The sequence below is a fragment of the Neltuma alba genome, unplaced genomic scaffold (assembly GCF_004799145.2).
Source record: "Neltuma alba isolate B1F8T4 unplaced genomic scaffold, ASM479914v2 tig00005313_pilon, whole genome shotgun sequence".
NCBI classification, from domain to species: domain Eukaryota; kingdom Viridiplantae; phylum Streptophyta; class Magnoliopsida; order Fabales; family Fabaceae; genus Neltuma; species Neltuma alba.
Window position 1 is genome coordinate 7,096 of NW_021634060.1, and position 144,179 is coordinate 151,274.

At 32.1% G+C, this 144,179-nt stretch overlaps 5 protein-coding genes across 5 annotated transcripts; all 5 read left to right on the forward strand.

Moving 5' to 3' along the window:
- Positions 1–14,700: 14,700 nt before the first annotated feature.
- LOC114747446 (zingipain-2-like) lies at positions 14,701–15,733 on the forward strand. Its single transcript, XM_028935780.1, has 3 exons — positions 14,701–14,872; positions 14,953–15,185; positions 15,518–15,733. The coding sequence occupies exons 1-3, from the start codon at positions 14,701–14,703 to the stop codon at positions 15,731–15,733; spliced, it is 621 nt and encodes a 206-aa protein (XP_028791613.1).
- A 9,495-nt stretch (positions 15,734–25,228) lies between these two features.
- Positions 25,229–99,597, forward strand: LOC114747447 (zingipain-2-like). Its single transcript, XM_028935781.1, has 6 exons — positions 25,229–25,706; positions 96,784–96,792; positions 97,145–97,380; positions 97,491–97,628; positions 98,680–98,908; positions 99,428–99,597. Exons 1-6 carry the CDS (start codon positions 25,229–25,231, stop codon positions 99,595–99,597), a joined length of 1,260 nt encoding a protein of 419 aa, XP_028791614.1.
- Positions 83,906–85,745, forward strand: LOC114747441 (zingipain-1-like). The gene is made up of 4 exons (XM_028935772.1): positions 83,906–84,373; positions 84,512–84,744; positions 84,929–85,066; positions 85,462–85,745. The coding sequence occupies exons 1-4, from the start codon at positions 83,914–83,916 to the stop codon at positions 85,723–85,725; spliced, it is 1,095 nt and encodes a 364-aa protein (XP_028791605.1). The 5' UTR covers positions 83,906–83,913; the 3' UTR covers positions 85,726–85,745.
- A 16,223-nt stretch (positions 99,598–115,820) lies between the features above and the next one.
- On the forward strand, positions 115,821–117,307 carry LOC114747448 (cysteine protease XCP2-like). Its single transcript, XM_028935782.1, has 3 exons — positions 115,821–116,292; positions 116,984–117,135; positions 117,236–117,307. The coding sequence occupies exons 1-3, from the start codon at positions 115,821–115,823 to the stop codon at positions 117,305–117,307; spliced, it is 696 nt and encodes a 231-aa protein (XP_028791615.1).
- An 8,822-nt stretch (positions 117,308–126,129) lies between these two features.
- Positions 126,130–129,685, forward strand: LOC114747451 (uncharacterized). Its single transcript, XM_028935786.1, has 2 exons — positions 126,130–126,135; positions 128,782–129,685. The coding sequence occupies exon 2, from the start codon at positions 128,842–128,844 to the stop codon at positions 129,208–129,210; it is 369 nt and encodes a 122-aa protein (XP_028791619.1). The 5' UTR covers positions 126,130–126,135; positions 128,782–128,841; the 3' UTR covers positions 129,211–129,685.
- The last annotated feature ends 14,494 nt before the right edge of the window (positions 129,686–144,179 follow it).

The following is a 144,179-nucleotide window of genomic DNA, read 5'->3' on the forward strand; positions in this document are numbered from 1 at the left end:
TAATGTGCCATATGAAGTTTCTTTTGCTTTATTGGGAACAGGTGTAGTTCAGGCTATCATTTGTTTCTGGTAAAGAATTACCATTTTCATTTGGGGTATATTTCTTTTCGGCAGCAAAACTTTTTCATTCCTTGTTGATAATGTCTACAAGAAATTTTTTTTCTAGTTTATATTTTTCTTTCTAAAATTAGGCGTTTTTTTTTTTTTTGCCAGGAACAGGTATCCTTTTATTTTATTTAAGATAGTCTAGTCCAAAATACTATTAGGCACTAAGGTTGTGTTTGGTAGGAAGAGTACTTAACACAAGAGATAGGGATTGGGATTGGGATTGAGATTGAGATTGAAAAAATCTATTAAAAGAGTACTTAACACAAGAGATTACTTCTTATATGGGATTAGTCAAACCCATATATGTAGGATTACAGAATACCATGAGGGGAACTGGTATTGCCCAACTTTATAGGTTTCCCTAATCCCATGCAATAAGCAATTATCCCTACTAAATACTATTTTAATGATTTTTTCAATTACAGTCCCAATCCCTATCCCTCATTTTCAATGCTTCCTATCACACGGGACATAAATATATGCACCTTTCCTAGCAAGGACTTGAACCTTGATTCTCCATATTGTGAGGCGCTAATTAGAGAATTGTATTTGCGTGGAATGGTCTGATATTCAATTTAGGTCAAACCTTTTTTCAAAGAAAAATTACAAGCTGATTCTATACTGAGCTGAACAAAATTCCTTTGGACCATTACAGTTTTGTATTAAAAATTTCATTTACAAGTCAAATCTTGTACTATTCTGGTCCTAAATATAGAACCCATTTCGTAATGTAAATTATACTATGAAATAGGTCTTATATTTAGGACCGAAAGAGTAACATGTTTGGATCCAGTTGTCATATGACATTTTATCAGCAATTGGAAGCATCATTTTCTTTTTGCCTTCTCATAGAAGTTTTTGTAGGCGATGGCAACTTAACTGGAGGGTAACAGATAATGATTTAGTCTGGTGAGTTCTTAACGAAAGATCTATTTTATGTCTTGACGTTGATTCTTTCTGGTTTTCAGTTTATTTATTACAGGATTGAGGTCTAATTTTGCACCGTAAATTCCCGTTGGAAGTTAACAAAATAGAATTAAAAAAGCCGCCTGTATTGACGTTTTTTCCTTCAAGCATCTTTGGGAATCACGAATGTTTAATAGGCATTCTCTTTGAATTAACTCATAATTTCATGTACAATTGATTCGGCAAAAAGCAGAGAAGCAGGGTTTTATACTGGTAAAAAAAGAAGGAGGAGGATTTTATAAATTATGATGCAAAAAATTTAGGATATTGATCTTGCCCTAGTATTTTAAACCATGTCAATTGTCTCTTTTCACTTTGTTCTTAATTGTGTTGTTGTCAATAGTAGTCTAAGACTCAAATTTTCCTACGAGCATCAAAGACGTAACAAATAATAAATCTTAAGGTAATTACGAGAACCATGATATTTATAGCATGGGATTGAATGGGATGGGATGCATGGATGTAGGAGTGATAATTTTCAGTCATTGTGCTTATCTATTTTCCTTTTTGGGAGAATTTCACTTGAGTCCCACATAACGGACTTTATTAAAATAAAGGCCCAAAAAATTTAAGGTATCACTGCAGTCCATTGGGCTAAAAGGAAGGTCAAATTTAAACGCAAAATGACAAAAGGGACGTTAACTAATAAAAGGGAAAATAAAAGACCGACAGCAAGGGCAAATGCTCGTGAAGAACGGAAAAATTACAATTTTACCTATCATTTATAGAGTTGCCATTTTCCTATTCTTTGTTGTAAAATTTTCAGATGTAGAATTGTTATTTTCTTCTATTTTTTGTTGTAAATTTCTATACACAACATTTTAATTTTCTATTACTTGTTGAAAATCTCCCTTTGTAGAGTTATATATGCTTTAACGTAGATTTTTGTGTATAGGATTGTTATTTTTCTGTTATTTTTAAATTTTGAATGCTTCGTTATAAATTTTCAAACTTAGCAATATAATTTTTTTCGTTTTTCACGGGCATTTCCAATTTGCTTTCATCTGTCTATTCTGTTTTTCATTAGCCAGGCCACTTTTATTGTTTTACTTTCAAACTTAACTTCTTTAGCGAAAATCTGAAATTTAATTCAGTTAAGGAACGTCAAGACCAAAACAACAAAAAGAAGCAACCCTCTTTCATCACCAAGGAAGATGGGAAGTGATCAAAGATACATTACGGTTTTTCCATCCTATGTGAGAGTTACATCACAAAATGGGTGATTGGCCTCATACCTTTTACTTTGGAAGCTAATACCCTCAATACAATCAGGAAAAAAAAAGAGGATAAATATGTCTGACTTCTCTAAACCAGCATAAATCCAGACCAATATGAATAATTCCTCTCATTTCCGCTGTAGCTGGAGGAAGACCAGTTAACTTGCAGCTAATTAAAGCCACCAATCCATTGATTCTGCTAATCCTTAATTTCATTTTGGGCCTAAGATGACTGTGGTGGTATTTTTAAAATTTCATTTTGAGCTAAAATTGTTGAGTTGGGATAACGAGGAAACTTTATATCGGAGGTAACAAGGTAGAAATCCTTTCTATCCAAGAAAAAATTAGGAGATATGTGTACGAAAACCATCATATGTATAGGATGAGATGAATTATATAGAGGGAAAATTGGGAAAATTTGTCCAGCAATGGTCCCTCGAGAATGATGAATTGTACACGAAAAAATAAGTTGCATACAAGAGAAGTAATTTGAGTAAAACAGTATATATAAAGCAATTTTCCTCACTTATAAATTAATATGTAATCTAATGATACATATTAATATTTTAGAAAAATTACGTAACATATGCTATAATTAAATAATTTATTAATTTTCTTAATTTTTTAAAATTAATTAGTAAACTACGGTTTATATTATGGAGTAGAGGTAGTATAAATTAATCAAAATCATTAAGCTGTATGTCTCATATAACGACGAAAATGATGAGAGATTGCAGTCGGGAAGGACTGTTGGTAATTGGGATCATGTTATTAATTGCCAACTCACTTTCTCTCTACGTCCCCGGACTCCACTTCTCCCTTTATTTGTCTGCTTTCAGATTATGTATATCTTTTCTAAACTTTTCTTCTCTTATGAGTAGTCCAAAATAGCCCATGTTGACCACCTACACCTATGGATATATACTCTTCTCATTATTAATGTAAGATTTATTTACCTAATTTAATTAGATTACAAAGGTTAAGTAAAGTAGTTAACTACTACCTCTAGTTGCGAAGTCTTATAATTAGGACCAGAGATAGTATAAGAAATATTACATGTTTTTTGTAAAATACCATAATCATCTTCCTTAATATTCTCCCTCTCTCTCCTACTTGATTATAGTTAAGGAAAATCAATAAGGATAATTTAGAAAAAAATTGATAAATATGAGAAATAAGTCTTCCATTTAGGATCAAGATCAACTCAACAATTAAGTCCTACATTAATGAACGGATGAGTATTATTTATAGCCCTCGTGTACCACCAATACATACGCGTTGGTATATATAATTTAAGTTTCATAGATGAAAACGTAACGTGAAAAACACAAAATCAAATTTTGGTTTTAAAAACTAAAAGCAAATGCGACCCTGGGACTAAGAAACCTATTTTTAAGTTTATTTTTATGTTATTTGATAATTTGATATTATATATATGTAGGGAAAATAACCCATAAAAACCTGGAAAATATTAAATCTCCAAAAAGTGTCCTGATTATTGATAATGCCATGAAAGTTGTAAATAGCCAGTGAAATGTAGCAAATTGTTAAATAAAAGTTGTCTATAATATGAGAGAATGATATTGTTAGTTATTAAAAGAATATTGTTAATAATTAATGAAATGTAGACAATAGTCATTTCCAACTAAATTGTTATCATTTTTAATTAATGCACATGTTATTTCCTGTTATATATCAAGAAAAAACGTATTGGTAATCTCAAGTTTAGATTGATCATTTTTCAATTAAGACTTGTCATTTCCAAATAAATTATTGTTATTTTTAATTAATGCATGTGCTATTTCTTATTATATATCAAAAAAAGTTATTTTGTTAATATCAAATTTAGACTTGTCATTTCATAATCAAGACTTGTCATTCTCAAATAGATTGTTGTTATTTTTAATTAATGCACCTGTTGTTTCTTGCTATGTATCAAGAAAAAACATATTGTTAATTTTAGGTTTAGACTTTTCATTTCTCAATCAAAACATGTCATTTCCAAATAAATTATTATAATTTTAATTAATGTACATGTTATTTCCTGTCATGTATCAGGAAAAGTTGCTTTGTTAATATCAAATTTAGACTTGTTATTTTTTAATTAGGACTTGTCATCCTCAGATAAATTGTAACGAAATGTAACCAAAGTAAAAAAGTCAACTTATATTTTTATTTGTATTACAATATTCACAAATAATAGTGGCCCAATGGTCATCTTTCTTTTTATTGGTCTAAATAACTAAAAGGGTAGTGGGATCAAATCTTACCCTCTCCACTTTCTTGAAATATTCTCACATGGCCAAAAAAAATCTGTGACTAAAAAAAATTCCACCGGCAGCCACCATACCACCATATCAGAGGAGTAGGGTTGAGCCTTTTAAAAAAAAAAAAAGACAAAGGGAATTTTTATCATTTTACTGAATTTTAATATTCTAATTTGGGAATGACTTCTCTCTCTCCCATTTAAAATCCTTGGCTCTCTAAATTGGGATATCATATATTCAGCCTTTTTATTTGTCATTTTCCCAATAAGATATCCATTAATATTTAAAAAGTTGGATTAAACTTCAAACCGAAAATACTAGAAGGTCATGATTCAAACGGTCGGATCGGTCAAACCATTCAGTTGGACCAGTAGCATAATAATTATCTTTAAAATAATATTATATACCTATAATAATATATATGCAAGAAATAAAATATCAAATTATTAAAAAATTTAAGAAAATTAAATAGTCTAATTATACATATACATTTAACTTTATATTAACCATTTCATATTTTGACAAGCCATTATTTTATATAAAAATATATAAACAATTACCAGAAAAAAATATATAAACAAATTTTATATGACAATGAAATTAACAATATAAAAATAAGAAAAGAAAAACGAAAAAAAGTGTGTGTGTGTGTATATATAAATAAATTATCTGATTTAAAAATATTTAAAGTCTTGTCTTGTCAACCTTCGCGTATCACTGGGTAAAATAAATTTAAGATTTACTTTCTTCTTTTCAAATCAGAAACTTTTTTGTGGTACTTTTTCCCCTGCAACTTTGTTTTTTTTCCTTCTCTACGGTGAACTCGGCGACTTCTTTTTCTCAAATGCCGTGAATGAGAGTTGAGAGACTTGCGATTATGGAGGGAAAAGAACCAAAAAAGTGAAAGAAAATGTCGCTGATGTTTTATTTGGCATTGATTTTTTTTTCCCCATGGCATTGATCTCTATTATCTCTCTCTCTCTCCCCCTTTCTTTTTTTTTTTTCCCCTATGGTTGTTCTTTCTCTGAGTGTGTGTGGATTGGGAGGGGCAAGTGGAAGAAAATATTTTAGATTTGCAAACTTTCAAATCCGTCCAGTTCCCTTAAAACCGTTCCGGATTCCAACTTCTAGCTCAAACGCTGGTTCAAAGCAAGTCAAAACGGTCCAACCCTTCATACCAGACCAACTTTCAAAACCTTGATATCCATACTTTTTTTTTGGTGATAATGATATCCATACATTTTTGCATATACTAAAAATCAGGCTGGATACTAAAGCCGTCAAATCACTGGATCAAGGGTTGGTGTCCAAACCAAAATCAACTCAGAATCAGACCGATTATAATTAAATAATGCTCTCTCCAATTTTATTATAAGCTTTAAATTCAAAGATGGGTGTGATCTCCTTTATAAACTTCAATTTAGAATTTGTCTAACATTTAATATATATTTTTATTTTTACCCTTAATCATTTATTCTCTTTCTTTTGTTATACATGTCCTCTCATCACATTTTGTATACATTCTCTTTTATTATTTTTTCATTCATTATAAAGGCGTCCTTGAAAACAAAACTATATTTCTAACATATTTATTATTTTTAACTAATTTTAACTACTTATTAATTATCTATAAATTAGTTATTTGAAACTTATGATAGGGATTGAGGGTAGGAGTGTTTATGGAACGGGACCAGGACACCCCCATCTTGTGTTCCGTCTCGAAAAATAGGACCGGATGCCATTTGCACCCCGTGTCCCATCCTGTCCTGGTTTTGTCTCAATCCTGACCGAGACGAGTATGGGATCGAGAAGTTCTGATCAACTATTTTTTTTTTCAAAAAAACAAGGCTCACTTATAGTTTAGTTAAAAAAAAAAAGCCCAATTACAACTTATGCTTAAAAAAAGAACTTGAAAGCTTAAGCAAATTTGTGTGAAACAACTATAAGTAAATATAAATGAGCAATATAAAATAAACTTGAGACAAATGTAAATCATTTAAATGAATATTTACTAGAAAAAATGAACAATAAACTTGAAGTAAATATAAATAAACAACATAAAATGAACTACTAGTATATAAATAAATTTAACTTACAGTAAATATCCTTTAAACTTGAATGGATGAGCTTGCAAATATATTCAGACACATTAATCTTTCAAAAACAATGACAGAAATCATTGCATATAACAATCTGAATTAATCCATAAGCCTGAAGCAAATTCATTAAAAAAAAAAAAAGAAGACCAAAACATCTATGAAAACTTAATATGTAGTGATACCAACATTAAATGAAGACTTATTTAAAATTTAGTCAAAATGTAAAAACATAGTCTATGATAACTCTCACTTAAGCTTTTTGAAATAAAAATTAAAAATTTTCTAAAAGCAAAGGAAAATGCAACCCATAAACTAAATTCTAGATCAAATTCTAACATCTATATCAGTATAAAAATAATTAAAATTGAAGGGGTGTAAATAAAGAAAACTATGAGAAAATGTTTTTAAAAACAGGGGGTTGGGACTGGGATTGGGACAGGACGTCCTGAGAGTCCTCCAAAGTCCTATCCCGATCCATTTTGGGCACGGGCTTATTGGGATGGGTACACAGTCAAGCACTACTAATTGAGGGGAGTATAATTTAATTAAGGGTGAAGGAGCAAATTTATTTATTATAATATCAAAAAAGAACACCAAACATCGTAATAAAATATTGGGTACAAATATAGCTATGAACTTTTCAAAATTGATCAAAAATGCCATTGCGGTTAATTTAAACTAACTGTCTTTACTTTTAGTGGTGGGCCCCACTGTCACTTGTACTCTGTCTAATAAAAAGATGACAACTCAAAACTCTTATCACCCAATTCCAGAATCTCTCTCTCTCTCTCATTCTCCCATTTTTCTTTGGCGATGCCCACGCCATTTCTCATCCGGTCTTCCTCACCCGATCACCACGACACTATGCCAGCTTTCGGATTATATTACATCGAAGCACCTGACAATGTTGGGTGTTCATGGAAAAGTTCAGAGAGGCTTGTTCAACGGTTTCGTTAATATTGAAGAGGAATACAAAGAACATTACTAGAAAACAATGGGCCATAAGATTTATCATATGAGACCTTCTTTTCTAGTGAACAAAACCGGTCAAGAGAAATCTAAGAGGGGAATGAAGAACATGGCGAGCGAGCGTGAGTGCTTGAACTTCCTCAACTCGAAGCCACCGAACTTGGTGGTTTACATTTGCTTTGGAAGTGCGTGTTTCTTTTCTAATACACAGTTATACAAGATAGCCACTGGGGTTGAATCATCAGGCGACTCTTTTATCTAGGTTGTTTATTTTCAGGAAAGATGGGAATGGTGAAGATGACAAGTGGCTGCCGATTGGATTCAAAGAAACGATAAGGGGGAGAGAGAGAAGAGGGGGATGATTGTTAAGGGCCCCACATGTTTTGATCCTTGAACACAAGGCAACTGAAGGGTTCATGAGCCACTTTGGGTGGAACTCAGTAATGGAGGTGATAACGCACGAGGATGGGATTGGAGTGAAAGTGGGATCACAAGCGTGGACCATCACTGCTAAGCGTGAGAGGGAGAGAGAGAAAGGATGAAGGGAATTAGAGTTGACTCGGATGAGAAGTAAGATGAAACTCAGAGCATTTAACACGTAGACACTAAGTGAGACCCATTAGAAAAAAGTAACGTCTGTTTACAAGAATTGACAGAAATGGTATATTTGGTCTGTTTTGAAAAACTTATAGGTATTTTTGCACCCAACATTTTATTATGGTATTTGATACTCTTTTTTTATATTACAATAGGTAAATTTATCATTTCACCCTTTAATTAAAAATATTCATATACAATTATAAGGAGAAAACTTATATCCAGTTCATTATTAGGTCCAGTCCAACCAGTTCTCCAATTAGCATGTGCCACCTGAATTCACTGAACACCTCATTATTTCACAGCGTCTTCTCCTCCGTTAACGAGTCACAACGTTAATCATCTCCTTCCTCTCTTTTTTTTTTTTTTTGAATAACAAGGTAAGCTTGAGCTTGAGAAATTAACAAATCAAAACAGATTACATCAGGGGAACGAGATCTGAGATAGCATTACCAAGATCTTGTGAAACTTGAGCCTCGCAAAAGGCAGGAGATTCCTATGGATACAAAAATTGAGCCACGGTGAAGAGAGGGCAGTGGCAGTGCACTCGGCAAAGCATATTGTCAGCCGTGGAAAATTCACGAACAGAGGACTGCAACAATCTATGTTATGGATTCATGATCAGTGAAGAGGAGTGGCGATCATGATTTGCAGGTATTGGGTATCAATGGCCTGAGATTCTGAGGAGGTACCTGGTTTTAGAATTGTGATTGCCGTTAAATCTTGCTCAAGTCTCTCTTTGTAGGTTCTTCCCTCTCTCTTGCTTCGTCATCATCTTTCTTTAATCTTGAAATCAATCGTTGAAAGAGTTGAAGACCCTATTTTTAGTCTAGAGATGTTTAGGTACCCATTGTTTTGAAAAATCAAAGAACTGCCTTAATTTATAAAAATTTCATATCAGTATAATTCCAAGAGCAAACTTCTCTTATACCAGCCATCCCCTTTCAATTTGTCGATAGAGAGAAATGAAGCACCGTCTTTTAATCAAAGGAGGAGGAAGCACCATTTTGATTTGTTTTGCCGTGACTCGTGAATGGGGAATCAATGGATAGCCACTGAGCACTGTAATTAATTCCATAGTAGCAAATAGAATTTAGGGGGTGTTTGGCTATCTCCCCAAACCATGGTTTGGAAAAAAATTTGCCAAACACCCTATAAAAATCTCAAACCATAGTTTTGGGGGAAACCATGGTTTTGCCTCCCAAAACCATGGTTTCGGATAAAGCCACCAGGAGCTGCTTCTACTTTAAATTATTGAACGTTGGTGGTGGGCCGAGGGAATATTACACAGAGCATGCGTCAATTATTTGCTTCCTCCTTCACTCTTCACTGAGCTCCTAGTAAGAAATAATCATATTTTTTGTTGGCAAAATAAATTATTTTACAAAAAAACATACTTATTTTATTAATATATATACATATTAATTTTTTTATTTATATTATTTATGTCTTATTTATTATGTTGCCAAAATATATATTATTAACAAATTTATTACTTCAAATAAACATATATTATGAAATATATCTTATATGTAATTATCATTTAAACTTATGTCCTTTTTAGTAATTTCTACATATAAAAAAACACTTCTGACAACAACTATCCAAACACTCTCACTTTATCAGAATCACTTTTTCAGAAAATCTATTCTCTCCAAAATTTATTCTCCAGAAACTATTCTTCAAACCATGGTTTGGCTTCATCTAAACACCTTTTTAGATTTAGGAACTTGCGGCTAGTTAACGGAGGGAGACGGTGTGAAATGGTGAGGTGTTTAATTAATCCAGGTGGCATGTGTTGATTGGTAAACTGGTTGGACTGGACCTAATGAACTACATATAAGTTTTCTCCTCATTATAATATTTTTAAAGTGTCCTTCTGGAAAGGCAGGGTAGGGGCATTAAGGGGCTACTGAGGGGCAAACAGTCATATACTATTGAAGAAACATGGACTGGATGAGTTTATGGAGGTTATTTAATGGTTTGGGTAGTTATAACTAGTTCGAGTTTTTTTTTTTTTGGGTTATTCCACACATTTTAATATAAATACCACAAATGCTTGGTTGAAAAAGGAAGGAAAAGTGCCTGGTAAAAAAAAAAGAAGGAAAAGTGCGATGTCTTACCAGCCTCTCCGTCTCTGGTTCCCTCGTCGCGACTTCTATTAAGGTTTAGTGTGGATTTAGAAAGCCTGTTTATTACCAAGATGGGTTAGGGGGCCAAACCCACTGACCCCAGAACACTTTTTTTTTTTTTTTTCATTTTTTCTGTTTTTATTAAATGTTAGAATTATACATAATAAAAAATAAAAACACTAGAAATGATATAAAATATTACACATAATCAAAAATAAGTCTTGTTTGTTATAAATGTCCTGGTTAAATCTATTGACGGTTGAGGAGAGGTTTCAGCTTCTGAATCTTGGTTAATTGAATCTCCCGCTCCCGGTATTATATCGAGATGCTCTGTATATGAGTCTCTTCAAACAGGACTTATTGCTATTGATTCGATGATCCCTATAAGGCGTGGTCAGTGATAATTAATTATTGGGGATAGACAAACCGGTAAAACAGCAGTAGCCACGGATACCATTCTCAATCAACAAAAACAAAATGTAATATGTGTTTATGTAGCTATTGGTCAAAAAGCCTCTTCTATGGCTCAAGTGGTGACTACTTTACAAGAAAGGGGAGCAATGGAATACACTATTGTAGTAGCTAAAACGGCGGATTCTCCAGCTACATTACAATATCTCGCTCCTTATATAGGAGCAGCTCTGGCTGAATATTTTATGATAAAAATTACAATGATTGTCTAATTTCTAAAGATGATAATACACAAATTCACATATTTTTTTTTTCAATGAAACCAACGTGTAACACTAAATAACCTTCTTGATCTAATTATCTCTAATGGCAATAACGTTTGAAGTGGAAGTCTGCCTTGCTTCTGCCTTCATTATTTAATATATATTTTTAATATAAGAGTAATTTAAGTAATTTAAATAAATTGATAAATTTACTAAATTAGTTTAAAATATTTTTATTTATTATTTTTCTCCAAATTAATTTATTTCACTTATAAATTAATATATAATATAATAATACAAACAAATATTTAGTAAGATCCTTCATTGGCAGTGATGGCTTAGGACGCCAGCCGGCTGGGGATGGCGGGTAGTAGGGGGCCCTCGCACTGAACCGGGAATTTCTAAATATAAAAATTAGTTTGTGGTCTTAAATGTAAGATTTTACTTTATTTTTTTCTTAAATTTATAATGTGTTTTAAAAAAATATTCTTATTAATTGTAAGATATTTTTACTTATGTATAGGTCTAATGCACATGATTAAATAAAGATAATTTGGAAAAGTCTAATCCCTCCTAATTAATTATTTAACTTTTATAATATTTGAGATGTTATTTAATAAATTTTTTTTGTCTAACTCAGAATTTCCTCAAATAAATTTGAGATTAATTATAACGCCCCACGTGATTTTCTCATGCTGTAACACACCACGTGAATTTTGTCGTCGGACCAATTATTGTGGAAGTGGGGACATTAACCCATGTGTAGAATCTGCCAGAACCACAGCGTTCCGCGTTTTCTCGCCTTTCCATACCCCCCATTTTTTCATGGTTTTCTGCATTATGATCAGATTGCCATAAAATTAAAATAAATAATCAGAAAGTTATTTTTTGTTCAGTTTTTATCAATTGAATAAGGAGGAATACAAAATAAGCAAATTCTTCAATTTTCATTCGCTGATTGATGCCTTTATTATTTAAATCGCGTGGCCACGCGTTGTATTGACTGCTCTCTCTGCTCATCATATTATTAAAATGAATAATTATTTTTTGAACATATTATTAAAATAAAAAAATAACATATCATAATTTTTAAATAATATATTATATAAAAATTAAAAAATACCAATATTATAAAATAAAATAAAAATAAAAATATAATATACTTATTATTTTGTTAAATATTTGAATATAAATATAAATTATTAGAAATTTTTACTAAAATATAAAAATTAAATTGAATAAATAATAATATATTACATTATATAATATATATAATAAATTCTGTATATAATATTTATTATATATATTTGTATTTGTTATTAAAAATATTATATTTATTTATTTTTGCATCAAAATTTTGTAGATATTTCTCAGCTCAACTAGCAAAAATTTAGCACGGGTGTAGGAGGTTTCAGGTTCGAGCCAACACTTGTTCATAAATTAAGCCAATTTGTGAGATGGCGATGATTTGGACAAAACGATCATGTGGCAACTCATAATGATGGACAAGTGACGATGACTATCTTCATTCAATGAACAAAATATCTGTGCTTCAATAAGAAGCCATGAACTCAAATGATAGAGTCTCGTATTAATAGTGTGTTATGAAATTAACCAAGAACAAAAAATCCTATTTATAGGCATCTTTACATATAGGATACACTTATACTTAAATGATAGATAAAAAGTACCCTATTTGTAGGCATCTTTACACATAAGTTACACTTATACTTAGATAATAGATAGTGGACAATAAATCATGTGAATGTGAAAGGGGGGTTAAGTTACAAGATTAAAGGCATGTTAGAGGAGTAATTGAGTAGTGGAAGATTAATGTCTAGTGAAAGTAGTGAGAGTTGATGAAGTTGAAGAGGAAGAGGGGATGAACATCTACACTTGATAATATTCATAACAATCCTGCAATTAATGTTCATTATTTTTTTCTTTCCTTCACAACGTCATTTATATGGATAAAATTGGAAAAAATTAATTTGAAATGGATTTATTAAGTTAACTATCATTTATTAATCCTAATAAATTAGTTAAAGTGGTTGGCCATAAAAGATAAATTAATTAAAGTGACAGTTATTGTGACAAGAGGAAGTAGATAATAAAATAACCTGGTCCCCATAAGTCCAAACTCCGAACCCAAGGAATTAGTCCACAGAGTAGAGTATAATTGTATCCGGAGCAAATAAAAGAAGAACGAAGAAATATTTAGGATGGATCCAAAATAGTTCCCCAAAAAACAGAAAAAACAACGAGTTGCTCCAAGAAGGGGGGAAAAAACTAGGTTATTGGATATTAACAATTACGTAATATGTTTACCTTAAGATTGTTGTGGACTTAAAAGTCCAAAACCGACGGAACAGTCCACTGCATGGGATTATACTTGAGATTGGAAGTGTAGAACATGTTTGCCTGTTTTATGTTTAATGCCATTTGGGTTTTCTTAATAAATGTTAATTATTTATCATAACTTCGTAGTAAATGTTAATTATTTATCATAACTTCGTAGTTTAATACCCCCTCCACTCCTTTTCATAACATCCAAATTTTTTAATTGGTCCAGTCTTTTTTATAAGATACAATTTGCGGTTGTCTGAATATTAAATATATTTTTCCAATTTTATTCTTGATTATTTGCATTATATTTTTTCCATATGTTCTCTTTCATATTTTTTCTCCACTATTTCTTTCTCACACTTATCCTCTTATCAATAAGAGCATATTAAAAAAAAAAAAGGTATATTTTTTTTACATATTTATTACTTTCAAATACTAGCAAATTTCTTAAATCTGTAAAGATGAAGCTTTTAATAATTAGAATTTTTTTGCATTGATCTCTTCGTCGAGAACAAGAATGCAGTTGCTCGAATCACCTAATTGTGAAATTTAATTAGCATTTATTAAGAGAATCTAAATGCCATAAACCTAAAAACTGACAACAAACGTCATCCTCAAACATAATCCTATGGGTGGGCTGTTCGCTGGTTAGGACTTGTAAGTAGACAATAATCTTAAAAAGTAAAAATATATAATGCATGTGGCAAAATACGTAATTGTTAATATCCCATAAGTAAAAATTAATTATTTTTCAGGGTCCACCAATTTCTTGGAATATCCATTCTACCCCGGATTCAGAGATTGAGTACATTGGAAATGTAATTTATTTAACATTTGAGAACCTCGTTATAAGATGTTGGGCGTAATAAATATGTACATTTTATATTAAACCAATTCGTATTTGATAGTTGTCAACTATGATTAAGGGACTCCATATATATATATATATATATATATGAAACCATGCTACGCAATAACCACAATCCAAACGCTTGATAACTATCTCCTTCTAGTGCATAATGAGTTCACTTGTTATTAAATTGCTCCTCTTTCTCTTTCTCTGGTATTCTCTCATCTGTCTCTCTTTTGGTGTTCCTAGTGATTATTCCATTCTGAACCAAGATCTTGACAAATTCAAGTCTGAAAAAGAAGTCTTCTACCTATTCCAAATGTGGAAGGAGAAGACTAATCGAGATTACTAAATCCTAGACGAGGAGGTGATGAGATTTCAGATTTTCAAAAGCAATTTGACAAATATCAAGGAGGAAAATGCAAAAAGAAAGTCACCCTATGAGTATCGTCTAGATTTGAACAAAATTTCAGATATGAGTTATGAGGAGCTCAGAAAAATCTACTTACATGAGACAGAGGAACTCATAATGGGACGCCACAACAGCAAAATGGTATTGAATAATGCAACCTGTCCAAGTGCGCCTTCTTCTTTGGATTGGAGAACCAAAGGAGCTGTAACTTATGTCAAAGACCAAGGCAAATGCGGTAAGTTTAAATTTACTTATTGTAAACTAATAGTAGCACATTAGGAAAGAATAATAGTGAAATCAAATCCATTTTGATAGGTAGTTGTTGGGCATTCTCTGCAACTGGAGCCATAGAAGGAATAAATAAAATAGTTCAGCAATGGCTTCCGGTTCCTTTCGAACAACAACTCATACCTTGCGATAAGAATAACAAAGGCTGTGATGGAGGATGGTATGGTAATGCATTTCAATACGTCATCAACAATCGTGGTATAGCCTCAGAAGGGGATTATCCATATAAAGCTAAAGATAGTGCTTGCAATTCCACACTGGTAAGTATTTATCTGGTGCCTAAACTTGTGCCTACCAGTTGGCTCGTTTAAGTATATGTATCTTTTCTAACTCTAGTTTTACTCTAATGATTTTTATTTCATTTTGGTGCAGGAACAAAAGAAATTTGCTACTATTGATAGTTATAGTTATTGGTATCACACAACTATATCTCACAGTTCTCTCCGTTGTTTTGTTTTAAAGCAACCTATTATTGTTTCCTTATATACAAGCCCTCATTTTAAGTCTTACAAGGGTGTGTGTCAAATTTTCATTATCATCCAACAAGGCACATTTGGAGAGTAATTAATAGTTGCTTTCTTAACTTTGGCAGGGAATCTTTAATGGGAACGACTGCTCAGGCATCGGTTCCTATAAACACAATCATGCTGTGTTAATCATAGAATATGTTTCAATCAGTGATTGGCAAGACTTTTGGATTGTCAAGAACTCATGGGGACCCTCCTGGGGACAACGTGACTACATCTTCATCAAAAGAAACACCGGTGCTGCTCACAGAGTATGTAACATAAATTGTTCTGGTGCATAACCAATCAAAGGGAATAAAGAAACACCAGTTTTGAAGTCTGCTGCTTCTATGCGAACATGCCCTCCCACAATAATAATAAATCTAAGCAATATATATATATATATATATATATATATCCGAACGAAATACACCAGTTCTGTTGTACCATGCGTGTATTGGGCATAAAAAAATGGCAAACGATTTGCTATGAATAACGCTTATGTATGTTTGATGATGAATGAAATATCTCTATGTGTACTTCATTGATCTCCTATCCATGTTGCCATGGGGGTCAAATTAAATCTAAACTAGAAATGTAACTAATCTAAGCTGATCTCTAAACGGAGCCTATTATCTAAGTTCCTAGATAAATAAAATATCAATCGCAATTTAACAATTGAGGAGTGTATGAGTGGTTTTATTAAGAGAAAATGACAGAAAAACATCTGTTAAATTTTAAAATGATAAATAGACGATTTTGACCAATTTTGAAGTAAAAACTATTATAAGTATAGTCAAAATTATTATAAAAGTAGTCAACATGACCTATTTGTCTTTTTAAAATTGAATAGGTACTTTTCTGTTATTTTTCTTTTATCTAATTAAATCAAACCTTGTTTACATGTTTTTCAAGGTATTAAAGAATGAAGAAAGTGATGTCTGATACGATGAGATGAGCATCTCCTTAATGAATGAATCTGTTAACATTCGTAGTCCCAATTAGATTGAACTCGTCATCTCTTTATTATGAGTTAACGCGTATGGTGACCCTTCAAGTGAGTGACAATAACTTCAAACATTGCCTAGCCGCCTAGATACTAGTACACTTTTTAAAATAATCTAGGGTTAAGGTGCATCTAGCATCTCAAAATATTTTTTCGCGTGCATCCAGCACTCAAAGTATTTTGTGGTACTTCTAATACCTCAAAGCATTTTTTAGGTGCATCCAATACTGTAAAGTTTTTTTTTTTTTGTCTTGGCACTGGATGCATCAAAAAGTATTTTTAGGTGTTGAACAAACCTAAAAAGAATACTTTAAGGTGTTGGATGTATCAAAAAATACTTTACAATATTGAACACACCTAAAAAAATACTTTAGAGTGTGGAATGCAACACAATATTTTAGGGTGCTTGATAGACCACAGAAAATACTTCAGGATGTTAGATGTACCTTAACACAATAGTTTATACTCATTGTTTAGATAAAAAGGGTTCACTCTAACCTTAAATATAAGAGTTCAATCTATTTCCTTCCCAAATTTATAATTTTAAACCCAAAATATTCATATTGATTGCATATGTAAAGGGGACTCTCAATCAAGGAGTAATTCCATTGCACATAACTAAAGAGGATAGTTTAAAGAAATTAAGATACATTTGTTATACACTACTTACTGACTTAATTAATTTCCTAGGTAGTATTTTCTAAACTTTTATTCTCTTATAATTAGTCCATGATAACCCATGTGTACCTCTTATACTTGTGTATATCTAGGATTTAATTTATGAAAATGTGAAGTGAAAAACCCAAAATTAAAGTAAATTTCCGTTTAAAAAACTAACATCAAATGGGAGTCAAAAATAGGGCACACAATATCATTGTGAAATTGAACTACTTAAGTTTATTTTCATGTTATCTAATAATTTTTATTATATAGTATAATATAATTTTTATTTAATTATTATGTCACTTATGAGACTAACGGTTATAAGGCTATGAAAATAATAACCATAAGATTATGTGGACTAGGCTTCTCTCCTTTCCTTTTTCTCTCCGTTGCTGTCCGCCGCCCTCTTTTATTTTTTTATTTTTCAATTTTCTGTCTTTCTCAACTCTCCACCGAGCCTTGCCACGTTGCCTCTTCCTTCCTTTTTCTCCGTAACTTAAATATGGCAAGGGTTTCTATAATTTTAAATAACTCAAAATAGTCCATATAATGAATACACATGACAAAGGGTTTTTATTCAAACGCATATGATTAAAGATGGTATTTTAGAACAAAAAAAATATTTATTTATTACAAGTAAGTAACTTAACTAATTCTGACAAAAAAATTAACTAAACTAATTTTTTTAATATTTATAAATTAGTTATTTAGTTTTTGTATTAATGACCAAAAGAAATAATATTTTTTTACATTTGGTAGTTTTTTTGGCAACTTATATGTTGTATAATCCATCTTTACATTAGCCATAATTAATAGATTATGAGTATAGGGACTAATACTTATGATTGAGAAAAACTGATAAGAGTTAACAATAAAATCAGTTTTTGGTTAAAAAACAATAAAATCAATTATATCAAGATAATCGAAATAAAGAAATACCTGTGTGTCTACCTTTTCTTTTCTTTACTTTTTTTTCGGGTTTTGTTATATTGTCCTGGGAGCATAGATGAGTGTGTTTAAGTTAAGGAGAAAAACGGAGGAAGAGGCAACATGGCAAAGGCTTAGTGGAGAGTTGAAAAAGAAAGAAAATCAAAAAATCAAAAAATACAATAAAAGAGGACAGCGAGCGGCGGCGGAGGGAAAAATAAAAGGAGAGAAGCCTACCCCATAATTGGGGCGACAACAACTCTATATAAAATAATAAATTCTCCTGCGCGGCGCGCTTTCCATTGAGTTGGGATAACGAGTGAGGAATGAGGCTTGGGGGTGTTTGGTTAAAAAGTAATTTAAATTAAAATAAAATTTTTACACATATATTTATCTCAAATTCCTTAAAAACACATCTAAAATCTTATTTTAAAGTATGTTGTGATATGATAACAATATGTATGATAATAAAATAATATGATGTTTCATTGTTATAGTTGGTGTTCATTTTGATTTTGTTGATTGTAGTTTCAAATTATAAATTTTGGTTCTTAATTACTATGAGTCTAAAATATTAATTTTTATATTTTAATTAAAATTTAGACTATTTCATTTATTGAGGGACTAAAAAATTATTATTTGAATTTATAAATATTAAAACCAAAACGAGTAATATAAACTAATAATGACCAAACACTGTAATAACATAATAATAAACATTTCTTTACATAAACCATTATATACAGGATAAAGTAGCATATAACACTTGTGTATTATTTTTCTAATACATTCAACATTCTAATATTATTTTTTAATTATATTTCATATTTAAATTTTATTTATGATTCATGATGCTAAATACGCTCTAAATAAAATTAAAATATCAAATCATTTCAAAATGTTGGGTGCACATAAAAAATATAATTAATGTGTCAGATGAAAAGATATTACTCCTCTGATTCTAAATATAATACTTATTTTATAATATAATTTATATGACAAAATGAGTTTTATATTTAAATCGAAAGAATATTTTACTTTTTATATATATAGTAATAAATATTTTACTTTTTATATATATGGTAATAGCATGTGATGGAATGTTTTTGTCGTACATAATGATCGTTTGTGCGCGTGGCACTTTCAGTCAGTGTCCCCATCTCCTTTATGTTTTTGGCATTGGATGTGTGGTTGTGGAAAGCTTAAAAATTAAAATCACTGATTTTAGTTTGTGGTCCCCACTTGTGATCTTTGGACCCACGTCTTCTATCATGTTTGGTGTTTCCTGGAGTTCGCCCGTGACATGGGGGTTACGTCGTCACAAGCAAGGACCCTATATATAACAATTCTTTTTTATAATTTTAACATTTTGAATAAATGCAGGAAGATCATGATTTAAACCGTTTAATATACTACCAGCAGTTTTAATAACACTTTATTTCATCACTTTATTATCAACACTATACACAGCCATTCTTTTTACAATTTCAGCAACAACAAAAAAATAAATAAATAAGAGGGTCATGGTGCAAAAGAGGTTGTAAATAATATTGGTGAAGTGGTGAAAGCCTATATTGAAATGTTATAAATGTCATTAGTGATGTAGTAAATGATTTATAACAAGGCCTTTTTATTTCTATTTTTTCCAAATATTGAATTTGTAAATTGTAAATCACGTTGATAAAGTTGTTAAACTCATTACAAGGGTCAAATTATAAATTTAGCAACATTGCAAATTTTTATTTTAGTCATAAGCATTTATTTGAAATTTTGAAGTTTGGGATATTTTGTTTTTGTTTTTCAAATTCAAAAAGTAATTTTTTAAAAAAAGTTTTTGCTGATAAACATGCATGTACGAAAACCGTTATGTTTATAAGAGGTGATGGAAAGGAATCTTTGTCATTTCATATTTTTTTTATATAATTGTTTGTACTCATGGCCCTTTCAATTATTATATTTATTTATTTTCTTTAATTCGCAACTATATGGGTGGTCGTGGTCGCTGCATGGAAAAGTGGAACTAGTTACGGTGTTTATTATTTTGATGAGTACTTTAAATTTATTAGATTTAGATTATCTAGATTTCATTTGGATTGTCCAGATTTAATTTTTTTTATTTTTATTTGTTTAAGATAATTATTTCAAGAGGTATAAAATATAAAATAAAGATAATCTCTCAACTATCATTTTTAAAAGGTAATTTTTTATTTAAAAACAATTAATTAAAAATTTAAAATCTAAACCATTTAAATGAGATCTCAATAATCAAAATCTAGTAAGCTTAGAATGCTCATCAATATGAGGAGTACTAAAATTGGTTCAGTGGAAAAGCTTGGCCTTCCAGAGTTCCAGTCGCTATTCTCCTCCTCTCTCCCTATTCTTCTTCCTCTTCCTATATTTGTCGGCTTCCAATTATTTTCTAACTTTTCTTCTCTTCTATGAGTAGATCATGATCAGTCGCCAGTCTCCCTTATTCCCTGTGCTCCTCCTAATTTTGTTATCTCGTAAAAGTGTGTTTGGTAAAGTAATAGTAATTAAAGAATGAATAGAGATATCCTGGGTTCCCAAAGACTATTGGTCCTGTTTGATACGAAAGACTATTGGTCCTGTTTGATACAAAATATTAAAAATAAAAGGTAAGATTGAGATTAAGATTAAAAACATTTTGTTAAAAGAATGTTTAATATGAGTGATTGCTTGTTACTTAGGATTGGACAAATTCATATATGTAAGTTTGGGAAATAAAACGAGAAAAGTGGTATTTCCTAATCCTACCTACAGAGATTTAATCCCATGTAATAAGAAATTACTTATGCTAAATACAAAACCAATTTCAGTGCTTATTATCTTGATGAGAACCCTAAGCTCATCAGGTCTGGACCGTCTATATGTGATTTGAACGGTCTAGATTTAAATTTTTAATTAACTATTTTTAATAGAAAGGATCATTTTTAAAAAAAAAGATAATTAAGAGATTATATCTATTTTAGATTCTACATATATTAAAATAATTATTTTAATAAAATAAAAATAAAAAAGAAATCACATTCGGACCATCCAAATGAGATATAAATAATCAAGATCTGATGAGTTTAGGGTGCTCATCAAAGTTATGAGCATTGAAACTGGTTCGTGCTTAATACTTTTTAATGATTTTTTTCAGTTCAAATCCTAGTCCTTATCCCTTATTTTTAACGACATACTAAATGGGACCATTCAGTCTAGTGGCACAAGATATTTTAGGGGAATTTTAATTGGGATAATGACAACGATTTAGAATTTATTTGAATTTTAGCAATATTTTCATTTCAAAAGATAAGATAATATCAAATCGATATCACAACAATCAATGTATGAAAAAAAAAAGTTATATATTAACTTATAAAAACAAAATAGTAAAATTTAAATCGTCCAAATTTAATTTGGCCTGTCAAAAAAATGTTTGAACCTTCTTGCTGAGTCCTTTTTTTTTGGGGCAGAAATGTCACAAAATTGCTTCATAAATTGGTCAAATAGACACCCATGATGCCGGCTAAAGCAATGATGACTGGTGCTTCCGTGAGGCATGATTGATTAACTTCCTATACCAATTTTTTTTTATTCTCATCGTTAGATTAGCATTCAACAATTTATATTTAAGAAAAAAACTTAGGTCAAATTACTTATGTCCGTTATGTCAAGTTCTCTATAATTATATATAGCAATGTGTTATCTTTTGTTTTTCATAATTTGTAATTAAATGCTATTAAACATTGATATTTCAAAAATAGGACACATGGTTATTGTCCTATATTTAATATCTTATAAAAATATTATTTTAATATCAACTAACGAAAAAGTATATAAATAAATTTAAATTATTAAAATTTGATTTAAAGTTCATTAAATTATTAAAATTTGATTTAAAGTTCACATATGTATATTTTTATTAAAATATTTTATCTATCTTTTTTATTTTTATAAGATATTAAATTTTAACCATTCAAAGTTAATTTAATAGTAAGGATAAAGGAGGGGAAGAAAGAGGACAATAAGGGAATTGGACAAATTCTTTTCCTGAGATGTAAACTATGCATCTCCTTATCATTTTGCGTAGGACAAGGACACGTCTGAAATTACAATATATATATATGTGTGTGTGTGTGAGTCAAACATCTTATCAATTTAGGCTATTTTATTTATTGAGAAACTGAAAAACTATTATTTAAATTCATAAATATTATAACCAAAATAAGAGTAATATAAACTATAATGACCAAACACTATAGCAAACCAATGATAAACATGTCTTTACATAAATCATTATATACAGGATAAAGTAATATATAACACTCGTATATTACTTTTCTAATACATTTAGTATCCTAATATTATTTTTTAATTATATTTAATATTCTAATTTTATTTATGATTCATGATGCTAGATACAAAATAAATAAAATTAAGATATTAAAGCATATTAAAGTGCAAGGTTGTTAGATGAAAGGATGCTATTTTACTTTTTAGATATGGGGCTATAGCATGTGATGGAATGTTTTTTTCGTACGTAATAATCTTTTGTGCGCGTGGCATTTTCAGTCATCGTCCCTGTCTACTTTGTTTGTTTTCCATCGGATGGGCGGTGCGCGGTGGCCGGGTAAGTGTGTGGTTGCGGGAAGCTCAAAAGCACTGATTTAGTAAGTGGTCCCCACTTTTGATCGTTGGACCCACGTCCTCTATTATGTTTGACGTTTCATAGAGTTCGCCTGTGACTTCGGGGGTACGTTGTCATAAGTAATAACTCTATATATAACAATTCTTTTTTTTTTTTTTTAATTTTAAAGTTTTGAAAATATGCAGGAAGATGATGATTTAAACCGAAAAAATATACAAATAAGAGGGTCATGGTGCAAAAGAGGTGTTGGAAATAATATTGATGAAGTGGTGAAGTCTATATTGAAATGTTATAAATGTCATTAGTAATGTAGTAAATGATTTATAACAAGGCCTTTTTACTTGTATTTTTCCAAATGTTGAATTTGTAAATTAAAAATGACATTGATAAAGTTGTTAAACTCATTACAAGGGTAATATTATAGTGGGAGAATTACAATAAGATCATAAGGAAGGGATTTAATTACCTTAAAGTTTATTGATAAGTGAAGAGTAAGTAATAACAAATTTTAAAATAGAGAATAACAATAGGTTTAGGTTGGTCTCTTGTTATTAGAATTTTTTTTACTAATTAAATTTTTTTCTTATAGTAATTCTGTCTATTATAATTTAGCAATATTGCAAATTTCTATTTTAATCATAAGCATTTATTTGGAATTTTGAAGTTCGAGATATTTTATTTTGGTTTTTGAAATTTAAAAAGCAATTTTTTAAAAAAGTTTTTGCTAACGAACATGCATCTGCGAAAACCATTATATTTACGAGATGTGATGGAAAGGAATCCTTGTCATTTTATACATAATGAAGCGCCACCCCTCTTTTTTTTATATATAATTGTTTGCACACGTGGCCCTTCCAATTATTATATTTATTTATTTTCTTTAGGTCACAATTCTATGGGCCGTCGTGGTCGCTGCATGGAAAAGCCTGCCTCCCCCCGTCACAATTCTATATTTGTCGGCTTCCAATTATTTTCCAACTTTTCTTCTCCTCTATAAGGAGACCATGATTAGTCCCCAGTCTCCCTCACTCCCCGTGCTCCACTTATTTTATTATCTCGTAAAAGTGCGTTTGAGTAAAGTAAGAGTAAAGAAATGAATGCAGTAGAGATATCCTGGGTTTTTCCAAAGATTGTTAGTTCCATTTGGTACGAAATATTAAAAATAAGGGATACAGATTGAGATTAAAATTAAAAAAAATTGTTAAAAGAATGTTTAGTATAAGTGATTGCTTGTTACTTAGAATTGGACAAGCTTATATATATGAGATTGAGGAATATTATGAGAGCGGTGGTATTTTCTAATCACACTTATTTAGGATTTAATCATATGTAATAAGAAATTACTCATACTAAATACTCTTTAATAGTTTTTATCAATTCTAATCCAAATTCCTATCCCTTATCTTTACCGACATACTAAACGGGACCATTTGTTCTAATGGCACAAGATATTTTAGGAGGATTTTAATTGGGATAATGATAACGATTTAGAATTTCTTTGAAATTTGGCAACATTTTCATTACAGAAGATAAAATAATATCAAATCGATATCACAACAATCAATTTATGAAAAAAAAGTTATATATATATAAACTTATAAAAACAAAATAGTAAAATTTAAATCGTCCTAATTTAATGTAGCTGGTCCAAAAAATGATTGAACCTTCTTGCTGAGTCCTTTTTTTTTTTTGGGAAAAAATGTCACTAAATTGTTTCATTAAATTGGTAAAATAGAAGGCCATGATGCCGGCTAAGGCAATGATGACTGGTGTTTCCGTGAGGCATGATTGAGGGGGGAAGAAAGGAACCTCCCCACTTTCATTGTGGTTAACTTCCCCTACCATTTTTTTTTAGTCTCATCGTTAGATTAGCTTTCAACAATTTATATTTAAGAAAAAACTTAGGTCAAATTACTTATGTCCCTTGTGTCAAGTTCTCCAATTACATATGGTCATGTGTTATCTTTTGTTTTGTGTGATTTATAATTAAATGCTATTAAATATTGATATTTTAAAAATAGGATACATGGTTATTGTCCTGTATTTAATATCTTATAAAACTATTATTTTAATATCAACTAACAAAAAAGAATATAAATAAATTTAAATTATTAAAATTTGATTTAAATAGTTCACATATGTATATTTTTATCAAAATATTTTATATATCATATTTATTTTTTATAAGATATTAAATTTTAACCATTCAAACATATAAGTAATTAAATTTTAAACATTTCAGAGGTTGCAATCTCCATCATTTTCGGCAGGAGAAAGCACAAGAACATGTAGCTTGGCTTTCTGGAAATTATTGTGGAAGTGGGGACACTATACCTATCGCATTTGCAGAATCTGCGAAAACCTACCGCTCGTGTCTCACGTTTCCTTGTCCTTACTTTCCTCCTCAATCGTGTAGCATTTAATAAAAGTCAGCTGTGATGAAGGCACTGTACGTAGCTGCCTCTATATATATGGAACAATATTGCTATGCAAGAACCATGCACAATCCAAACGCTTAGCTCAATATCTATCACCTTCTAGTGCACAATGAGTTCACTTGCTATAACCAAGTTCTTCCTCCTTTTCTTGGTCTCGTATCCTTCGATTTCTCTTACCTCTTCTTCCAGTGTACCTGATGAGTATACCTTTTCGGACCTGGATCTGGACAAATTCGTTTCCGAAAAACAAGTGTTCCATCTATTCCAAATCTGGAAGAAGGAGACCGGACGAGAATACCAAACTTTAGGAGAGGAGGCAGTAAGATTTCAGATCTTCAAAAGCAATTTGAAAGAGATCAGAGAGAAAAATGCAGAAAGGAAGTCGCCCAGTGACTATAGCTTGGGTTTGAACGAATTCTCAGATATGACGTACGAAGAGTTCAGCAAAATTTACTTGCATCAGACAGAGGAACCCATAATGGAAATCAACAATAGGAAAATGATATTGAACGACGCATCATGTCCAGATGCACCCTCTTCCTGGGATTGGAGGACCAAAGGAGCTGTAACTCGTGTTAAAAACCAAGGCAGATGTGGTAAGTTCAAATTTGCTTCGTTCTTCTGTTATAATCCAATTGCAGCATATAAGAGAAGCATATAATAGCAAATCAAATTCATTTTTGTAGGTGCTTGTTGGGCATTCGCTGGGACCGGAGCTATTGAAGGTATAAATCAGATAGTCTCTCAACGGCTTCTAGAACTTTCTGAACAACAACTCATATCTTGCTCCACAAGGCAAGGCTGCAAAGGAGGGTGGTACGTTAATGGATTTATATATGTCATCAATAATGGTGGTATTGCCTCAGAAAAAGCTTATCCATATACAGCCAACGATAGTGCTTGCAATTCTAAAGCGGTTAATGTCTAGACTTGTGTGAACTAATTGGGTAGTTTAAATATATCTATTTTTTTTTAATTATGGTTTTACTCTCATCCTTATTTTACTTTGATGCGGGCTGCAAACACAATCGCTACTATCGATGACTATGATTTTTGGGTTTACGATCCTATATCTGAAAATTCTCTCCGTTGTTATGTTTACAAGCAACCTATTAGTGTTTCCATATATGCAAGCCCGCATTTCATGTCCTACAAAAGTGTAAGTCATATTTTCATTACCTTATCATCATATCTCTACCATCCGACAAGACACATTTGAAAAGTAATTAATAATTGTTTGCTTAACTGTGACAGGGAATCTTTAATGGCGACGATTGCTCGGGCATTGCTTCATGCGACCAAAATCATGCTGTATTAATCGTAGGATATGGTTCATCAGGTGATGGTCAAGATTATTGGATTGTTAAAAACTCATGGGGAACCGCCTGGGGACAAAGTGGTTACATATTCATCAAAAGAAACACTGGTGCTACTGAGGGAGTATGTAACATAAACTGTCATGGCGGATACCCAATCAAAAGGAAGAAAGAAGCACCTGCCTTGAAGCTTGCTACTTCCATATGAAGCAGGCCCTCCAGGAATAATATATGAAGCCAGGCAATATAAAGCTGTGCGAAGGAGACCAGTTAGGTGTTGTACCGTGCTTGTATTGGGTATAAATAAATGGCAAATGATTTGCCATTGAATATAAATAAGCCAGGCGATATATAGTTGTGTGAAGTACACTACTTATGTGTTGTACTATGTATGTATTGTGAATAAATAAATGGCAAACGATTTGCTGTGGAATAAAGCTTATGTGTGTTTAATTAAGAATGAAGCCTCTCTCTCTCTCTCTATGTATATATATTTACTTCACCTTCTGATATTCATATTCATCAAGAAATCTATTATGAAAACTTGAGTGTTGTTTTTATATATGTGGATTAATAGTTTCTAAGTATTAAAATTGTAACCCAAATAAATCTTAACTAGCCCAATGCAAGTGAGTTTGAGATCAAATTGAACTAAAGACATAAAAATGATAAAATAAACTTGAATGACATGTTTTGTGTATTATAATGCAAAAAGTTTAGGATGCTGATTTTTTTCCTAGTGTTTCAAATGAAATTAATTTTCTCTTTTTCCTTGCTCTTAATAGTAGTCTAATACTTTTTCCTACAAGCATCTTGTGAATCACTAATGTTTAGTAATCATTTCCTTCGAAATAATTCGTAAGTTCTTATACAATTGATCAAGAGACATAACCAACAATGAATCTGACAAGACTCTCCTTCCCTTTTTTCCTTATTCCACGGGTAGCAAAAAGGGGAAGTAATTTACTTCAAAGAGGATCCTCCCTCCAGTTCTTTTTATAAACTTTAATTTCTTGAATTGATGTGGTCTCTCTCTCTCTCTCTTAATAAGCTACACTATGGAGATATTTTTTTATGCATCCATTTTTTTTCTTTTCATTTTTTCCATTTCTATGTCAAACAGCTTGTCATTAAAACAAAAATATCCTTTATACATTTGTTGGGCTTATGGATTGGCATCACACTTTGTTACGATTAAAAATCCTTTGTTTCATTTTTCACAAATTACACCAGGCCAGAGATAAAAGTTTGGCAAAAATCCAATGTCATTTGAGCAGGCAAAATATATTTGCAATCTTTTCATGTTGCCGTGTGCTGTAAGATTCATATGGTATATAGCATGATATACTCCCACAAGACACCCTTTTCACACAATAGTTAGATTGATATATTATATTATTTTTTATTTCTCTTCCTCCAAATCACTCTCAACCGTTTTTTTATTAATATAGATCCAAACTAACCTACACATTAGTTGGCCGAGGAGGGCATGCATAATTTTTTTAAGACCATATACATAATATTTTTTTTTTAGCCCAGGATATTCATTGCCAATAGCCATGATTAATCCCCTTGTATTACAGACTTTTCGAAGGGGCTTTAGTGCTGGCCATGAGACCCACTCCATACATACCATCAGGGATCGAACTCCTGACTAGATATTTAAGAAATCCAACTAAGTACTAACTTTCCTATCCATATTACCATATACATAATATTTTACTTCAAGGTTCTTGTCACCTGAAAACTCCTAAGCCAACGGGACTGTCTACCGCACAGGATTAACTTCAAACCAAGGTACTGAAAACCGGACCGGTAACTAAACCGGTTAAAACAGTGGGTTAAGGGTCAGTGGGTTAGATCGGAGTCAACCCGGAGTCAGACCGGTAAGAATTAAAATAATATATTTTTAAATGTATTAATTATTTTAAATGAAGATTAAAATAAACATAAAAGATATAATGATAAATGTTAAATATGCTGGCAAAAAAAAGTCAAATAACTTAGTCCTATCGCCTTTAAGCCATTTAGCGTGCTCAGGAACTTCAAAGCTAGAGGGTAGATACGTTAATTTGTTCCTCAAATACCCAAATGTCCATTGGGTATTTAAATTAACACAATTTTTTTGTTGTTCTTTTCTCTAAATGTCTTTTCAATGGTAATTTACTATTTCAAACTCCTCGGTTGCCCTTTTTTTAATTGTTTCTCTCGCCTTTCAAGGGACCGAAAGGGTGGATCCAGCTGGAGTTTTTATTGCTAGGTTCAAAGACAACCATCCACTCTCAAGTCGATCAGTTGTCTGCTTTTTCTTCCTCCTGGGTTTCGTCTCTCCCCTCATCTGTTTCATGTTTCAGCTATGTATTCAACTCTCATGCTCTGATTCATCTTCTTTAGCTATGTCTTTTATTCCATTTATGGCTTTTTTCTCCATCTATTTCTGCTTCATCTTTCTTTTATTCTTGTTTTTCTTCTTCATTTTCTAAGTTCTCCTTCTTGTCATTATTTCTTTTCTTGGCATCGGAAGCAGGCAGCGCCATTTTCTTCTTAACTCGGTAACTCGCCCAACCCAGCCGGTTATCCGAGTCACGTCCGGGTTATCCCGGTTTAGGACGGGTCGCGTCGGGTTAGATCTTGTCCGGTTTTGCAGAAGGACCGGACCGAACTGATAGCCGGTTTTCGGTCTGAACCGGCCGGTCCGGTCCGGTTTTCCATTCCATGCTTCAAACATATGAGAATTAATTCGCATTTATGAAGAGAATCCAAGCGCCCTTAAATTAACTCAAAATTCGGGAACAAGCACATTAATCTCAAACATAATCCTATGCGGGGGGACAGTGATCCGTTGGTTTAGGGCCTTTAAAGTCAGCAACATTAAAATAAAAAATTATGCAACGTGTAAAATATGTAATTGTTACTCTAGTATTTAGTACTACTAATATCCAAGTTTTCCCCCCAATAAATTAGGAGTGAAAATATACTATGCCCTATTAGGAGTTTATTGCCTAGCCTACTTTGGGCCTAACCTAGCGTATTTAGTAAATCGGTCAGCTCAAATTTAAGCCTACTGAAGGCCTCTTTGGTTGGCCTAAAACGACATGCATAATATATACTATTGGCTTTTTCCCCATAGGACCACCTGTAATTTTTAGGATACTGGATGCATCTAAGAAAATATTTCAGAGTATTGGATGCATTTTAATCCTTTTTTTTTTTCCAGCAAGAGTATAAGAGCACATGCATAATATTTTAGATCAAGATTCTTGCCAATTGAAAACTCCTAAACAAACGGAGCTGTCCCCCGCATTGGATTAACCTTCAAATATAACATGTGGGAATTAATTCGCATTTATTAAGAGAATCCAAATGCTTAAATTCACTTAAATTAGGTAACAATCACATTAAAACTCAGACATAATGAATCCTATGCGCGGGGGACAGTGATCCGTTGATTTAGGCTTTTAATTAAGTCAACACTTTTACTTTAATTATTCACGTGTAGAATATGTAATATAATCGTTAGTGATATCCAAGATTTTTCCCCTTTTTTAATCTGGCCGACAACTGTGAAGCTAGGTTGCATCCTCTGTATTTATAAAAATAAATGGTAAAAATGAATTTGAAGGGAAATGAATAAAGTTTAAAAAAACAATAATGAAACTTTAGGATCCATATATTCTAGGCTTTCACTCATCATCAGAAAATAACATGAAATAACTTGCCCTTAATGTGTCGCTTTGGGATTACTCCAAAAATTAACCGAATTAATGCAATATAGTGTACAATCCGGGTCGTATTCACTTTGAGGAGCCGAAAACGAAATTAAATCCTAATAAATAAATGTAAGTAACCTAAACTATAAAAAAAAAGATTTTTGATTTGATAATTGCTAAGTAAATACCTTGAATTAAATTGAATTCAAAATACTTTTTTTTTGTTTTTTTAATATAAAAATGATTGAAAGAAATGAAGAAGAAAGAAATAAAAATAAAACACACAAATAACAATGATAATAATCAATCATCCAATTCAACAACTCAGGCAATCCTCACTCCAAAAGATACGGGAGTTAAAACAATGAATTAAGAATTATAATTAAGCTTTTAATCCAACAACCGAGCCACCTCGAATTGTTACAAAATATTTTCCCAAAATTCTAATTTACTAATTGCAACCAGAATAGTAAAATAGAATTAAGAATGCTAAAAACCAATGCTTGATTAAAGTTCTTAAATCCAAAACAATAGAATTAAAGCTAGCAAGAGACAATATGATCCAAGATTCCAAGCCACCTCAGAAAATCACATATATTAATTCTAAAATCAATGGAAATGTCATAACCACAACATCATAATTGAAATTAAAGCTATAAACAGCCCAATATCAAACGCTAAACAATAATCCAGTCACAATAATCTCCAAATATAATCAGATTAAATAATACAAATATCCCAACAATCAGAAAAACTATCCTAAAACCTAGGAATTGTTAAACAATTATTGAGCAGGAAATTAAAGCAGCTAAAACTCTCTTTTGATGATCCGAGCTCTGCCATTGTTGTTGAATTAGAGAATTATCAAGCTCTAGCCACAGTTTGTCATTAGAATTGCTGTAATCAAAGCTCTGCTACAAGGTTCCATGGAGAACACGGTGAAGATATCAAAGACAGCGACGGGACAGTGCAAGAGTTGATGGAGGATGACGCCGTCGAGCTTCTGTTCGCTCTCGCTCTGTTTCACTCACAGGTCCTTGCACGCTTGCCTCTGTACTGTTGGACGCCTAGAAGGAGAAGAAGGTGACGAATTGTGCTATCATGCCTCTAGCCGTCGCTCACTGCTTCTCTTCGCGTTGCTCCCTGTTCGCTCTTTTATTTCTCACTGCCGCCCAGCTCCCGTGTGCGCACCCGCGTCCGCCTCTCTACCTGGTCCTTCTTTTCGCTCTGCTCATTTTCTTTTGCCCCCGCCCCTTTAGTCCTTCCTATCCATTTAGATGATGATAATATTAGATATTAGGGGTGGGAGCAAAACGCTTTTATTATTATTTATTTATTTTTAATTTATTTATTTTTTTTTTTTCTTCTTTTTTTTAATTTTTAAATCTTTCAAAAACCTACAAACAAAATATAAGGATAAGGTAGCATTAATTGTCCTTAAAAATCAATTAATCATAATTAAATCAAAATATGACAATTTTGCCCCTATAAAATAATAATTCAAAATAAAACATATTAAATCAATTAACAAGCAATTAAGGTCAAAAGGGACTAATTAAGTTGACAAAACCCATATAAAAGATATCAAAATATATAAAAATAATTGAGTTTGTTATAACGTTATATTCTAAATTAGAAAAAGAAAGAAAATAACGTTATATTGATTATAATCATAACATTATTATATAGTTAGCAAACAATAAAATTCCAGCAATGTACTATTTGAAATATTCTCCATTTCTGTCAAAATAGTAAATTTTCGTAATTTAATAATAAAATGAGAAATTTTATTTGCTTATTACGTTCATTGTTATTTCTTCTGATTATTTGATTAAATCGTTATATGTGCATTTGCAAGTGATTAATGTGATATGATTTTATATTTTATTTCTGATTTAACTTTTTTAATTTTGATGACTTAAGGCTAATGCATACATTTAGACCTTTAAGTTTACATTTCAGTTTCTTAAAAATAATAATAATTTCAAAACATTTTTAATTGTAACTTTTAATTTTTTATGATAAGATTTTTAATTATGACATTGGATTAGTATAAAAGTTAATAACAACATTAAGTCTTAAAATAATTATAATTTTTGAAATGTCTTAATATAAATTTTTAGATTTATTTGATAACTTTTTCAATGATAAAAGCAAGTTTTATTTAATAATTAATAAACTACATACAAGTTGCTGATGAAACAAAGGGTTTGTTTTAAATATTTTTTAATTTACATATTTTAAATTAAAAAATTAACATGTGACCAATATCGAGTTATCATTATTAATAATTAATAAGCATTTTTCATTAATAAAGTTATCGGTGTTAAATTTAAGAGATTAAAAATATACTTTTTAAATTTAAAAGACTAAAATAAAACTTGATATAAACTTAAACAGCGTGATATCCATTAAAATTAGCCCGTTAGATTTATAATAATGGGTACATATGCTGTAATATCTCTATGTATATATGTGTGTCTAGCTAGCGACCTTTTTATTCAACATTTGGTTTAAATGCTCCCAAGTAACCCATCATACTCGCCCCACTACTCTTTTATATTATCATATGACTAATCCGGTTTGGAGTTTATGACTCTCTTTCTATAAAAGTGTTTTCTCTGGGACTCAAACTCGAGACCCAAAAGGATCTAGTGAGATATTACACTGCTATACCAACTTTTTGTTGGCTCCCCACTACTTCTTAATATAAGAGTTAGTTGGGGTTGGATTTGATTATAAGACTTCAATATACTTCATCTCTCAGATTTATAATGTTTTGTCAAAATATTCTTATTGATTTTAAGGGGTTTTCACCAAAAGACAGTCCTAATGTGCATCATTAAAAAGGATTAGTTTAGAGAAGTCAACAAATATTTGTTGCAAATAACCAACTTAGTTAATTTTTTTAATATCCTAAAATTAGCTATCTAACTCTTCTATTATGAAGTTGAGATACTATTAATTTATTGCATGAGATGGAATCTTATATTTGATGCAGCCATTTGCTCGCGTGCACTGTTTCCTTCATGAATTATTTAGTTAGTGGTATAGCGTGCACGCGGCTTCCTGTTGTATGTCACTTGCGGTAAGTTAGTCGGCCATGGCTAATTAACTCATTATCGACTGTGGTAGAGGGATCGTGTCTCTCTCTCCCCCCCCCCCCCCTCTCTCTCTATATATATATATGGAACAATGCTATGCGAGAATCGCAATCCAGACGCTTGATATCTATTACCTTCTGGTGCACAATGAGTTGCGTTGCTACTAAATTGCTCCTCCTTTTCTTGGTTTGCTATGGTTCAACTTGTATCACTTCTAGTGTCCTTGATGGGTATTCCATTTTGAATTTAGATCTAGACAAGTTCTCTTCTCCCAAAGAAGTCTTCCATCTATTCCAAATGTGGAAGAAGGAGACTGAACGAGAATACCAAACCCTAGAAGAGGAGGCAGCGAGGTTTCGGGTTTTCGAAAACAATCTGAAGTATATCAGAGAGAACAATGCAGAAAGAAAGTCACCCAACAATCATCGTTTGGGTTTGAACAAATTTTCAGATATTAGCTATGAAGAGTTCAGCAAAACTTACTTACATGAGACAGAGGAACCCATAATGGAAAGCAACAACAGCAAAATGGTATTGAACGATGCATCCTGTCCAAATGCACCTTCTTCTTGGGATTGGAGGACCCAAGGAGCTGTAACTTATGTTAAAGACCAAGGCAGATATGGTAAGTTTAAATTTGCTTTGCTTTTTTATTATAAATTAGTAGTAGCATAAGACATATACTAAATAACAGATCAAACTCATGTTCACAGGAAGTTGCTGTGCATTCTCGGCAGCTGGAGCTATGGAAGGAATAAATCAAATTGTCTCACAATGGCTTCCAACTCTTTCAGAAGAACAGCTCGTATCTTCTAATAAGAATAGCAAAGGTTGCAGTGGAGGATGGCATTGTAATGCATTTCAATACGTCATCAACAACGGTGGTATTGCCTCAGAAGTGGATTATCCATATACAGCTGATGATAGTGCTTGCAATTTCACACTGGTTTGTGTTTGTCTGGCACCTTGACTTGTGTTTACTGATCGGGTAGATTAAATATGAGTTTTTTTTTTCCAATTCTAATTATACTCTTCTTCTTTTTTTTTTTTTTAATTTTGATTCAGGAACAAAAGAAAATTGCTACTATTGATAGCTATAAATATTGGATACGCATGCCTATATCCGAAAGTTCTCTCCATTGTTTTGTTTTCAAGCAACCTGTCAGTGTTTCTCTATGTGCAAGCCCACATTTTAAGTCCTACAATGGTGTAAGTCACAGTTTCTTTACCTCACCACCTTGTCTCTATCACCCAACAAGACGGACTTGAAAAGTCATTGATAGTTGTTTTCTTAACTATATATGGCAGGGAATATTTAATGGGGATGATTGTCTTGAAATTGGTTCATGCAAACATAACCATGCTGTATTAATCGTCGGATATGGTTCATTGGGTGCTGTTCAAGATTATTGGATCGTCAAAAACTCATGGGGTTCCACTTGGGGACAAGGTGGTCACATCTTCATCAAAAGAAACACTGGTGCTACTCAGGGAGTATGTAACATAAATTGCTCTGAGGCAGATCCAACCAAAGAGAACAAGGAAACAACGCCAGCTTTTTCTATTTGAAGAAAAAATCCCGGCAATTAAAAAAATAAAGCCAAGCAATATATAGTTATGTGTTGGGCATTAGTATGCCTTGCATACTATATATGTATTTGATATTAATAAATGGCAATTTATTTGCAATTGAGATAAAGATTATCTATGTGTGTCTTTATTATGAGTAAGAGCTCTATATACGCTCTACTTTTTTATCTTCAAAATGAATTAGTGTCAACTTTGCCGAGAAAATGTGCAAAGGACAGTAAGTAATAAAAATGTGACTGTCATTTATATAAGGAGTAATATACTTTCTAAATAGTAAAAGATTAACTAGCCCAACACAAAAACGAGTTTGAGATAAAATGAGAGTGATAAACATGGACAAAATAAAATAGACTGACGTGATGTTATATTTTATTTTGATGCAAAAAGTTGAGGATACTTTTTTTTCCTAGGACGAAATTAATTTCCTCTCTTCACCTTATGAACTAATAGACATTTTAAAGCATAATTAATTTTTGAATCATTAATAAGCATTTCCTTTGAATTAATTCATAATTTCTAGATACCCGCTCTAGTGAACCACCATCTCATTAGATTTAATAAATTCGATCTGATGGTTTACAAAATTAATAAATAATTTCAATCATTAACATTTGATCGGTATAATTTCAAATTGCAATTGAAAAAATATAATCCAGTCTCCTTTGTATATAGTTGGCCAAAAAAAGTCCCCTTTGAATATAGCCCTTAACTTTAATTGTTTCAATTCTTTGCTTTTACCTTTTTATTACTGATTTATCTTTCAATTCAAGTACGTAAGTTTAATCTCTTAAATATTCATATTTCCAATTCTTTTCAACACTCAACTATACTTTTTAGTAGTTATCTTTAGCTTTTTCAACATTGAGAAATATCAAAATTGATTATTACAAAAATCAGAAAGATGAGCATATATGGAAAAAAAATAAAAATTAAATACTGAGAAAATTAGAGGAATGAGTAATGAAAATGCTGAAATTAAATACTGAAAAGATAAATATTAATTATCAAAAGAACTCAGAAGATGAATATTGAAAAATCCAAAGCTAAGTAGTGATTATATTTTTGGCACTAACCAAGAAATGACAGAAGACCCTTATCCTATTCAAACCGGCGTTCGGATAGAAAGCCACTGGTGGGTGTTGAGCTGTACTGGTATAATTCCTACATCCTACTTTTCGTACCTTAGGTTTAAAACTTTAAATATTATGAATCTTTAATAACTTTCTCATTGGTAATCTTTTTTCTTTTCTAATATTAGAATAGGACTTCCAATAAAATAAACTAAAGGGAGGACATTTTATTAACACGAAAATATTTTAATCCCAAACAAGGATTTTGATTTTTTTTGGGGAATGTTAACAATTTATAATCTTTAAATATAGTTAATTAATATTCTTATAAGGTTTTCAAATATCATTCTTCCTTCATAAAAATATAAATGAGAAGTCAGACGCCCGAAACAGCCCATATTATAATATAATTGCTGAAAGTGCATTTCACTCATCATTGGAGAATAACGTTATATTGATTAGAATCATAACATTATTATATATCTAGCGACCAATAAATTCCCAGCAATGTGTTATTGGAAATATTGCGCGTTGCAGTCAAGATACTCCTCCAGTCCTAAATGTAAGACCCTTATACTAGTGTGTATAAGGGTCTTACATTTAGGACCGGAGGAGTGGTAAACTTGTAAGCTAATAATAAAATGACATTTTCCCCTCCTTACATTCATCATTATTTGTTCATATCATTTGATTAAACCACTGAAGATATGCAAGTCATTAATCTGATCAGGTATGATTTTCTATTAATTGTTCATATAATACTTGTAATTTCTATGATTTAAGGGATTGAGCCCATCATCTATTTCATGTGGAAGATGCCCCAGCACATGTAGTGGCTAGTATCATATGGGATAGAACATGTGTGTGTCTACATTTGGTTTAAATGCTTCTGAGTAGCTTCTGAGTAAACTATTATACTCTCATGATCCTTAATATAAGACTTATTTAACTAACTTGATTAGATTAAAGAGGTTAGGTAAGTTAGTTAATTATAAAAAATATGACATGTTTTTTCTAAAACACTATAATCATCTTCTTTAATATCCTCTCTCCCTTTTCTACTTGATTATGGTTGAGGGAGTATCCATAAGGGTAATTTACAAAAAATTGATAAATATGAGAAATAATTCTTATATTTAGGACTAAAATCAACTCAACAATTAGGTCCTATATTAAGGATTGGAGGAGTATTAATTTATTGCTTGAGATGGAATATTCTTTTTTGATTAGCCATATGCTCGTGTGCACTGTTTCATTCATGAATTAACTAAAATATATCCACCAGCAACCATGATGCTTCTCTTCAATCGGCACAGTTTGTTAAAGGGAAAATTTTAGTAAACCCCAAACCCCATCAGTAGCCAATTAATATGAGTCTAACTCCCAAAAATTCTGAAATTTCACCGCACCCCCTTGACCAACATTTTTTGTTGTGAGAAGGTAAAAATACTCTTATTTTATTTGAGTTCCAAATTGCTAAATTCGTGTCACAAATTTGTTGTAAATCATTGAATTTGAGTTGTTCATTCACCCATAAAATTTACAAGGATTTACAACTCAAATTTGGCTATTTGCAATAAAAATTTAGTTATTTGCAGCACAAATTGGTGATTTGTAACTCAAATAAACTAAGCGTATTTTTATCTTCGCACACAAAATTTTGGTCAAGGGGTGCAGTGAAATTTCAAATTTTTTAGGGGTTCATTGATATTAATTGGCTATTAATGAGGCTTATCAAAATTCTCCCAATGATAAATGCGGTTTATGTATGTACATACACACACATATGTGTGTATATGATGTGCTTATTTTATTTCGATTGAGTTATAGTACTTGCTTCAGCATAAATTCGTCTCTGTTATTCCACATGCTCCCTCTTATTTTCTTACCTCATCGAGGGCGTGTTTGTCCAAATATAGACAGTTGAAAGTAAATGTGTAAAAGCAGAGGAAAGAACACCATCAAGATATCCTGGCTCGGTTTCCTAACCTTATTTGAGTTCTCTTGAAATTTCTTAAGAGATTTTCCCACGATAGTTAACAAGGATAATTCCTATAGGTTATTTTTGTTAATTTCGTAGGAAATTACATGAAATTAAATTTCCTACTATTAGTGGATTTAAATATTGGCTTCATAAACCTATACCTTCCCATTGTTTGTTTTCAAGCAACATGTTATTGATTCCATATATGCAAGCCTGCTTTTAAAGTACTACTCCTCTTGTCCTTCTCAAAGAGCAGAGAGAGAAGAAAATTTTTGGCAAGTAGACAGAGAGATTTTTTATGCAAACGTATAATTTTATACTTCATTTATTATTGTATTACTTCCGGTCCTAATTATAAGAGTTAGTTGACTGATTTCAAGAGATTAAGGAAATAAGCTAAGTTAGTTATTTGCAATAAATAGATGTTGTTTTTCCTAAAACATCGATCCTTGCTAATCAAGTGTGCTGGCTAAAACTACAATTATTAGAAGGACTATTTTGAAAAAAATTGTATAAATATGAGAGACAAAGTGGCTTAGGGTTTTATATTTATGACCAAAATAAAAGTCAAACAAGATTTTATATTAAGGACCGGAGGTAGCATTGAGTTTGTTCTCATGAATTATACTATATATATTAAATAAGGATAAAGTTAGAAAGTTGCTAAAATTTAAATAAGAGTTAATAAACTTTATAATTTTTTTTAGTTTGTGTGAAACATATTAAAAGTAACTTATAAATAGGATAAGTGGAGTACAAGTCTGTAAGAAGTCATATTTTGATTACTTCATCATTTTGTCTCAATGATCCCACATTTGAAAAGTGATTATTGCTATTTTTTTTAAAAACTTTGACGGGAAATATTTAAAGAGGACGATTGCTGGTTCATGTGAAAAATACTTATGTTTCATTAATCTAAAATTTTCCAACTTCACTGCTCTGTAATACCCAGCACTGATTTTGAATGAGAGGCAAGTAATTTTAATAGACACCTAGGGTAATTTGTAAAAAATTTTCAACTTCACTGCTCTGTAATACCCAGCATTAATTGCACCTTAAAATGATGTAAAATGCTTTACATATTGAAATATAGGGTTATATTTTTCATAAAGTACTACTCTAGTTTTTAATATAAGAGCTATTTTACCAATGGAGATAGATTAAGAAAGTTAAATAAAACATTATTTAATTATAATTAATATAATATGACCTTCCTAAAATGTGCATATATAATATTAGATTATATATTAGTTTATAAGTTAGCTAGCTAGATAAATTAGTTTTAAAAAAAATGATAAACACGAAAGAGAAAGTAGATTAATGTATTATATTTATAACCAAGCTCATTCTCCTAGCTAGCTTCTATATTAGGGACAAGAGGGAGCAACAGTGGAGCACCATATACATAAACACACGTAGTACATGGATTTATTAAATTAAAAAAAAATATATTTGGCATATTGAAATATTCATCTTAATTACTCCTCCGGTCCTTATTATAAGACCCAATTTGACTTTTTATTTGGTCCTAATTATAAGACCCAATCCATTTTCTCTCTTATATTTATGCATTTTTTTCCAAGATAATCCTTCTAATAATTATAGTTTTAGCCAATATACTTAATTAGCAAGGATATTTTAGGAATGACAACACTTATTTATTATAAATAACCAACTTAACTTACTTCCTTAATCTCCTCAAATAAGTCAATTGGGTCTTATAATTAGGACCGGAGGAGTAATTAGGTAATTCGTTTAACCGTTTCAAGCTACCATCATTTAAAAAATTACAATTTGTAAGCTTGCCTAGACTTTAATAAAAAATTCAAAAATATGTTAAAAAAAGAATGAATATCCTAACCCTCAAACTGGCGAACTGGCTCGTAGTATAGCTAAGTTATGGGTATTAATACTTGCGTTTGTCCCACGTGAATAAAATTATAATATTATTAACAACCAGCGAGTTAAAAATATCTATCCGTGCTTCAATTCAATTTTAACTTATATAAGCAGTTTCAATTTGCAAACATCACTATCAATCTGAATTTATGGTGACAATTCAAAGGCTATAAATATGTGTGTGTGTGTGTGTGTGTGAAGCGGGTCAGTCCTAACCCGACGGATCAGTCACCCGCACGGGATAATTACGAGGAGGGTTCAATAGGTGGGAGTTTGAGCGTAACACGCTTGTTGTAAGTTTTTAGGTTTAATGGCATTTGGATTATCTTAATAAATGTGAATTAATTTTGATAAGTTTGTTTTTTTTTAAGATTGAAGAGTTATTAATGGTGTTTTTTTTGGGCGCCCTCTTGTTGTCACAAATGTATTCCTCTGATCCTCAATGAAAATCTTAAAATACATTAACTCTCCATTAAAATATAATAATTTTTTAACTTTACCCCGTTTTAATATATACACATTTCAAAAGAGATAATTATCTACATTATAATAAATAAAGAACAAAATAGTACATTCGTGCTGAAAATTTAATAAAGTGACTCATAAATATGATTAAAATTTTTTTTCCCTTTATAGGACCAGAGGAGTATATAGTTGATCCATGATAATGATAAGAAATGACGTCACATCGATTCAAATATAATAAAATTGATATTATATTATTCGCATACCATCGAATTGAAGTGCCAAAAATCTCATACATGACTATAACAAAGCAATTTGTCATTTAAAATTCTTGTTTTAATGTGAACGACAGTCAACATAGTTCACTTGTATTTTAATAGTACAATAAAAATATTAAATATTAACAGAATAACAATTTAAATAAAAGCTGAAGACAGTTTAAATTTTTAATATTTACATATCTTTATTAATATTTTTGCACCTTATGTCCATTCACATTATAGACTCTTGATTAAAAAGTGTACTAACTGATATGATACTTGACCCAAAAGAAAAACTAGACTCTTCTCCTCCAAGAGATGCATACTACTATTTAATTTTGAACCTAAGGTTTTCTTCCAAATAAGAAAAATGTCATAATAAAGATATAGCATGCATGAACATTTTAAGTTTGTGTTGCATATGTAAGGATGCCAGGTTTTTATATATTTGTATAAAAATAGAGGAATTTTATATTTTAAATTATGGGCAGTGGCTCTATATATATGGAGGAAATGCTATGCACAAGAACCACAACCCAAACGCTTGATATCTATCACCTTTTAGTGCAAAATGAGTTCTCTAATTGCTAAGTTGCTCCTCCTTTTCGTGGTCTGGTATGCTTTGATTTGTCTCACTTCTGATGTTCCTAATGAGAATTTCATTTCGAATCTAGATCTTGACAATTTCACTTCTGAGAAAGCAGATTATGAACTTTTTGAAATGCGGAAGGAGGAGACTGAACGACAATACCAAATCCTTGAAGAGGAGGTGATGAGATTTCAAATTTTCAAAAGCAATGTAGCGAATACCAAAGAGGAAAATGCAAAAAGAAAGTCAACCTATGAGCATCGTCTAGGGTTGAACAAGTTTTCTGACATGAGTTATGAAGAGTTCAGCGAAATCTATTTACGCGAGACAAAGAGACCAAATATCAAAAGCAGCATGGGCGACAAGGTGTTCAATGATGAATCCTGTGTTGCACCTTCTTGTTGGGATTGGAGAAAAAAGGGAGCTGTAACTTACATTAAAGACCAAGGCCAATGTGGTTAGTTTCAATTGACCCTTGCTTTTTCCCCCTTATAGCCTAATTGTAACATATGACAGAAGTATAAAGCAAATCAAAACTGTTTTTGCAGGTGCCTGTTGGGCATTCTCTGCAACTGGAGCATACTCAAATAGTCACACAATGTCTTCGTATCTTGCGATAAGTATGACTCTGATTGTCAAGGAGGGTGGTTTTGTAACGCATTTAGATATGTCTTAGAGAATGGTGGTATTGCCACAAAAAGAGATTATCCTTATGTAGGTAAAGATAGTCCCTGCAATCACACAGAGGTTGGCGTCTTTCATTTCCCTTCACATCTTTGCTTAGGTCAATTCTAAACTTTGAAGATGTGTGTGTACATATATTGCCTAATTTTGGTTTTACATTGATTTTTCTAATTTTGAAACAGGAAAAAAGGATATTTGCTACTATTGATGGCTTCGGTTGTTGGGTGACACCCATACCAGAAGAATCTCTCCGTTGTGCCGTTTACGCGCAACCTATTAGTGTTAACATTTATGCAAGCCCACACGTTATGTCCTACAAAAGCGCAAGCCCATACTTTTTTTTTTTTGAATGTGAGCGTTAGCCCAGACTTTATATCCACAAATATGCAACTAACTTAAATAACTTTTTTAATCTCTTCAAATTAATTAAGTAGGTCTTATATTAAGGATTCAAAGTAGTGTGTGTGTATATTTTCTTTTGCTATGGTATTCTTCGTTCTCTTTTAAGTTTCGTGTCCCCCTTAAGATGGGGAAAAGTTATTCTAGTTAAAGTATAAATTAATTTATTGTTAATTCATGGGTTTATCTATCAAGTCACACCTTACCACTATTCTTCAATGCACAAGATGTATTATTAAAGTTAAAAGATATTTTATTTTCCAGGGAATATTTACTTGGGACGATTGCTCATCTTTTGGTTCGTGTAGAATTAACCATGCGGTATTAATTGTGGGACATGGTTTATCCGAAGGTCAAGATTACTGGATCGTCAAAAACTCGTGGGGAGATTCTTGGGGACAAAACGGTTACATCTTCATCAAAAGAAATGGTGGTACTGCACTACTGCTGAAGGAGTATGTAATATCAATTGTCATGGTGGTGCCCCGTACAAAAGTAAGAGGACACCACTTTTGAAACTTGATTCCTCCATATATATGAGACCCACCTACAGCAATGACAGGAAAAGAAGCGATATACATAGTTATGCGTTGGACATCGTGAGCCCCGCACACCATATATGTGTTTGGTATATATATAAATGGCAAATTATTTGCCTTTAAATAAAGCTTTTGTAAAGCCTTGGTTATGAATAAAAGCTCTATCTGTGCTTTAACATTTTTCTTCATACTCAAGGGGTGTTTGGGTATCAAGAAAAGTGTTTTTTAAAAGCATTTTTTTTCGTAAAGTGAGATAAATTTCTTCATATATTTACTTTATACACCATAAAATTACTTTTAAAATTATGGTTTTGATTCCATTCAAACACCCCTCAATTAGGACAAACCGTTGCACTGAGAAAACGTATATAACCAAGTTAGACGCTTGCATCATGAATGAATGAAAAGTAGAGTACTATACTCCTAGGAATAATTTTGTCAAAAAAATGGTTTCTAAGTACAAAATTTGTACACGTAATTGTTTTTAATTATGATATTAAAACCTAACTCAGGTTAACTAGTGGAACCAGTGAACCAATTCCCTAACCGGTCATTCAAAAGTTTTAAATGATGAGTTGACCGAATTAGATTTGGTTTAAATGCTTCTAAGCAAACCATTATATTAATTTATTGCATGAGATGGGATCTTCTCTGATGAGCCATTTGCTCGCGTGCACTGTTTCATTCATGAATTAACCAAGATATATCCACCAGGAACCATGATGTTTCTCTTCAATCGGCACGGTTTGATAAATGCGGTTTATGTATATACGTACATACGTAGATAATGTGATCATTTTATTTAGATTTTCAGCTATACTTTGCTTCAGTATAATTTCGTCTCTGTTATTCCACATGCTCCCCCTTATTCTGTTACATCATGAGAGTGCGTGTTTGTGCAAATATAGACAATTGAAAGCAAATGTGTAAAAGTAGAGAAATGAACACGCTTGAGGTATCCTGGCTCGGTTTCCGAACCTATCTTTAGTTCCCTTGAAATTTCTGAGAGATTTTACTAACATAATCAACAAGCACAATTCCTATAGGTTTTTACTTTATATTTTTGGGTCAGGGCAGCAGGCACCATGAACTTTTTTTTATTACAAAAGTACACATAAAGTTTTCAAAATAGCACAAAAATATTATAGCTGTTTAGTCAACTAACATTGACTATTTAGTAAACATGTCAATTGAGAGAATAGTGCAAAAATACACATTAACTTTTTAAAATGGTGTAAAAATATACATAAAGTTTTCAATGACCATGGCATTTTTGCACCATTTTAAGAACTTGATATTTTTTACACCATTTTATTGGCCTATATGTTTGCTCAATTGTCAACGTTAGTTGACTTAACAAACATAGTAGTTTTGAACCATTTTAGAAACTTTACGTGTACTTTTGCATCCAGAAAAAGTTTATGACGTTAGGCACCCATGACAAAATACTTTATTAGTAGATTTGCACCTTAGTCCTATATTTTTCAGAGGAAATTACATGAAATTTGCTACAATTAGTATATATAAATATTGGCTTCATAAACCTATGCCTCCGACTGTTTTCAAGCATCATGTCATTGATTCCATGTACGCGAGCCTGCTTTCTAAGTACTACAAGTGTGCAAAGAAGTCATATTTTACCAATTAGGGTTAAGTCTAGTAGAATGGATCACTCTCTTGCAATGTAACAAACCAATATTCAAATCCTCACTGAATAAGGCGTTCACATTTAGTGAGTAACATTATTTTGAATAAAATTACTTCTAATAAAAAGATACTGTGTGTTGCAAACAAAAAAAAAACTCATATTTCCATTAACTCGTTATTTTGTCTCCATCATCTAAAAAGACACATTTGAAAAGTGATTATTACTAGTTGTCTTTTTTTTTTTTTTAACTCTAAAACTTGACAGGAAATATGTGAGGACGATTGCTAAGGCATTGGTTCATGTTAAAATAGTTATGTTGCATTCGTTCAAACTTTCCGACTTCACGACTACTTTGTAACACCCATTATTGATTACTCTTTGGTCTTATTTATAAGGTAGAGAGAGAAGTTTTTTTTTGTTCTATTTATAAGTCATTTCATTAAATTTTTAGTATGAATGTACTATTTTGTCCTTCATTTATTATAGTGTAGATAGTTATTCTTTTGAAAAGTGTATATATTAAGTGGGGGTAAAATTGAAAAGTTATTATATTTTAATAAAGAGTTAATGCAGTTTAAGGTTTTCCTTTGTCTATATGAAAGATATTAGAAGTGTCTTATAAATAGGACCAGAAGAGTATTTATTTTGATTAGAGACAAGTAATTTTAACATATGCCTTGGGACTTTAGCGCCAAATACATTAATTGCACTTAACATGATGTAAAATTCCTTGCAGATTGAACTATAGGATTTTTCATAAAATACTACCCATGATTCTTAGTATAAGAGGGAGCTACTTAACTAATTCAGGTAGCTAGATTAAAGAAGTTAAATAAATTAGTTAGTTAGAATAAATGTGATATGATTTTTTAAACTACCCATATATAATATTATATTTTATATTAGTTTATAAATTAGATAAATTAGTTTAAAAAATGATAATAATAGGAGACAATGTAAATCAATGTATTATATTTAGAACCAAAATTATTCTCCCACTTCCATACGAGGGACAGGAGAGAGAGTACCTTATATTTAAACACAAGTAGTGCATGTACCTGTGCCTATAAAAAATATGTGTGTGTATGTGTGTGTGTGTGTGTATATATATTATATATATATATTTGGCATATTAGGTGATTTGTTTGACCGTTTCAATCTAGCATAATTTAAAAAGTTCCAATTTGTAAGCTTGCCAGCACTTTCATATCAATTAAAAAAATATGTTAAAAAAAATGAAAATGTTAGGGACCACCCCCCTTCCCCAAAAAAAAAGAAGAAAAAACAACTAAAAAACCGACGAACTGGATCATCGTTACGGTTCGGATATTAATACCTTTGTCTGTCCCACATGAATAAAATAGTAAGATCATTAACAACCAGCAGTGAATTAAAAATATTTGTCCGTGTTTCAATTCAATTTTAACTTCTATAAATAATTACAATTTGTAAACTTCACTATCAATCTGATTCCATCATGACAATTCAAAGGCTATAAATTAAAAAGTAGAAAAACCATTTTGTATGTACTAACAATTTTTCTCATTTTTTAATTTGACACTTGTCTATTTTTCTCCCTTAAATACTGTAATTTTTCTCTATTTTTAATTTACTAAACTATTGATGCTGATAGAACAAATTACAAATACTAACAGTATTAATTAACAGAGTAAAGTTAGAGCGTTTAATTAAGACAAAAATACACACAAGTAGCTGTAAGATGGTTTTCCGGGGAAAAAAAAAGTACATGAAAGCCAGCTCAGTACGTGGAGGCTGAGTGTAAAACGCTTGTTATAAGTTTTTAGGTCTAATGGCATTTGGATTATCTTAATAAATGCTAATTAATTTACATAAGCTCGATGTTTACCAAGAGTTATCAATGGTTTTTATTGGCACTCTTCTTGGCGTCACGGATGCATATAGTTGATCAATAATTATAAGAAAATGACGTCATAACGATTTGAATATAATGGTATACTTATTATTCACAAACTATCAAATTGAAGTACAAAAAATCTCATAAGACGATGAAATCAACCAATTTTCCAGTTGAACCTCCTATTTTAATGTAAAGGCAGGTGAAATTAATTATTAATTTTTAAAATTTAGATATTCTTATTTATGTTTTTTGACGCCTTATCCTTTCATGTTAATTATAGACTCTTTTGATTAAGAAGTGTATAAATGATATGATAGCTGAACCAAAGAAAAATTAGACTCTTGTGCTCCAATATATATATATATATATATATTTATAGCATAATTACAAAACCTACTATGTAATTTTGAACCAAAGGTTTTCTTCTAAATAAGGAAAAATGTTATAATCAAAACAACTATAAATAAGATAGAGTATATTAAAGATAATGTTATTTTTTCACGAAGGATATAACTTAGTCTTTTTTGAGCTGAAGAAAATGTCTATTCGTAAAATACTGGCAATTTGATTACATTTCAGGGTCAACGAATTCCTGGAATTATCCAATCTACCATGGAGATTCAGTACGAAGGAAATGTATTTTATTTAAGAACCTAGTTGAGATGGTTGGATATAAATATAATAAGTATGAACATTTTAAAAATCTGGGTAAGGATGATAAGCTTTGTTTATTTGTATAAAATTGAGGATTCTTAAATTTCAAATACACCAGGCTTGAGCTCTATATATATGGGGAAAAGTGCCATGCAGGATCCACAACACAAACACAGTAAATCTATGAACTTTCAGTGCAGAATGAGTCCTTTGGTTACGAAGTTGTCCTTCCTTTTCGTGGTTTGGTATGCTTTGACTTGTCTCACTTCTAGTACTCCTAATGAGAATTTCATTTCGAATCTATATTTAGGCAAGTTCAATTCTGAGAAAGAAATCTATGAGCTTTTTGAAATATGGAAGAAGGATATTGAACGAGAATACCAAACCCTAGAAGAGGAGGTGATGAGATTTCAAATTTTCAAAAGCAATCTAGAGAATATCAAAGAGCAAAACGCAAAAAGAAAGTCACCCTACGAATACCGTCTAGGCTTGAACCAGTTCTCTGATATGAGTTATGAAGAGTTCAGCGAAATCTATTTACGTGAGATGGAGGCTCCTCATGATATCAAAAGCAATATGGGCAATAAAATGTTCAACGATGAATCTTGTGATGCACCTTCTTACTGGGATTGGAGGTTAAAAGGAGCTGTAACTCGAGTGAAAGATCAAGGCCGATGTGGTTAGTTTGAATTTACTGTGCATTTTTTAAATAACCTAATCATGACATATGACAGAGGCATAAACTAAATCCAAATCATCTTTACAGGTTCATGTTGGGCATTCTCAACAACGGGAGCCATTGAAGGAATAACGCAAATTGCCACACAAAAGCTTGCAAATCTTTCTGAACAACAACTGGTATCTTGTGATAAGTATGACACTGGTTGTAAAGGAGGGTGGTTCAGTAACGCCTTTAAATATGTCTTAGAAAATCATGGTATTGCCAGCGAAGCAAATTATCCATATGCAGCTACAGAAACTCCCTGCAATCACATAAAGGTGAGTGTTTTACTTTTTTATCTTTGTTTGGGCCAATTTTGGTTTTTCGAATATATATTGCCCAATTCTGGTTTTTTTTCCTCCTCTTTTTCAAATTTTGAAATAGGAAAAAATGATATCTGCTACTATTGATGGCTATGGTGGTTGGAACACGCCTATACCAGAAGAATCTATCCGTTGTGCTGTTTACAGACAACCTATCAGTGTCAACATATATGCAAGCCCACACTTTAAGTCCTACAATGGCGTAAGTCCTATAATGCTCTGGTTCTTAATATAGGATTTAATTAGTTAATTTGAATACATTAAGGATATTACTTAAATTAGTTAATATGATTTTTTTAAAACACTCTAAGCATCTTACTTAATTTCCTCCCTCTCTCTCATATTTAATTATTGTTAGGAGAATATAAATAGAGTTAATTTGAAAAAATTGATAGATATGTGAAATAAGTGTTACATATAAAACTAACATTAACTCCCTAGTTAGCTCCTATGTTAAGGGTCGGAGAAGTATTGCTCTGAAATTTTAAGTAAGAAACATATTACTAAAATATCTCAGTGACAATATGAGCATCGTACAATAACAAGTTCTAAGATGATAAATGACAACTGGCAACTGCTCATTTGTTATTGGGACTTACTAGTAGTTTTTTTTTTATTGGGATTTTACTGTAATTCTCCCTATCTTTTTTGTTCCCTGCTAAACTTATTGTTGAATTTCTTGTCCTGAGCTTCTAACGCCCACACACACTAAGCTTAATAGGCGCCATTCAACTGTTCTTAAAAGCTACTTCAACAAATATTTTAAATAGTATATTCCTTTTTTTTTTTACATTTTTGCTATGGTATTCTTAGTTAAGGTAAATTATAAATTAACTTATTGATAGTTGATTTGTAATTGAACATCGATCATGTCATACCTTACCACTATTCTTCACTGCAATAAGATATAGGGAGAGGATTGTGCGGAACTTCCGATGAAAGAACATAATTTTTTAAAACTCTAGTGACTAGTAGAGCAACTTGTGATAACAAGTTTCAGAATAAGAAATGACAACTACTCACTTGTCACAAGGACTTATTGATGATTATTTCTTTTCTCTGGGAGTTATTGTAATTCACCCTAAGATATATTTTTAAAATTAATGTTTTATGTGGCAGGGAATCTTTACTGGAGATGATTGCTCATATATTGGATCATGTTCTGTTAACCATGCTCTATTAATTGTTGGATATGGGTCATGGTACGGTCAAGATTATTGGATTGTCAAAAACTCATGGCGAGTCACCTGGGGAGTTGGTGGTTACATCTTTGTCAAAAGAAATACTGGTTTTATCAACGGAGTATGCAACATAAATTGTTATGGTGCTGCTCCAGCCAAAGTGAACAAGACACCACTTTTGAAGCTTCATTCCTCTGCATGAAGCCCACCTGCAAAAGTAAAATAAGAAGCTAAGCAATATACAGTTGTGTGTTTGACATTGTGAGCCATGCGTACTAGCTTTATATGCATTTGGTATATAAATAAATGTCAAATAATTTGCCTTCGAGTAAAGCTTATGTAAAGCCTTGTTGGTTAAAAATAAATAAAAGTTATGTTTGTACTTTGTAACGTCCCAAATTTGATTTCTTGTTGAATAAGTCAAGTTGACCTAAAAGTTGAAACTATGATGAGTTCATGGTCAAACAGTATAAATAAGGGTAAATACTAGGCAAAAGTATAATTATAGAAAAGTGCCCAGAAATTAGAGAAAAACAATAAAAAGTAGAAAAGAGATTTCCAAGACCCATTTGAGGCTTAGGGGTATAATTAAAAATTTAAATGCCTCAAAAGGGAATTATTGGCCAAAATTTCGAGAAACATTATGAAGTATTATTTTGAAAATTTGTAAAGATTACGAAGAGGTTTATTTCTCTGAAAGCGGCCTAAATAATTTTAAAACTAATTCATGGCACTTTTGGCACAACTTACAACTTAGCCTTTAAAATTGTCTTGATAACAACATTATACTTTCTCAACTTCAACAAAATTAAAGCAATTTTCTACATGTATACTCTTTGAGATCACATTGCCACTTTCTTCAAAAGTGCCTGCTCTTAAAAGGGTCCGAATTTGGTCTAATTTGAACAATTCAAATTGAACTTTACTTTTTTCCTATATTTTTTTAACAAGAAATTGTATTTGAACAGTATAGATCTCATTATAACAATAAACATTATGGTGCTTACCGTTACGATAAGCATAGAAACAAGTTCCATGCATCTGTCCCCCAAGAGTAAAATTTTAGGATTATTAACAACCAGTTAGTTAAAAATATTTATCCGTGTTTCAATTCAATTTTAACTTATATAAATAGTTACAATTTGTAACCTTCACTATCAATCTCAGTATTTCATGACAGTTTAAAAGCTATAAAGAAACAAAAGTATGCATGAAAGCCGCTCAATCCGAACCCAATGAATCAGTACATGGAAATTTGAGTGAAACGCGCTTGTTGTGAGTTTTTAGGTTTAGCATGGAATTTGGATTATCTTAATAAATGCTAATTAATTTTGATAAGCCAGTTGTTTTCTACGGATGAAGAGTTGCTTTTTAAGAATGCATATAGGTGATCCATAATAGTAATAACAAAACGACGCTATATCGATTTGTATATGATAAAATTGGTTTTGGTCCTAAATATAAGACCCATTTCTCATATTTATCAATTTTTTCTAAATTACCTATATGAATACTTTCTCAATCATAATCAAGTGGAAGAGGAAGATGGGGTATTAAGAAAAATGATTATAGTATTTTAGGAAAAACGTGTCACATTTCTCATAATTAACTAACTTGCTAACTTCCTTAATCTAATCAAATTAGTTAAATAGGTCTTATATTAAGGACCGGAGGAGTAGTAGTTATCATTCGGAAACCGTCAAAATGTAGCACAAAAAATCTCATATAAGACGACAAAACCGATCAATTTGTCATTTAATAATATGCTTATTTTAATGTGATTGACAGTCAAAATAGTCCACTTGTATTTTAATAATTAAATAAAAATATTAAATATTAACAGAATAACACTTAATATACAAAATGAAGACAGTTAAAATTAATTTTTAGCTCTTAAATGTATATATTTTTATTTCTATATTTTTTGACTACTTATCTTTTCACATTATATACCCTTTTGATTAATAAGTGTATAAATTATATGATATTTGATCTCAAGAAAAATTAGACTTTCCTGCTCCAAGCATAATTATAAAAACTATTATTTGATTTTGTACCAAAAAAATTGTTACAATCAAAACTTAGATAAATAAAATATGTCAAAGATAATGTTAGTTTTTTCACTATGCATATAATTCATCATAAAGTCTGCTTCTTGTAAATTTTCTTTGGAATGACTAAAAATGCCGTTAATTAAATTATATGAAGATGATGCCTACGGAGGAAAGGATGAGTTTTTTTTTTTGTTGGTAAATTGAATTATAGAGGGATGTGTGTTATAATTTTTTTTTTACTTTTTTAGTTTGAAAATGTCTATAATTAGTTAAATACTGGCAAATTGGTTATATTTCAGGGTCCACGAATTCCTGGAATTATCCGATCTACCATTATGTATTTTTTTTTTGGGTATAAAGGAAATGTATTCTATTTAAGGACCTAGTTGAGATGGTTGGATATAAATATAATAAATATGAACATTTTAAATATTTGTGTTGTATGTGCAAGGATGCTAGATTTGTTTATTTGTGTAAAAATTGAGATTTTTTTTTAATTTTAAAAATAAGGGGCCGTGGCTCTATGTATATAGGGAAAATGCCATGAAACAACGACAACACAAATACTACATATCAATAGTGCAGAATGAGTTGTTTTATTACGCAGTTGCTTCTTATTTTCGTAGTTTGTTATGGTTAGATTTGTCTCACTTCTAGTATTCCTAATGAGAATTTCATTCCGAATCCAGATTTAGACAAGTCACTTCCGAGAAAAAAATCTTTGTGCTATTTGAAATGTGGAACAAGGAAACAGAACGAAAATACCAAAACCTAAAAGAGGAGGTGATGAGATTTCAGCTTTTCAAAAGCAATCTAGAGAACATCAAAGAGGAAAATGCGAAAAGAAGGTCTCCATAAGACCATCGTCTAGGCTCGAACCCCTTTCTGATATGAGTTATGAAGAGTTTAGCAAAATCTATCTATGTGAGACAAAAGTCCCCAATACCAAAAGCAACGTTGGCAATAACCTTTTCAAAAATGAATCCTGTGATCCCCCTTCTTACTGGGATTGGAGGTTAAAAGGAGCTGTAACTGAGGTTAAAAGCCCTTGCCCGTGTGGTTAGTTTCAGTTGACTGGTTCTTCTTCTTTTTTTTTTAACCAATAAACCTAATCCTGACATATGACAGAAGCATAAATCGAATCAAAAATCGTTTTTACAGGTTCTAGTTGGGCATTCTCTGCAACTGGAGCCGTTGAAGGAACAACTCAAATAATCACGCAACGTCTTCCTAATCTTTCTGAACAACAACTCCTATCTTGTGATAAGTATGACTTTGATTGTAAAGAGGGGTGGTTCTGTAACGCCTTTAGATATGTCTTCGAAAATCATGGTACTGCCAGTGAAAGAGATTATCGATGTGCTCTGCAGATAGTCCCTGCAATCACACAAAGGTGAGAGCTTTTACTTTTCCTTTGTATCTTTGTTTGGGTCAATTTTGACCTTCACACACACACACACACACAGAGCATAATTCTGGTTTCACATTTGTTTTTAATTTTGAAACAGGAAAAAATTATATCTGCTGTTATTGATGGCTATGCTCGTCGGGTGACATCTATATCAGAACAATCTCTCCTTTATGCTGTTTACAGACAACCTATTAGTTTTAACATATATGCAAGCCCAAACTTTATGAAGTACATAGGCGAAAGTCATAGATTTATATCTTTATTTTGCTCTACCTAATTCAATTTTTTTCCTTTTTACTATGTCTTAGCATTCGTTGTTTTCTTTTCTTTTCTTTTCTTTTTTTTTTTCAATTTGAGTTTTATCTCCCTCCTTGTGATGGGGAGCAAGTACAATAGTAGTTATTCTATATAACTTAAATTACAAACTAATTTATTGACGGTTATATTGCATTTGAATGTTTGCAAGCTGATGCGGTCATCTATCATGTTATACCTAGTGTTTCTTTAATGAAAAAAGATATATTTTTAAAATCAAAAGATGTTTTGCTTGGTAGGGAATTTTTACTGGCTTGGGGATGATTGCTGTCACATCCCAAAAATTTTCATTTGGCAATAAAGGATCAAAAATTGGGATGAGGGTCAATGTAGGAACTAGACGGAGAGATGAAACAACTTTTGATATGAAACTCCGAAAAGGTCCGGGCTAGCATTTTTGTAATTATTGGTCTAGGAAGGGCAAAATAGAAAAATTTGAGAAAAATTTCAGAAAATCCCCAAAAAATAGAAAAAGTATAGAGTAGAGGTTTTAGAAGCTCAGTTGAGGCCCAAAAGGTAGAATTTCAGTGAAAATGAATTATTACAAGATTTCCCGTAAATGGAGGTTTTTCGGGAAATTATTGGGGAAATGAAGGAAAATAATTATTTTAATAAGTTAAAGGCCTCAATAAATTTGGATATTGATACAAAATTCATATAAATGTGTGTTTGAATTTATAAAATTGGTTTTAGACCTTGGAGGCTCAGGAATTAATTTTAGAGAATTTATTTTCCCTCAGGTTTACCGATAAAGACCTAATTAGAGAAAATTCAAAATAAATACTTAGAGTTGGTGAAAAATTCTGAAAATTTCCAGATCATACTCCCATATTAAAAGGTGAATTATCATGGAGATAAATGAATTTTTTGAGGTTTGAAAAAATTATGGAATGTTACTAGTAAATAGTAACCGATGAAGTTTCAAATCGGTTTGAGATAGTGATTTGGTTTGTGGGCCATATTTTTGGGCCAGTTCAAACCATTTGTGGGGCCAACAATGGACCCATTAAAGACCTAATTTCGTGCACTTTACAGATTCCACTATTTTTATTAAATAAAATGTGAAATTAAGAGATATTTTTGTGGAAAAATCTAGAGAAATGCCACATGGAGTGATCTGAATATTTTGGACACTTGATGGCTGCCACATACACCTCCTTAGGTGTCCAATTTCGTGCAAATCAGGAGGGAGAGGGCAGATGGATTTTTTTTTCTATAAATACCCCTTGAAAATACAAGAAAAATGTTAGAAAATTGGGAAAAATAAAGGGAAACTCTGTCACTGTTCATCCAGCCACCTTGCACGAAATTTTGAGGTGTTTTAGGCAAGGAATCATTCAACTTACTTCAAGGAAACACTAAGGTATGTCCAAGCATCAATATCTCTAAGTTTTACATTGATTAAACAAGGATTTTTGCCTGGGAAAATGCTGGAAAATTCTGAGAAATTCGGTTGAGATGTGTGATGATTAGGGAAGGATAGAAACCTTAATAATTAAGTAGAATAAGGAAGATTAAGTGATGTATGGATTGATTTTTGGATGAAAACAAAGTTAGGGTTTAAGGGAAGAAATTTCATTCAGCACTGTTCATGAAGAAGCAATTTGATTTTACTTGATTTGATGATTCCAATGGCTTTAAAACATGTTTCTGTGTGGGGATATAATATTAGAAAGTGTTTAAAATCATTCGAATCAAAAATAGAATTTTTGGAAGCATATAGACCCCTATTCGGCCAAGAGGAGTTCATGGGGAAGGAGTTTGAATTTTAAAAATCTGATTGCACCATTGGATTCCTCATGAAAAATTGTGTAGAATTGAGTCATGAGATGTTTGGCTCTAAAGGAGGAATCAATTTGTTAAAAATCAAAGACAAAAGGGGGGAAATTGTTAAGTAATGTTAAAGTGTTGGAACTAAGTTGTCTTGTGATTAATATGGCCTATGTTTATGCTTCGTTTAATAGGCATTGAGAGGAGGAATTAAGGAGAAGCATTGCTCCTTGGAGAAATTAATTGGACAAGCTTTGCAAAGGTAGCTTTGAATTATAATTTGATTGTTTATCTTGCTTGCTTGTTGTGATTTGTTGTTGCTTGGATTTGAAGGAATTTTGTGGTGACTTTGATTGTTGATTGACACTGGTTATGCTTTGGCCAAATGCTTTGTGGTATGTCAATGTGGATGATATAATGTTCCTCTCCTTGCATGATATTTTGCATGAATTCCTATGAGTTGGGAATGAATTGGATTGCATGACATATAACAATTTAACTTGCAATGATTTACATGATAATTATAATTCATATGCTACTAAGATTTCTTTGAAATCTCATTCCTCCTATGTCATTTTATGCACTAATTAGGAAGTGGACGAAGCATGGATCAAGGCAAGGAATTGGTATTGGGATAGTGGAGCAATATGTAATTAATGTTGTTATGTTATATTGTGTAAGGTATCATTGAACTTTATGTAATGGTTGTATCTAGTTATAGATGATGTTATGATGTGTATTATACTTTATTCTCATGCCCTAATGTTGGAATTATGCATTGTACATTATGGAATGGATGTGGAAAAAGGAAAAGGGGAAATAAATTAAAGAAAGTGGCAATTAGAGGATAGAAATTCCCTAAAAAGTGCCAAACTTGTGGCACATAAAATAATATGCAATTGTGGGAATTTGGGCGTGAAATTTTGCAGTCAAATAGATCTCATTTTTAGTTTTAAAAAAAGTGGTAATTTGTTAAATTTGGAGTTGTGTGCTAAGAGTTATGCCCTTCCAAAGTTGGGCCAAAATACTGAAAATTAAAAAATTTACCAAATGAACAGTACACTTTGACAAATTTCCTGAAATTATTCTGGATTGAATTGGACCTAATGATTGTTTTTTCTCCATAGAACTAAGCTTCTGTGAAAATTGGAACCACTTCGTTTCGATTTTTCTAAATTTAGTTATAAATTTTCAAAGTTGGCTCATTTTCGAATGAATAGTGTACGGACAGGATGAATAGTGAAATCCTAAAATTCAAAATTTTTCATCCGGAAACATTATGAAACAACTTATGTTGGTTCCAATTGACATATAATGGATTATAAAGAGAGGTGTGACAATTGCTTATCTGTTGGTTCATGGAGAGTTAACTAACCATGCTGTATTAATAGTGCGATATGGTTCATGGAACGGTCAAGCTTATTAGATCGTAAAAAACTCATGGGGAACCTTTTGGGGGCTGAATGGTTACATTTTGATTAAAAGAAACACCAGTTCTATTGAAGGAGTATGTAATATGAATTGTCATGGGGTGCTCCAATTAAAGACGCGCCACTTTCGAATCCTGATTCCTCTGCATGAAGTCCACCTATTGGTATAATAAATAAAGTTATGTGTTGAACATCTTGAGTTCTACACACTGTATGGATAAATGGCAAATAAAGTTATGTAAACCCTTTGCTGTGAGAAAAAACCTGTGTTTGTACGTCAACTTTTCTTTTTTCACATTGAATTAGTGCTATCCTTTGCTCTGAGAAAACAAACATAGCTAGATATGTTGCATCAGTAATCCATTATAAAGTAGAGTATCATGTATTCTCTTAGTCTATGTTTGGTACGAGGGAAATCGAGGGGATGAGAGAGGAGGGAAAATTGTTGGAGTTTTAGTGTGTAAGTGTGTCAAAAGAAGTACCATCTTACTCAAGATTAAGAAAACCTTAATGTTTACTACAATTTGAGCATGAGCGAACAAAATGCCTCAGAAGATGACTCTTTAGACCTGACAGTTAGAGATGATCATTGAAGTATTTATGTGTTTTAGTTAGTCAGTTTTACTCTTTCATAAACCAGATTCAATGGCGTTAAAATGTTTTAATTCACCTTAATCAATTATTTAAAAACTGTTGTTCGCCGTTTAGCTTAACAGGAAGTGCATGGGTCGCAAGTAGTATAAAAGGTATCACTCCCTCAAAGATTAAGACTAGACAAGTTAAAAATCATAATTATACTCATGATTAGGTTAAGTGAAATAAATATGTAAATGAAGTTGTTTGGTTTACTTTGAAAACAAAAATTAATATCAAAACAAAATGAACTTGACTTTAAGACAAATGAGGATCTAGGGTTATTTCTTACCATTGTACTTCATAAAACTTGATTAGCAACTTCTCATTTAGTGTTTGATGATAAATTAAGTTAGCCTAAGGTTCACAGATATTGATTAAGTTTTCTCAAGTCAAAACCAAATTTTTGTAATCTTAGTAAAACTTCACAATCTTTCTTTTGTTTAAAAAGATTACACTTTGAAAACCAAAACCCTTTTAAGACAATACTAAGTCAATAGATATATCTCTATTCTATCAACAAACCATCAGTTTAATAGCATAAGTTTTCATTCTAGCATGTTTTCATCCAAGTTCAAAGATCAATTTAACTTTATTAAGCTTCAACCAATCAATAAATCACTCAAAATGGTGGCCAATCACAAGGAAGCATTAAGCTCAATATAAAAACAACATAACATTATCATTCACACTAAAGAGAGAGTTAAAACAAGTCTTAATCCATACAATAGATCAAAATAGCTATAGAATGACTACTCTAGCTATACATATTCAGCAAAGAGCTACAAATACAAAGGCATTTAGCATCCATTACAGAAACAAAGGAGAAGGGAAGAAGAAAACCAAGGAAAATGAAGAAAGAAGCTTTAAATCTCTTGCAACTTTAAGCGCAATGCTCCCAAGCCTCAAAATCTCCAAACCCTAGGAGAGAACATCTCCAAATGAGTCCCCAAGTCTAAATCTAGCCGAAAATCATGAGTTTCCCCATTTATATTCCCTAAATTTTAAGTTACAATGCAAAATGCATAGTTGCTCAGGAAGAGGCGTCGCGATGGATTACACAAAATAGGAAACTCATTGGAATAGATGGGGCACCATGGCAGATATAGACAAGCACTATGACGCCTTATACAGATTGTCTCTAGTTCCTCTCTATTTTAGACACCACGGTGGATGGTGTGTTTTCAGCCTCCTTCACTTGGTTCTTCCATTCCTACTCACTCTACGTCCTTAATCTTCCTCTACTCAGTCTTTATAAGTTAAATCTTTCTCCTTATCATTCATCTTCCAGCTCTTGCTATTTCCTACACCAAGAATCTTAGAAGCATTGCACACATAATCCCCAATTTTTAGCATAAATCAAGCTTCACATTTTCAAGTCATATTTTCTAGCTTTAAGGAAAATATCCTACACAAATAGCTTTCAAAACCCATAAAAAAGTGTCAAGACAAGTTGAATTGGTAGGAATTTTGAGAGATTATCAACCAGCCTTTTAATTGCCATGAAAACTATCTTTAATCACCATCATGGCATCCCAATGGTCACATATTATTTGTTATAAAAGGTAATACATGGTGCACAGTCAAAATGCATTGAGTTCTATCTTCAAGCTCTCCTCCTCTCTCTCTTTCCCCTCTCTTGAGTTTTAAATTTCTGTTATTCTATTACCTTGCTCTATGTAGGAAGGGTTCATTTAATCTTGGGGAGTGCCGCGTCTTTTATTCTAACCTTATATGGTGAAATAACTCTTGAAGACAATATCCTTGAACATGACTCGAACTATACTTTTATTATTGTTGCAGGTGTTGCCAACAAAATTTTTAATGAGCTCAATTTAAAAAATTGGAGAAGTAAGATTTTAAAATTTTAACAAGGAGAAAGTGTAAGATAAAAGAATAAGAAAATTCAATTGAAAGCTTTCAACCCCTCTTTTTCAATTTTTTTAAATCGACCTCACTAAAAATTTTTTCTTTCTTCCCTTTCCCTTCATTTTCCTTATACCAAATGAACCCCTAAGAATTAATCTTCAAAACAGTTTTTAATTATACATGTGATTACGCAAAAGGCCCTTGATTTGTATCGATTGGGTAGCTTAAATATTTGTACTCCTCTAGTCCTCAATGTAAGACCTAATTATTGAGTTGATTTTGGTCCTAAATATAAGACCTATATTTCATATTTATCAATTTTTCTTAAATTACCCCTATGGATACTCACATAACCATAATCAAATAGAAAAGGCGGAGAGGATATTAAGAAAGATGATTATGGTGTTTTAAGAAAAACATGTCATATTTCTTATAATTAACTAACTTACCTAACTTTTTTAATCTAATCCAATTAGTTAAATAGGTCTTATATCAGGGACCAGAGGAGTATTATCTAATAATTTGGAGGGAAAGAAATTTGCTATTATTGATATCTAATAATTACCGATTAAGTAGTATTATATCAGAAAATTTTCTTCTTTGTTATGTTTTTAGATGAAGCTTGATGTTATGTCATTTACTTATCTTATCCTGCATTTCTGGATTTGTATAGCTGATTTTTTATGTAATTAAATTTATTTTGCATTATTTGATCATTGAGCATTTTGAGGAATTTATATATAAACATTGAAAAGTTTAGGGCAGAGGTGAAAATATTCTATGATTTCCAATTTTTGATTAAATATTAATGCTTCCTATTCTTTGAATTATTTTCCCCAAATTTTGAAATTAATTTTTTTAGTGTTTAATAATTTAGAAATTTTAATTTGTTGTTTGGAGGAATTTAAATAAAGCTTTTCGAAAGCCTTGGTTATAAATAAAAGCAATGTCTGCACTTCAACTATGAATTAGGCCAAAGTGCTACGTGCCCTGACAAAACGTAAACAGCGTTTTTTTTTTGGCCAGGAAATATAAACAGAGTTAGACATATTACATTAGTAATCTAATGAGAAGTATAGAGTATTGTATTCTTAAGATATTATCATTAAAATTGTTCTAAGTACTAAATTTGCACACATAATTATTCTTATTTCATCCCACGCAGATGAGTTCGAGGAAAAATTGAATTGAAGATGTAAAATTGACAACATATAGGAGCAAGGATTTAAGATTGTTTTAGCAAGCGTACTATTATGATTTTTCCTTATATATTACAATTCCATATTATCTTAGAAAGCAAAATGATTCAAGACTATTATCCCATGGGGGGCTTGGGTTTGAACTAGTCCTTTGGATTAAAAAAAATTAGGCCTTTCTGAATCCCTTTCGCACTCCCCACCATTCACACTACACCTACCAAACGCAGCCTAACAAATGAATTTTTATTAAGTGTACTAATTAGTAATAACACATTATTTAGCATAATGAATTCATTATATTGAAAATAACGACTTAATCACTTAGGTAGCTTGCATGTTCATACATATTAAACATGTTTTACTCTTGTTTTTTTTTTTTGTAGGCACAGGTATCCTCCTAGGCCATCTTGTTTGAGGATTGTCAGATACAAAATGTGAGCACCTCTTCTAACGGAGATTATATTAGTTCACCACATTGTATGAGACTAGCTCGTTTTACTGGACCCTATCCCTGTTAGTAACATGTTTTACTCTTTATATTATATTATATATATATATAAATATAATATAGAGAGAGAGTCACGAGTTAAGATACTTGAAATGACACATTCGAGTATGATTGAAGCATGTACAAAAGTCAAAGAAAAAAACACCGCACTTTTATTTAAAGATTATATCTCAAACATAGATTTTATTTAGCACATATCCATCTCAATCAAATTGGTAATTTGTTTAACAGTTTCAATCTGTCATCACTTAAAATGTTACAATTTGCAAGCATCCTTTCACTTTCATAACAGTTTCAAAAATATATTAAGAAAAGTATAAAAATCCCTGACAATCCAGTGCATGGTATAGCTAGGTTATGGTTTGGATCTTAGTACATACATGCATATTTCTCACGGACTTAATTTGGGTGCTCATCACTATAACATTATTCAAATATAATTTTAACAATTTATATTTAAAAGTTCTGACCGAGGATTTTTAAATAAACTCTTTTTTTTTTAATTTCACAGTTAGGAAATTATATTTATTTTAGATTTTGTACATATTGAAATAATTCTTTTAAATAACAAAAGTAGAAAAAACAAATTAAACTTGGATGGGTCAAATCTATGTAATTATCTCTCGTGATGAATACCCAAACTCGTTTATATTTCCCATGTGAATAAAATTTTAAAGTTATCCTTGACTTTATCACAAGAAGTCGGCTAAAAATATTAATCATTGTTTCAATTCAATTTTAAATCATATATATTCAATCACAATTTGTAACCTCTCCTATCAATTTGATCTTATCATGACGATGCAAACTTTGAATCAGTCCCTGTCATCGGATAATTACACAGAACGTTTAGTTAAAGTTTGAGTGTTACACGTTTGTTGTAGGTTTTAAACTTAAGCATTTGGATTTTCTTAATAAATGCCAATTAATTTTGACAAGAACATTATTGTTTTCTCAGGATGAAGTGATTAATGGTTATTTTATTTAGCATTATTCTCGTCTTCATGCATATAACGTCAAAGTAAAATTAAAATATTCCAAACCATCAAATTTAAGCTCCAAAATTCTTATATGACGATAAACCAACCAATTTGTCGATGGAAATGTTTATTTTAATGTGATTGCTTGTGAGAATAGTTCACTTGTATTTTAAGAATAAAATAAAAATATAGACAAACTCAAAGCAGTTGAAATTAGTTATTAGTTCTGTTAATGTACATATCAATTTCTTTTTATTGGAGAATATCTGTTTTTTTTTACCCCTTAATTTTTTTCACCATATAGACTATTTTTATTAAAATGTGTATAAATGTATAATAATTCACCCCAAAAAAAATTGGATTCCCCTGCTTCAAGAGATAGTATAATTACATAACCTAACTATTCATACCAGAAAACCTCAAGCTTTCTTCTAAAGAAGAAAAATCTTATCATCAAATCTATTTTATATAATTAAAATACCATAAAGGTACTATTTTTCTATCTAAGGAAATAACTCATCATAAAATCTATTTCTTCAAACTTTGCTTCAGTACTATGTTAAAAAAATTCAATTGAATTATTTCTAGATGTTGCATACATAACCTTCCATAATAGCTTTATAAACGGAAGGGTTCCACATTTTTATAAACAAATATCTGACAGAGTTTTATATAACACTTTTTCTTTTTCAATGCCTAGTAGTTAAATACCGGCAACTTTTATGCAATAAATACGGGCAAATTGATTATCTTCAGGGACCACGAACTCTCGGAATGATTTTAAAATTGGAAAATGATAGTAAAATACCCTTAGAAATACTAAATGATAAATAAGGGCAAATAAATTTCAAAATTCTAAATCACCTTGTACTATTTTGAAATTTTGAGATACTGCAAAATTATGCAACTACATTTTTTTTTAAGGATGCCACCTAAGCATCTATGGCTGAAAGCCCAAACTCTGATGACTGCTCTTTTTTAAATATTGATTGCACTTTTTAGCTATTAATTACTTTTGTTTCTAAAGCTCTGATAACTACTCTTATTTAGCTATTAACGAATATAATCTTGCTATTCATGATCAACTATTTATGTTTTATAAATTCAAAAATGTGTTAGGTGCTGCCTAAGAGCTAGTGACTACTCTTATTTATCCCTTCACTACTCGAATTTCACTATTTTTACTTTTTATTTCAAAAAATTAAAAAATGTATTAAGAGTTTCACTACCTACTTTTGATGAATAAGAGTAGTTAATAGCGTAATTAAAATAATTAAGAGCTAAACAAAGTAGTCATCATAGCTTTAAAAACAAAAGTAGCCAACAACAAAGCTAGAAGAGTCAAAAATTAAACAAAAGTAATCATTAATAGGCACAGGCAATGGCGTCATTTTACAATAATTGAAAATTTCAAAATAGTACCAAGGGTCTGAATTGAGATCTTTAAATTCACTTACCCTGATTAGACTTTTAGCATTTAGGGTTTTTTTTTTTTGTCAGAGTCCCTTTAAAATAGAAATATCTGTTCCATATGTTTTGAACAATATAATAAGGATGCTAGGTTTGTTGAGTTAGTGATATCTAACTTAGTTAACGCTTATTTTTTTTTGTTGATAGAAGGATATTTATGTGCCTAAAGATTTATGAAATCCGTTGGTCGAATCAAATGCAAGGAACCGTGGACCTGTATAACATGGACCAATGCTACGGAAGAACCACTATCCAAAAGCTTGATAGCTATCAACTTTCACTGCAGAGTGAGTTCTTCGGTTACTTAGTTGCTCTTCCTTTTCATGGTTTGGTGTGTTTTGATTTGTCACACTTCCAGTGTTCCTAATGAAAATTTCATGTCGAATCTAGATCTAGACAAGTTCACTTCTGAAAAGCAAATCTTTGAACTTTTTGAAATGTGAAAGAAGGAAACTGGACGAGAATACCAAACCTTAAAAGAGGGGGCAGCAAGATTTCAGATTTTGAAAACGAATCTAAAATCTGTCAAAGAGGAAAACGCAAAAACAAAGTCACCCTATGATTATCATCTCGGTTTGAACAAGTTTTCTGATATGAGTTATGAAGAGTTGAGCGAAATCTATTTATGTGAGGGAAAGGCGCCCAATATCAAAAGCAACTTTGGCAATAAGATGTTCATCAATGAATCTTGTGTTGTACCTCCTTCCTGGGATTGGAGGAAAGAGGGAGCCGTAACTGAAGTTAAAGATGAACTCAATTGTGGTATGTTTGAATTCACTGTGCCCTTTTTTAGACCCTAATCGTAGCACGAGTGAAGTATAAAGCAAATCAAAAATCATCTTTCCAGCCGCTGGTTGGGCTGCAATTGGAGCCGTTGAAGGAATAACAGAAATGGCCACACAATGTTCTCCAAATCTTTCTGCAGAACAACCCCTGTGTCGTGAAGGGAAGAGGTTATGTAACGCATTTAATTATATCTATGAAAATGGCGTAAAAGTTATCTGCAATGGCACGGAGGTGAGCGTCTTTCCTTTCCCTTCACATAATTGCTTAGGTCAATTTCGAACCTTGAATAAACCCACATGCTCATATTTCCTAATAATTCTGATTTTACTTTGTTTTTTTTAATTTTATTTTAAAACCGCCGGGAAAAAGATGTTAATTACTATTGATGGCTATGGTTGTTGGGAGACACCTATATCAGAAGAATCTCTCCTTTGTGCTGTTTTTAGACAGCCTATTGCCGTACACTTACATGCAAGCCAACACTTTAAGCAATACAAAGGCATGAGTCTTCTATATCTTAATTTATTGTGCCATACTGAATTGGTTAGGCTTATTGTTGAATTTATTGTCTTCATCAACTTCTAAAACACAGGCAAAATATTTAGATAAGTTTGGCGCCATTCATTACTACATACTCCTTTGGTAAAGAGAAGTTTTTTCCCCCTTATTTATAAGTCACCTTATTAAATTTTTAATATGAATATACTATTTTTTTCCTCATTTATTATAGTGTAAATAGTTATTTTTTGAAAGGTATATACATTAAATAAGGATAAAATTGAAAAGTTATTATATTTTTAAAAAGAGTTAATGTAATTTAAGGTTTTTCTGGATCTATAAAAAATATGTTGAAAGTGCCTTATAAATAGAACCAGAAGAGTATATATAACTGTTCTGATAGTCATCTTATTCAATGATATTATAAATAGTACATTCAATTAATTTTTTTTCATTTTTTTAATTTAAGTTTATTCTCCCTTTTTAAGGTGGGGATAAATAGTTGATGTGCAATTAAATGATTGTAAGTTAATGGGGTCATCTATCATGTCATACCTCATCACTACTTGTTTTATGCAACAAGGTATTTAAGGTACTTAAAAGTTGTTTTATTTAAAAGGGAATCTTTATCGAAGACGATTGCTCATTTGCTGGTTCATGCCAATGTCTCAACCATGCTGTATTAATTGTGGGATACGGTTCATGGAACAATCAAGACTATTGGATTATCAAAAACTCTTGGGGAATCACTTGGGGACAGGATGGTTACATGTTCATCAAGAGAAACAATGGTTCTACGGAGGGAGTGTGTAACATAAATTGTTCTGGTGGTTACCCAATGAAAGTGAAGAAAAAGGCAGGCACTTTTGAAGCTTGATTCTTCTGCATGAACTCCACCTGCGTACGGCAATAGTGAAGAAAGTTGTACTACTATATATATTTGGTGTAAATAAATGCAAATTTTTGCCTTTGAATAAAGCTTATGAAGAGCCTTAGTTGTTATGAATAAAATTTGTGTTTGCACTTCAACTTTTGTTCTTCATAATGAAGACGGGATATAATTGCATCAGTAATCCATTGAAAAGTAGAGAATGTCATGTATTCTCTTGTGAATTTATCATTAAAATGTGGTTGCTAATAGCACTAAAAGTTGTGCTTGTAATTGTTCTTAATTTTAACCAACGCAAAAGTGACTTTGAGATAACATGAAATTGCAGATACACAAACACACGCACAAGTGGCAAAATAGAGGAGACACAGTTGAAGATTATGCTAGAAATTAAAGCAAAATGTCTGCTATTAGATTCCAATTTTCCTACAAGCATCTTGTCAATCACCAACAGGAATTCAAATTAACTCATAAATCCGTAAACAACTGATTAAGAGACGTGATCATGAATTGATTCTCCTTAGAACGAATTAGAAATTACAAGTTTAATCTCTCTAATCTTTAGAAAATTGTCTCCTTGTTTGTCACTTTCAATTGCCCAAAAATTTTTGTGAAAAATCAGCCCATTTCCTACCACTGGCGCCCCTGCATTTTGTGGGCTTACCTTATTCTGTGTGTGTGTGAGAGAGAGAGAGAGAGACAATCTAAAACCCATTCGCATATATCCACACGCCCTTCACGCACACCTACCTTTGAATTTGAATATTGGGGCTGGCGCTGCCTCACACTTGTCCAAGATCACCTCCCCGCACACTTTCCTATGTATGGCCACGATTCCGAAACCAGCCAATAAGTCCGCAGCAATATGATATAAGAGAAAGTTAACTGATTTGAGAAGATTAAAAAAAAATTAACTAATTTAGCTATTTGTAATAAATATGTATTATTTTTCCTAGAATATCCTTGTTAATTATGCGTATTAATTAAAACTATCATTTAATGAAATATTTAACATGTTGAACTATTACAAAAATGACCTTAAATAGATAAATATAAGAGACAAATTGGATTAGATTTTATATTTGAAATCAAATTGAATGTCAAAATAACTCTTATATTAATTAAGTCCCGGAGCCCGAAGGTAGTATTAGAGTTTATGTGTTTAATTTACTCAACGTGTCGAAAATTCCATTCCTCTCAATCTAATCATCATTTTAAAAATTACCAACCGCAAACTTAGCTCCCCGCTCTATGATGACAACTTGGAAAATAAGCAAATAAAAAAAGATTATAAAATATGCCAAGAGTCCGAAACCAACGAATCAGTTCACAGAGCAAGGATTTTATATTGAGATTCTAGTTTACGTGTTAAAACTTTGATCAGTTTCCATTCATTTTTAAAATCACTAATAGTTTATATACCCAAAAAATTAAAAGTCACTATTAGTTTGCCTTTTCTTTTTCACCGGCCTTAGTCAATTTGAATCCAACGAAACAGCCCCCTGCATAGTATAATTATCAAATATCATATATGGGTGAGGGAACATGTTGATAGATGAGAGGAGTACATATTAAGTATCATAAAATCCGATACTAATTTTTTTTATTTGATTAATTTTTCTGAACAATAAATCACTTCGTAATCAACATAAAAATCACGCAATTAGCTGCCGGATTAAGTGTCACATCATATGTGAAAAGAAATAGTATTTGACGCGCCCGTTGTCCTAGTTTTATCTTTTGTAGCACTCTTCGCCAATAAAATTGTAGCTAGTCCATTAAAAAGTCAACTCACATTAATTAAATGAAATTATAACTAAAATCATTATTGACAATGTATCAACAAATTACGGCATGGGGGTGTCATATATTATGATAAAAAAAAGCGAACCATTTGTTTGAAATGTTGATTCTAATATCATTTCCAGCCAAAAATGTGGTTAACTACTTTATTATTTTTATGAAATATATACCAACTAAACAAATTTATTTTTTTTACAGCTGTCTTTGAGAGTAATATTATCCGTTATTGAACTGTAATTATATTTATTTTATTCGAGTAGAGGCTACGTAAATCATACCATCAAAATATAATTTAAAAACCTTAATAAAATGCATTATTCATGAGTCATGGACAATGTGACTCTTAGACTTCATCAGATGTGCAAGAACCCCACTGGTTTTTAATGATTCTTTTAAATTAAAGGGAAAAAAGGAAAACAATTGAGAATATTACTCGAGTCTTAATCAATGGATGGTCTGATATTTGTATATACAACTCTCTAACTTGGAATTGCATTTTATTTTCTAAAGCGACAAGAGTTAAGTATGTTCTAATCAATTATTTTTTAGGATTCACCAATTCATAGAATCATCCATTCGACAACGGATTCACCGATTTAGTACATAGAAACATAATGCTCGTTCTTTAAAGTTTAAGAAAACCTTTAATGATTCAATCGTTTACGTTTTAAATAATACAAGAATGTTTGCATCGAACTCAAATCTGAAATGCTCAAAAAACCATATAATACTCACTTATCTAATGCCACCAATCATAGAGGGAAGGTGGCTCTATAAATACAGGACAGTTCTATGCAATAACCATAATCCAAAAGCTCGATATCATTATACCACTACTGTTTAGTGCAAAATGAGTTCTCTTGTTAATAAGTTGGGCTTCCTTTTCTTGGTATGGTATTCTCTGGTTTGTCTCGCTTTTAGTCTACCTGATGAATATCCCGTTTCAAATCTAGATCTGGATAAGTTCACTTCCCAGAAAGAAGTTTTCCAGCTATTCCAAATGTGGAAGACGGAGACTAAGCGAGATTACCAAACCCTAAAAGAGGAGGCACAAAGGTTTGAGATCTTCAAGACCAATTTGAAGATTATTAGAGAGAAAAATGCAAAACGAAAGTCTCTCTACGACTATCGTCTGGGTTTGAACAAGTTCTCAGATATGAGTTATGAGGAGTTCAGCAAGATCTACTTACATGGGATGAAGCAATCCATAACCAAAGGCAAAAAGGGCCATGTCGAGTTTAACAGTTGCTCATGTCCTAATGCACCTTCTTCATTAGATTGGAGGCAATCTGGAGCTGTAACTTATGTGAAAGACCAAGGCTCATGCGGTAAGTAATCTATTGTTTGGTTAATTATAAATGTAAGAACTAATAGATTAATTCATGCAAATTAATAAAATTAGTTAAGTTTATTATTTGTCATTATTGCATTAATTTTCCTAAAATACTTTTATTGAATACAATTCCCTTTTTTGTTATGCTAAATCAATAGGGAAAAATTTGAAGAAAAATAATAATTATGAAAGACAAATGAGATTGAGGTTTTACGTTTAAAACCAAAACAAACTCATTGACTATCTCTTGTATTTAAGATCAAAGGGAATATAACTTTGCTGTTTGTTCAATGACCTAATGGCATGATTCAGAAGCATAAATAATAACTCAAATTGATACTTACAGGAAGTTGTTGGGCATTCTCGGCAACTGGGGCTATTGAAGGAATAACTCAAATAGTCACACAATGTCTTCCGAGCCTTTCCGAACAACAACTTGTGTCTTGTGACGGTTATAGTGGTGGTTGTTCAGGAGGCTTTCATACAAACGGATTTCAATATGTCATCGATAATGGTGGTATAGCAACAGAAAGAGATTACCCTTACTCTGCTAACGATAGTACCTGTAACAGCACATTGGTTCGTGCTCTTTGTCCAATTCCCCCTTGACATCTTATCTTATATATGTATCGATTTCTGTACATTTATCATATATTGAAACCTCTTGTTTGATATATATATATTGACCAATCACAGGCAAAGAAGACATTTGCAACTATTGATGGCTATAATTGGGTAACATCTTTATCAGAAGACTCACTTTTTTGTGCTGCTGTTAACCAGCCTATTAGTGTCGCCCTATATGCAGGCCCAGAATTGATGAGATACCAAAGTGTAAGTCATATATATATCATAATAATTAATAGACCACCACTTTTAAGAAACATTTTGTGACTTGTAAAGTTGTCTTGTTTGGTTTTTACAGGGAATCTATGATGGAGCTAATGATTGCTCAAGTATTGATCCATGTTATATTAATCACTCTATGTTAATTGTGGGATATGGTTCATGGGGTACTGGTCAAGATTACTGGATTGTGAAAAATTCATGGGGAACCTCTTGGGGACTCGACGGTTATATCTTGATTAAGAGAAACACTGGTAACGATTATGGAGTTTGTAATATAAATTGCTATGGCGCTTACCCAACCAAAAACAGTACATCAACAACACATTTGGAGCTTGATTCCTCTATGTGAAGTCATATTCATGTGTTAATCGATGTGAGCCTTTCACATTAGCGTATGTGTATGTTTGTGTGCGTGTGCGTCTGTGCGTGCGCGCGCGTGTGTGTGTTGGTTGTGAATAAAGTGGCAAATGGTTTGCCTTTCAATAATGCTCATGTAAGCATTGGTTATGAATAAAAGCTCTACTTTTGCTTCAACTTTCGATCTAGTAAATTTTCAGGTCTTGAATAAAAGCTCTTGCATTTTGTGTTCTTTATTTCGATAGTTAATGAATCGGTTTCAAATGGAATTACCAGGGTCTTTTATATACTTCTCTGGTCCCATTTATAGGATAGAGCAAGAAGACCTGTTCTTTTATAAGGTACTAAGAGAAATTTTTTGTATGGATGTATAATTTTACCTTTCATCTATTATTGTGTTGACTTTGTTTACATGAAATATAATGTATATTAAATAAGGATAAAGTTATAAAGTTATTATATTTAAATAAGAGTTAATAAGGTTTAAAGTTTTTTCTGATTGTGTAAAACATACTGAAAGTGCCTTATAAATAGAATCAAGGAAGTACATACCAATTCGCATATGGTTCTTGATCTTTAGGCTTTGTAACATAATTGCTCAAAGCAAAAATGTGGGCAGGAAATACAATTATATAATGAGGGCATGTGGATGAGAACCTCGAGATTCAAAAACGACCAAGGCCGAAAGCAAAAAATGAAATGAGTCAAAGCTAATTTATTGTTTTTTTGGGCCGGCAAAAGTAGTTTGTTTTAGGAAAAATGACACAGAGAGAAGGTAGAATATATGATATTTCAATTTGGAAAGTTAAAAAAATATAATGACAAAGAGGGAAGTCCTTACCAAATTAGAATTTTTAAATTCAGTGAAATGACAAAAATACCCTTTGTCTTTTCTTTTTTTTAAAAAGCTTAATCCTCACCAATGGCTGCCCACAGCCAATGACTGCCGAGATAAATTATTGTCATGGATTGGAGTCACAATACAGAAGTAAACTTATATTTTTGTTTGTATTATAAGATTAAGAAATCTTTGATGGCCTAATGGTCATCTTTTTTTTTGTTGGCCCAAATGACTAAGGAGTAGTGGAATCAAATCTTATCCCACCACTTTCTTGCAATATTCTCACATGGTAAAAAAAAAAAGCTGTGACAAAAAAAAAACTCCACCGGCAGCCACAACACCAGTGGCCGTACGCCAACGCCCGATGGCTGCTTCCAGCCACCTACAAGGGCTGAGTTTTTTTTTTAAAAAAAACAAAAGGCATTTTTGTCATTTCACTAAATTTTATAATTCTAATTTGTGAAGGATTTCCCTCTCTGTCGTTATATTTCCTTAGCTTTCCAAATTAGAATATCATATATTTCACTTTCTTTATCTGTCATTTTCCCTTTATTTTATTCTCTCCACTTTTTAACATTCAAATATTATTTTTTATTTAAGATTTGAATATTATTTTTTTCATTTCTACCTTGTTGCTTCTCTCTTCGTCTCCCAAAAAAAAAAACAAAAGAAAAGAAATGGAGTTAATTCACGAGATTGTAAATGGACGGTTCAGATCGCCAGATAAGAATGTTGACTGTGTAAAAGCCCTTAACCTCAAAACATTATAACTCGCCATAAAACCACTACTATGGTAGAAAAGGAAAGCTGTTAAATGAGCTACCATAGTAGAAGGAAAATTTCATATTTTTAGAAATTGACTTTCAAACTCGGGTCAACCCGTAATCCGTTGCATGCAACTAAAATCATTCATTCATATCCACTGGGCCTCCGAGCCTCCGGCCCGGGTAACAACATACATCAAAAGCAGCCCATCCAATTAGTTTTCAACCATGTAACAAAGTTTCATAACACAATAGAAATGGCCTCCGGCCAACTAAAACGAGGAGATAGCATATTCTCCAATTTACAATAAGGCCGGGTAATCAAAATATTTCAAAGGACCCTAACTGTGGCAATATACAACTGGTCATACATAAACAAAGGCTAGAGGCCTAAAGCTAACCAAGCTCAAGCCTCTGCGTCTCTTCCCGAAGGTACACGCCTAGAAATTTCACCTGAAAACATTGTAAACCACGGGGTGAGACAAAGTCCCAGTAACCAACCTTTCCAATTCTAGGTACTATTAAATAGGTGCTCGTGAGGTGTCAAGTGGGGCAGTTCACAAGTAATATGATAACAAGATAGCCACAACAAGTTATGCAAGTGCGATGATGCAATTTCCATCAACCGTATCCCTCACTTTGGGGGATTTTCAGAAGCCGAACCCGGTCTATCCCTCACTATGGGGGACATAAGGAGCCCAAAAAGGCCTATCCCTCACTCTGGGGGACGTAGGGAGCCAAAAGGCCTATTCCTCACTATGGGGGACGTACTGAGCCAACCATCATGCATTAATGGAGGCCTTACCACGTGGTAGTAACTATCAAAAACTCTCACCAATTCCCAATTCATGCATCATGCTCAAACCATCATCAAATAGTAATTGAACATTTCATAAATAACTTCATTCAGTGGCATATCCTTCACAATTTCAAGATTCATTCATCATCAATCAAAACCCCACAAGACGGTTTTCCTTTTTACATATACAACATACAATTTGAATATAATTGTTACTCAGAGCACAAAACATAAATCTACTCACAATACCACAGAAGCAAGTACTAAGGATTGGAAAGTGGTTACCTCTCGCCTGAGCAAGGAATAACAAACCAACAATGTGGCCCCGTGCATCACCAAGACTCACAACCGGTCTACACAAGCACACAAGCACACAACCACATGTATTAGCTTTCAAACTAATAATGTGGCCAAAACACACACTTGGGGACACAAAATTCCTATCTCCCATCAAAACTCTACCCAACTCAAAGGGTATAACTATCAAGACAACACTCCAAAGTCATACCAATCCATTAAAACCTTAATTCCTTTCCAAACATTAATTAAAATTCATAACCTCAAGGACCCACTATAGGAATTCTACACCCAAACATCTATTTTGAACAATTGAAGTCCTAACAACAATCTAAATCGATTAAACATCCAATTTAACCCTCCTTAACATAACCCAAATCACAAAACTCAGAATCAACCTCTACATTGTCATCCTCAATCCCAAATCACCTATTTCCATAAACCCTAACTCCAAAATTTCAAGATTCTTTAAATCCAAGAAAACTACACCGATTAAATACTTAGACTAACCCAAAACAATCAATTAAATTCAAAACAATCGGTCAAAAACCTCAATTTCATCACAACCTAGAAAATCCTAGGGTTCCACCAAAAATCCTCAGAAATTCCAAGAAAGAAAGTAGATTAGAGATTAAAATCACTTACTTGAGGTAATGGATCCTTAGAAATGTCTTTCCCAAGCCTCAACACCGAAACCCTAGCAGAGCTCCTCTCTCCTCCTTCAGATTTTCTAATTTTTGCACAACTGAACCCTTCAACGTCTATATAGATTCGCGACCTTTCACCGCGGCGAACCTATATCTTCGCCGCGGCGAACTAATCTCAAGAGAGATTACTCACCTGAAAACCCCACTTCGTCGCGGCAAACTCCAATCTTCGCCGCGGCGAAAGCTTCCCGAGAGGAAACTCTCGCTCGCCCAGAAAACATTCGCCGCGGTATAACCCTACCTTCGCCGCAGCGAAACCTTCCCGAAAGACAACCCCTACCTGGAACTCCTGGTACGCCATGGCGAACATACCCTGAGAGGGGTACGTTCACCTATTCCTCCAACATATCTCAAATCCAACCCAAACACCAAGATCAAGATTAAATCGCTAATCTATCCTTAAAATCAACCAAAAGAGGCTATTAAAACCCGATAAAACTCAAGATGTTACCGACTACATCCGTAACGTAAGACTTAGGCTATGTTTGGATTACTGTTTAGCATGCAAAACACATCTTGGAAAGCGTGAAACCTGGATTGGAGAGTTGTTTGAAGAAAAAAGATTGTTTGGGATAGCGTTTTGTTCCATCGCCACTGCCGCTTCAAACTAACTTTTATCCAATGAAACTTTTTCTAGCTTTTGCCTTCAGCTACGTTGCAGTGAGTGGGACTCACTAATTTTTTTAATATCTTCATGTCCCTTGTGGCGATCCCTGTGTAGTAGGCCAATACATTTATTTATTTTTTTCTTACCACACTAAGCAACACATTTATATTATATATTTATTTTTAATTTATATTTTTTTAATTGTCCATTATATCTATTCAATTAATTATCTACCATGTGTTTTCAAATTTATCTCGATAGCAAATATTTTTATTTTATAATCTCATAAATAAACTATTTTTATTTTATCATAATAATTTTAGGTTTTTTTAATTATTATCACGTTAAAAACATAAAATATCAAACACTACTATTCAATAAAATCCATACTCTTTTCAGTCATTTTACAACTGAACTCACTTGTCTATTAATCATCCAAACAACTTTTAACTTTTCTAACTGACTTTTTATAAGTATCAATCCAAACATAAATCACATTACACTAACTGACTTTTACTCTAACTTCAGTTATAAAAGTCAGTTAGACTAGAAGTCAGTTTTATCCAATGTCAATTCAAACACGCCCTTATACAAGTGCTTGCCTGCATGGGGCGTTTTCATCTGCTGACGTGATGGATGGCTGAGATTAAACAAGTTAAGACGCCGTCGGTCTTCCTGCGCTCCCCCTTAAGTGCAGTAAAATTGCGTTATTTTGACCGTGAGATTCATCCAAATAGTGAGGAAGGCGTTGCAGGAGGATTTGGCAAAAAGGTGCGTTGGCAATTTTAGCCCCGTCATTTAAACACGAGGGGGGGGGGGGGTTGCCTAAAGTGGCCTGCTTGAAAATTTTTTCAGTAAAACATTCCTGAAATTTGTTTAAGGATGTACTCATTTTCAGGAAGTGCAACTCCTTTTTTTAGCTTTATGTAATATATTTTTAATTATACGCAAATGTCTTTAATTGAAGATATGTTGTACGTAGTTAAAAAAAATATTACTCTTAAATAATTTTTCCAATATTCCCCTTAAATAATTTTTAAACTGATAGAGTACTTTTAAATAACTCTTCCCAAATAAGTCGATCTCTTTTGTCGGCAGTCTCACCAATAATAAGATATTACCTTTGGAAACGTAAAACAAAGAGAAAAGGCATGTCTAAACCAACAGCCAGAGCCAACTTATTAATTATTAATAAATAGATAGGACACAACAACTGAGGGTTAAAGTATGTCAATATCTTGAAGTGTTTTATCGGATGCATTCAATATCCTGAAATATTTTATGAACATAAAGTATTTTGAAGTATTTTTCCTAATGTATCTGGCATTTTAAAATGTTTAGATGTGTCTAACACTCTAAAATATTTTTTTAAGTATATCTAACATACTAAAATATTTTTATTATTTTTAAGAAGGAAAGGACAACAAAGAAAACCGATAGAAAAGAGACAGTGCAACTCTCATGGCTTTGTTTTTATTATTTAAAAATTGTTAACTCATCGAGTAACATGGGCCAGGGCCCCACGAATCATGTTGTTTTTTTAATACTCCTCTAATCTTATTTATAGAGCAAAGAGAGAAAGTTTTTTGTTTTATCCTATTTATAAGTCACTTCATTAAATTTTCAGTATAAATATATTATTTTATCTTTCATTTATTATAGTGTAGGTAGATATTTCTTTTGAAAGGTGTATATATTAAATATGAGTAAAGTTGAAAAAGTATTATATTTTAATGGACAGTTAATGCATTTTAAGGTTTTTCTTTATCTGTGTAAAATATGTTAGAAGTGCCTTATAAATAAAATGAGAGGAGTATGCTTTTTGACGCATTTATTACTCATGGAGTAATAGATCCTTTTTAATAAATGTTGTTTGATTCGTTTTCTTAATCTCTCATTTAATAAATTTTAAAGATTAAAACTAAAATATTATCAAATTTTAGAAACTAAAAATAATATTAACTCTCGTTATTATATGAAAAATTAAAATGGAAAGATCAGAAAGGCACTTTTGGAAAAAGTGCATTTCATTAAACTTTGCAATATTTTATTTGACTAAAAAAATCTTGTTTCTTATATTTAATAATAAAGGGAGCATGCTATAATTGTTATTCGCACAGACATTAAATATTAACTGTTTTGTTAATGATGATTTATCAATATATGTGTAAGAGCAAAACCATTTAATATTCATAGAACCAAGTCCAAGCCATTGAACGGCTCTTATAAACTATAATTAATTAAATTATATTGCCCTTTTAGATAACCACGGAATCATTCTAACCAAAAAAAAAAAAAAAACAAAGATAAACATGGAATCAGCCGTCCTCTCTCCCCGCCCGTTATATTATTTTATTTGAGAAAGGGACGATTTTATGAAGCAAGCTGATATACGTTTTGAAAGGGAGGTTTTTATAATTTAGGTAAAATTGGAAGGTAGTTAATGTATTTTACCCTATAATTTTAACGGCCATGGTGATCTCATATGTGTGGCTGTCAAAGCACCTTTCTTTTCCATTATAAATTGTCAATATTTGACAACAAAACAGCTGACAACCTATATTTTAGCTATGTCGAGCTATTTTTCGAAATTGGACTATAACCTATATAAATGTAAATTAAAAGAATCCCACAAAAATATTTTTAAATTTTTAAATTTTAAATCAGTTATGTTTACAATCTTACAACACATTTTTGTAGTTATTTCTGATTTGGGATTTTAAAATTTTGAAGATTTTTTTTGGAATTCTCCCTAAGCCAAACGTGCGTGAATACTAAGCAGAATATTTTAAGACCAAGACAATGTTTGGCGTTAGCATCCAACAATGGGCCACCTAAACAAAAGATGTCCATGAATAATGGTTATGGTTGAGAGCATGTTTAACTATCTTTCAACAACGGACCAGCTAAATAAAAGTAATAAATTTTCAAAACAAACATCTCAATTAACTCCTAAATTTAGGAGAGTAATAAAGTAATGGACGACCTAATGAATTCCCAAAAACGTGGTGGACCATCAAGAGAATTTATAGCGCAAAGAATTTGCGTGGACTCAAATCTCAAACCATTGATACAATTTAAGATAAGGTTTTGAAGAAACTCTATAAGATATTCCTCCTGTCCTTAATGTAGGGCTTAATCTAAAAGCTGGTGTTAGTCCTTTGTATAAAAACTATTTCACATATTTATCAATTTTTTTTAAATTAACCCTATTGATATTCCATTAACAATAATCAAGTAGAAGATGGAGGGAGCGAATAAAAAATGATGATTAGAGTATTTTTTTAAAAAAATCTCATATTAACTAATATAATTAACGTTCTTAAATTATTCAAATTAGTTAATTAAGTCTTATACTAAGAATCATAGAAGTAGAATTTTAATGGCTGATTTCATATACGGGGATGACTTTACATGCATGTGAATTAAGACTATGTGAGTTGAGATCTTGTGAGCTATGAAGTCGTGGATTCCAACCCTTTATAAAAAGTTTAATGACTAACGAGTGCATTAAGGCAAAAATGATCAATTAGTGAGATCTTGTCTTTTCTTTTGGTTCTTGTGACTTGTGAGCACTAGGAAGGAGAGGTGACCGACATATGTGAAAAACTAAATGAACATCGTTTATCCCACTCTGGGCTTATTTTGTACTCTCCCCTTTGTATTCTTTCTTATAATTGTTCCCTCCTCTCTAATTATTATTAACCAATAACAAATATCAGATAAATGGAAATGGACATTGGGCTTGGCCCGTTAATTCATCAAGGGTGTCCATTGTGCTTGGCCCGTTAAACACATATATCTGGAACAAGAGGTTGTCATTTTCCAAGTGGTCCAGAAGAGAGTGATTATAAACTAATTTTAGTATTAATCATTGTTGCCTCCACAATTAACAAATACATATATGATCAACCTTCTGCTAAATCATTGCTAAAAAACATTTAAAACTTGGAATCAGTCAATGACTAAATGACTACCTACCTTTTGTCAATAAATATGTTCATCGATTAAACTACATTATTATCTGCGAATCAATTATTAATCACTCTAATAGCATTATCTTCAAAGGGAATGACATCAGATAAATATGAAAATTTTAAAATTTGCGCGGTCTATATATTTTCTGAACAAGATCATATCATCATCAGGATGTGACTATATATATGAAACATTGCTATAGAAGAACAGCAATCCAAACGCTTCATAAGTGAACAATGACTTCTCTTATTAAGTTGCTCCTCCTCGTCTCTCTCTGGTGTTTTCTGATTTCTCCCACTTCTTGTATTTCTAATGAAATTTCCACTTTGAGCCAAGATCTAGATAAATTCGTTACAGAGAAAGAAGTCTACCAACTATTTCAAAAGTGGAAGACGGTGTTCGAGCAAGAATACCAAACCCTAGAAGAGGAGGTAAAGAGGTTTGAGATTTTCAAAAGCAATTTGAAATATATCAACGAGAAAAATGCAAAAGCAACGTCATCGTACACCTTGGGCTTGAACAAGTTTTCAGACATGAGTTATGAGGAGTTTAGTAAAATCTATTTACATGAGACGGAAGATCCCATAATAAATAGCGACAAAGGCGAAACGGTGTCAAATAGCGAATCCTGTCCCAATGCGCCTTCTTCCTTGGATTGGAGGTTGTCTGGAGCTGTAACTTATGTTAAAGACCAACTCCGATGTGGTAAGTAAGATTTTTGTGTGTTTTTTTTTTAAATACGCTGATTGAATCATGCAGCATAACTAAGCAAGATTTTGATACATGTTTGTAGGAAGTTGTTGGGCATTTTCTGCAACTGGAGCCATTGAAGGAATACATCAAATAGTCACACAATGTCTTCCAAGCCTTTCTGAACAACAACTCGTGTCTTGTGACAAATATAGCAAAGGTTGTGACGGAGGGTCATATGTTGGAGCATTTCAATATGTCATTGACAATGGTGGTGTTGCCACGGAAAGAGATTATCCTTATATAGGTGACAATAGTACCTGTAATTCCACACTGGTAAGTGTTTTCCAGTCCTATGACATATTGCTTTAATTTCATTGATTGTATAGTTTTTAACTTGTTTTGGATCATATTTTTATCTAGGCAAGGAAGGTCTATACAACTATTGATGACTACAAGTTTTGGTGGCGGACGCCTACATCAGAAAATTCTCTTTATTGTGATGTTGCTAGGCAGCCCGTTAGTGTTTCCATATATGCAAGCCAAGATTTTATGTTCTATCAGAATGTAAGCCATATATATGTATCTTCATTATACATCCACACGCAACTACTTGGTCCTTGCAGCAAAATACATTTTTAACATTAAGGATTGTTTACTTTTCAGGGAATCTTTAGCGGGGATGATTGCTCAAACATCAGCTCGTCATGTATCCATAATCATGCCGTATTGATCGTAGGATATGGTTCTGATGCTGGTCAAGAGTATTGGATTGTTAAAAATTCGTGGGCATCCACATGGGGATTAAATGGTTACATCTTGATCAAAAGAAACACTGGTGTCACTCAAGGAGTGTGCAACATAAATTGTTCTGGTGGTTACCCAATCAAAAGGAGAAGAGACACCAGATCTGTTAATTTGAAGCATGATTATTCCTCCTCCATATGAAGTCCTCCTCGTACTATCAAACAAAGCCGACCAACATATATACATATATATATATATATATAGAGAGAGAGAGAGAGAGTTGTGTCTGGAGCTTTGCAAACTATATTTGTATGGGGAGTAATTAAGCGGCAAATGATTTGCCTTTATAAATAAAGTTTATGAAAGTATTAAATATCAATAAGGCTAACTGTTATGCTGAAGAAAAACACAATCAGAAGAACGCATATTGCATAAATATCCCTATGAAGGTCTGCATATTAATTAGTTGGGGAGTTAATTTTAGTTTTAGATATAAGACATCAATATTTCTATTTTTCATATTTATTATTTTATTTAAACTACTCTGATAATTAGAATTTTTTTGTTTAACATCAAAATTATGTTGGTAATGAATTAAAAAACAGTGGTGTTTGAGAAAAGTTAGTATACATCACTTTTTTTTTTAATAAATATCGAATTCATAAAATTTTTTAATTCATCTAAATTAGTTAATTAGTTACTTCAGAGAAAATATATCAATCAACTGCATATGCGGTGTGTGAAATTTGTAAACAACACTTCTTACAAAAATAAATTTGTTGTTGTAAAATTACAAATTAAAATATCTTAGCCCAGTAATGAGCACAAGGTACTGGTCATTATGATAAGCATTTAATGTTAGTGTTTTAATTTTTCTTTTTTCATAAATCCCTATTTTTTATTTAAACTTAACATTCAAAAGATTCCTTTTCTACCTTCTATATATGTTTTTATATGAAAAAAATATTAATTATAAAACTAAACCATCGATAATTCAATTAAATGAAGAAACATTTTATGTTCATCTGTTGAATTAATGAAAGCAGATCCAATTTTCCACATGATTCATCTTCCTTCTTTGAAAGATGCTCTCTTTTAAATATTTAGTTTTATTTTTGAGGTCATTAGTCAATAAGCTTTCTATGTTTGATTGATTATACATAGATAAATGAAGAAATGGCAGATTGATTTTAACCAATAAAGGAACATATGACTAAGACTGAGTTTAAAGGGAAACTTTTACATAGAGGCACCTCTGTAGTGGGTAAGTGAGAGTTCCAGCAATCCTGTTATGTGTGTGTGTGTGTGTGTATTAATTACACTGTGTTAATTTACTGCAACAAATAAAGCGTGCTTTGTTTGTTATTGATTTAAATTAAAACTTCCAATCAGCTAATTTAGTGCCAAACTTTTGTCAATATATATGTTCTTAACAAATAAAGCATGCGCCTATGATTTTTTTTAATAATTGATTTAAAACTTGAATAAGTCGATTCAGTACCTAACTTTTGTCAATATGTATGTATTCAATTAAACCATTTTATTATGTGCAAATCAATTATTGATTACTCTAATAACATTATCTGCAAAAGTAATAACATTGTGAGTTTGTGACCACTTATATTTATCATGAAAAAAATATGTGCGTGTATTAAATCTTATCGGATCGTTTTACTTATAAATTGCAAGGTCTCTCTCACCTGACTCTTTATATAAGGCTCATCTATACACAAAAATATTTTAGGTTAATAATAATCCATTCTGTTCTTATCTGAATGACGACTTCCCTTGTAAGTTGTAACCAAGTCACTATTAATGAAATTAGGAAAATTAATTAAAATTATTTAAATATTAAAAAATTGGAAAAAAATTAATTATTTGACCCCTATACTTTGACTCAATTCCCTAAATAAATCGGTACAAGCCAGTCCTTATAATTTTGACTTGGATAAATTCAGTCCATAAACTTTAAATCAATACAACTCGATCCCTATAACTTCAATTATTTAAAATATCAGTTCCTAAGCTTCAAAATATAACTTTTTTATTGACATAACTCATGACTCATGAGATCATTACACTCTTTAGAGAGGATTCGAATTCGAATTCGAATTCAAGACCTCACACTTAAGAAAGCTTAGGGGGAGAGAGAGAGGCACTTAGTGTTATTTCTGGGTTACAAGGTTTTGACTTTAAAAAACTAACGTTAGTTTTAATAATTTTATTTTTAAAAATGCAGGGACCAACACTAATACAAATGAAAGAATAATGCCACAGAACTCCTCGATAAAACAAAACGCTGCTCAACGGACATCCTATCGATTTTCCTAGCCCTGTATTTTTATTATTTAATTAATTTCTTGCCTAATTTTTTATTTGTCTTTTATCTTTTGTTTTTAACAAAAGCAATACATTCATAAAAGAATACAAAGATATTTATAAAATAAAGCTGTCATGTTAAGTGGATATAAAAATGTGACTCCTTTATCAGGAAATGCTTTATTTATCAAAACCACAAAGCATCCAATTAATGTGGCTCTATCGATAACGCATTTTTTTTCTTGCAATATGGGCTATTTTAGATTTGAATATTGTTGGGTTTTAGATATGAGATCCCTCTCCAATAATTCTGCGGTAGTTTTCTCAATTCATAAACCTCAAATCAAAGGCATTGCTTAACAATAATCAAATTCCTTCCATTGACGAAACATAGTTGGTGGATATATAGTTAATGTTTCAAAATGGAATTACTTGTGCAATATGATCACATTATTTTATTTAATTTTCTAGCTATCCACTTGACGTGGCAGACAATGACTTATGCATACATATATAAATTCTTTCGGTCCTAAATATAAAAGTTTGATATCTAATTTTTAAATATTATAAAAATTAATTTTTTTATTTATAATAAATATGTGTTGATTTATCTAAAATATTCTTTTGATCATTATTATTATGAAAATTTCCTTTATATATGCAATCAATAAGAATAATTCAAAAAAAAAATTTATAAATTTTGGAAACAAAGTAAATTCTCGTTGCTCCCATTATTAAAAGAAGACAATTGTTACGTTGATATATCAATTTATTATTAATATATGCGCCAATCAATTCTTGATTACTTCAACATCAATAGCTCCAAATAGATAAGACATAATGTGACCACGTGTAGCTATAAGCCTATATATCCTCCAAAAATGGACAACCGAAGTAAAACAAAACGTGAGAGAATTGATATTGAATATATTACATAGAAGACGAATATACACCTGGTTAATTTATTTAACTTCTTTGCCAATGGTTAATTTATTTATCATAATGACTAGATAACACACTGTCCATAATTTAATAATTGTACAGTATGCTCGACATTTTATATGTTATACTTCATGTGGGAGAATATTGAATAAGGATTTAATTGCTGGTCAAAAAAAAAGAATAAGGATTTAATTAGAGGACAATTATTCACAACGTTAATTAATATATGTTATAAAATCCGGATTTTATTATCAGTTACTAGTAATAAAACTCATTTATCAAATTTTCTGCCATGTTAGAAAACATACACACCCTAGCTATTCGTAGGATGAATTGGGTAAGTGAGTTTCTTTCACCGGTATAGGATGACGAAAAAACTAATTGGAAGAATTTATTGTGATATTTCAAGAGTGATACAAGGAATAATTATCTAGCTGTAAATACTGTCAAATGATCTTTCGTTCCCATTATAAAATGTCAAGACGTGACTACAAAACAACCTAAAACAGACAACCTATACTTTAGTTATATCTTTCAAAAAAAGGACCAACCTATATGAAAGTAAATTAAACGTGCTTGAATAATAAACAAAAGACAAGACAATCTCTAATTAAAAAAAACAAAGACCAGACAATGGGACCATAGTTAGCTGTCAGCCTATCCTCTGAAAATGGACCACCGATGTAAAACGAAACGTGAGAGTTTTAATATTGAATAAATGCCTAGAAGACAATATACATATGGTTAATTAATTTATAACAAAAATATATTATAAGATATATATTTTATGAGTCATAAACGATGCATCATTTATCAAAGTACATGCAATGAATAAAAATAATATAGCTCAATTCACAAGCAGAATTATTCCGGATATTCCTTTATTTGATAGAGGAATGATTAGCTAGTATCTTTCATAATTAACAATTACATTTTATGCTGCGTCTTAATCCATTTTAACCAGTGGTCTCGTGTTCAAGTTGTGTTAAAAACTTGTTAGAAAAGTTTGCTGTCCACCAGTGATTCTACAAAACTCGATTTAGATTAGTCAGTTGTTTGATACCTGGCAATATGATCTAGGAAAAATATTGGACATCATGTGGCCCACAGGGTTATAAAAAGATAATTTATTTTAACGAATAAAACTTTATTGCCTAGCTTTTGTCAATATGTACGTAAATTAACTAAAATATTTTATTATGTTCCAATCAGTTTATTGATTATTAGCACTAATATATCCAAAGGAAATGACAATGTGACTACCTCCCGCATTTACTTATCGAAGGAGGTCCCTCACTGGTTTGGCAATATGCGAGAGACTTGTCTAATTGTCTATAAACAATAATATATATTACGTTAAAAACCTTGTTGCTCCCACAATAAATAAATTAAATGCATATTTTGTTTGTTAAGTTGTTTTCATTTATTGTGACAAATAAAAACGTGCATGATTTATTATGGGAGATTAAAAAAATTAAACCAGTCAATTCATTTGTCATTACCTAACTTTTGTTAATATGTACGCATATCAATCAAACCATTTTATTATGCGCGAATCAATTCTTAATGAACCTAATAACATTATCTTTGACATATTGCAGTATATATTATGAAAACATATATAGTTTTTCAAAAGAAAAAAATTAATTAAATCAAATTACTTATATTCATTAAGTTAAGTTCTTCGATCATATCTACTATTTTGCTAGTATTAGTTGTTAAAATGGATATGTGCACTTGTAAATTTACTTATAAACTTAATTTATATAAGCAATTTGAACCAAGTTTTATCCCCTTTTTTTTTCTTTTTAACATTATTGAGTTGATATACTTATAAATAGCTGGATCTCTAACCTGGGTCTATAAAACAGAGTCATCCATACCCAAGAATACAACGTCAGTAACCTTTTCCCTTTCGGGCTCTTATTTGAACTATGGCTTCCCTTGTAACCAAGTTACTCTTCCTTTTGTTTATCTGTTCCTTGATATGCCTCTCTTGTTGTATCCCTAGCGATGAGCTTGACAGGTTCACTTCAGAGAAAGAAGTCTTGGAACTGTTCAAACTGTGGCAGAAGGAACACGGACGAGAGTATGAGAATCTGAGAGAGGAAGCCAAGAGATTTGAGATCTTCAAAGAGAACTTGAAGATTATCAAAGAGACAAACGCTAAAAGAGAATCACCTTACCACGCTCGTCTGGGTCTCAACAAGTTTGCAGATTTGAGCTACGAGGAGTTCAGTAAAATTTTCTTACCTGAGTTGGAAGTGATAACCCAAGACAACCTCAAAGAACAAAATACAGAGTTCACCGATGTTCCATGTGACTACATGCCTCCTTCCATTAATTGGAAGAAAAAAGGAGCTGTCACTAAAGTGAAAAATCAAAGGCAATGTGGTGAGTTTTGACGTTCTTGTTCTAAAGACCAAAACTAACATGAGTTTTTTAAGGTTTCATTTCTTTGGACATGTACACATAGAAACATCTATATATATATATATAAACACTGATTTTGTAGAATATTGATTGTATCAGGAAGTTGTTGGGCATTTGCTGCTACGGCAGCCATGGAAGGACTTAATGCAATAGTGACAGGAAGGCACAGTGTAAGTCTTTCTGAGCAACAACTAGTAGATTGTGTTGACACAGCCAAGGGTTGTGATGGAGGATGGCCATACCGTGTATTTGAATGGGTTGCCAAAAATGGAATTGTCAAAGAAGCTGATTATCTCTATACTGCTACAAATGACACTTGCAAACCCACCAAGGTCTACTTCCTTTTTACCACTACTATTACCTTAGCAAGTTCCATTTTCATGTTTTTCTTTAGGCGTCCTATTACTCAAGATGCTTTTAATTGACGTGTCAATTTTGGCTTATGTGGCTGTGCATGATTCAGTTGGTTTTCTTGGTCTAACTTTGTTTATTTGTGATCTCGATCGTGTGGAACAGGAAGAACAGAATGCACTCACTTTGACTGGTTATGAAAATGTGACTTGGTACTCAGAAAAAGCTTTAACTTGCGCTACCGCAAATCAGCCGATTACCGTGGTTCTGGAAGCCAAAGATGAATTTCGATTTTACGAGGGTGTAAGTCTCATCTCCATGCCATTACGTATAATCTCTCGTGTTCTAAAGAAAAGTTTAAAAAGAGAGTCCAATTTTAAAAGACTATTTTACTTAGCCTCCTGCGTGTCAAGCCCTCCGTAGATACCTATTTTTGAGGTCATAAGGTGCTCTCACTCAAAAACTAGTCAAGAGAGCTTCTTGAACTTGTAAATTACACTTCAAATGTGAGACTTCGTGATGTAGAACTCATAACATCATATATTTACACACACACACACACACACACTATTCACAGGATAATAGAGTTCATATGATGTTTGTAGTTCTTACACGGTTTTTTTAAAACTCAGATTATTGATCCAAAATTGCCACATAACTTTTTTTTTTTGTATTTTTTTGTCCTTTCACATGGTCAGGGAATATTTGAGGGGAAAAACTGCACAGGCACGATTAGAACCAATCATGCTGTGACAATCGTAGGATATGATTCGGTTGGAGATGAAGACTATTGGATTGTTAGAAATTCATGGGGACAAGATTGGGGTCTCAAGGGTTACATCTATATCAAACGAAACTCAAGTAGCACTCTTGGTCTTGGAGTATGTGGACTTGCTGTTCGTGGTGCTTACCCTACAAAGGAGAAACTACCTGTGAAGTCTGAATATTACTCCTCTATATGAAGTGGCCCACTTCAAGTTATTCTCCTTTGTAACAGTTTTATTTAAATAAGCCAGGCGACGTATTAGGAAATATGACGCCTTGCATTGTGAGTGTGTTTAAATATAACAAAACTATGTGTAGATATAGTTTTGTTGGACCTTTTGAGTTTCTCACACTATATACGTGTGATTATACATAAATAAAATTTGAGACTATTCGTATCGAGGTAAAAATTTATAATTTAATGGCAGAAATTAGGTCAAGCTAAGTCAAATCGATTTTGTCTGTTTTAACTTTTAAATAGGGTCTCAAATTCTAATTTTATTAACGGAACGACATCATACACTAGAAGAGTTTATTCTCCATTTCGGGACTGAAAGGGTTTGAGTTACTATCTCCGGTACTAAATATAAAGTATAGATGGAGATTTAATTTGGTTCTAAATATAAGACTATAATCTATTTTGCTTCTCATATTTATTTATTTTCCCCTTCCATGATGATTACACATATTAAAAGGTTTTTATTTTAATGCACATGATTAACAAGAATATTTTAGGAGAAGATAATACCCACTTATTATAAATAACTAACTTAATTGATTTTTTTAATATTCACAAATTAGTTATCTAGCTCATATATTAAAAACCAGAGGTAGTACTAAATAATGCTATTTTTTGTCCTTAATATAAGACCTAATTAACTAATTTAGGGAGATTAAGAAAGTTAACAATTAACATTATTAACAGGAGGAGGCAACATTGCTATGATTAAAACTTTCAAGACAAATTTGCATTCAAAAAAACTTTCAAGTGCAAAATGCTCCTGCAAATAGAAAACTTCTAAGACAAATTTGCACTTTAACCCTTTATAAAATCAAAGGATTTAAATGAAATCTCGTCTTAATAAAAACCAAAAAAACTAAAAGCCTTATGTTTTACTTTCTTAATAGATATGGATTCCGTACTACGTGTATTTTACTACGTTATGTGATTTTTATTGTAGGAGGTTGTCAGGCCCTCGCATCAGCGGGAGCCGTTGAAGGAATTAACAAGATAGACAACGATACATTTGTGTCGTGTGATCTTTATAGCTCTCGCTGTAAAGGAGGCTATGCCAACAGAGCATTCGAATATGTCACCAACTGATAACAATCAGAGTATTTTGGGAACTGAATAAACTCCTGTGTTATTTTTTTACTGAAAATGATTCCATACAGAAAAATGCACAAGTCCGCGATGCATATAATGGACCACACCTACTGGACTACCCCTAATGGGCCTTAACGAATAAAGCAGGCCCAACAACTAACAAAATAATACAGAAACACGCTACATACATTTAATACCAACAATGGTGGAATTGCCTCTGAGGCTGATTATCCTTATATAAAAGCCTATGGTACCTGCGACCAAAAAGTCAGCATTAGCTGTCCCTTTCTTTTTAACTGATATTGTTCTTTACTTTTGTAGATTATTGCTTCTTATTCTTCTATTGCCTGACTCCGGTTCTGCTTTTTGTTTTATGAAACAGGACAACAAGAAAGGTGTTACTATTGATGGCTATCAAAATGTTACGTCCTTATCGGAAAATTCTCTCTTTTGTGCTGTTGCTAAACAGCCTCTTAGCGTTTATGTGTATGCTGGTAGCTATGGCTTTCGATGCTACAAGGGGTAAGGCATATATCTGTGTGTCCGTGTGTCTCCATGACTGCTATTAGCTATATACTACCTCTCGTGCATGATACAAAAGCTAATTAACTAATTTAGTGATATTAGTGGAGTTACTTTGGTTATTTATAGTAAATAGATATTGTCTTTTTAAAAATACCGTTATTAATCATGTATATTTAAATACTCATTAGTAGTAACTCCTTAACATATCCAACTATAATGGGTGTGTTTGGATTAGCAATGGCAAAACTAACTTTTATTCCAACTAATATTTGCAAACTTAAATTAGAGTAAAAGTAAGTTAGTATAATGTGATTTATGTTTGAATTGATGTTTATGAAAAGTTAGTTAAAAAAACTTAAACTTGTTTGGATGATTAATAAAAAATAAGTTTAATTTAGATATAAAATGACTAAAAAGGATACTGATTTTATTGAATAGTATTGTTTATATGATATTAATGTGATAATTGTTAAATTATAAATAACATTATAATTATAAAATAAAAATATTAGTTAGTGAGAAAATTTTGAAAATACACTATAGAATATTAAATATATGTAATGGATAAACATGAATATGAATTAAGTAATTTATTTAGCTTCCTTAATCTCTTTAAATTAGTTTATTGGGGTCTTATATTAAAGAGCAATAAGTAGTATATCATATGTATACAATTTGATAAATTCAAAAAAATAATAAATTAAAATAATTAAATTTTATTAGGAAATTTCTTCTTGAAAAAAAATCAAATTATTGGGTCAAGATAGAACCCACTTAAATACTCTTATCTTTCTTCTCATTCTTGTTGTTTTTTCTCTCCACATTGCCAATGGAAAATGCTCAAATTTTGAGCTTGGTTTGTAACTGACTTTTTCTCCAAAAACTCATTTGAGAAAAAGCTAATCCAAATAAGCATCATTGTAAAAATAAGCCATGAATTGGGGTTACACACTGTCCCATGCATATTTGGAGTTGCAAGCGGCATTCCAAACACAGCAATGGATTACTTAAGGGTAAAATAAATAATATTAAAGATAACATAGATTGAATTCTTATATTTAGAATTAATTGAATGTCAAACTAGTTTTTATATTGAGGACTAAAAGTAGTACATAGATGAGCGTTGACTAATTTTTTGAAATTTAATTAATACCTACAAAACAGGTAATTAATTAAATGTGTGTGATTAAAGCTAATTATACATGAGTTTGGATTCTGAAAAACCATTTTGCATATACTTATTTTTTATTTTTAATTTGATACTTGTGTATTTTTTTCTCTTAATTAAATACTTTAATTTTACTTTGTTAGCACCATTAGCTCCTGTACAAAAGCTAACAATGCTAACAGAGAAAGGTTATAGGGCAGGTGGTGGCAACAGAGCAAAATTAAATTGTTCAATGAAGAGAAGAAGAGTACATGTATCGAATTAAAATTTGAAAAAAAAATATAGCTACATGCAAAATAATTTTTCCTTTGAATTCGATGGTTCATAATGCACGAATAGTTTAGATAATAATGTGTAAAATCTAAAGATTTGGTCTTTGATAGAGTTTAATGGCACGATCCATCTAACCAATTCCAACTAGTGAGATAAAGTTTGGTTGTTATAGTCATCTAACTTTATATCAGAACTTAATTTAATTTCTTAATTTTGTAAAGTATCTTTTCAATTCTTTACTCCTAACATTGTTAAATTTCATTGACAAAAAAATGTTGATGCTACAATTCTAAATTCTGACACTGCTTCTGTTAAAACTTTTTCTATTTATTGTTTTATTTATTTCAGATAAAAATTAAAAATAAAAATACATTCTGCACGGCTCAAATCTAGCGACTTATTAGGATGAGTCAATTTTGAATTTGAATATATATTTAAAAAAACACTAATTCCTTACGTTCTGATATCTCAAATAAAAAAGTGAAATTATAACATAAAATAGGATATAAGCATTTTAAATAAAATATAAACACTTGTATTTTTTAAACATGGAGAGATCCATTTGGCTTGATTAGCACTAGTTTTGCAAGCGAAAGTTAAAGTTGCTTACTTCAACATGAACATATACATGGGCTATTTGATGGGAGAAGCTGCTCAATCATTGGACCTGATCGTGATATTCATATTCAATGTGCCCTTATTATTTGAGTAAAATGTTCAAGATGTTTTCTTGAAAAGGAAAGTGAGTCCTGGATGTGAGAAATTGCTCAAGCATTGGCAAAGACTATTATTGTCAAACTCGTGAGTTAACTCATTGAGTTTAATGTTTTTATGTTTTTAGTTGGTAAAAATGTGTTAATTTACTCTTAGACTTGTTCTAGTTATAGGGTGTGTTTGGGTGTCTCCCCAAACCATGGTTTGGGGAAAAAATAACCCAAACACCCATAAAAAAATCAAAACCATGGTTTTGGAAAAAACAATTTGAATCTGCTTTTTGGAGAGTGTTGTATGGATATGAGGATCTCTTTTTGAGACTAGACACATATGCCCCTCAAGCTTCAATCTTCCGGTCCTTCACTGTTTAGAGAGGTGGTATGTTTTTTTTTTTTTAAACCAGAAAGAGGTAGTATGTTGTTACATTGTACTTTTTTTTAAATTTCTTTTCTGTTTATAAAAAATTATTCATCTTTTTTAAAAATATTTTTAATCTTATATTTTATAAATATTTTTACACATGTAGTAATAATTAATTAATTATATTAAAGATGAGAGATAGTATGTTATTATAAAAAATAGTTGTGAAAAAATGTTATAGAATTTCATGTTTAAAATTTTTAAAGCAAATTAATATTTTTCTATTAGAAAAAAATAATCATTTTTCTATAAACATATTTAATCTTATAATTTATAAATATATATTCATATTAATTATTTATTAATTATATTATCTTATATATTATTAATTATGTTGGTAAAAATTATTTTATTAACAATTTTATTCCTCAAATCAAAATATATTATAACATCTATCCCTTATATAATTGTCATATTAACTTATACTCTTTTTAATAATTTGCACATGTAAAAAGTGCTTCTGGTAACAACTATCCAAACACTCTCACTTCTCAAAATCACTTTTTCATAAAATCTATTTTTCAGAAAATCTATTCTCTCCAGAAGCTATTCTTCAAACCATGGTTTGGTTTCATCCAAACACACCCATATACTCAGTTGAACTTGCAAGTTTACTCACTGTGTTCACTGTTTTTCTGTTTTTAACTTACAAAATCGTGTCAATGTGCTCTTAAATTTGTACTAAATTTTTTTTATTTGATTATGCTTGGTGACTTTATATGTGAATGTCATAAAAAAAATTAGTTGTTAAATATGATCAATTATGAACGTTGATAAATATAAATTCAATTATTTAGATTTAAAATATATTTAAATAAAATTATTTTTATTTTTATATTTTAATTATTTAAATACATACTTTTAATACCGATTTATTAATAAAAATCAACTCTGACGAGTTTAAGATTAGAGTTTACATCCTCTTTATGAGTTTTGCTTAAACTCGAGTTTGACAAGTTAAAGGCAAATATAATGTTTAGGCATGATTAACGTACTGATTTGGATTCTCACAGAATATCCTCTTTCTCACTTTTTTCAAGAATATCCCTTCTCCACCTTTAGATTAATTAAAATAATGGATGGTTAATATATATATTTTATAAAACTATTAATAATTTGAATTTATTTATCCATATTTTAATAATATTATAATAATTTTTATAAGATATATTACATCTGAATGGTCCAATTTTTTGATGTAAAGTTGAAGAAGGAATTCAGAGATGAAAAAGAAATGGAGGATTTTTTTAACAAAAAGAAGAATTTAAAAAGGCGGATTTTGAGAGATCCTTAAGTTACATTCTTTTTCTTTTCTTTTTTTTGCCAACACTTAATTTTATATACTTGAGATGCCTATTTCCGATCAAATCTAGACAAGGGTATTTCTTTTTTAAAAATGATTTACCCTTTCATTAACTCTTAGTAATTATATTTTTAGTTTTTTAAAAATTTAAAAGTATACTTTAATCCTTTAACTTTACGAAAGTTTTCATTTTGATCTTTTAACTTTATTTAAAAGGTATATTTTAGTCCTATATGCATAAAAATATTAATAAAAAATGGTGACATTGAGATCTTAAATATCAATAAAATATTCTCAAATATTGGTATATTAAGTTTCATTTTTAAAATTACCATGATGGTTACAAAAAAATATTAGTTAGGGCTAATAATTTTGGGATTAAAAGATTAAAAATATATTTTAAAATTTAAGGACGAAACTGAAACCTAATATAAAGTTAAAACATCAAATATGTATACTTGTGTCTTTTCAAAATTTAAAAGTGCATCACAATTTTTTTAAGAAAATAAATAGATGAAGAACATCAGAATAAATGCCTAGGTCTTCTCCAGAAATAAATGCATAAATGAAGCGAATTTGGCGTTAGTTTTCATTATAGGAAATGGTATAGGGAATGTGTAACATAGGCCAGATGTAATATGGAATGTGTCAATTTTAATTAAATCATTATTATATTTTAATTTAAACTTGAAGGGAATATGGAATTAAGATTCAATTTATACGATTAAAATCAATCTAAATTTAGTTATAAAAAAATCTATCCAAAATTTTAAATTGTTATCTATAATTTAAAATTAACTTTTTTATTGCGTTCACATCTATTTGATAAAGATAGCCTAATTTTTTATTTTCCTTTTTTCTTGAAGCAGAGATTAGAGGTTTAAGTTTAGGTAGTTAGCCTTTGTTGGAATGGAAAGAAAATGAGGGAAAAAAGAAAACCAGAGAGGAAAATAAGGAGAGGAATTAGTTTTTCTTTATTTGGATGAAAAGAGAAAAGTGAGTGGAAAGAAAAATAGGAGAGAAAATAGAGCGTGGGACCCACATCATTTTCTCTCTAATTTTTTTCTCCAATGTGAAAAGAAAATAAGAAGAAAACTCACATTTCTCATATACTCTCCCTCATATTATGTGAATAAATGCATATTTGCCTTTAGTGCAATTTTTATTGATATTTTATAATTTAACAATATTATCTCACTGCAGCCAAATTTCAAACCAACATATAAACTCTATTTTTTAACATTCAATGTAATACTCAAACTTCGTACTATCTATACACACACATATATATCTCCATCTCTTTCAATTTTTATGATAAATTTTTATTATTTAATAATAATTTTAAATAATATATATTTTATTTATTTTCTTTTATTATATTTAATTTTAAAAAATTATCCCCATTTTATTTTTCTATTAAAAGGAACATTTTTATTAAAATATTTTATTTTTAAATATAATAATATGATAATATATTTTTTAATTAATTTTATTTTAAATTATTTAATAATATTAATGTTCATATAATTTTTTTATTGTGATATTTAATTTGGTTTTAAACATAACATATTTTGAGATAAGGATATTTTAGTCATTTATATATTTTCTCATTTTCTTTCCTCTCTATTTTCTCTTATTCATCCAAACAAAATGGATAGTGATATTTTTCTTCAGTTTTCTCTTTTCTCTATTTTTGCTCTTGTTATTTTCTTTCTTCCCAACTTTTCTTTCTATCTAAACGGAGCATTAGTGCTAATCAAGATCCCGGAGCCATTATGGTAACCCTTCATCAAATTATTTATAGATTGCAAAATCATGATTATATTTTAATTTAAACTTGAAGGGAATATAGAATGTAAAATTCAATTTATAAGATTAAAATCTAATCTAAATTTAGTTATAAAAAAATCTATCCAAATTTTTAAATTATTATCTATAATTTAAAGTTAACGTTTTTATTGCGTTCACATCTATTGAAGAAAAACTTCAATCAATATTTTTTCACTCACCAGGAGAGAGGCCGGTTTTCTTTTTCTTTTTTTTCAGTTGGTTTTTGTGGACAGTAGCTATATGATTTTATTCAATCAATTATGAGTTTTCTTGGCAAAAAATAATTTTTTTTTAAATTTAACGTTCAAAATATTTTTTTCTTACATTCTATACCTTTCAACATGAAAGAGATATTCGACAACGAAATATTTGAAGTTTATCTTTTAAATGATCAAGGTTCCAGATTTTCATATGATATCTTCCAGCTTATTCTTTGAGCACATGTAAAATAAAGTTAACAATGATGTCTTCCTCGCCTCAATATGTACGCACTTAAATGAAGCGTGCATGTACCGAATAAGTCAATTCAGTACCTAACTTTTTGTCAATATATGTGTAGGTAACAAATAAAATGTGCGTATATGATTTTTAATAATTGATTTAAAACTTGAACAAGTCAAATTGGGTGCCTAACTTTTGTCATTATATATGTACAGACATTAATTAAATCCATTATTTTATTGGTAAAAAAATCCCACCATTTTATTAAGGGCGGCTAGTGGAGTGCCACAGAGATATTGGGGAAAAATCGACAATCACATTTTTAGAACCAAATAGAGTTTAAAACACTATCTTATGATTACAACCAAAGGGAGTGTGTGTCGTTAGACAATTATTGCAGGAGTTCTGTGCGGGTGTATAAAAGAGAGACTTTTTTTTTTTTTGGTTATATGGAGTATGAATTGCTATAAATTAATTTTTTTTATTGACATATTAAGTGTTGTTCACACTGCAAGCGCGTGACAAATAATAGAGAGATGGGAAAAATATTGTTGCCACCATTATTTGGTTTTACAACTTAGTTAAGTATTGATATCACACTTTTACCTAATTTGAATGACCCGAATGTTAATAGTAAAAGGAAAATATTTTTAAAATTAGAAATTAATAAAAAGAAAAAGTGATTCTTCAATTATGAGGATTCAAAGGGACCTAAAATTGTTTGTCTCCCTTATATTTTAAAAGTACTCAACCAAACCCCTTATTATACTTGCTTCTTGATTATAGAATATGCTAACTAAGAACACTAAATTACCTATAAGTGCTCTCTCAAGTCTACAAATAGGTATTTAGTTCAGTAATTGATTAATTAATCTCTTGATTAATTAACTCCAATTTTTATTACAAATCTTACATGCTTGCGTGAGGTTGATGAGTGTATCTCTATCTTATTAACAAAACCATTCATTTAACTTACAAATTTCAAGTTCTAACATGATTAAATTCAAATTCTGCACTCAACTTAACTCTCTGAAGCATCAATCAAGTGAACCCAACAATTTTATTGGTGGCCAATCAACAAAAAGCACTAAACATAGAGTAAAATCAATATAATTCTATCATTAATCACAAATATAAAAGGAAATGAGTACTTAATCCATATAAGATCGAGTTTAAAACTTATCATAAAGAAATGTATTTAGCCACATATGCTCAAAAAATTCGTGAGAATATATATATCCGCATTGGCGCAATCATGAAACAAGAGTAGAGAAAGCAAGATGGACAGGAAAACCAATAAAAAGGCCCAAATCTCTTCAAAGCTTCCACTCCCAATTCAATCTCCTCCAACAAGCAAGCACTAGCATAGCAAAATACTCCCAAAAATCACCCAGAAGTGAAGAACGAAGGCCAATGTCGAGTTTGGGGCCTTAAAACCAAGAATTTTCTAATTTAGTGTTGCGCATTTTGCTGTCCGCGGCTGCCCGCAGCTTAAAAATTTTGCACTACAGCTGAATTTGTCTCGGTTTGAGTTAGGTCTCAAGTAGGCCAGAATATGCCACAACTCATTTTGCTAATGGACAATTTTGTTCTTCATGCTCAAATAAGGAGTTCCATATATGATGTGGCCTCTATTTGTTCTTCTTTGATCACTATAATGTAATTCTAGAGCAAACTTTGTCTTCAAATGCTTCCAAAGGCTTCCTATGTGAGTATGTGGTTTGAAATAATTACTCTTATACTAATACATAGCTTGCAAAAGTGACAAACTTTATAACCTCAAAAATAACAAGAATAAAAGCCAAAATACACACAAATACATCTAAGAGTGCATAAAAATCAAGGAAAAAAAAAATGCTGAAATGACATAAAATTCTAGCAATTAACAAGCATGAAGATGTAAATTTGCCTCAAAAGTTTAAAATCGTAGTAATTTGGGCTTCCTATTGTTAAAAAATTAACATTAATAATAATATTAACAATTAACATTTTTAATGGTGCGGGCAAAATTTCTATAATTTTAAATTTGAGGCAAATTTGCGCCCAAAAAACTTCCAGGTATATCTAGTACTCTTGAGTGATAACTTTTAGGACAAATTTATATCTTAACTTACATATTAATGTTGATATTAATTCATAGATGTGCTTGCTTTAATAAAACTCTAATTTAATTTTGACTAAAATATATATTTAGTCCTTTATGTTCACAACAAGTTTTATTTTAGTCCTTTAAATATATAAAATACATTTTTAATCCTTCAATCTTAACACCATTGGTTCCATCTAAGAAAAAAATGTTGACTCATGTAATTAAATAATGACCAAGTATAATTTTTTTCATTTTAATTTTTTTAATTTACACAACTTAAAATATAAACATATTATATTAAAATGTAAGCATGCTTTCTTAGCGTTTAATTGCGCAATCGTCATTAAATTTGATGAGTCAACATTTTTCATCAGATAAAACTAACGTTGTTAAGCTTAAAGGAACAAAAATGCACTTTATAAATTTAAGGAACTAAATTAATAAAACCTGATGAAGACATAAATGACCAAACATATATTTTAGACTTTGATTTTCTTTAAAAAAAAAGTAGTATTCTTTTAATGATTATGGAAATTATTAAACCTAATTTATATGCACAAAAAATTATATGAACATGCACTCTATTGAATTGATTTTTTCTCCTTACTAGCATTTCATTGACTCCAGATTCTATATATACGAGACATACCAAGGCAAAGATGCATAGGAGGTCATCATTTGATTACCTTATCTGATTACTCAATGACTTCTCTGATCTCAAAATCTCTCTTTCTTGTCTTCCTCTTCTTTTCCATCATATGCCTCTCCTTCGGTATCCCTAGTGAGCATCCCATTCTCAGTGATGGTGATGACGACTTGGACAAGTTCACTTCAGAGGAAGACATTCGTGAGCTATTCCGAATGTGGCAGAAGAAGTATGACCGAGAATACAAATCAAGAGCAGCTCAGGAATACAGGTTTGAGATTTTCAAAAGCAATTTGGAGTATATCAGAGAGAAGAATTGCAACACAACATCGGGCTACAGGTTGGGTTTGAATCAGTTCTCAGACATGACTTTCGACGAATTCAGTAAGACCTACCTAGGTGAAATGGAAGACAACATCCTTGAGAAGACAGAATCCGAGGACAATGATCTCTGTCCAGGTGCACCTTCTTCCTTGGATTGGAGGGACTTTGGAGCTGTAACTAACGTTAAAAGCCAAGGCTCGTGTGGTAAGTCTTTCTTTTTTCTGAAGAATATGTTTTCCTTTAAAAATACTTCATGAAGGGAAAAGAGAGAGAGAAACAAAATAACGAACTCCATTTATACACATAAGCCCATATAAGTGATGAAGCTCACTATTCCGCAGGTAGGAATTGGATAACTGATTTACATAGAACGAAAAAATCTGTATTGATTCTTTTAAGATACCCCATTTAATCGTTTTGGATCGAAAACTACCCTCGTATGAATATTCACATTTAGATGTGAGATTGTGTGAATTTTGAAGGTTTAGCTTTGAAATTTTTCAATTGAATTTATACTAAGAACTATAGCAACTAATTTGTAAATTCATGCTCGTAGGAAGCTGTTGGGCATTCTCTACTACTGGAGCCATTGAAGGAATATATAAACTTGCTACAGGTAATCTTGTCAGCGTCTCTGAACAACAACTTTTGTCCTGTGAGCCATATAACTTAGGCTGCGAACAAGGAGGTTGGTACACTAGAGGATTTGAATATGTCATAAAAAATGGAGGTATTGCCTCAGAAGAAGATTATCCATATATAGCTCAAAATGGTATCTGTGATCACCAAAAGGTCAGTGTTTGTCCTCCGCCTCCTACAAAATCTTTACTTGTACGGATTACATCTTCTTCTCCTTATTATTCTTCTGGTTTTGCTTCTTGTTCCCTTTTCTTATGAAACAGGAAAAATTGATAGCTGCTACCATTGATGGCTACGTAAATAAGAAGTACAAATCAGAACGTGCTCTATTTTGTGCCGCTGCTCAGCAGCCAGTTAGTTTTTCTATGTATGTTTCTAATGATTTCAAGCAGTACAAGCAAGTAAGTCATCTATCACACATGAAGTTATATAAGCATGTTTCAGTTAACAGGAGTAAGGAATTTTTTGAATTATTCCTAGTTGATGCAAGTTAAATAAAGTTAATTTTGTGAGTTAATGGTCATCATTAGGAATGAATGGGCAAGATACAGAGTGACAATTTTTATTTTTTATTTTATATATAGTTAAAATCACAATTATTATTTAAGAAAAAATTAATCTTTTGATCCCTATAGTCTTAACTTAGTTGTAACTTAGTCCCTAAACTTTGATCTCGTATGCAACTAGTTCTTATAGTTTTAACTTGATTATAACCCAATACCTAAATTTTAACTTGATACAACTCAGTCTTTACAATGTTAACTAACTAAAATATTGATCCTTATATTTTATAAAACTTACAATTAAAGTTTTAAATGATTAAAACTATAAAGATTGAGTTGCAGTGAGTTAAAAATCTAAAAACTAACAACTTTCAAATGAAAGAAAATAAGAGTTGATTTATATTGAAGCAAAATTTAAGGCTGAGTTACGACTCATTCAAAACTATAAAACCAAAGGATTTATTTTCCCACTTTACAGATAAAAGAAACTTTTATGTTCAGTATTTTATTATTTTCATATAATAAATAAAACATATAATAAAATAAAACACAATTTATACAACTCAAATATAGTCAAAATCTTAAAATTTAAATTAGTTTTTTCTTATGTTCACATCTGATATGAATGGCATAAATTTTAAAATTTGTATTCATTTAATTTTGAATAAATTTAAAATCGAGATTCAATAGTTTTCTTTTTCCTACACTCTACATCTTTCAACATGAAAAATTCTTAACTAACTAAAATATCAACTATTCCAATAAAAATAAAGATAATCTTCTAATGGCATAAGCCTTTGAACCTTGACCACAATGATTCAGTTATCAACACCTCACCATGGAGACCAACTTTTCTAGTTTGCTTCCATATTTGAGATGACCAAAGATCCACTTTATATCTTCCTATTTCTTCATTGAAATTACAGTTGCTTTCTTTGAACATGGGTAGGGAATCTTTGATGGTAGCAGCTGCATCGACATAGCACCATGCACAACCAATCATGCTATGTTGCTCGTGGGATATGGTTCGGATTCTGATTCCAATGAAGATTATTGGATTGTTAAGAACTCGTGGGGAACCTCATGGGGACAAGATGGCTACATCTTCGTCAAAAGAAACACTAATGTCACTGAGGGAGTATGTAACTCAAATTGCTATGGTGCTTACCCAACCAAAAACTTTGCGTCACTACTTGAATCTGCCATATGAAGCTTAGCGCTAGAAGCAATACTAAATAAATAGATAAATAAAGCCAGGCTTCATGCCTAGCTAGTTATGTGTGTCTTTGACATATGAGTAAATGGCATATTTGCCCTTGGATGGAGCTTAGTAAACTCTATTATGTAAGCTTTGAGAATAAATGCTATATTTGTAATGGAGACTTGCTTCAAAACTTTTGTGTTATTTCTAATACAAAAAGTTTTATAAATTAATAAACTCTGCCAAAATGTTTGGCTTTTTTTCTTTTATGAATTCATAGTCCTCACAACACTCATGTTCACCCTTTAGAATGAACAATATCTAGACGCATCATTACCAATTATTATCTAACCCAACGATAAAATATTATTCTGCGGATAATGAACGAATATATGGGTATTTATATAGGAAAATTTAGAGAGGAAGACCTGAACTAATATTTATTGAAAATGACGTGAAAAAATGGTGATTATTTAGAAGGATTTTAAATGAAGCAGTCTTGAGCTTCCACTAGCATTTCACTACAGTTTTGAAAAAACTTGCGTCCTCCACTATTGTCATGGATCTGGTCTGTCTTACTACTGCTGCAAAGAAATAGCATATTTCTGGCGCATAAATAGCTTTTTGTTATTACTAGATCTAAAACATGCAGTTTTGATTGGATAATCCATATATGTTTCGAGATTTCTTATTCTTTATTTCTTAATCATTATAAAAAAAGTATTTTTGATTAAATGATTATGTTTATTTCATTTAATATATTTTCAAATTAAATATAAGATATAATCTATATAATTCATATTAAATCCAGATATGGTCCACATCTACCATTGGAAGAATAGTAACAAGGTAATTCAGTTATCTATAGAGGACGTCCTCAAAGTTCAATTTAATTACAGTAAATCTCAAAAAACTGTGTTATCGAATAAGTTGCAGGTTGTAAATATCAATTCAAATAGTTGTAAATATTGATTTAAATAATATAATGACATGTTTCAATAACATACCCTCTTCATCCTCTCCACTCGTCTCTTACCTCTAGCCTCCCAATGGATTGCTACTCGCCTTCCTTGTAGATTGATGACGAATTTTAGAAGCTCTTCATTTTCATCAATCCTCCTAGGTTCGCTCCTATTCATTAAGATTTATGAGATGATGTAAATTGAATGTTAATAAATACAAAGGGATGAATAATTCTAAATCCCATTTTATCTTTGAAGTGCAAAAATAATTTTTTTATTAATTTTTAATTTTAAAAATAGGTTCTTTCACCTCTTGATACTTGTATTGCTCAAATCAATAGCTATCTTCCAAAAATGGACCAGGTAAATAAAAGGAAACGAGAGAGAATATTGAATAAATACTTATAAGACAGTTATATCAATCGTAATGCTAAGATCTTGTGGATTGCCACTTTTTTCAAAGAACAGAAATTTTGTTGACATTTTCGTTCCTCTAGGCTTCTCTTGAATTCTGGACACTTATGCAAAGATACCATGTTAATCACTTGAATTATTATTGAGGAAACAATGTGATGCAGATTTTAATTTAACTAATTAATTATTTTTATTATTGTTTATTTTAGATCGTGGGTAGTTACTCCATTCACCCCACTTCCCCACTTCCCTCATTTTATTTCTTTTATTTATTTTATTTATTTCTTTTATTTATAGTTTAGGGTTTCAGTTTGTGATCAGACTTGGCATTTAGAATTTATCGATCAGTTTTTCTCCCGTTCTTCTCCCTGCTTCTCTGCTTCTCCTCTCTTCTTCTTCCTCTTCCCTAACTTCTCATCCCTTCCAATCCTTTCTTGTTTTACATCAATTTTGGTATCAGAGCCTGGTTTCCCTTGTACCTTTTGATTTTTGAAACACCCAAACACACCCTTAGTCAAAACAACCCACAGCCGCCGCTCTTTCACCATTGTTCGCTCATTTTCCGATGATCGTTCACCGTGCCGCCACTTCCATTCTCACCGTAGGCAACAATCCGTCCAGATCTCAAAGTTTCACAACCAGAAACCACCAGAAACAGCCTCCACGAGCCAGCGTCACCGTCAGCGTCACTTTGAAGGCCCAGATCTCACTCGTCTGACCTCCGTTTGCCACGAAACCACCGCCAACGCCTTCCTCTAGAGGAACACAGCCAGAAAATTGAGTTTCACGGTCAACGGAGATTCCACGCGCCTACACGCTCCGGAAGAATCTCTGCGCGTAATATCCACGCGCCACCGTGTCTCTGCAGCTCCAGATTCAGTTTTAGCGAAAATTACACATTCTGGCCCATAATTTCCAGAAAATTTCGGATTCACCCCAGATTTCGAAATTTTACTGTCTGACCCTATTCGTTGGAGGAAATTACACTTCTGGACCCGGATTTTGTCAAAATTTTCACTTCGGCCACAAAATCATTTAGACACTTTGGGGTAATTTTTCTGGTCTCTTTAAATGCGTTGGTAAGGCGCAATTGACCCTCTCTTTAACTTACTGTGACTAGTTTGACATACTGGAGGTTACTAGTTTGCTTTTGTCATTTTATTGATTATTGTCTACCGTAGATATTATATTTTATTAGCATTTTCATTTGTTTAAAAAAAAAAAGAAAAAAAAGAGGAAAAAAAAGCAAAAAAGAAAAAAAAAGAAAAAAAAAGGAGGAAGAATTTATTTTCATTTTATTAGTAGCTCTTTACTTGCTTCATTATTTGTTATTAGCTTTCATCTACCTACTGCATGACTATTCGTGATATTGAAAATAGACAAGATACCTTAGACCAAGCACTTCAATCTTTAGAACCTCGTGTTAGCTCCCTTCAATCCCAAATAGACCAGAGACTTCAGACCTTTGAACTAAAACTGAATGAACTTACCAAATGCCTTAAGGAATCTTTGGCCGAGATTAAGCAAGAATATAACTCCCAGTGTCAGGAGCTTAGAGCCACTACTCAGGAGCTTAAGGTATCTAATCAAGAGCTTAGGACCTCCTAGCAAGAACTTAGAGATTCTCTCCTAAGAATTGATAGGCATGTCTTTAGTAAAGGTGCAGAAGGGATTCTTGGAAATGTACCTGAGACCAATCAAGCGCACCTTAAGTTCGACACCATTGGACCATCTCACACTAGGGGCTCCCAACTGTCTATAGGGCTACGTAACCCGCAGGCTAAACCGCTACACGTTGAGACCCTTCCCCCACAGTTCGAGGAAGAGGACAACCCATGGGATAAGCAAGGGACAGAGGCTCACTACGAATCCCATGTTGTGAACTGACGAACCTATGGAGGATACGCCGCGCGCCCTAGGTATAGACGAGACCTGTCGCCGCCCAAACGATACCGAGACACCCCTCGGCAAGACTACAATGATGATGCGACGAAGAGGGTTAAAGTTGAGGCACCTGACTTTGATGGTCGTTTAGATGCGAATGCCTTCCTCGATTGGTTAGCCACCATGGACGACTACTTCGAGTGGTACAATATGAGTGACATACAACGCATTCGTTTTACCAAGATGAAGCTCGTAGGATCCGCAAGGAAGTATTGGCAGTACGTCCAAACGAACCTTGAACGCTTAGGGCAACTGATTAAACCCAACTCTTTATTGTCTTTTCATATCATTTTAAGGGTTTTTATCATAATTAGTAGCTCTTTTAGTGTTTATTGTGCTTAAATTATATTAAAGTGCCTTACCTTGAATTAGTGCATAATAGGGGCAAAATTGTCATAATTGGAGATTAATTATTATTAATTGATTTCTAGGATAATTGATGCTATATTATGTATGATTTTCCTTGTAGGTACTTTGGGAGAAATTTGGGCAAATTTGGAAATCACACTTTAGTCCCAACATTAAAGGTAGTAAAAGACCGGATTAATCGCAGAAAAGGCCCCAGAATTCAAGAAATTACACCAGAGGCCCTGAGTAAATGAAGCTTTGCGTTTTGGCTAAAGGTACCATCCGCCGTGGCGGATGGACAAATCCGCCGCGGCGGATTTGTCAGAATTGCAAAAGTCGCGATTTCAGCATTCTAATTCGGATCCCTAAGCTTCAACCCGACCCCAAACCACCTCTAGTAACCAGTATAAGCTGAGTTTCAACCTAGGGAAGCCTCATTCGGTCTCTCCTCACCTCTCTTTGGCTGAATCATCCTCTCATCTCCTCATTCCACCAATTCTTCATTACATTCCATCATATTTCCCTTTAATCCATCCATAACCTCTTCTTCCATGGAGATTCAACTATTGTTGCCGGTTGGAGCAATGCTTGGAGTGATGGAGGGCTAGGGGTTCTTCAACTCTTGAAGATGGTTGATTGGCATGAGTTCCAAGAGCTTCAAAGGGGAGTTAGCTTCATCCATAGTTCTAGTTGTTTATTTATGAATTTCTAGGTCTTAGGATTCGTAAATTGGGGCTGAACTGTTTTGATTATGGTTGTAATCAATTCTGGATGATTATCTTGTGTATTGGATTAGTTAATGTTGAATTTGAGCTTCAATATATGTGGTTACATATATGTTTCTATGCAACTCTTTTGATACTCTCTTTCTTGCATGGTATTGTTTGATTGTTGAGTTAATCTGGGCTTGCATTAAACCAAGTGCATTAATTAATCTTAATACACACACTAAGTAAGCTTAATAGGATCTTATAAGATGGGTGGCCATTGATTAAGATCCTAGACTTGAAGGGTTCTTTAAGGTTTTTCCTTTAGAAAACTTGGTGATTTTTACTCCCCAAAATCATTTTGAGCTATGATTGCCAAAGGTCCATTTTCAAGAGGTTTTATCAACTGTTTCAATACTTGTTTCCCATTCATTCCATCGTAATTTCCCAAAAATCCAAAAATATATTTACATTGCATTTTATCTCAATTAATAGTTTTAATGAAAACCCCCAACTTTACCCTAGTCAATTTGCATTTTCATGGCATTTAGTTAACTTAGGATCAATAGTTAAGGCTCCAACAAGTGAAACGACCCGAGGTTGTGCCTATAGTACAATCCTTGGTTTTAATTTTGAATTTGACCCTAAGGTGTAAGCAAGACAGGTCACATTTCAAGTGGCGCCGTTGCCGGGGAGCCAAGAAATTGGTTCCCTAGGTTAACTTGTGTCAACTCATTGTTGACTAGGGTTAAGAGCCTTTTTAGGTTGCATTTAGGTAGTTTATTTGCATATTTATTTATAATATAGGTTTTTCATTCTGCCTAGCATCAAAATTTTGAGAAATACAAACAAAAATCCTGATTTTCTTACTTTTCATACTTGCATTCTTGCATATAAGTTCATACTTTGCATTTTGCATTGGCTCTCCATTGGTGTATTGATTGGTTTTTCTTGCACCAATTGGTTTCTTGGCTTGGTTGCTGCTGAATAGTTGGTTGTGTTGCTTTAACTTGTGGTTTGATATTTTGTGAATGTGCAATTTTGGTTTTAAATCCATTTAGATGCACACACCATCTCTCCAAGTCACTTATAATTGGTTTTGAAGGTGTTCACATTAGGAAATTGGTTTTGAACTCATTTGCTCAAAGTTGATTTTGACAACTTAAAGTTTTGGAGTGTATAGAGAAAAATTTTGGTTTAATATCTTCAATTTTGTATCCAAGGGTTTTTGCATGAAAAGTATTCATATTCAAGTGTATTTAACTTCTTGGAACTTATTTTGATTGGTTTAGAACTTTGGTTGTTGGAAAAATTCAAGTTGGCATCTAATCTGAAACTTTTTCTGAATTTTCGCTGTTACTGTTGGTGGTTCTGTGAAATCCGCCGTGGCGCCTCTTCAAATCCGCCGCGGCGCCTGTCTCCAACACATAGAAAATTTGATTCTGTGAAATCCGCCGTGGCGCCTCTTCAAATCCGCCGCGGCGCCTGCACCGTTTTCAAAAAAAAAAAAAATCTTTTTCTTTTTCATTTATTCTTATGCACACACCTCATACACACACTTACCACCCATACCATACATCTTATACATATTTTCACACACTTGCATTCATCACATCTCATCTTTTTATTTGGCTTTGTGTGCTTTTCAGGTCAATTTTGTTTTCTTCTATTTTGATTTGAGTTACTCTCTTGTATGCCCCGAAAGACCAAACTTGTACCTTATAATCCTGAGATTGAAAAGAGTTTAAGGAAGATAAGAAAAGAAAAGAGAGCTGAGGGGACAAGTGAGGTAATAGTTGAAGAAAATATCTCTCTAGAGTCTAGTTTTTCTAGTAGTGAGAGTGAATCAGTTAACGAAGAGATAATGGCCGACATCCCACCTAATCCACCCAACCCTAACCCCAATAGTAACCAACTTAGAAATGGTGGTAATGGAGGAAATGGAGAGCATGAGAGAGTTGGAGAGAATAATGGCAACCCTAGAAGAAGAACTATTAGGGAAGCCACAACATCTGATGTTAATTTTGATCCCTTTACTGCTGCTTGCCCTAACTTTGAAGTAAACTTTGAAATTAAAGGTTTATTAATTAACTCACTTCCAAAGTTTCATGGCTTGTCAGGAGAAGATCCATACCTCCATTTGCAATCTCTTTCTATGGTGTGTCAGAGTATGAAGCCTGTGGGAGCATCACTGGACCAAGTCTTATGGAAGGTCTTTCATTTATCGTTGGAAGGAAAAGCTAGAGAATGGTATATGAGTCTTCCAAGACATGTGGCAGATGCTTATCACAGTTGGGGGAACTTAAGGAAAGCATTTTTAGAGAAATACTTTCCGGCTTCTCGCACTTCATCAATGAGAAAAGAGATCTATTCAGCCAAACAAGACTATGATGAGTCACTGTATGACTACTGGAATAGATTTCAAGATCTTCTTTCAAGATGCCCGCACCATCAGATACCGGAGGAACAACTGGTGCAGTATTTTTATGATGGATTAAGAAATCAAGAGAAAGGTATGCTAGATGCTGCATCAAGAGGGTCTTTAATTGACTCAACTGCTCAAGAGGCATGGGGCTTGATTAAAAAGATGGCCTTGAATCACCAACAATATGGGCCTAGAGATGCAAGAGCTATGCAAGAACTAGGACTTTCAACTGCACATGCTAAGAGAATCAATTCTTTGGAAACCAAGGTGGATTCTCTCGAATCCAAGATCACATCTCATCTCTCTTTAATCACTGCTGAATTGAAGAATTTGAGTGTTCAAAGGACTTCTTCCACTTCTCAAGCTTTAGTTGCTCCAAGCTGTGACACTAGTGGATCTGTTATGCATGTCAGTAGCTTATGCCCTAACACTCCTGAAGAGGTGTCTGCTGTCTTTCAAGGGAGACCAAACCATGATCCAAAATGGAATCCCTACTCTAACACCTACAATGAAGGATGGAAGGCTAATCCAAATTTCAGATGGAGCAATGGGGACAACAATAATAACTTCAAGGGGAGTACTTCTAGAGCCATGATTCCTCAAGAGCAATATTCTAGAGATGATGATAAGCTTGGTCAAATTCTCAAAGGCATTCAAGTGATGAATGATAATATCTCAAAGAATGAAGTTAGATCTGAAGCAAGATTTGCCTCTATTGAAAGTAAGATGGAGCAAATGGAAACCAGGGCCAACAACCTCAGTTCTTATGTCACTCAATTATCTAATAATATAAGTGACCAACAAGCTAAGAATTCAGGAACTATGCCTTCCAACACTGTCATTAATCCTAAGTCTGTGAATGCCATATGTCTACGAAGTGGAAAGAAAGTTGGACCTATTCAAAACTTAAGTGATGATGAAGAGGTGGATGAAGAGATTGAGGTTGAAAATCCACCCAAGAGGTCTGAAAGCTCTAAAGAAATGAAGCTACTCAAAAAGGAGTCCACTAAAGAGCACAAAAGCAAGGAGAGCAAGAAGCAACCAGAGACAAGCACTCATGGAACCTTAAGCAATGAGGGTAAGGAGGTAAATCTCAATGAACTCCCTTTTCCTCACTCTTACTTAAAGAGCATGAAAATTGCTAATGAAAAACAAGATAATGAGTTGCTTGAGACATTTAGAAAAGTTGAAGTTAATATACCCTTGCTTGAACTAATTAAGAAGATCCCTAAGTATGCTAAATTTTTGAAAGAGTTGTGCACAAATAAGAGGAAGTTTAAACCTAATGAAAGAGTTCAATTACCCTCGAGTGTGTCTGCCTTGTTTAAACCACAACTCCCAATTAAGTGTCAAGACCCCGGTTCCTTTACTATACATTGTACTGTGGGTAGGACAACCATTCCTAAAGCTTTACTTGATTTAGGTGCTGCAATTAATGTTATGCCTAAATCAATGTATGAGTCTTTACAAATCAAAAGCCTCAAACCTACCACCATGATGCTTCAGTTAGCTGATAGGACTGTGAGGTATCCACATGGCTTCTTAGAGGATATTCTTGTGAAGGTGAAAGATTTAGTTATCCCTGCCGACTTCTATGTTTTGGATATGCCTAATGAACAAGGTGGGGATGGAACTCTGATTTTGGGTAGACCCTTTCTTCGAACTTCTAATACCAATATTGACATGCAAAAGGGTTCTATCACTATGTCTGTTGGGGATAAATTTGCATATTTTAATATGTATGAACAAATGAAACAACCGCATGAAGACTATTCTATGTGTGATGTTAATGTTATTGATGGGTTGTTCATAGATAAGCTTGATAATGTTAATGAGATGCATGTTTCATCCCCTATTTTTGATTCTGCTTCCCCCTCCCTTTTAAATGGTAGTGACGTGGACTGTTCTACTGTTCATCAGTTAGATTACACCCTTTCCACTCCATCTGATTATGTTGCATTTGCGAAGTCTTCTACTAACCCTCATGAGCTCGAGAAAGGCTTTGTTTTTGATGATGTTACAGGTGTTAGTAGAGCTGAAAAGACTTCCAAGGAAAAGAAATATTTCAACCTTTTTAGGGAGCTGCGTGCCCTGAATGCTGTGCATGGACCTGTTACAGTTCCAGTTGTTATCCACCCTACCATCTCTACACCCTCAACTGAGACAACCTATCAAGAGATGGTGGCTGCTCCTATTGATAGAAAGAAAGTGGATTCTGAGGAAAAGAGCAAAGAGCCTACATCTCTCAAGCTCTGTTTTAAGGAGAAGAAGAAAATTAAGAAACCTTCTGCCACTTTCCCTCCTTTCTCCATTGACCACTACAAGGTCATTGATCTAGTCTATAAAGACCCTTTCCTATCAACTCCTGAGGAGGCTGCGAAGATTAAAGCTGGTACTGAGGTATGGGGTCTACTGTCCACTTATCAGACTCCAAAGGCTGAGAAAAGGGCCAAATGGATTGGACCTTTTGAAGTTCAGTCAACATGCCAGCGTAGGAAGGTTGTGATAAAGGATGCTGAAGGCCGGTTCTTCCAAGTCAAAAAGGAGCGCCTTCGTTTCTTTAAGGAGAGCTATCAGCCTCCATGACACCTCAGGTTGCTTCTTTCCTTTACCTATCTTGTTTACCATGTTTTGCTTTGTTTTGATTGATTTGATTGTTGCATGAGTTAGTGAGATAAGTGTGAGGGAAGGAGCTTACCAGTAGGAAAAAGTAGTCTAGTTTTAGCTTGTAGTTTTTTTTTTTTATTATTTTAATAATTTTCCCCTTTATGTTCTTGTCTTTTTCCTTTCTTCCTTTGTGCTTAATTGTCTACTTGGTCAAGCATTGAGGACAATGCTTTGTTCAAGTGTGGGGGAGGGATTGATATTCAATAATTGTGTTGTGTTTTTCTGTGTTTATTGAAAAATCTGGTTTTCTAAAAATTTTCAAAATTTTGATTGATTTTCGAACTTAAATTGAAGATTTTGAGTTAAAATTTTTGAAAAATTTTGCTTCAATTAACTTACACTTGAATTTGCGTATTCTTGGACTTTGGTAGCTATTTTTGAACTTGTATTGATACTCATGAGAATTGCTATTTGTTTCAAGGTTGATTGTTTTAGTCTCATTGGTCACAATTCTTCAAGTTTGCTTTTATGGTGATTGAGTTAATGTATTGTGATTAATCTGGAGTACAATTAATCTTTGTGCATGAGCATTTGAGATTTAGCCTTGTTGGAAGATTCTTTGAACCTAATTTCCATTCATAGTGAGTTGTATCCACTTACATCTTCTACTTTCTAGAACTTGTTTTAGTCCTTTTCAAGACTTAGTTGCATTGATTTGATGAGCATGATAGAGGCATTCTTTTCTAAACCCCTACATCCCAAACACAAACCCTCACAATTTCATCCATTGCTAGCCATTTAAGCCTTCACCTTTTCTGAAGTGCCAAAGCATGCATTACATGTCCAAGTATTCAACAACATCTTACTATTACATTCATGATTTGTTGAACTTTGTCTTCTTGGGTTTGGAATTGCCAAAAAAAAAAAAAAAAAAAGAAATAGAAAAAGGCAAAGAAATAGAAGAAAATGTTGAGAAAAGCCAAAGAAATAAAGATAAAAATAAAATGATACCAAAAGAATAAATTTTTGAAATAAGGCAGTTCATTGGTGGTTTGAAGAACAAAGTTGTGCTTCAAGAGAAAGTAAATGTTAGTTGGAAGCCCTTTCTGATCATGCTTGGTGCTTTATCACTTTGTATCTTTTCACTTCATGTCATTCCATTTAGCTTTTTCCATTCATCATAACCTCAAAAGTCCTCTTGATCATTGCATTCATGCATTAAGAGTGGAGAGGTAGGATTTTAACAAGCGTATGGTTAAGTGGTTGATTAAGTGGATTTGAGAGAGAATTACCCCAACATGGTGAGTAGAGTGAAACAGTTTATATCTTGAGTGTTTTCTCTTTTGCTCATTCCTGCTGCATTGATTGTACTCTACTTTAATCCCTCCTTATTAACTTGGATCACTATGATTGCTTGTTCGAAGAGTTGGGTTAATGGCACTACTGCTTTCTTACTTTGAATTCATAGCGGTTCCCATTTGTATCAATGCTATTCTCTTGCCTTGGTTTTGTATTGCCTTTGTCCAGGAGTACAAAGGTTTAAGTGTGGGGGAATTGATTAAACCCAACTCTTTATTGTCTTTTCATATCATTTTAAGGGTTTTTATCATAATTAGTAGCTCTTTTAGTGTTTATTGTGCTTAAATTATATTAAAGTGCCTTACCTTGAATTAGTGCATAATAGGGGCAAAATTGTCATAATTGGAGATTAATTATTATTAATTGATTTCTAGGATAATTGATGCTATATTATGTATGATTTTCCTTGTAGGTACTTTGGGAGAAATTTGGGCAAATTTGGAAATCACACTTTAGTCCCAACATTAAAGGTAGTAAAAGACCGGATTAATCGCAGAAAAAGGCCCCAGAATTTAAGAAATTACACCAGAGGCCCTGAGTAAATGAAGCTTTGCGTTTTGGCTGAAAGGTACCATCCGCCGTGGCGGATGGACAAATCCGCCGCGGCGGATTTGTCAGAATTGCAAAAGTCGCGATTTCAGCATTCTAATTCGGATCCCTAAGCTTCAACCCGACCCCAAACCACCTCTAGTAACCAGTATAAGCTGAGTTTCAACCTAGGGAAGCCTCATTCGGTCTCTCCTCACCTCTCTTTGGCTGAATCATCCTCTCATCTCCTCATTCCACCAATTCTTCATTACATTCCATCATATTTCCCTTTAATCCATCCATAACCTCTTCTTCCATGGAGATTCAACTATTGTTGCCGGTTGGAGCAATGCTTGGAGTGATGGAGGGCTAGGGGTTCTTCAACTCTTGAAGATGGTTGATTGGCATGAGTTCCAAGAGCTTCAAAGGGGAGTTAGCTTCATCCATAGTTCTAGTTGTTTATTTATGAATTTCTAGGTCTTAGGATTCGTAAATTGGGGCTGAACTGTTTTGATTATGGTTGTAATCAATTCTGGATGATTATCTTGTGTATTGGATTAGTTAATGTTGAATTTGAGCTTCAATATATGTGGTTACATATATGTTTCTATGCAACTCTTTTGATACTCTCTTTCTTGCATGGTATTGTTTGATTGTTGAGTTAATCTGGGCTTGCATTAAACCAAGTGCATTAATTAATCTTAATACACACACTAAGTAAGCTTAATAGGATCTTATAAGATGGGTGGCCATTGATTAAGATCCTAGACTTGAAGGGTTCTTTAAGGTTTTTCCTTTAGAAAACTTGGTGATTTTTACTCCCCAAAATCATTTTGAGCTATGATTGCCAAAGGTCCATTTTCAAGAGGTTTTATCAACTGTTTCAATACTTGTTTCCCATTCATTCCATCGTAATTTCCCAAAAATCCAAAAATATATTTACATTGCATTTTATCTCAATTAATAGTTTTAATGAAAACCCCCAACTTTACCCTAGTCAATTTGCATTTTCATGGCATTTAGTTAACTTAGGATCAATAGTTAAGGCTCCAACAAGTGAAACGACCCGAGGTTGTGCCTATAGTACAATCCTTGGTTTTAATTTTGAATTTGACCCTAAGGTGTAAGCAAGACAGGTCACATTTCAGCAACCTCCTGTCACTACTTGGGAGGAGATGAAGTTGAAGCTTAAGGAAAAGTACGTGCCGGTCAGTCACTTAAGCATGCTTTTCAACCAATTGAACAACCTCAAGTAGGGAACCTCATCGGCAGCCGACTACGTCTCTCGATACGATGACCTTCTGATCCGCAATGACTTAAATGAGCCGAGTTTTGTGGTTATTGAGAGGTTCATCAGCGGCCTTAGGGATGACATACAGAGGGAGCTCAGAGTAAACCGTCCTTACACTTTAGAGGAAGCATATCATAAGGCTATCGACATTGACTCCCTGCCTAAGTATCCCTCTTTCAGGCGTCCCAGCTTCTCTGGATTAGAGTCTCGTCCAACATGCAGCTCCACTGTTTCAGGCAATCAGCGGGTAAGTCAACAACTTTCAGGACTAAGCGCTTCTAAACCAAGAGAGTCATCAACCTCGAACACTCGCATAGGTAGCTCATCAATAGAGTGTTTCAAGTGTCACTCTAAGGGATACATCGCTTCAAAGTGCCCGCAACGTGCGTTGCTTATCGAATCTCAAGACAATGCACTACTCGAGAGCGATCCAGATGTCGTCATCGACCCTGTCGATATTCCTTTTGATGTGGACGAAGAAATTAATTGTGATGACATGCCATCAAGTCATCTTGGAGTGATGCGATGCCTCCTGACTGTCCTAACGCCAGATGACTCATGGAAACGGAACAGCATCTTCCACACCTTCATGAAGTGCGGTGATAAGTCATGCAAACTGGTTATTGATAGTGGAAGTGAAAGGAATGTGATCTCTAGTCGAGGTGTTGCTCGTCTTAGACTTAAGACAGAGCAAATTGCTAAGCCTTTCCGAGTTGCGTGGATTGACAACACTTCAGTGCTTATCACTCAGCAGTGTCGAGTCCCACTCCAGTTTGGTGACTACAAGGAGGATGTTTTATGTGTTGTGATTCCTATGGATGTGTCTCATATTCTTTTAGGACGCCCGTGGCTATATGACCATGATGTCACTATCCAAGGCCGAGCGAACAACCACATCTTCAAGCATGAGGGCAAGACCATCTTACTCCGTCCTGCAAAGCCTGAGCCTAAAGCAAAAGGTCTAATCCCCACAAAAGGATCCACTTCTAAACCTATCAACCTTCACCTCCTCACAGAAAAGCAATTCATCGAAGAAAGTAAAGAGGTTGATGTCATCCTTGCTGTTGTTTCTAAAGTCATTTCTCCTCCTGCACCAATACCTGACAACTTCCCAAAAGAAGTGACCCAACTCTTGGATAAGTTTAAAGATGTTGCACCTGAGGAGTTACCTCCTGACTTGCCACCCATGAGGAACATCCAGCATGCAATCGATTTGGTTCTAGGATCACAGCTCTCCAACCTTCCACACTACAGGATGAACCCTAAAGATCGGGAAGAGCTTAATCGTCAGGTTAACAGCTTGCTTGAGAAGGGCTATATCCAGCATAGCCTCAGTCCTTGTGCTATCCCTGCCCTTCTGACTCCGAAGAAAGACGGCTCGTGGAGAATGTGTGTTGATAGTCGAGCCATAAACAAGATAATTGTCAAGTATAGGTTCCCGATCCCTAGGTTAGAGGACATGCTTGATTTCGTGTCTGGGTCTAAGTGGTTCTCCAAACTTGATCTTCGTAGTGGTTACCATCAGATTCGAATCAGACCAGGAGATGAGTGGAAGACTGCGTTCAAGACACAAGATGGACTGTACGAGTGGCTCGTTATGCCATTTGGCTTAACGAACGCCCCGAGTACATTCATGCGAGTGATGACGCATATGCTGCAGCCCTATCTAGGAAAGTTCGTGGTTGTCTACTTTGATGACATTCTGGTTTTTAGTAAGTCCAAAGATGACCACTTGCACCACCTTAGACAGGTGCTTCTGACCCTTAGGAAGGAGAAGTTTTATCTTAACCTGCCAAAGTACTCCTTCCTATAGAATCAAGTTATGTTTCTCGGATTTATCGTCTCATAACAAGGCTTGTTCGCAGACCCTGCAAAAGTCCGAGCTATCCAAGATTGGCCAGAACCGCAAACACTACATGAAGCCCGCAGCTTCCATGGGCTTGCATCCATCTATCGGCATTTCATTAGAGACTTCAGCACCCTTATGTCACCAATTACTGACTGCCTGAAGAAGGATAAGTTCAATTGGACTCCCACGGCCTCTATAGCTTTCAACACTATTAAGGAGAAACTCTCAAGTGCTCCCGTCCTGGCTTTACCTGATTTCAACAAGTGCTTTGAAGTTGCGTGCGACGCATCCGGGGTTGGGATAGGAGGCGTTCTAAGCCAAGGAGGCCACCCCATTGCCTACTTCAGTGAGAAGCTTAATGAGGCCAAGCAAAAATACTCCACATACGACAAGGAGTTCTACGCCATTGTTCGCTCTTTGGAATATTGGAAGTACTATCTCCTTCCCCAACAGTTTGTTATCTACTCAGACCACCAGTCTCTCAAGTTCCTTAGCTCCCAACGGCACTTGAATGCCAAACATGCCAAGTGGAGCGAATTCATTCAAGAGTTTACCTTCATGGTCAAGCACCGCCCAGGGGTAGAGAACAAAGTAGCTGACACTCTTAGTCGAATAATCCACGTTCTCAACACTCTGACGGTTAGTGTCATGGGCTTTGACCGGCTCAAGGATGAGTACACCTCGTGTCCTGACTTTGGCATCATTTATAACGAGGTTAAAGATGGCAACCGCCACGATCATGTGGATTTCCTTATCAATGATGGCTACCTGTTCCGTGGGACAAGATTGTGCATTCCCCGCACGTCAGTACGCGATTTTCTTGTTTGGGAATTGCATGCTGGAGGGTTAGCCGGACACTTCGGCGTTCAGAAGACTACGGTCCTAGTTGAAGATAGGTTCTACTGGCCTTCCCTTAAGCGTGATGTTGCTCGAATCCTTTCCCAGTGTCGTACATACCATACGGCCAAAGCAAAGAAGAGGAATACTGGATTGTACACACCTCTTCCTGTTCCTGAGGCACCTTGGAAGGACATTAGCATGGATTTCGTGCTTGGATTGCCTAAGACAGTGAGAGGGCACGACTCTGTCTTGGTTGTGGTTGATAGATTCTCAAAGATGGCACATTTTATTCTGTGCAGTAGGACTACCGATGCCTCACATCTGGCAAAGCTTTTCTTTCGAGAGGTTGTGCGTCTTCACGATTTGCCTACCACTATCGTCTCTGATAGGGATGTCAAGTTTGTCAGCTATTTCTGGAAGACCCTTTGGAAGCTATTTGGTACACAACTGAAGTTCTCGTCTGCTTTCCACCCTCAGACTGACAGACAGACTGAAGTGACTAACCGTAGCTTAGGTGACCTGCTCCGTAGTTTAGTTGGCGATAAGCCTGGTAACTGGGATTTAGTCTTGCCTATAGCTGAATTTGCTTACAATAACTCGGTCAATAGATCCACTGGCAAAAGCCCATTCCAAATTGTTCAGGGTTACAACCCAAAGCAGCCTGTTGACCTTGTTCCCCTTCCCCTGTCTGCTCGCCCTTCTGATTCCGCCGAGACCTTTGCACATCGCCTTCACGATATTCATGCTGAGGTTAGGCGTAAGTTAACTTTAAATAATGACAGGTATAAGGTAGCTGCTAATGTCCATCGACGTCACCAGGAGTTCGATGTTGGCGATCTTGTCATGGCTCGTATACGGCCTGAGCGTTTTCCAAAGAGGCCTTACAAGAAGCTGCATGCTCATGCCTCTGGCCCATTTTGCATTTCCAAGAAGTTAGGGCCCAATGCATACTTATTAGAGTTACCTCCAGATATGGCTATTAGTCCAGTATTTAATGTTGAGGATCTTGTTCCTTACCGGGGCACTTTTGAGCCGCCCCCTTTGTGTTCTGATGATTCTGCAGGTACCTCGACCTACCAAGCCCCAACTCCACCGTTGCCCAAGGTTGCGCCACCTGCCCCAGCCATTGATGCTGTGATGGATGAGCAGACGATATCCACTCCAGCAGGTCCCATTAGTCGTTACCTCGTTCGTTGGAAAGGCTGCACTGATGCAGACACCACATGGCTTACCGAGGATGAATTTTGTTGTATGGACCCCGCCGTCCTTGATGACTTCCAGCTGTCCAACTCTCCAGTGGCAAGTTCTTCCAAGCCCGGGAGAAATGATGCAGATTTTAATTTAACTAATTAATTATTTTTATTATTGTTTATTTTAGATCGTGGGTAGTTACTCCATTCACCCCACTTCCCCACTCCCCTCATTTTATTTCTTTTATTTATTTTATTTCTTTCTTTTATTTATAGTTTAGGGTTTCAGTTTGTGATCAGACTTGGCATTTAGAATTTATCGATCAGTTTTTCTCCCGTTCTCCCTGCTTCTCTGCTTCTCCTCTCTTCTTCTTCCTCTTCCCTAACTTCTCATCCCTTCCAATCCTTTCTTGTTTTACATCACAATGGCTTCTCTGGTTCTCTCTAAGTCACTCTTGCTTTTCTTCTTCTCCTTTGCAATGATATGTCTCTCTTCTTGTATTCCTAGTAGTGAGAAATCCATTCTAAATTACGATGATGATCTTGACAAGTTGACCTCAGAGGAAGACACGCCTGAGCTATTCCGAGTATGGCAGAAGGGATACAAGAGAGAATATCAAACCCTAGAAGAGAAGTTAAAGAGATTTGAGATTTTCATCAACAATGTCAAATATATCAGAGACAGAAATACAGAAAGAACATCATTCTACGACTATCATTTGGGTTTGAACCAATTCGCAGATATGACGGATGAGGAATTCAAAGAAATCTGCTTAATTGAGACAGAGGCCATAGTGGGAGGCAAACCCGGAGAGGCCGATGATGATTACTGTCCAAATGCACTTGATTCCTTGGATTGGAGGGACTTAGGAGCTGTTAAAGATCAAGGACAATGTGGTGAGTATAAATAAACCACTACCTCTTGTTGTCAGCAGATATTAAAGAAATTAGTTAAATTGGTTATTTATAATAAGTGGATACCATTTAATGGAAACTCTGTAACTGTTTAATCACTAAAAGGATTACTTAAAGGCAAAATAAATAAATATTGGAGACAAGATAGGTTAAAATCTTATATTTATGACTAAATTGAATCTCTAACTAGCTCTTATATTGATGACCGAAGGTATTATATTTTTAATTCTTACAGCTTCCTCCAATCCTAGTTATAAAAATCAACTAAAAACAATTTCTTATAAATAAATCCGGAGATAGCATTTACTTTATTTATGGATTTGGATTCGGCATTATACATCTTTTATTATTATGTCATGTTATTTTTAGGGTTAATATAATCTTTAATCCCTCAAGTTTGCCCTCATTTTCGCTTTGGTCTCTTAAAGGGCAAAATGGTCAAACTTTTTATTAAATTATAGGGATCAATATTTTAAATGAAAAGAAATTTGAAGGACTAAAACTTATAGTTTGAAACTTAAAAGATTAAAACTAACACGAGGGTAAACTTAAGGAACCCAAAATTATATTAACCCTTATTTTCATTATAGAGGAAGTTGTTGGGCATTGTCATCAACGGAAGCCCATGAAGGGATTAATAAGATATCCAACAATACACTTGAAAGTGTCTCAGAACAACAACTTATGTCATGTGATCCTTATAATTATGGCTGCCGAGGAGGCTATGATGACAGAGCGTTCGAATATTTCATCAACAATGGTGGAATTGCCTCTGAGGCTGATTATTCTTATACAGCTGAGAATGGTACCTGCAATCACCGAAAGGTCGGTAATATTGTTCTCTTCTTCTATATGGATTACACCTTCTTCTTCTTCTTGTCCTGAATCTGGTTTTTTTTTTTTCCTCTTTTGTTTTTTGAAATAGGCAAAAAAGATCGCTGTTACTATTGATGGCTATCAAAATGTGACTTCCTTATCAGAAAATTCTCTCTTCTAATTTGTGCTGTTTCTAAACAGCCTGTTAGTGTTTATCTGTATTCTGATAGCAAAGACTTTCACTGCTACAAGAGTGTAAGTCATATATATGTGTGACCACAATTAGTTTTATATAAATATATGTATGTATGTATGTATGCATATGGATGAGAAGTGATTAATTTCGTGGAATCCCAATTAATATATATAAACCAGGTGGTTAATTAAATGTTTGTTGTTAAAGCTAATTATGAGTTTGAATTCCATGTTTTTATCATGCATGAAGAGTTTAGATTTAACATATAATGCCAAGTATTCTTTTCGTTCTTTAACTTTATGAAATATTTTAAGTTGGTTACTGAATCTTAGAAAATGTGTTTTCAATTCTGCAACTCAATAACACCATTACAATGTAACTCCATAGGATGAGTTAGTCTTGAATTGGAGTTTTTTTTAATTAAAAAAAGCATTATTTCTTTACATTCTATTATCTTAAATAAAATTATAGAGTAAAATAGAACATTTTTTTTTAAAAATTAAACACTTTTAACAAGATTGCCTTCAATAGGAGGATACCTATGCCTAACAAAAAAAAAAACATAGAAAGATATCCATTTAGCTTGATCCATCATCATCAGCACTATTTCTTCATCAAAAAATAAAGTTGTTTACTTCAACACGGACATACAGGGACTCTTTTATGCGAGACTGCTCAAACATCGGATGTTGCAAAAGTAATCATGTTGTGTTGATAGTTGGATATAGTTCAATTGGTGGTGATCTTAATTATTGGATTGTGAAAAACTCATGGAGAACAGGATGGGGAGTCAATGGTTACATCTGCAAGTATGGGGTATGCATCATCAATTGTTATGCTTATTACCCAACGAAGAAATAAATGGCATATCACTTGCCTTTAAATAAAACCTCTACTTCTGCTGCAACTTGTTTGCTTGGAATTCAATGTTATAAAGGTTCACTTGAATATAGCACTGTTCAAGCATGTCACCTCTGATTGAAAAAGTTTAGCGTGAAATTGTTTGGTTTTTCATTTTTTATTTTCCTTAGCAACACAAGCTCAAGTTCTCTAACGTGCCTTTCTCTGGAGAATTAATATCCCCATGGTTATTAATGGACCACCACATATAACTTCCAATTAGTGCAAGCCATTTTCATAACTAATTAATCATTTCCCTTTTTGAAAAACCCGGTCATTAATTTAAGACTTAATTTAATAATTTGATTAGATTAAGAATAAATTAGTTAATATGGTATATTTTTTTTCCTAAAACACCCTAAACATCTTTCTTAATTCATTCTCTTCCTCTCCTAATTGATTATTAATGGCGGAATATCAATAGGTTAATTTGGAAAAAACATTAATAAATATATAAAATAGGTCTTTTATATATATATATATATATATATATATATATAGGGCTGGTGTCAACTTTTTAATTAAATTCTGGACAGGGGAATATGGCACAGAATACTAATGGTCATTCCAATTTCACATCTGTGGGGACCACTATATGCGCATGCCAATTAAGGTTGTGTGAGCCTCGTGCATATACCGTCTTCTCTTCTTTTTTTTGGCGAAAATGACTTTCTTTTCTTTTTGGTCATATCTTGCAACTTATTCTTTAGTTTTTGACCCAATATTTTGCAACTTATTCTAGTCACATATTTGTTACGTTGATGTGAAATTGTTACTATTAATATATGCACCAGGCAGTTTTCTTGATTACTTCGACAGACTGCGATGCCTCCAAAAAGATTAGAGAATGTAACCTCGTTTAGCTATCAGCCTATCCTCCAAAAATGGACCACGGAAGCAAAACGATCGAAATCTGAGACAACTAATACTGAATACTCCTTTCATCTTTTTTTATAAGGAACTTTGAACTAAATTACGTAGGTCAAAAGACAATAAAAATGTAAAAATGGAAAGTTTTTTTCTCCAAAATATCTTTATTTATAGGTAGAAAGACTATTAAAAAAAGAAAATTATTATAATAAATAAATATATTAACTATTAAGACAAGTCTTTAATAGGGGCAAAATAGAAAATTTGCTACAAAAATTTAAGACAACTTGCAAGTATCGCTTATATTTAGAGACAAGGAAAGAATGGTGGTTATGATGGTTGTTATTTATAAAAAAAAGACAGAGTGAGTACATAATTAGAAAATAGATACATATAGACCCACCTCTGGTTAATTTATTAATCTTAATGAAGAGATAATCACAGGGCTTGAACAAATTAACCTCATTGTCCATAATTTAATAGCAATACGTATGCTAGAAATTTTATGTTATACAGAATGCACATCAAATATAAATTGGTACATATCCTCTGAAATGGACTCCGGTAAGACTTGTATAGATTCGGCATTGATATGTGTGTGTGTGTGTGTCCTTGGAAAATTGGAATATGTTCGGTTCTTCCAAACATGAAGTAATGGACCACCTAAATAATTTTATAGAGATAAAGAATTCGTATGGCCATGAATTGCAAGCCAAGGAAACAGATAAGGTTTTGAAGAGCCCCAGTGAGGTAGAATTTTTCAATGCCATTACCTGGCTTTGTGTGTGTGTGTGTGTGTGTGTGTGTGTGTGTGTAGACTCATCAAATACACAAAGAATACTAAGTCAGTCCCTTAGTATCCAACCCCCTTTGTGTGAAGAATGGCTTCTCTTATTACCAAGTTGATCTTTTATTTTCTTCTTTTGGTATTCTATGATTTGTCACACCTTAAGCACTAACAGCTAGGCTGGTTAATCATAATTCAACAATCTTTAATTCCTTAAGCCATTTGTTATCATCATTTTTTCCGGCCAACAACCTACAATTAGAAGTTTTAACATTGGCAGGAAATCTTGGATTGCCCCGATTGCTCTAGCGATGATTGTGGCCATGATCATGCTGTATTAATTGTGGGATATGGCTCAAAGGGAGTTCAAGATTACTGAATTGTGAAAAACTCATTTGGAACATGTAATATAAATCGTAATGCTTCTTTCCCTTTCGAAGGAAAATCATCAGCAGCAATATGAGGATGGATTCCTCTATGTAGTTATGTGCTAGACATCATAAGTCTTGCACCATAAATAATGTTGCTTGTGGTTTAATTTTCAATAAGAGTCACCGACTCAATTACAGATGCAAGTCTCATGAAATAAGGCTTCATTATCTGTCATCAACCTGTTGCCCAGAATAGATCCATCTCATTATTATGGTCAGTTTGTAAATAAATGAGCTGTTTAATTAATATGTTCAATATAATAGATAGATAATGTGCAGTACTTTCACTCAAAACGCATGAAACACATGGAATTCGTTATTCTCTTGAGATTAGAACTTGTCCCATCACTAACACGAGATTTTTGAAAATGAACAATGCTGGGTTCTTCCCAGAAAAAAAATGGAATAACGGACCAGCTAAGGCATTTCCAAAGATGAAGCGATGGACCACCTCAAGAATTTGCATCATTGTATGGACTTAAATTTTTAACGATCTTTTATAAATATTAGTAGAATTATTGATGTGTTATTACTAAAATTATGAATGAGACAAAATCACAAAAATAAGGGATAGTATAATTTTTTGTCTTTCAAATTGTATCAAAATTTGATTTCAATCCCTCAAGTTTTAAATCACAAGTTTAGTTTTTCAAGAAGCAAAATAATCCAGATTTTTACTAAATTATGGAGATCAGTATTTTAAATGAAAAGAAAACTTGAGTAAGCAAAATCTATAATTTTAAACTTGAGGAACCTAAACTAAAATAAGGACAAAAATTATATTAGTCCTAAAAATCACACAAACTATAACTCCCATATAACTCAAAATATCCTCAAATGGAACGTGCTTGATATGTATGATTTTTGTGTGGTTGCCATTTATATGATTTACCATTCATTCGTATTCTGGAAAAATTACGTTGGATAGTTTTTGAATTACTATAAAAATGTATTGTTATTTACTTTTTAAATGTATTTAATTGTCAGTATAGTGCAGTAAACAAAATTAATTGAAAGTTATAAAATTCAGCAGAATTTTCTTTTGAGATTGTCCCCCCTTTAAGTTTTGTACATACATGAACCTACTTTAATAAAACCTACCAAAAAAAATAGTACTACCTCTAATTCTTAATACAAGAACTAAATAACTAATTTGCAAACATTAAAAAAATTTATTGGGTTAGTATTTATAATAATTGAATGTTGTCTTCCCTAAACTACTTATATTAATCATATATATTGAAACTATCTCCTGATGGAGATTCCTTAACATTTGCAATTACATAGGGATTACGCGAGGGGAAATGGAATCTGTGGCTAAATATTGGAGACAAAATAGATTAATGATTAAATTGAATCTCCAACTAGTTTTTATATTAAGGAGAAGAGTAATACTATTTTGAGTGTGTAAATGTCTATGATTCATGGGTGACATTTTATTTTTGGCTCCCTCAAAAGTAATTAGCAATTTTCTTGGTCTGTTCATGTACGCTTGTTGCGTTCTGCGTTTTTTTTTTTTATTTCATTTATGATATTGTTATACGAAAATGACAAAATAATTAAGCAGGGTCTTTCTGAAAAAATACACACTACTCCGTTGATCCTGAATATGTGATCTTTTTTCTTTTCTTTTTTTTTTGCTAAAACATAGGTATCCTCCTATTGGAGGTAGTCTTATTCGAGGCACTGTCGGGCATTAAATGTGAGCACCTCTTCTCGCGGGGATTCAAACATTGATTCACCATGTTGTGAGAAACTAACTCCTTCTACTAGACCCAACCCCTGTTGCTAAATCTGTGATCTTTTATCTCCAACTTTAAGTAACACATGGTTTGAATTGGGCCTAACTAAAACTGGACATATGTCTGAGTCCAATACCTGGATATAAGATAGCCCAAATAGACAGCAACTAATCAGCCCCAATGGAAGATCAATTGGTGGCCCACTTGTATCCTATCCCAAAATAAAAGAGATTAATTTCTATAATTAGCATGGATTAATTGATATATGCTGTACCACATCACCTACAAATAATAATAAGTAATAACACAAAGTAGGATCATATATTCTGAAATGAAAAATATTTAGGAGTCGCATATATATTGATAAAAGGGTTAATATATTGGTTAAATATGATAATTTAACCAATAAAACTCCCAAAATACCGTTGCCCTTTAATCTGTACAATTATTCCAAATCATGCCCAAATTAATCAATTAAAACTTCCAAAAGCCTAAGATTAGTCACTAATGTAAGTGTTTGGATTTATCAACGTTCCAACGATTTTAACACTTAAGAGTTTAAGAGAAAAATGCTTAATTCAAATACTAAAGCCTCATTTTGAGACTATATTGATATGTTTTAATTTTTACAATTGAAAGGGTCCGGATTTTATAACATTGAATTTGGACCACTCAGATTTTATATGAAGATGCTATATTCGTTAGATAGCTTCTCATGTTTTAATATCTTGTTAAAAATTATATACCAAATCTTAAAAAATAATTATTCATAAGAAAAATTAGCTTCTAAATTTGATTCTCAAAAATAATTTTGCCTCTTATTTTTGGCACTCTTGGTGTTGACAACTTTTTCATTAAAAAAAATAACTTGTGAATTTAATCCTCAAAAATAATTTTTACTTTTATTTTTCGCACTTTCGGTATTCAGAATTCTTTCTTATAAAATAATGGGAAGATTAGAGAGAAGACCCACAGAGAATAATATTTAATGAATAGGGCCATAAAAAAAGTAATTATTTATGAAGACCAAATATCAAAATATAAAATTAAAAGTACTCGATTGCCCCTCCTGTACATTCTCTCTTCCAATCTCTCCCCCATCTTATTTTGAAAATAATATGAAATTTATTTTCTACTAAAATTAAAACCTTCAATCATCCATCACAGGATTTTTTTTTAACTTTTATTTTCAATTAACATCCACGTAATTATATCTTCAATATACTCTATCATTTAATTATCAACATATATGTATTTATCTGTTTGCATCATTAAGCTATTTTTCTTGATTTATATCATCTAAGTTAAAATAAACGCTATACACCAAAACGAAAAAATTAAACACAGTTTATATCTCATCAAAACAAATTGTGTAGGTTCATATGAAGAGAATAAGATGTTACACAGATGATGTCAAAAATTGAAACATCCTAATATATTAATAAAAAATTGAAATAATCTCAATATCCATTTAAAATTTATAAAATGTCAAATTATGAACAAATTAATGTAGATCTTATAAGATTATGAGAAATGAGGCATATTATTTGTAACATATAGTTTATAAATAGATGGTTTGCTTTGTTAGAGTTTTATATTATGCTTATGTATTATAAGACTCACTCCTCAAATTCATCTACAAAGCTAAACCATCTTTGTTTTAATTTTCCAAGAACAAAAACCATCTTATTCCCCCACCAAACACACACACAAAATACTTAAAGAAAGAAATTTATTCTATATATTTATGTCAAAATTGAAAGAAATTCCATTTATTTTAGCAAAATTTAAAAATTTATGTTAGTTTTAAAATAGAATTTGGAGAAAATATAAAAAGATTTGGTTAGGGATAATTTAGTATTTTAAAATTTATATTTTAGTATTTGGTCCTTATAAATAATTATAATTTTTGCAGTCCTTCATAATAAACATTATTCATTCTAGTTCCTTCATGATAATTTTTCCTTAAAAAAATTCAATTTCATTATAAAAAAAAATACCTTATCTTTCGCCTCCAGAAAGCAGCCAATTAGTACGCGTCTATAGGCGAATTTATAGTACTCTAATTCTGATGTCTCCCATCATTGGCTATCTAGGATAATAAAATTAATTTGTTCTTTACAAATTTCTTTCAGAAGATTTTTTTTGAGTTAAAATATTTTTACAACTTGGAGTTGAATTTAGAAATGTTTATATATATATAATAAGGAGTTTAAATATTAAGAAGTGATTTTAAATATCATATTTTTGGTTAATAAAATGTATTATTCAATAGTAGTTATATCATATATTGATATAAGACAGCAAAATTATTTTTGATAGGCCTGATGTCAATGTAGGTTTATTGGGGAGTCATTTTTTCAAAATTTTTTTTAAAATATAATTTTAGTTCAGTAATCTAGAACATTTAATTTTTTTTTCCTATTTTAATCTTCTATTTAATTAAATATCATGAGTAATTTATGTAGTTTGAATTTTCATAAGATAATTTAAAAAATTATTACAATATTTTTATATTTTAATTGGTGAGTTTCTATTTAATTAACTATATTTCTTGATCTTTGGGCATGGAAATAAATAAATTTTTATCATGGACTTGGGAGAAAATTTGAGGAAAGAGAAATTCTTTATAATTATTTAATTTCTAACCATCAATTTTGGAGCAAATTGAACTTTACTTTTTATTTTATTAGATGTCATTTGAGCTGGGTTATTATTTTATAACTAAAAATATTTTTCATATATGCATTATGAATAAAAATTACATCTCTATAATTCTATTCATTAGATCCAACTTACTAATTATGTCTTCTTACATCTCTATACTTATATTCATTAGATCCAACTTACTAATTATGTCTTGTCATGTAAATTTTTTTTAATAATAAAAATTGGCCTTGATAATTTGTTAGACTATTATTAATAATCAAATTTGATTGGTAACTATAATTTTTGGTTCCACACATTTATATTTGAAAGTTCTCTTTGTTGTTTTGTTTTTAAATAACTATTAATTTTTTTTATATGCAAGTATGGATTTTCAATGTTATAATGGTTTAAATAATATTTTCATTACCTCGTCACTTTGTCTATACCTAATTTAGTAAAATCCAATATGGTATCAGAGTTATTTGAAATCTAATATGGTATCAGAATTAAGTTACTCACCATTAATTTATTCTTCAATAAGTCAATATACAATTTTACACTTATTATTGTTTATAATTGTGTCAACTAATTAGTTGTTCAATATTTGATTTTCTACTAACAAATTGTAATGATTATTTTATCAGACATGAAAGAGTAAGTATCTTATTGTAAATGGTGAATGAAACTTGTCTCCTATTCGTTATTTTAGAGATACATGTATGTAAGTCATATTTTCGTTACCCCCCACTTTATGCTTATCATTGCATAAGATACGTTAAAATGTTATTAATAATTATTTTCTTAACTTTGACAGAATTTTTTAATGATGCAATTTTTTTATACTTCCATATTCCTTATCATGATGTGTTGATAATAGGATAGAATTCAGATAAAAGTAATCAATATTACTGAATTGTAAAGAATAGGACCTGATTAGGGACTAAATGGTGACATTTTGATTAAAAGAAACACTAATACTTTTTGAGGGGTGTGTGACAAGAATTACATTGGTGTTTATCCAATAAAAAAAACATCATCAATAAAGCTTGCTTCATGATGTGTTAATCAGTTCAAATAAATGAGAAAAATAAATCTCCTGGTATTTATGGCTGTAATGTTCTGTATAACACATCTATATTCAAAAGTTTTCTTCATTATTTTGTTTTCAAATTAAACAATATGTTATTGTTACATGAGCATGGATTTTCAAAATAATATACTCCTCCACTCTTAAATATAAGATCTATTTTATATTGTAATTTACTCTAAAAAATGAATCTTATATTTAGAATCAAAGAGAGTTTTTTCTCACCTCAAGTGTCTTATTTACTAAAATATAATATGGTATCAAAGTCATTCAAAATGTAATATGATATCAAAGTAATTCAAAATATATTGTGTTATCAAAGCTGGGTTGTAAACCTTCAGGCTTCAGTTTATTCTTCAATTAGTCAATGTAATTTAAAAAATATGTCATGTTTTAAATTTTATAACTTGTAAATTATAACACCTATTTTAAATTTTGTCCAAAATTAGTATATTGGTAATATAAATAATTATAAAATTTTATTAATTTTCACTTTAATATTTTATATACACACACTCACACATATAAGCAAAGAAAAATGATCAAATCTTTAGAACAACCCCAACATCTATCGTTGATATATGTGTTTGATGGAGATAATTCGGTCTTCTTTAATTTTTTTTCTAAAACAAAACTTCAAAAACTTGTTTAAGGATTAATTTTTATTTAAATATTTTGTAAAACAGAAACAATAATTTTTTAAAAAATAAAAATAATCATTCTTATATGTTTTCTTTTTTTTTAATAAAATCATTTTTTGATATGTGAAATTGGGCAATAAGCAGATAACCCCAATTTTTTTCCAACACCTGATGGCTTGATCTCTCATCTGTCCAACTCAAATTTATGCTTCTTCTTCTGGGTGTTTGCCGAAATTAATTTTAAGGGTAATTATTTCAAACAAGTTTTTTTCCAATGATTTTTTGGAACAATTATCTATGTAAACATATATTTTTTTTCACTTTTTTTTCCTTTTCAAAATTTTTTTAAAAAAACAACTTCATAAAACTATTCTAAGAATAGAAAATTAAAAATAGAATCAAGCATAGACCTTTATTTTTCCTTTTTGGTTTTGGATTCTAATTATGATTTTTCTAAAAAAAAAAATTGTTTTGGATTCTTTTTTGCGGGTCTGTCGTATTGCTGGGATATTGATTTAGGGGAAGGAATTTTGTGTTTTGATGAAGGGCAACCTGGAGATTTTATTTTTAAATTTCTTCAATTAAAACGTTAATTTGGCGTCAATGACAAGAAAGAAAACCAAGCCTAAGAGTACTCGATTTAAAATGTCTTTGAAACAAGAATTGGGGAAAACAAAACTTGAAATGTCACAAGATGGATCCATTGATTTGAGCTTAATGGAATAGAATTTTGACAAAGGCAAACACTTTGGTGTTAAATTGTAAAATATTAATGGGTGTTTGCATTACTATTTTAAAAAAAAAACTTTTGTCCTTCACTAAATAAAACTTATCTCACATATAACCCATCTTATACAGTGTAAAATTATTTAAAATATAAGTTAAACCAAATATTTGATTTTTTTCCTTGAATTTTTTTATGAACTTTTAAGTCCTATACTGAAATCAAGTTCATCTTCTGATCTCAAACTATAATTTCCACGTAACTAAACTACAGTGACACTCAACTAACTAAAGAACACCATCTAATTAACGAATTTCTTTAAGTGTAAATTTATTTATTTATTTTTTTGCCAACTTCTTTATTCTTTAAGGGTAAATTTAAAATTTTGAAAGATTCAATTAATTTTACCTGAATTGATTAATTTATGCAAATTTTTTTCATACACCGGAAGGAATTAATCTGTGTAAAGTTAACGAGTCCTCGTAAAAAAAGGCCAATGGAATATGCATATAAAGTCAGCAAACAAAAACGCAATAATACAGTATCCAATGAGTGGCCCTCTGCTCTCTCTAGCGGAATTCCCAAGGTTGCATGATCGAAGTCGGAAGACAGCAGAGGAGGCAGATCTTCTGCACCGTAATAAAAAGAAAGTTAGGGGTATTGAGGATAGAGAAAAAGAAGCTGGAGCAGACTATTTGGTACGCTCTTTCAAAGACACATTGAAGGGGGTGGATTCGATGATGGAGGAAGGGATTGATGCAGAAGCTGTGTTGGAGGAATTGAAGGGCGGAATATCGATTATTGAGCACCCAAGAGGTAAAATTACAGTACCTGAGTTTATTTTGTCACCGAAAGTAGTAGAGCACATTTGCAAACCTTTTGCCCTAAGTCTAATAGTGAGGTTGCTGGGTTGGTCGCTGGGATTGGGGAAGATGGAGGAGAGATTACAAAGAAAGTGGGCTAAGGAGGGGGTCGTTTCTGTAGTTGATCTTAGAAATGATTTCTTTGTTCTGACCTTCACAAATAAGGCTGATTATGATCGAGTCCCTCCTGGTGGTCCTTGGATGATCCAAGACCATTACCTAACAGTGAGCAAATGGAAAAGAAACTTTGATCCGATTGCGGAACCTATTGAGGAAGTGATAGTTGGGGTAAGATTGACAGATTTTCCTTTGGAGGCTTATGATGAGGTGATTTTATCTGCCATTGGTAATCGAATTGGGAAAATAGCAAAAGTGGATTTATCAACTTCTTTGCTCGTAAGGGGTAGTTATGAAAGAATTGCAGTACAAGTTAATTTGAAAGAAGCCCTTCTACCAAGGATAATCTATGAAGGGAAAGAATATATAGTTGAATATGAAGGCTTACACCTCCTGTGCTATAGATGTGGAAAGTATGGGCATTTAGAAAGGATGTGTGCAGAGAGAATGGAAGAGCAAGAGGCTATGAGGGAAGAAGAAAGGATGAATACTGAGGAATTGAAACAGCCTGAGCAGAAGGAGAGGTTATATAGAGCATGGACGACAGTGTGCAAAGACAGGAGAACTTGTAGAGAAGGAGTATGAGGCAATGGGGATGATAGAAAATATTTAGGCTTAAGGTCTAGTGCATTATCTTCTGAAAATAAGATTGAAGAAGATGGCAAAGACATAATTCCAGTTTCAGAACAGAAGATACAAGGTGGAGAAATGGTGGTTCTGAAGAGGTTCAAGAAAAAGACGAGAAAGGAGGAAAGTGGGGAGATGGGGTTGGATAATATGCAGGGAAATGAGAGCCAAATAAGCAAAGAGTTAGTTCTGAAACAGGAAAGGAAAAGGATTTCGTGGAAGAGGGATAAGGAAGGGAAGGAGGCTCAAGATGAGCCTAACAGAGGGGAGCCAAAGGAGGATGTCTGGGTGGTAAAGGGAAGAGAATGCCTTAAAGATTTGGACCTTGATATTATGTATGGAGATATGGGTGGTGAGCAAACCTTCTTATTAAGAGGAGGAACTAGTAGCCAGCCACCAGATAGAATTGATGAGGAAGAGGAATTGGTGGAGCAACAAGAGTCTTTGTAGGATGAGGATAGAGCTATTATAGCTCTAGATTAATGTTTCATTTGGGAATTATTTATTTCTACTTTGTTGATTATGAATCAAAAATTATTAGTGTGGAATTGTAGGGGAGCAGGGGGAAAGGAGTTGGAGAGGGGTCTAAGAATGTTGATTAAAGACAAACGTCCTGATGTCATTGTACTTCTGGAGACTAGAGTTGGTAGTCAGAGGGAAAAGGAGATTTTTCATAGGGTGTGGTTCCAAGATGTCATTGCTATTCCAGGAGAAGGGTTTTCAGGGGGGATTTGGATAGCTTGGCATGGTTGGTATGTCACTCTTACTGAATAGAGACTGAATAAACAGTTTGGAATGTTTCAGATTAAGTTTGGTAATGAGGAGACCTGGAGGATTGTTTTTGCGTATGTATGCCCAAGGGAAAGAGAGAAACAGGACTTCTAGGAGGAGATGGAGAAAGTTGCTGCTGGGGGTAGTGAACCTTGGATGATTATTGGTGATTTAAATGATATAAAGGGAGAAGATGAGAAAAGAGGAGGTGCACCAATTAACCAAGCTAAATGCAGCAAGTTTATGGAAAGAATTGATAAGTATGGATTGATAAAAATATAGTCTTATGGCAGCAATTTCACTTGGAAGGGACCATTGATTTTAGGGTTTGATCTGATTTTTGAGAAACTAGATAGAGGCCTTTATAGTATTGAACGGAGGCTGTTATTTTAGGAGGCAAGGATTAAGGTTTTACCACGACTAGGATGTTCATATCACAATCCGCTATTGTTATACCTGAAGGAAGCAAGGAGGAGTAGGGGAGAAAGGCCTTTCGGATTTGAAGCAGCTTGGATGATGCACTATAATTTTACTCCAATGCTTAGAGAGAATTGGAGGAAAGGAGGTGAAGCTATAAATAACTTGGTGGAATTAAAAGGAAAACTGACAAAATGGAACAGAAACATTTTTTTTTTAAATATTCTGAGAAAGAAAAAGAGACTATTATTGAGGCTGGATGGAATTCAATGAAATTTTGTTATACCGTGAGAGAGCAATTGTATCTTACTAAAGTTGAAAAAGATTTACAGAGAGAGTTAGATGATGTTTTGAAGCAAGAAGAGGTTCTTTGGTACCAAAAGTCTCATGGAGAATGGATAAATGATAAAGATCAAAATACAAGATTCCACCATTTAAGAACCATCAACCGTAGAAGGAGAAATAAGGTGGTGATGTTGATGGGGGAGAATAGAGACTGGATTGAAGATCAAGATGTGTTGAAAAATATGGTAGTTGACTTTTATGGAAAGCTATTCAATTCAGGGGGGAAGGTACTGCTATTCAAATTGTTGGCTACCAGATTGGAAGTACTTTCCCGGCTTTAGAAGAAGAGGATTCAAGGAGTATGCGAGTTCCGGTTTCTTTAGAAGAGGTCAAGGAGGCAATATTCAAAATCGGAGCTTTTAAAGCTCCAGGAATAGATGGTTTTCCAACTATATTCTTTCAGAAGAATTGGGGTGTGGTAGGACAGGAAGTGTGGAGGCGTGTTGAGGAGCTGTGGAAAGGGGAAAGAGAAATGAAGGAAGTCAACGAAACTCTATTGGTTCTTATACCAAAGGTGGAAAGGCCTGAAACTTTAAAGCAAATGAGGCCTATCTCTTTATGTAATGTTATTTACAAATGTATTCCAAAGATGATAGTGAATAAAATAAAGAATGTTCTTGGTAAAGCGATAGCACCTAATCAAGTGAGTTTTGTGCCAGGAAGGCATATCCAAGACAACACAGTGGTGGCTCAAGAGGTTGTGCACTCTATGAGAAATTTGCAAGGACAAAAAAGCTATTTTGCTATTAAAACAGACCTTAAAAGGGCCTATGATAGGTTGAGTTGGCCTTTTGTGAAAATGGTGCTAGAGGAGCTGGGACTGGATGAGGAGTTTAAAAATCTTATTATGAAGTGCATTGACTCTATGACTATGCGAGTGTTGTGGAATGAGGAGAAGTCAGATAAATTCAAGCCGGAAAGGGGAGTAAGGCAAGGAGACCCTTTGTCTCCTTATATTTTCATACTAGGAATGGAAAAACTCTCTCACATTTTTTAGGATGCTAAGAGAGAAGGAAGATGGAAGGCTTTCAAAGTAGGGAGAGGAGGACCAGAGGTTACAATATTTAATGTTTGCAGATGACTTGGTTATTTTTGAAGAAGCGTCTGACCAGCAGATGAATTGTGTTTTAGATTGCTTAGATAGGTTTTGCCTGATTTCTGGACAAAAAGTGAATTTTTCTAAATTTACAATTATGTTTTCAAGAAACATGAAGGAGAAGGATGGGAAAAGGATGGTGGAAAGAGCAGGTTTGAAAGTAGTTGAGGATTTGGGAATGTATTTGGGAATGTATTTGGGAATTCCTTTAGCTTATGGTAAATCGAAATACAAGAAATTCAACTTTGTTCTTGATAAAGTCAAGCGTAGACTCTCTGGGTGGAAGAGAAGGTGCCTTAGTATGGCGGGAAGAGTCACTCTTGCAAAATCTGTCATTGGATCAATCCCTATATACCCAGTGATGGTCACGAAGCTACCAAAGGCAATGACAGATGATATAGAACGAATACAAAGAAGTTTTATATGGGGGCATGATACGAGGGAGAGAAAAACTCACTTAGTTAATTGGCAACAGCTACAAAGGCCCAGAAAGTTTGGAGGTTTAGGAATATTGAATTTGTAAGCTATGAATAAAGCTTGTTTAATGAAATTAGCATGGAGGTTAAAATTGCAGAAAGAAAGTCTATGGAGGAATGTGTTGATTCATAAGTATAATGCTGGCAAAGAACTACCTTCGATTCTAAAGGTACCACAGACAACCCTTTATGGAAGGATCTGGGAAAGGTTTGGGAAATGATGAAGCAGGATGTTTGGATGGGAGTGAGAAATGGCAGAGATACTAGCTTTTGGAAGGATGCGTGGGTTGATGATGGATGCATTCTTCACAGTTTTAGGAGAAATGATAATAGGGAGGGAGAAGATTGGAAAGTAGCAGACTTAGTGCAAGAGGATGGGGGTTGGAAGTGGGATGTGTTGGGAAGATTTCTAAATAACAGTGCTCTGTTGCATATTAGAGCCAAGGTTTCACCATCTAGAGATGGTGAAAATAACATAGAACTGTGGAAAGGAAGCGAGAATGGAAAATTTATAGTAAAGAGTGCGTAGAAGTAGCTGCGTGAGGGAAATTGGGGAGAAAAGGAGAGAATTTAGGAGCTGGTTTGGAAGTGGAAGGGCCCTGAATGCATTAGAGATTTTCTGTGGCTTGTGGGGAATGATAAGTTGCTGACTCATGCTCTAAGAAATCACAGATGGGGAGCAGGAGGGAGTTGTCAGTTTTGTGGGCAATGGGAGAGTTCTCTACATGTATTGAGGGACTGCGAAGAAGCCAAGAAGATTTGGAAGGAAGTTGGAGATAATCAAATGCAAAGAAACAGCCAGAACATCAAAGTATGGTTGCTAGAGAATTTAAATAAAAGCAAAGAGATTAAAGGTTTACCTTGGAATATACTTTTTTGAGTAACATGTTGGTCCCTATGGAAGATGAGAAATATGAAGATCTTCAATCCCCAGGGAAGTCGCGATCTTGTTAACAGACAGGTGAGATTAATTCTAAACTTTTGTGGGCAAATTGCCTCTGCCAAGAGGTTGGGGATGAACATTGAGGTGGAAGAGGAGGTTGATAGTGGTGAGGAGCAAAGACGGGAGGTACCAGATGAAGGTTGGACCAAACTAAACATTGATGGAGCGTGTAGAGGGGAGCAAGGAATTGCTAGTTGTGGAGGAGTGTTGAGAGACTCAGAAGGAAGGTGGATTGCTGGATTCTCTACTCGAATTGGAAGCTGTATGGCAGAAGAGGTGGAAAGTTGGGGAATTCAAAGAGGGTTGGATTTGGCTTTGAACCTAGGGTTGAGAAAGATCCAAATCAAAACGGACGCATATGAAGTGGTAAGAAAAGTGAAAGGAAAGATGAAAGAAGGAATCTTTATAAACCAGTTGTGGGCTCAAATTTATGAGTTGATAAACAGAAGATGGGAAGTTAAAGCTTACTGGATAAGGAGATCTGCGAACACTTGTGCAGATGTCTTGGCTAAGTTAAGCCTTGAAATCAATGAGGAAGTGTGGATCTGGAGAGAAGTTCCTATGCAAGCCTTTGAAGCTTGGGAGACAGACAGGTTGCGAGGTGGAAGAGTTCGGCCTGATGAAAGTGTTGCAGAGGGAAGTGCTGATGTTGGATAGAGTGGTGCTGGCTTAAGGGGTGTGGGCCCTCGTTTTCTAACAACAAAAAAAAGTTAGCAAACAAAATAGAACGTTAAAGTCTTATTTGATTTCTTGTTTGAAAACATTTTTTTATTTTTAAAAACAAAAAAAATTGTTTGACAATTTTTTTTTCAATAGTTCTTTTAAAAACAAAAGAAACATAAATCTGTTTTTAAAAATTAAAAAATTAAAACAATGTTTTGTTGTTTTGTTGTTTTTGTTGCTTTTGTATTTCTTTCTTTTTATTTGAAAAAATTGGAAATCTTTTCTTTTCTTCTCAATAGCTATTTCTTGATTTGAAGACTTAAATTATTATTGAAACTTCACTCTCCAATTTTAATATGTTTATTTTTAATGTAATTTTTTGGAACAATTATCCAAACAGATTTTTTTTATTTTTTGTTTTCAAAACTTATTTTATAAAATTATTTTGAGAATGAAAAAACATAAACAAACAAACCCTAATAAATCTCTTTAAGAAAAATAATCAAAAGGGAAAAAGAATAATCTAAAAGATGCTACCTAGGGATGGGCAAAACTAAACCATAACCAATCACTAAACTAAACAAAACGGATTTTTGGTTTTTCAATTTAGTTATTTTGGTATTCAATTTCAATTCTATTTTTATTTTTCTTAAATTTTGCTGTTAGGGTTTTGGTTTAGGTCAATGATAAAAATTCAGTTGGAAACAGAAAAACCGAAATTTCTCAGTATATATAAAAAATTTTTTGTCAACATATATAATTTTATACATATATATTTATATATCTGTATATATAACATGAAACTAAGTTAGTAATATCCTAATAGGCCCGAGCATACATATAAACCCAGCCTGATGTGTCTTAAATCCTAAGGTCCTATTACAAAGCATTAAAAATGAGTGGCAGAGATTAGGATTGTGATTGAAAAAATTTATTAAAAGAATTTTTAGCATGAAATTGTTACATAGAATTAGACAAACCCATATATATGGGATTGGAAAATATCATAAAGGAAGATGGTATTTTCCAATCCTGCTTTTATGGGTTTGTCTTATTGTCTAATCCTATATGACAAACAATTACCCATGCTAAATACTTTTTAAATAATTTTTCTCAATTACAATTTAAGTCCCTCTTTTTTAATGTTTCATACCAAATGGGACCTAGAAACTAAAGATTACTGGTCATCTTTCATATGGCAGACGCATCCCCTACCTCATCAATCATTGCCCCGCATCGCATCAGGCTTCACAGCTTAGTTGCTTCCATCGCCGTCTTCTCCTTCAGTTCAGTCTCCTTAGTCAGCCGCAGCTTAGCTGCTCCCATCGCAATCTTCTCCTTCGGTCTCCACCTTGTCTAATTAAATTCTTCATTGCATCATAGTCTCCATTCTCCACTTGGTTAAGCTTGTGGTCATGCCCGAAGATTCATTTCTCCTTAAACCCGTGAGACATATAGCTTTGAATGTATATATCTGATTTTGTTCCAGGATTTAAATATTGAAGTTGCACATGCAATGCTAAGATTTTTATATGAGAATATTTACAGCTTGTGTTTCCTCTGCTTGAGCAATAAAGAAACCCAGTATTAGTTGAACTGCTATGGTATCTTCAATCTAGCTAATCGAGTGATATTTTTAATTTAAACTCTTGGTATAATGAATAAGCAGAAAAGTTTGTTGCAAAATAAAAGCCTAATAACCGAGGAAACCAAATAATCGAACTGAATTATTTTGGTTAATTTTGTTCGGTTATCAGCTAATGTTAGTTTCAATTCGGTATTTAAATTATGTATATTTCGGTTATTTCAGTTAGTGAATCTAACCCAACCAAATAACTGATTGTTTAGCCCTAATGCTATCTCTTCTCCCTAATATAATAGTTAGTGAGTTGATGGTTTAAATTTAATCCTAAATATAAGATTTTAATCTATACAGTTTGCTATTCTTATCATTTTTTTCCCGAAATTATCCCTACATTGCACTTCTTAAAAGAGTTTGTATCAAAAGATTGTTATTCCATGCAAAATAATTTAATAGGATATGTTAGAGAAACTAACATATACTACTTCGGTTCTAATTATAAGACATCGTTTGTAATCTACAAACGATGTCTTATAATTTGGACCGGATGTAGTATTTTTTTTTTATAAATAACTAATTTAACTATTTTTTATCCTACTCAAATTAATTTAGCAAATCTTATATTAAGGAGAAGAGGTAATATTTCAATGATTTTTTTGCTAAAATATAGGGATTTTTCTATTAGATGCAATCCTATTCGAAACATTGTTAAACACTAAATGTGTCCACCTTTTTTAATAGAGATTCGAGCATTGATTAATCACGTTGTGAGATACTAGTTTTTTCTGTTAAATTTAACCCGGTTGGTATCTCAATAATTTTCCAGTACAAATAATTTTCGCATTTATCTCATTATTCATAGGCAGAAAGAGACATGAATGTAACGCTTTGTTTGGCCCATTCCATAAGACGAACCATAAGATTCCTAAAGTTCGGATATAAAAAAAATGAAGAAGCGGTAATGGACCCCCTAAAGAATTTGTCTGGTCTTAAAATTGGCCCCCGTTGATATTTGTGGACTGTTCGTGCATGGGAAGTAAGTGCGAAACTCGTGAAAAAATTAATTTGTAAATTCGTATAGTTTCATCAGATTTTTATTCGATTTTTTATAATTTTTTTATCAAATTATTATAGTTTCACTTAATTTTTATCATATTTTTGTAATTTTTTTTTGCCATGTTCTTATAATTTCACATTAGTTTTAATTAGGTTCTTATATGTGATTAGAAAAAAATCAAATGAAACTATAATGGCATGATAAGAAGGGAAAAAAGAACTGAATGGATATGACTGAAAATTAGATGAAATTATAAAAATCTTATTAAACATCAGACAAAATTATAAAGATTTGAAGATGAATTTTCCCTCAAGAAATCCTCCCTTTTCTTTGTAATATTTGACCAACTAGGCCTTTTTCTTTTTAGTTTTTAAAATTGGAGAGAAATAATATCGGACAAATAAAGAAATCAATCTTCTCATTTTTATTAGAAGATTTGAGACAATAAATTATGGAAGAATTATAATAGGGTTCTAATTAAGAAAAAAATAATTACTAGTAAGTTTTAATGACAACTAAACAGTAAACATTTATTATCATGAAACTTGTTACTTTTTTGTTGTTATTAGGATGTTTTAGTAATTATGTTCCTTATTTAGAACTTCATAGCATGTTCATCAATATTATAAAGAACTAAACACTCTTACTTTTTGTATCATACCCTTTGGTCCCTTGTTGGCAGCCATTAGATCCTATCCACAACTAATATTAAGCTTTTCACAAGCTAATGTCTTGGAACGCCCTAACTCACTTCCCACCCATCCCGCCAAAATTACAAAAAGAAAAAAAAATCTCCCTCGGTGAGATTTTTTTTCCTTCTATTTAAGTAATCTCATTCATAACGATTGGTTTTTCAAAAAAATAATCTTTTAAATTAAAAATTATCGATTAAAAATTTTAGATTTAAATTGTTAAAATTGTATTTGAACAGTATATCTCACTCTAGTGTAGTACTCATCTCATTATGAGCACTAAAAGAGGTTCCCTTCTCCATTAGTAATTTTGCTGTTAAATAAAAGTTCCATTACTAAATTCTGTTAATAATCACATTTTTGTTGTTGTTCACATTTATTGTTTATTATTATTAATGGTCCTTAATATAAAATAGATAGGTTTGATTCAATTTAATCTAAATATCAAATGTCAATTGGCTTTATGTGTTAAATTTATAACTTTTTTTCTTAAACTCTTCCCAATTAATTAACATGTATAGGGTTTTCCATCGAAAGAGTTGTATCTAATACAAATAATTAAAAGAGGTAATTTACAAAAAAAAAAAAAGAAGAAAGAAGAAAGAAAACAACACGCATTTATTCCTTATACTTAATTAGAACTAAAGGGAGTACAATTTTTCCCTTTCACTCTTACTGAAAGTTAATGCAGGAAAGTAAGAAACTTTTTCTCAGGCCAAAAAAAAAAGTAAGAAACTTTTTCAAGGATGTATTAATACGGGCTAAATATTATGCATATTTTTAATTTTTAATTTTAGTACAAAATATTAAAATTAATTCAGAAATGGGACCAGAGTTGTATATCAATTACCCTTATTTTTCAATGGCATAAGTATATCTCCCAAATAAAAACAACTTATATTTTCATTTGATAAGAAGAAAAGTCAGAAAATGAAACGAAGGAAAAAACACGCCAAACCGGACACGCTCAAGTAAAACACGCTCAATGTTTTCACGTAATGGGGTGTTTGGATAATCCTAAAAGTATTTTTTAAAAGTATTTTTTTGCATATTAAAATAAATTTTTCTATATATTTACTTTGTATATCATAAAACTGTTTTTAAGGTCATGATTTGGTTTCCACTCCCCCCCCCAAAAATCCCTGAACTTCATATAATAAAGAGAAAAAACGTACCAGATATTTTACACAGGGAGATAAGTGATGAAATGTCTAAAATACCCCATCATCTATGGTTCAAATATGCGTTTCTTGTTCATCTATACTATCGATTGTGAATTGTGATGTGAATAAATTATGTCTTTCTTTTTTCTTTCTCTTTTATTATACTCTTCTAGTTTTGTTTATAGGATAGAGAGAGAAAAAATTTTTGGGTTCTATTTATAAGTCATTTCATTAAATTTTTCCCATAAATGTATTATATTGTCTTTCATTTATTATAGGGTAGAGAGTTTTTTTTTTTTAAATGTGTATATATTAAACATGGGTAAAGTTGGAAAGTTGCTATATTTTAATGAAGAGTTAACTTAGTTTAAGGTTTTTCTTAATCTATATGAAACATGTTGGAAGTGCCTTATAAACAGAATCAAAGGAGTAATTAATTTCAATGCAGGTTTTCCTTCCTTTTTTTTTTGTTGGGATTGTAAATTTGACTTGTTTTATTTTGATAAGGATGACTTTAATCTTATTTTTGGATATTCTACTGATGGTGATTCTTTTTCCTAATTTCGTCCGGGTGTGGTATATTGCTAGGACATTGATCAAGGCAGGGGAAGAAATTATAGAGGGCAATCTGGACATTTTATGAATTGATGTCAATGACAAAAATGAAAAGTAAGCCTAAGATTTGAATTCTCATTAGATGTTTATCAGCCCGTTTAGTAAGGCATTTTGAGAGAAGAGGACTAATTTTTAGGTATGATAATTCAGTTTGTAAATTTGAAAGTTGTTTGTCATAAATTTTAGCCAATCTACTTATTGGTCAAAATTGCTTTTTTACAATTATAAAAACACCTAAAACTTACTTATGACTTATGTAAAAAAAAAAACAGCGTTTTGGAATCAAAAGACATTTTTGCTCTTATACTTCTTTGGTCCTATTTATAAGGCATTTCCAGCATTTTTTACACAGATCAAGAAAAACCTTAAATTTCATTAACTCTTATTTAAAATTTAATAACTTTTCAAATTTATCCCTATTGTAAATAAAGTTAACACGATAATAAATGAGAGGTAAAATTATACATCCATATAAAAAATTTCTCTCAGTACCTTATAAATAGGACCAAAAAATATCTTCTCTCTCTGCCTTATAAATAGGATCAGAGGAGTATTTATGTTGTTTTGGTACTTCTCATTATACATTCTCTATGCTTCCCTGTTAGTTTTTAGTTATTTATTTTTAATATTCTTTTAAGTGAAAATAATTTTTAATAGTTTTGATGATATTTTTAATTTTTAATATTTTTTATTTTATATTTAGATAAATTATGCAGAGTATATTATCCAATTAATTATGTGATATTATTTAGTTCAGAATTTTTTACATTACTATGATTTCTAATTTAAATATATTTTATTCATTAAATTTAAATTTTTCCTGTTATAATAATATAAAATTATTATATTTTATAAATTCATATTTTTAATCATTTAATAAAAATTATATCCATTTCGCTCATTCTACAAATTAAACTTACTTATTCAATCATAATTTAAATAACTTTTTTACTTTATAAACTAACTTTTATAAAAATTAATCCAAATACAAATCACATTATCCAATCTTACTTTTCTAAAAGTCAAATTAAAAATAAGTTTTTTTTTCTTACCGTTAATTCAAATAGACCCTATATTTGTCAAATTATGCATTGAATATGATTATTACCTTGGTAAAAGAATACCTGCAGTGAACAAAAACAATGTCTTTGAAACAAGAATGGGAAAAAAAACAAAACTTGAAAAGTTACAAGATTAATCCATTAATTTCAGATTAAGCTAATTAGAATTTTGACTAAGGCAAATACTCTAAAACTATACTTTGCCAAAAAAATATTAGCTTCAAATCTTAACAAAAGTCTTTAGTGTCAGCAGAATATCAGTATCTAATTACTTAATGAAAATTTGGTTTTTTACTGAAATTTTAGATTCTTTAGGCCTAAACTGAAATTAAATTCATTTTTTTCGTTTCGAACTATCATTTTTACATGACAAGATAAACTAAGCAGCATGGTCTAATTGATAAATTTTTGATATTACTTGAAATTTTTAATGATTCAATTAATTTTAACTGAACTAATCAATCTATATATGCAAAGTTAGGGGGAGTCCTTATAAAAATGATCGGATAGACTCAAAAGGTTTTGTAATTTAGTACAGTATTAAATATAAGACCCTTATACATACTACAAAAAAGATCTTATATTTAGAATCAAAAGAGTAGAATGTGTATTTCATTTTACGCAAATAGGAGGTTAAGTTCCATCAGGCAGAATAACCAAAGAGGAAAACCATCCAAAGGTATACCTCAATAATTTTTTTTGTATAAATAATTTTTGTATTTATCTCATTATTCCTAGGCAGATAGAGAAATGATTGTAATGCTTTTTTTTTTTTTGGACCAGCACTGAGATAAAAATTAAAAATGCTGTAGGGGACCGCTGAAAGAATTTGTACGTCACGACATAAATTGCCAACCGTTTGGGAATCAAATATGAAACTCATGAGAAAAGTTTCTCTCAACTTCCCTTTCCTTTCATTTTTCATTCACTCCTCACATCAGTTATTAAGATTATAATTTAAATGGTTCAGATTTCATGTTACATCAAATGATTTTATAAAATATTTTTTATTATTGTTTTAAATTACCATGACTAAAATTTAATAGTTTAATTTTATTTGTTTATTTTTTAAAAAAAATTAAACATTCTATTCATAGTCCTATGATTTTGAAATGGGAAGTGGAGAGAAATGGACAGGTTGGGAAGTGGAGATCCCAAAACTCATGCAGACTGAGAGTACTTCTACATACCAACTGGATTAATTTTAGTATCTCACACATGAATAAGCCTCCAATTTCTCATTGTTAGAGGAATCCATATTTAATGTATAATAGTATCTCAAATAGAATTATTTTCAGAAGATATTTGTGCTTAGAAAGGAAAGAAAAAACACTTATATATTCATATGGCTCTTGAATGTGTCAGGAACCCTAGGTGAAATAACGTGGACAAAAGCAAGTTGATATGTCCACGGAAATTTCTTTTTCATTAATTTATTTACATTAACACTTAATATTATGTTAGAGCCAATTCCGCACTTTATTTTTTATGTGGTTTTGGATGTTATTTAAGCAAGGCTATAAGTTTACAACTAAGAACATTTCACCATACATTATATATACAATTTGCTATTTATTTGGTAGGAAGGAAATGGGGGGAAGGGAAGGGGAAAAAAATTTAATGAGTTTGATTTAAAAACTTAATTGAAAAAATAGGGTTAAAAGCTTTTAATTAATTACCCTTAATCTTTTATTATGTTTTCTTTTTATTAAAATTTTATAACTCTATGTTTCCAATTTTTTAAATTAAACTCTTTACAATTTTTCCCCTCCTCTCCGTTTTTCTCACACCAAACAAACTCTTTTTAAAGAATATGCGGCATATTTTATATTTTGTAAATAATGTAACTTATTTTAAAGTATAAAATCTAAAATAAAACATTCTCTTAATTGTCAATTCTTTAAAATAATAATTTTTTTCTTTGAAAATCATCAGATGAAACTTTTAAATTTGAATTTGAACTGTTGAAACTGCATCTAGAGAGTGCAAATCTCACCGCAAACCCTCTGTCCGCACACTTGATGCGAACAATTGGATGAGTTTATATTTTTTCTTTTTTTTTTAAATATACGTTTAGTTATTTAATTTATAAAGATTTCAGTTCGGCTTTTTTAATTTTAAAATATATATTTTTAAAATTTTCTTTTAACCTTAAAATCATTAAACTTGAATGTCTACAATCATATTTATTTTGAAAACTAAACTTAATATCTTAATATTTAAGAATATTTTATCACCATTTAAGATCCCAATGTCATCACTTTTTTAATAGTATTAAGATTAAAGCATTAAAATAATATTAGTTCGTTAGGAATTTAATTCTTAACATTTAGAAATATTTTATCATTATTATCAAATATTCAATATGGGAACATTGTGAGAATCAACCCATTCAACTTTCCAAGATTTTGACCTCAATAATTTTCTCGTCCATTTCTTCCTCTCCATTCCCATCCACTTTCCATCTTAACTATTAAAATTAAAAGTTTAACAGTTCAGATTTCACATTTTTTTAAAAATAATTTGATAAAATATTTTTTATTGTTATTTTGAATTATAATAACCAAAATTTAGTTGTTTTATTTGATTTCATTTATTTATTTTTAAAAATTTAACATTTTATTTATAATTTTATAAATATAAAATATAAACTGTTAAAATCTCAATTTTATATAGAAGTAATTGAAATAAAAATGGAGAAAAGAGAAAGTGAAGACTCTACTTACCCGTCCGTATACACAAGAGCTGAGCAGAAGGACAGACGATGGGAACCGCGTGATATCCGACGCGGGGCCTTCATTGTTTTTTATCCATTCGCTTCCTCTTTCGTAATCCTCACCCTTTGGCTAAAAAAGCGCAAAGGCACATAACATTAAATTCCTTCACATCACACACTACAAAAGCTCTGTCGCTTCCGTTTTTGTTCCGCGCACTCACTCTCCTCCTTCTCCCCACTCATTCCTCCTTTTCCCCCGTTATTCTCTCTCTCTCTCTCTCCCCACCTTTTTAATTACCTTCAGATTCACAATTTCTTTTTTTTTTTTTTCCGGATAAAATTCACAATGTTCTTTCTAACTTACGAGTATTATTTATAGCAAGGTTTTGTCCATCGGGTCTTATAAGAACAATATAATTTATCACTTTCTGAAAATATTGCATTAATCCACTCTCTTTTTTTTCTGAACAAAATGCCATCGTCATTAAAACAAAAATTCATGGCCATTGTTACCCCTCCCTTCAAATGTTACTAAAACACAGTAGTTTTTACGCCACAGGTTAAATGAAGGGTAAGAATTAGAAAGGTGGAGAGAAATGGATGAAAGAGAAATGGAGAGGTGCCACGCCGCGGTAATATTGCGTTTGGCCCTTTCTCATGAGCCGGACCACATGAGATTCCTTTGAAAATTGGAACTCAGGAAATGGATGCAATGTACCACCTTTAGAATTTCAAATATATGTACTCATGGCAACTAAATGTGAAACTCATGCACGTTCACAAATCCTCCCTTTTCTTCTTCATATTTTAGCAACTTCTTGGCTTTTTCTGCTTTTAATCTTTCAAACATTCATGAGATATTATTTTGAAACATCCATCTTAATTTTATTAATTACAGCAAATGACTTGCATAATTATAAATTATTTTTATTTAAATCCATAAAATAGTGAGTTCGAATCTCATTGTTAATGGATGGATCTTGTGGTGGGCAATGTATAAGTATCATGTAAACGCTTTTTGAGCATCGAAGTATGTCTCGGCAATGGTAATTAAATACTCGATATCCAACTCATCTAAAAAAATTTTGTACGAAAGAAAAAAACCATCCACTGCTTTTATGAAGTCTAAGATTTGAGTATAATGTTGACATGTTTGTATATGTGTGTTTGCTCAAATTGCATACAATAACAAAAGAAAGGACATTGTCAATTTTATTACTGTAAAAGACATAGACAATTTATAAATGGATTTTTTGTATAAAATCTTGGTGACAATCTTGAATGTCACTGAAATAAACGAATAATTGCCACAGAAACAAATTAGTTTTTTCAATTTTAGAAGTAAAAGACTTAACTGAATAAAACGAATCAAAGGAAAGCACGCACGTCGACAGATACAAAGTTACGTGATCGATGCTGATTTTATATATCAACTCCATATAACAATATGAAGAAAAAGAAATTTATTTTTCATTAATTTACTTATCTTAACACCTAATATTATGTTAGAGCAAATTCCGCACCTTATTTTTGATTTGGTTTTGGATGTTATTTCAGCAAGCTAATATTTAACAACTAAAAACATTTCTGCATACATTAATTATATATGATTTACTGTTTGTTTAGTCTAAGGGAAATGAGATTTTTTAATGAATTTCATTATTAAAAAAATGAAGAAGTGGAATTAAAAGTTTTTAATCATTTTTTATTATTCTTTTATTTTACATCTTATTTTTATTAAAATTTTACAACCCCATTTTTCTAATTTTTAAAATCAAACTCTTTAAAATTTTCTCATTAAAAAAAATCACAAAATTTAAAA

Excerpts from the sequence above, each read along its gene's own strand:
- LOC114747448 (XM_028935782.1), top strand. The coding sequence starts at position 115,821 with ATGGCTTCTCTGGTTCTCTCTAAGTCACTCTTGCTTTTCTTCTTCTCC. Across the intron at positions 116,293-116,983 it reads TAAAGATCAAGGACAATGTG|AACAACAACTTATGTCATGT; the intron begins GTGAGTATAAAT and ends AAAGTGTCTCAG. Across the intron at positions 117,136-117,235 it reads GTACCTGCAATCACCGAAAG|GCAAAAAAGATCGCTGTTAC; the intron begins GTCGGTAATATT and ends TTTTTGAAATAG.
- LOC114747447 (XM_028935781.1), top strand. The coding sequence starts at position 25,229 with ATGAGTTCACTTGCTATAACCAAGTTCTTCCTCCTTTTCTTGGTCTCG. Across the intron at positions 97,381-97,490 it reads GTATCTGTGATCACCAAAAG|GAAAAATTGATAGCTGCTAC; the intron begins GTCAGTGTTTGT and ends CTTATGAAACAG. Across the intron at positions 97,629-98,679 it reads ATTTCAAGCAGTACAAGCAA|GGAATCTTTGATGGTAGCAG; the intron begins GTAAGTCATCTA and ends GAACATGGGTAG.
- LOC114747441 (XM_028935772.1), top strand. The coding sequence starts at position 83,914 with ATGGCTTCCCTTGTAACCAAGTTACTCTTCCTTTTGTTTATCTGTTCC. Across the intron at positions 84,745-84,928 it reads ACACTTGCAAACCCACCAAG|GAAGAACAGAATGCACTCAC; the intron begins GTCTACTTCCTT and ends CGTGTGGAACAG. Across the intron at positions 85,067-85,461 it reads AATTTCGATTTTACGAGGGT|GGAATATTTGAGGGGAAAAA; the intron begins GTAAGTCTCATC and ends TCACATGGTCAG.
- LOC114747451 (XM_028935786.1), top strand. The coding sequence starts at position 128,842 with ATGGTGGTTCTGAAGAGGTTCAAGAAAAAGACGAGAAAGGAGGAAAGT.
- LOC114747446 (XM_028935780.1), top strand. The coding sequence starts at position 14,701 with ATGAGTTATGAGGAGCTCAGAAAAATCTACTTACATGAGACAGAGGAA. Across the intron at positions 14,873-14,952 it reads CAAAGACCAAGGCAAATGCG|GTAGTTGTTGGGCATTCTCT; the intron begins GTAAGTTTAAAT and ends CCATTTTGATAG. Across the intron at positions 15,186-15,517 it reads GTGCTTGCAATTCCACACTG|GGAATCTTTAATGGGAACGA; the intron begins GTAAGTATTTAT and ends TAACTTTGGCAG.